The 144,179-nt window shown below is 38.6% G+C and overlaps 5 protein-coding genes across 11 annotated transcripts; 2 read left to right on the forward strand and 3 right to left on the reverse strand.

Annotated features, from left to right (window-relative positions):
• The first annotated feature begins 13,757 nt into the window (after window positions 1-13,757).
• On the forward strand, window positions 13,758-39,255 carry LOC120420405 (tektin-3-like). 6 transcript variants are annotated; one of them, XM_039583419.1, is made up of 7 exons: window positions 18,000-18,129; window positions 18,529-18,713; window positions 24,812-25,639; window positions 27,927-28,036; window positions 29,117-29,288; window positions 38,651-38,787; window positions 38,852-39,255. In XM_039583419.1, exons 2-7 carry the CDS (start codon window positions 18,696-18,698, stop codon window positions 39,078-39,080), a joined length of 1,494 nt encoding a protein of 497 aa, XP_039439353.1. In that variant the 5' UTR covers window positions 18,000-18,129; window positions 18,529-18,695; the 3' UTR covers window positions 39,081-39,255. The 6 variants fall into 6 exon arrangements, with proteins under 6 accessions (XP_039439351.1, XP_039439353.1, XP_039439352.1 ...); XM_039583418.2 differs by having other exon boundaries at window positions 18,008-18,160; XM_039583420.2 differs by having other exon boundaries at window positions 18,011-18,160; window positions 18,526-18,713.
• Window positions 39,256-39,292: 37 nt separating this feature from the next.
• Window positions 39,293-60,239, reverse strand: LOC120420404 (regulator of nonsense transcripts 2). The gene is made up of 4 exons (XM_039583416.2): window positions 58,333-60,239; window positions 42,087-42,876; window positions 41,508-42,029; window positions 39,293-39,717 (listed from the first exon to the last, which is right to left on the reverse strand). Exons 1-4 carry the CDS (start codon window positions 60,111-60,113, stop codon window positions 39,391-39,393), a joined length of 3,420 nt encoding a protein of 1,139 aa, XP_039439350.1. The 5' UTR covers window positions 60,114-60,239; the 3' UTR covers window positions 39,293-39,390.
• A 3,104-nt stretch (window positions 60,240-63,343) lies between these two features.
• Window positions 63,344-66,862, reverse strand: LOC120420408 (neutral alpha-glucosidase AB). The gene is made up of 4 exons (XM_039583427.2): window positions 66,605-66,862; window positions 66,064-66,544; window positions 64,881-66,003; window positions 63,344-64,469 (listed from the first exon to the last, which is right to left on the reverse strand). The coding sequence occupies exons 1-4, from the start codon at window positions 66,724-66,726 to the stop codon at window positions 63,400-63,402; spliced, it is 2,796 nt and encodes a 931-aa protein (XP_039439361.1). The 5' UTR covers window positions 66,727-66,862; the 3' UTR covers window positions 63,344-63,399.
• Window positions 66,863-85,022: 18,160 nt separating this feature from the next.
• On the reverse strand, window positions 85,023-88,608 carry LOC120420415 (neutral alpha-glucosidase AB-like). Of its 2 annotated transcripts, none has more exons than XM_039583433.2 (3): window positions 87,820-88,608; window positions 85,430-87,760; window positions 85,023-85,366 (listed from the first exon to the last, which is right to left on the reverse strand). In XM_039583433.2, the coding sequence occupies exons 1-3, from the start codon at window positions 87,933-87,935 to the stop codon at window positions 85,159-85,161; spliced, it is 2,655 nt and encodes an 884-aa protein (XP_039439367.1). In that variant the 5' UTR covers window positions 87,936-88,608; the 3' UTR covers window positions 85,023-85,158. The 2 variants fall into 2 exon arrangements, with proteins under 2 accessions (XP_039439367.1, XP_039439368.1); XM_039583434.2 differs by having other exon boundaries at window positions 85,430-87,659; window positions 87,820-87,930.
• Window positions 88,609-118,616: 30,008 nt separating this feature from the next.
• On the forward strand, window positions 118,617-119,709 carry LOC120420409 (uncharacterized). The gene is made up of 4 exons (XM_039583428.2): window positions 118,617-118,675; window positions 118,735-118,782; window positions 118,850-119,572; window positions 119,635-119,709. Coding segments are annotated over exons 2-3 (606 nt in total). The 5' UTR covers window positions 118,617-118,675; window positions 118,735-118,781; the 3' UTR covers window positions 119,455-119,572; window positions 119,635-119,709.
• Window positions 119,710-144,179: the final 24,470 nt, after the last annotated feature.

Raw genomic sequence — 144,179 nt, forward strand, 5'->3', positions numbered from 1 at the left:
AAACTCGTTTATATAACAAATCCTGTTATTTTGGCAGCTGTTTAAAGTTGAAGTACGTTTTTGGCCAAAAAATGACCTCTCGAAAAATATTTTTGTTGGAATTGCTCGAAAACTACCCAAAGGTTTGAAAATCTCCACTTCAAACATTGTAGCATGTCAATACGATTCCCTCGAACAAGAAACACTGTTGGATGACTTGTTTTTACCGTATCGTTGTATTTGAGCATCATTTTAGGGTCAATTTTCAACCTATTGGCATTTAAGGTAGTGTTCATCAAAATCTACCATATTTTGGGAAAATGTTAGTAAACTATCTAAGAACAAATCTATGTTGAAAGATTTTCGATGTTATTTAAATTGTTTTTATTATTAAGAAATTACGAGAGGTGTATCGTTTTTTAACCCATAGCCACCCCCACTGACGGTACCAAAAATATCTGACAGCTGAAAATCAAGCGAAATTATTTGCTGTTTTCAGCGTAGTACTCTCAGAAAATCTACTGTGAGGGTTAGCTAAAGTAGAATTTTGGAATGTTGGAAATTTGGTAGGATGAATATTACCTCTTTTTTGAGTAATATTACATAAAAAAATGTGTGAAAATGTGAACCTGATGATCTTTAAAAACTGATGAATATTCATCAATTCCTGACGTAGTATTACACATTTTTTTGACACAAAATCTGTCACAATTTCCTGATGAATATTACCATCATTTTTTCTGTGTAGTTTAGTTTGCTAAAAATTATTCAGTCTTATAATGTACTTAACGTCATGATTCGAATTCCCGGACGCTTCGAAACCCGGACACCTCATCTTGTTTTATCAATTATTTGGATAAAGTTCGCATTATGAATGTCAAAACTATGTTATTTGATGAATTCTAAAATCATCTTTCATTCCAAGTTTGTTTGAACACTGTAGTTAATGCCAAAACAATTAAATAAAATAAAATTATAAGTTTACCAAAAATGTGAAACATTTCACTGAAATATTCCATAGGCATCTGAAACACCGGGATTTTATATAAAATATTGATTGTTTTGATGTTAACAGCTGTTTCAACATAAAGAATACCATTCAGTCCAAAATTGTGCGATTCATAAGCAAAATCGAGTGTCCGAAATTCGAACAAGTCATTTTTAGTTTTTAAATTCTAATGAAGAAATGTTAGAAAAGACATATTTCACATGCATTCTCTTAAAACTGACTGTTTATACTACAACCTGATAATATTTTTAAATTTCCTACTTATTACATGATTTTTTGCCAGCTATAACAAAAATGATATGCTACTTAGTGTCCGGATTTCAAATCATGACGTTATTATTAACACCTAAACTCCCAAGCTCGAGAAAAAGGGGGAATCTGTATGGGAATTCCCCCTTTTTCGCGAGCTTGGGAGTTTAGGTGTTAAATAATTACTCTGGAAAAAAAGCAAATCAAATCATGGGTTTGCTTTGGACAGTCTTTTCGTCCAAAAAAATCTGAATAAAAAGAAATTTAATGCACATTTATAATTTATTTTAAATTTAATGCAATGGGTCAAAGCATCAATCGCAACTAAATAAATAATGGCCTGTAATACAAACTTATAAGAACAGAGATGAAAATGTGTTTGAACTTTCTGTGCAGTCCTGCAGACTTTTCACTATTTAGAGTTTATTTTTTCAACGGTGTTTGTATTATGCAAATTGAAATATTTTACTTGTTTTGGTTTCGAAACAAAATTGGGGTAGCTTAAAAGTTTTTATTTTTTTAATCTCAATATAGGGTAGAGTAGTCATCAATGAGACACGGGGAACAATGATAAAATGGCTCTCACAAGACGTAGTTTCAACCAATCAGGCTCATATTTGGAGGAAAGGTGTGTCTACTAGATACACGTCTGCCATAATAGTGGCTTTGGTTATGGACGCTCCCTTGCAAAGTTATTCATACATGTTTGATACTGGGGTGTAAAAGTAAATTATGACTAAAAATTACATTTTCGCTCATAGGCTGCCATTAACACAAAAACTAATATTTCTCCAAATTTCTTTCGTCATTTCACAGGGTATGAGTCGGGCTACAATGTCTTTTTATTAGGTTTGACCAACATTTAGAATATACCTAGAATCCAGTGCTGTCTCATTGTTCCCCACTCTTTTCGGCCCATGGGTAACAATGAGGCACTTTGATTTTTCTTCATTAAACTTTTCAAAATCTATGGAAATCTTTCAAAACATGAATTGGAAGTGTTTTTTGGCATATTTATTGAGTTTGAACTTCATTTAACTAAAAATATAAAGTTATTTGGTAAAATTTATGAATTTTACAAAATTTATATACTTTTTAGTATAACTTTTGTTACTTGAAGTTTCAAGTTGGCAAAATTGCTTCAAAATGTTCAAGGCAAGTCACCTGCAATGGAACAATACCAAAACATGATGTTTTACAAGAAAAGTATTGATTTTCGTAGAGTGTCTCATTGTTCCCCACCTGTCCCATTGTTCCTGTCAAGTGCGTCTACAATGAGACAGTTGGATAGCTCTGACTGTAGAGATCGGATCGATCTCATATTTTTGTCAATGTTAGAACACATTAAAAGAAAGAAATTGCAACAAAAAGCTCATTAAAACAAGCTGATGAAAAAAATACAAAAATCGTTGAATGTTAAAAACCAAAAGTGTCTCATTGATTATTACCCTACCCTAATTTAGATTGATGGAGGAAACGATAAATAATGTTTATTAAAAAAAAACACAACTTTTAAAAGGGTTAAACTTGCAAAATAAATTCTGTTTTGTTTATTTTATAACATTTACGTTGCGAGAAAGGTAAAAAAAAATGCAAATCATTTTTCTATCCATCATCAGTAAAGCAGTATGGAAAATTATGTTTGTGAGGTCAGTCAGTCATAGATTCCTCAGCAAATTTCAAAATATTCCACTCACACACAATTGCAGTGGAATGATGTGGTCCACCATCAAAGGAAATACACCATATTCTTTTTTTAAGTCACCTTTTTTTAAACGATTCTCGATTTACACAACTTTTTTTAAGTCATGACTTAAAATGAGAATGTCCATGACTTAAATTGAGAATCTGACTTAAATCAAGAATCTTTGGGATTTCTTAATTTGTCGGAGTATTTTCCAAATGTATTAATTGTATTTTGTTTAGTTATGTTATTAAAACATTTTAGCATGGTTTTGGAACACCTGGGATGTTCTAGTCCATCCGAAACTTCCGGGAATTTTGTGCAACTGGCTTACCAAAGAAACTAGTCGAAACTTCAAAACTTTGACAACGGATCCTACCCAGACTGCTTCAGTGATTGCGGTAGGCTACAGTACATTGTTGTAACAACTTATTGGGATGATCTGGGTCATCCAAGGACTTCCTGGAGCTATGACCTGTGGGTCTACCGCCGTAACAAGCCAGAGATCGACGGTTTTTGACCCCGGAACATACCCGCATAGCTTCAGTGAGTATGGTAGACTACTTTCCAGATGTGTTGAGATGTCCTGGGTCATCCAAAGACTTCCTGGAGTTAAGATCTGCAGGTCTACCGCCGTAACAAGCCAGAGGTCGACGGGTTTTGACCCCGGAACATATCCGCATAGCTTCAGTGAGTATGGTAGACTACTTTCCAGATGTGTTAAGATGTCCTGGGTCATCCAAGGACTCCCTGGAGTTATGACCTGTGGGTCTACCACCGTAACAAGCCAGAGGTCGACGGTTTTTGACCCCGGAACATATCCGCATAGCTTCAGTGAGTATGGTAGACTACTTTCCAGATGTGTTGAGATGTCCTGGGTCATCCAAGAACTCCCTGGAGTTAAGATCTGCAGGTCTACCGCCGTAACAAGCCAGAGGTCGACGGGTTTTGACCCCGGAACATATCCGCATAGCTTCAGTGAGTATGGTAGACTACTTTCCAGATGTGTTGAGATATCCTGGGTCATCCAAGGACTCCCTGGAGCTATGACCTGTGGGTCTACCACCGTAACAAGCCAGAGGTCGACGGTTTTTGACCCCGGAACATATCCGCATAGCTTCAGTGAGTATGGTAGACTACTTTCCAGATGTGTTGAGATGTCCTGGGTCATCCAAGAACTCCCTGGAGTTAAGATCTGCAGGTCTACCACCGTAACAAGCCAGAGGTCGACGGTTTTTGACCCCGGAAAATATCCGCATAGCTTCAGTGAGTATAGAAGATTACTGTCCTGATGTGTTGAGATGTCCTGGACATGGACGGCGGTAGACCCTCAGATCTTAACTCCAAGAAGTTCTTGGATGACCCAGGACATCCAAACACATCTGGAAAGTAGTCTATCATACTCACTGAAGCTATGCGGATATGTTCCGGGGTCAAAAACCGTCGACCTCTGGCTTGTTACGGAGGTAGACCCACAGGTCATAACTCCAGGGAGTTCTTGGATGACCCAGGACATCCAAACACATCTGGAAAGTAGTCTACCATACTCACTGAAGCTATGCGGATATGTTCTGGGGTCAAAAACCGTCAACCTCTGGCTTGTTACGGCGGTAAATCCACAGATCTTAACTCCAGGGAGTCATTGGATGACCCAGGACATCTCAACACATCTGGAAAGTAGTCTACCATACTCACTGAAGCTATGCGGATATGTTCCGGGGTCAAAAACCATCGACCTCTGGCTTGTTACGGTGGTAGACCTGCAGATCTTAACTCCAGGGAGTTCTTGGATGACCCAGGACATCTCAACTCATCTGGAAAGTAGTCTACTATACTCACTGAAGCTATGCGGGTATGTTCCGGGGTCAAAAACCGTCGACCTCTGGCTTGTTACGGTGGTAGACCTGCAGATCTTAACTCCAGGGAGTTCTTGGATGACCCAGGACATCTCAACACATTTGAAAAGTAGTCTACCATACTCGCTGAAGCTATGCGGGTATGTTCCGGGGTCAAAAACCGTCGACCTCTGGTTTGTTACGGTGGTAGACCTGCAGATCTTAACTCCAGGGAGTTCTTGGATGACCCAGGACATCTCAACACATCTGGAAAGTAGTCTACTATACTCACTGAAGCTATGCGGGTATGTTCCGGGGTCAAAAAACGTCGATCTCTGGCTTGTTACGGCGGTAGACCCACAGGTCATAGCTCCAGGAAGTCCTTGGATGACCCAGATCATCCCAATAAGTTGTTACAACAATGTACTGTAGCCTACCGCAATCACTGAAGCAGTCTGGGTAGGATCCGTTGTCAAAGTTTTGAAGTTTCGACTAGTTTCTTCGGTAAGCCAGTTGCACAAAATTCCCGGGAGTTTCGGATGGACTAGAACATCCCAGGTGTTCCAAATCCATGCTAAAATGTTTTAATAACATAACTAAACAATATTCAATTGATACATTTTGAAAATTCTTCGACAAATTACGAAATCCCAAAGATTCTTGATTTAAGTCAGATTCTCAATTTAAGTCATGGACATTCTTTTTTTAAACGATTCTCGATTTAAACACCCCCATTTCGTTGTGTAAATCAAGAATATGGTGTATTCAATTTATGTTCACCTGACCATTACGGTGTTCCGTGCCTGTGGTGGGACAAATAAAATTAAGCGCAATCACGCACTCATTAGGAAAACGGCACGTGTGCTGTTAGAAAATTCTAGGCAATCGTTTGAAAAGGTTTTAATGTATTTTTGGAATTGTAACATAATGCGATTCAAATTACAATGGACTAACTGAATTCCCCAACAGAAACCTAAAATACGATATAAATTGCGAGAATTACAGTACCGCAAACTTTACCCTCTTTCATTGCTGTCGAACGCCACTCTTCGGAACGTGGGGGGACGCGAATTCCACGAGGACAAATCACGGCTCCAAGTTCAGTCATGCTTTACGTCGCATTTCCGGCGATAATTTTCACTCTGTCACCAATAATTATTGCAATTGTTCCTGGTGGTTGCAATATTATGTTACGATTTTACAGTTCAGAGAGCGCGAAGAGTTTCCACCACCGGCAACAGTGTTGGCGTTGCTGCGGGGCGAGTGAGTAAATTTGTTGAAAACACAAACAACTCTATTTTGATGGGCCATGGTTACACGGTAGGGTGACCAGTAAAAACTATAGTAGATTCTAAACTGACAGTTTGCAAATGTATGACATAGATTTTTAGTGCTGTTTTTAATTCGAATCGAATTCTCCAGTCACCCTATAATGCACTTCCTTCCTCTCTCTTTCTCGATCATTTGTTTGGCCGTACTATCCATCGCTCTCACTTTTGAGTTCATTTTCTAGCGTTTTCCCTTCTCCTGGAAAAGCCTGCACGTGCAGAGTGAAAGAGACACACTGTGAGAGGGAGAGAGCGCGCGCATAATGGAAAAACTTTCTGACCCGCTTACATTTAATTATCATTTTAATTAGCTCATTGGAACAATTTATGCTTGAAATGACTTCTATTAGCTCATTGGAATGCTCTCTGTGGCTTGCCAAAGCTCGCAAATAAAAAGGAATTATTTAAATAGGCCTCTCTCTCTGGGGGCACTTTGCCTGCTATTTTGTATTTTTGTTTTCGGGGGTTGCAGGACTTTTGTGAAAGCTTCCGGCTTCCGTGACGGTGGTGGTGGTGGTATTCCAAATACGTTGCAACACCTGGTATAGCTAAACGGTTTTTATCTTTTTTTTTCTCGACACGCACGAGCTGTTATTATCACGTGGTTACTTGCGTTCAACCTAAACAGGCAGGGGAGAAGCTGTCGACAATCAATTATCAATTTCACTGCCACGCACAGAAGGTTAAGTTTTCTTTTCCAGGCTCATCATCTTAAGTGGTACTTCTCGAGTAAAGGATGAGATGGTGGAAAGTGGAACTAAAACATAATCAACAGGCACAATTCAATTACAAATTCAATGTTTCTTCTTGTAAAATTTTTGTAAGCATCCATATTTTGTACTTTGCAGTGAAGTACCTAAAGCTCCAACTCCCCCTTCGTTAATTTTTCCACAAAAATGGCAGCTTTTTCATACACTTTTTTGCGTGGTTTACATTCAATTATACACCGCATCAGAGTGCATAAATTACAGGGGAAATTTTTACTTTGTACCCCCATGAAACTTGGCCATGACCAAGTGAATCCACCAAAAAACCAAAGACACCAGGTGTGGTATTGTACAAGCGGTGCGATGTTCGAAAGCATTCCCGTTATTTAAGGTCATACCCGACCTGGAAATCTCCCTGGTGGCATTTTCGTAACCCCAGAAATCGCCCCCCAACCCGCATCCGTTTCACTGGAAGTGTATAGTAAAACTGACAATGGCAGTGACAGTAAAATAACAAAATTTATTGGTCAAAGAGGAAACTCATTCTCCCACGAAACAGAAGAAACACGCTAACCTCTTTGCCCAGAACGGAACGAAAACCGGAATTTCATGTCCTTTTGGGAAGGTACCTTTCGAGCTACCGAGACTGAGGTCTTCCGGAGAGCACACGGAGTGCTTCTTTCATTTTGGATCTGGCTGGCACCACTGCTGACTGGAGACAATGACCCTAATAAAAAAGTACGACATGGTTTTTCGCCGAAAAATGGCGCGAAATTTTCATCAAGCCGAGACGATGCCAAGCGAGACTACATTCCACGTCAGTACTCTTTGTCGCTTGGTTAGTTAATATTTTCCAGTTAGTTCCTCATTATGCATTAATATTTTCATTTTTAAGAAAAAAAAAATGATAATGCTTGAATTGAAATAAAAATTTCAAAAATAAACTATAATCAATCGAATATCAAATATAGATCAAATCATCTAATTACGGCATTATTTGACATCCAAATGGTGTCAGAAAAAAAATCGTACTTCTTACATGAGAACATCCTTACAGAATATCAACCAAATTCTAACTTAGCTTGGAGACTAAATAAGTACTAGCATATAGTTCTTGCGTATTTTATTACAAAAAAATATGTTTTTAGCTATTCAGCAATTTCCCACGAAAACGAGTTTTTCACGTTATTTGGACTAAAATGATAAATTGTTGGGTCATTTAGCTCAACTAATCGGCACTGATTTCACTAAAAATGCTAACCAAAGTCATATTTTCATCCTTCGTCTTATTCGAACATTCACTGAAAATTTGAAAGTTATTTTGAGGGATTTGATACCGTAAACTGGGGTAACTTTGATAGCCCGGGGTGACTTTGATTGGTTTTTTAAATGCCCGTCAAATTAATATCGAAATTTTTTTGAGAATTTTGGGTATGTAAGCATTAAGGGATAGCTTATTATCGACCATATATGCAAACATGTGACTATTACATTGAATGTATCAAAATTAGTGGTCAAATCAAATTTCTATCAATGTCACCCCGGGCTATCAAAGTCACCCCAGTTTACGGTACATAAAAGCAATTTCATGTTTCTTTTTGTAAATTTGCTCAAATTGTTTTCAAATAATGTTTGAACTGAAACTGAACCAAATTCATTTTCTGATTTAACTCGATTATCACAATGTTTTATCCCATTAATGACAATATTGAATAGGGGAATCTTGTTTACCACACGTAATTTAATTTTTTTTATGATGTAAAAAAATAATTAACATATTTAAAAAATCAAATGGTTTAACCTAGCAGCAGTGGTGTTTAAATTTCCCAATAGTCGACAAATTTCCACTTTAAATTTTCCGCAGCTTTTGCCAAACAATGACATTGTTTCAACGAGGAAGTTCATTTGGATTGTCGCGTGCGTTTGTGGGTGCTCTATTTTTAATTTAATTTTCATTTCACCACTGTATTTGTCCAGGTTTCATTTTTTATATCACCGTGTATGGCGAGTATATCGAACCAGCGAACAAACACGTGAAAATTAATTTGTTCTTCGGGGAGGGAAAAAAAGAAACTAATTGAAATCGAGCCTAATTGTCAGCCGTGGCGATTCTTTCTGGCAAATGCAAGGGGGATGGCCCGCGAAAAATGAACCGAGCCCGTGGACCACGGCCACGCAAGTGCATTTGCGTTCACAAACAACGTGATTAAAATGCTGTGGTCAGCGCTAATTGGGTTGCGTCGATGGGATGTGAGAAGTGTCCGGATGTGATTGGGAGGAAAGGTTTTTTTTAACGAGCTTAATTGAATTGGACCACTGTATACGTTGATTTCTTAACGAAGCTTTACTGAAAGTTTTTTTTTATAATTGAGAAACTTTTCATTTAGACAACATTTTTTCAATGTGCATATTAAAAAAAAAATAAACTAAGTTTTTGTTGTGATTTATAAAACATCAAACTATGTTTGAAGTTATATCTCGCTTCTGCTAACGCAGCCTCCTAATATTAAAGACTTTGCATACAATTTACTCGTCCAAAGCTTGTAATTTGCCATCCTTGCTGCATCCTTATCAATCCTAAGCCTTTGTATAGCAAATAACAGCACATAGAGATTCTTCCAGGCTCAGGAATGCCACTATTTTGTGGGAAACTTTACCATTCTTGGTCCGACCTGTTCATGGGCAGCTTCCCCCGAACGACTGAAATGAAATTTAATCCCACCGGCATCAACCGGAAATCACCGACCCAGCTTGGTTGTTGTAGGGCGATGATGATGGCTTGGAAAACCTCTTCTTTGTCCTGGAAGAACCGACCAAGCATACGCTCATACGTGAGTTTTCATTCACGGCGAAATGGCGGGAAAGTCTGAAATTAGAAACTTTAAATAACACGCTCTCGTTTGACGAGATTCGTCCCCTTTTAGAAAAGAAACACCTGCTAATCTTTTGATGTTATCAATGGAATTGAGTTTAACTAACCGATCTACCGACAGAGAGATTTTGCTGGACCATACATTGTTGCTACTCAACTTTGCCACCACCACTAGATGGTAATGAAGATGATGGTACTATAGGCGGTTCAACCTGTGAAAAAGTCAAACCAGAACTGGTGGTTAGCTCGGTTAGGTTTACCGTCATTTCCATTACGTTGTGTTGAGTCTCTTGATGGAGACCACCGATTTTTCCTCTGAATTTGACCATCATCATCAGGGTTCCAACGTCAGGAATGTCAACGCAAAATAAAACCGCGGAAGCTAGGCGGGTGAGAGGAAAAGCTTTATCTAAAAATTGAACATTTTTCAATATTGCAACTTGCAACCTAATAGACGAATGTTGTTGTTTATTTCATTGTGGTGACTTTAACTAAAAAGTTACAGACGAATGCAAATCAGAAATTTACCATTAGTGTGTAATTTGATTGTATGGAAATATTTAAAGTTGATATTTAATTTAGCAGAAACTAACAAGGTCCCGTTCTGAAGATACAACGCCAGCGTGTTAAAAGATGGTCCAAATGTTTTTTTTAAACCGTTTTACACCAGATTTGAGTTTTATATCTTGTTAAAGCTAAAAAGGACCATACTTTCTATGGAAAAGGAATAGACAACAGATCGGTGGTAATGTGCACATAATTGATTTCTACACTAACAATTTTTCAGTAAAAAAAATATAAATAAAATCCCATGAGGATGATTACTACTTCTTTCTGATTAAATGTTCGCTTTAACGATCTCACGTATTTGTTTGTTGTGTGTAGTCTAAAAAAAATAAGAATTTATAAAAGGAGCATATAAAACACATCTGGAGTTGAGCAATTCTCTACAAAACCGGCCGATTTCAACCATTTTTATTTTTTGTATTTTTTGATTTGGCTCAAACTTTGTGGGGGCCTTCCCTATGACCAAAGAAGCCATTTTGCATCATTAGTTTGTCCATATAAATTTCCATACAAATTTGGCAGCTGTTCATACAAAAATGGTACGTAAATATTCGAAAATCTGTAACTTTTGAAGGAATTTTTTGATCAATTTGGTGCCTTCGGCAAAGTTGTAGGTATTGTTAAGGACTATTTAGAAAAAATAGGTACAAGGAAAAAAAATATCCCGATTTTTTTATTAACTTTTTTTTCACAAATACTCAAATTCCCAAAATACGTATTTTTTGATTTTCGAGATTTTTTGATATGTTTTAGGGGACAAAAATCCGCAACTTTTGAGCTATAGAGAAACATGGTCAAAAAATCTGCTGCCGAGTTATGATTTTTTGAAAAACTGGTGATTTTTGGAAAAAATCGAAATTTCATACATAAAATTTTTTTGACCTCATTTTTTTATGCAAAATTGAATTTGCAATCGAAAATTACTTTACAGATTTTTTGATAAAGGGCCCCGTTTTCAAGATATAGCCAGCAAAAGATTGATTTCAGCGAAATATTTGCAGTTTTTCGATTTTTAAAAATAGTGACAGTGAGTGATCATCTCTGAAAATATTTTTTTGAAAAAAATTTGAGTATTTGTGAAAAAAAAGTTAATAAAAAAATCGGGAATTTTTTTTTTCGTGTACCTATTTTTTCTAAATAGTCCTTAAAAATACCTACAACTTTGCCGAAGATACCAAATTGATCAAAAAATTCCTTCAAAAGTTACAGATTTTCGAATATTTACGTACCATTTTTGTATGAACAGCTGCCAAATTTGTATGGAAATTTATATGGACAAACTAATGATGCAAAATGGCTTCTTTGGTCATAGGGAAGGCCCCCACAAAGTTTGAGCCAAATCAAAAAATACAAATAAAATCAATTTCCGGTTTTGGTAGAGAATTGCTCAGTTTTTTTTGAAAAGGTCCAACAAACCAAATTTCAAGATTTTGCTTTTTGGGTGTTTTGAAACCGCCTTGAGTCAGGGTAGGTATAAAAAAAACACCCAAAAAGCAAAAACTGGAAACTTGGTTTACTGGACCTTTTTTTAAAAAAAAAAACTCCAGACATATTCTTGATAACTTTGTGAATATTTGTAACTCTAAAAATGATGCACATTTTACTATCTGTTTGTGAATGTTCCCACCACACACTCCAAAACCCCTGCCAATTGCATCCATAGGAAAAAGAGAATACAAAAAACTAAACGTGTAACCGCAACGTTGTTGCCAAGCATTAGCTTTTAGCTTTCTGCCGGCGGTCTCGTGGAGCTTCGGTGCACTGAACACATACATGTATATGAAAAATGTTTGACTGTTGAGTTATGAGCAACATTTTCACCACCATAGTCCCCGCCGCCGTACTGCCCCGAAAAGCTCCCGCCAGGCTAACACAATAGATGTTACCCGAAAAAGCTTGTTCCATCGAGTATCGTGTTCTCGCAAATAACAGCACCCTTCCGCTTTTGAATAGGGGGAATGTATCTATTTTGGCAACTAGAACGCGAACCTTACTTCAAAAATATCATAATTTTATGGAAAGTTATGAAAGGTTAGGAGTCTATGCAAGTTAACTCGCTATTCAACGAACTACAAAAAATGAATCTGAATGTAATTGTTTTACAAATTATAAATTCCAAACACGCGTAACCATTTTGAAAGTACCTCTTTGTAACTGCTGACTTTCGTCATGGGCTGTTAAAATCGAGTTCCCGGAAGCTGCGCCATTTGGCAGTATTAAATTATAGTTCATTTATGGCTAAAAAATAATAGCTTTCATTTTGATTATAACTGCATTGGAATCTTTCTAAGAAACCAAGCGCCTCCATTGAATAATATTTTCTTCATTGAATAAATCCAACGTTGGTATGTTTCCTTCGATTAATGTTTTGATTACTATCTTAAGAATTTAAAGCAAATAGCCCAACTGAAATTTGGCAGCTTTACCCTTATTGCCATAAAAACTATACAATAGATAAATTCCCCTGCGAAAGGGCTTCTGGATTCAGGCAGCATTTTTTAATGCTTCCCATCAGCATCACTATTCACAATAGGTAGCGCCATTCCACTTTGCCAACTTTATTCCATTATGTTTGTAATATCCCAAAAATATCGATAAAACAAATTGCAGGATGGCAAAAAATAAACCAAATTCCTGTTTCCTGTCCCCACACCCTCTGGTATTCTCCGATAACCAGCAATGAACGAAGCTCAAAATGAACTCTTTCGCTTCCAACGATAGTCGTTGTGATAGTTGTTGCTGCTCGAATAAAGACAGCAATTTAAACAAATTTAAGCAAAAAATTAAACCAGGAGTGAACCACCAGTCCCACGTCGCGAAATAAATCTAGGGTAGTTATCATGAAACTGAATCCGGTTGGAGTCTTGCAAATTATATTGATATCCGAAATAATGGTTTATGCTAAATTTTTGTTGCATTGCTGAGCAGTGATGAGAATCATGCCAAAAAACTAAAATTTGACTTAAATAAAACAAAAAATCGTTTGTTTGAGCATTGCTTGCATCTAAATAATCACAATAATGAGTAATTAATTTTTATTTTATTTTTAAGGACGCGTTTATAAAATTAATACAAATACATCAGCTACATTAACTTTCAACGGTTTAGTAAATTCGATCTGATCCAGCTTTGGCAACCATAATCCTCCAAACAGCTGTCTTTTTGTTTACCGTATTGCGCAAGGCAAGTACAAAATTAAACGATTTCCTCCTCAAACTTACTGGATGCAGCTGTATTATTACCATTACGAGACAAGCAGTTCACCAAAGAACAAACTTCGACGTCGACGACTTCAGCCGTTGCCTAGCTCAACTACCAAACAAAGCTCATAATTCTGGGACACCACACACCCTCACGAAGGAGCTTTCGTTTCGATTCGACTGTTTGTTTCTGAACTGCTGGGCTGACTTTATGTTATATACGACGAAATGGTTGCAAATACGGACTCAAATCCCATCAACAGCCAAAAGTTTTAGGCCACGATAAGCTTCTTTCCCGATCCGATTCAGTTGGTGCTCGAGCTCAGTTGCGGGAAGAGTTCGCGATTTTCGATTTGAGAATTTCACGTGGTGACTTTATTTTTTTATATTTTTGGATTTTTTTCTTGTGAAATGAAATCCTTATGGAAGGAAGTTTGATTCTCTGAACAGGACAGGCCAGTAAACATTGAATCGGGGCTTAATGTTGTGCTGGGAAGGAGCTAGTGACTATGACGTGGTGCTCCCGTCCTCTCAGACACTCCATGCCAACACCTTCATGCACTCGGCAAGAAAGTCGAGTGTGCCACTGGTAAGGATATTTTCTGTATTGATTTTTTTTTTTTTTTTGAAAAACATCAGAAATTTTTCTTACAAGCATCTAATAAATATTACTGCTTACAAATAAATAACCAAACGTCATGAAATCACAGACATAAATCATTAAACAAACTTAACAAAAAAATCATCAACAACAATCACAAGGCCTGCAAGGTTTAAGGAACTGTTAAAGTGTGTAAATGAGCTGTGGTGAATTCATAATGGCCATGGTAAATTTTTTATCACTCAAATGCACGGTAAAATTTTATGAATAGATTTTTAAAAATAATTTCGTCTGTTTGTCTGCGATGAAATCGATGAAAATTCGAAAGGTCATGGGAAAATAATGTTTAGCAAAATATTTTGTTAAAAAAAATCTCCGAACAAAGATAACAGTTAAAAGTGCAACCATTTTTTCGTCATAAATACCGCTCTCAAAACAATTTATTTTTCCCTCGAAACTATTCCAACTACTGTTAAAAAAATAAACTGTGCTTCTTGTAACGCAATTTTTTCATACTTGTCTAAACATTCAACTCAAGAAAGAGACTGCCAACTGGTTCTTTTGATGTTAACTTGGTTTCTAGTGATGAATGTGTGCACCATCTCAGCAGGAGGAAACCTTAGAAATAGTTACAGAAAGAAAGAAAAAAAGTTCACAGCGAAATCATTCATGCTGAGCAAAACTCTACTTTTAGGTTATGTTCTGCTTTTTACGCCACTGAGTGACCTAGTTTCCTGAAGTATTTTAGAGGGGAATATTTACCACGATAACAAGTTGAAACGGTAATGTCTATCATATAATTATATTCTTAAAAGACGTAAACGTGTTTATCAAAATTCTATAAAAGTTGTTTTCAGCGTTACATACACATTTAATAGAACAGCCTGACAAACTCATACAAACGTGACCACGAATCGACTCACGCCGAGGCGTCTTTCAATTGCATTCAAAATAGCTGTATACATGCTTTTTACAGTACTCAGCGGCACGTGCAGGACTCTTTCAGAGTTTTTGAAACTTGCATGAAAAGCTTTACGTTATCTCTATGCTTCGTAATTAATTATTTTCTGGCTTATACACTGATACATTTGCTAGGCCAATCATTTAAACAAGTGAGAAGCTAATTCTAAAACATAATAATTTTTTTTAGAACAACCGGCGGTCTAGTGTAACCGATTTCGAAAAAGTTGTAAAGGGGCCATCCATAAACGTGGACACTTTTTTGAAACCTCAGACCCTCCCCCTCCATCCACTCGTGGACAATTTCCATACAAAACAAATCATTTTTGTATGAAGCGTTGACAGTCGACAATCGACAAGTATTGAAAAATATTTCTTTTTAATAAAAGTGCTGAAAATTGAACTCAAATGGATGGTGAACCACACAGCAAAACAAATGATAATATTACATCTGGGAAGTCTGAAAAAATGTTTAATTTTACCTCTGAAAATGTGTAATTTTACGACTTTTCTGTTGTAATGTCGCTTTTTCAGTCTAAATTGAGGTAAAATTACATCATAAAAGAGGTAATATTCAACCTTCCAAAATTACATCTTCCAAATTTACACAATTTTTTAACTGGGTAGTACACAGAAAAAAATAATGTAAATTTGGAAGCTTTAATTTTGGAAGGTTGAATATTACCTCTTTTATGATGTAATATTACCTCAATTTAGACTGAAAAAGTGAAATTACACCAGAAAAGTGGTAAAATTACACATTTCCAGAGGTAAAATTACACCTTTTTTTCTGACATAAAAGATGTGCCCCTTCCCAGATGTAATATTACCATGATTTTTTTTCTGTGTAGTTTATGCAACAAGTTGCAAAAAGAAGATTTTTTCAGCACGAGTCGTACATTTATCCAACGAGATTTACCGAGTTGGATAAATACGACGAGTGCTGAAAAAATCAAGTTTTGCAACGAGTTGCTTACATTTTTTTTTCAATATACGCTTCTACACAGAAAAAAATAATGTAAATTTGGAAGCTGTAATTTTGGAAGGTTGAATATTACCTCTTCTATGATGTAATTTTACCTCAATTTAGACTGAAAAAATGACATTACACCAGAAAAGTGGTAAAATTACACATTTCCAGAGGTAAAATTACACCTTTTTTCTGACATAAAAGCAAGGGTCCTGATTTTCGGTTCAATGAACAGAAACCACTCACTCATCGCCTATCCATTCGTCGCCTATTCCTACCCGCTAGCATTCATGAGCGAATGATACTCGCAAGCAGCCAGCGAGTGGCCCGAACTGTTCACTCAGCGAACAAATACATCGTGAAAATATTTGCCTACTCCGTCGCTCGACGACACTCACACACTACCATGCTCAGCGAAGAGCCATTCTCACAAAATGCCAGCGTGGCAGTCTTTTTGTCTCCACGCCCTTAGTTTGCCATCAATTTGATTTTTTCTTGGTGGAAGTTTTTTTGAATGGTGTCTATAATGTTATGAAATCAAAATAAATGCACAGTTTAATTGATAACATTGATTTTAGGCAACCCAAATCAATGAGTATAACGCAGCGCATCAGAGAAAAAATGTTTTCAGTTCAGAGTGATCGGCGACGTTCGGCTTTTTTTTTCTGTTTGAGTATTAAGACACGGAATCCTGATTACGAGGACTATTGTATCGTGTTACCCATTTTTACTGTTATTAAGCATTTCCAGATCTATAACACAGTCCCTATTGAGAGGGAAAGTGCTGTTCCATCCAGATGCTGTAATGGAACGTTCGGCTTGCCTGAGCCGTTCGGAGACTGAGCCGATCAGAGAGAGAAGGAGATTAGAAAAAGAGTGTTCTGGAGCGAATGGTGTGAAAGAGACAAACGGTAGGAATTCATCAGGGCAGTATCGCGTCGCCTGCTATTTGTGCTCGCGAATGGAGTGGTTGATTTTGAGCAATCAGGACCCTTGCATAAAAGATGTACCCCTTCCCAGATGTAATATTACCACGATTTTTTGTCTGTGTAGAATGGAATTTTATGTCAAACATTCATGTGTATAGTAAATTCATCGTTCGAAACAAAAAAAAAATGAAAAGGTTACTTTTCGATAATAGGGTTGAAAATTTCAACTATTCAGCACCCATTACAGGTGCTGTAAAAGTACTTATGTTCTATTCTGTTATTTTTTTATTTTTGGTAGGGAAAAGAAGGTCGTTTCGTTTCTCCAGAAAGATAGGAAAAGTTGACAGTTTCACAGCGGAATTGCAAAAAGTAATTTAGGGGCCATCCATAAACCACGTGGACTTTTTTTTATCCAAACCCCCCCCCCCCCCTTGGTGGACAATTTCCATACAAATCAAATCATTTTTGTATGGAGCGTGGACAATCGCCAACCCTCCCCTCCCCTGAGGTGTCCACGTGGTTTATGGATGGTCCCTTATGGTACTGTAATTTTTACGATGAAAAATTTGATAACAAATTATGACAAAAGTAGACACAATTATTGTAAGCATAAGTGGTTTTTTTTAACCAGCAATTATTGATGGTACCTATTGTAAAATGTATTCATTGGACTTAAAAAAAACTCCAGGAATCAAATGTAACATCTGTTTGATTGCAACAAATGTTGCGAAAAAGTCACAATGTATCAAATTGACTACACTCGATACACTAAACTCCTCCATATAACTGACCTTAATCCCCAATGAAAAAGCAATAATTCGATATCGAGCAAACACACAACATTCCTTAACGCGGGCGCGCAAAAGTTCCATCAAAGTGAAACCGTAACGGCAGAAGGCCACCTCTTCCCACTTAACCCATTCCTCCCTGGTCGTATCCCCCTCGCGGTTGTCTAATCGAAACGGTGGTCGTCGTCGTTGTTGCCAGCATAAGCCATCATAAAAAAAAACTGTTGGGGCAAACACATAAACGAACCTGCAACATAATTCGAATCTTGCGGCGGTTCACAAACACCATCGAAAACGGCCGTTGAAATCGTCGAATCGTTCGGCCCCAGAGCCATCAGTCGGGGCTTGAACGTTGTTGGATTAGGAAGGATTTATTGACTACTTGCAAATTTCGGGTTCTCTTGGTGCGGGAGAGTGTGTGTGCCTTTGCTGCGGTTCTCATCCATATAGAGTGACGAGAGAAAGAAAATCCACTAAGCCATGTGAATTAACAGATAAAACTGAGCGTATTTGTCATGAAATAAATCAAAAAGACCTTGTTAATTTGGATTTTTTTGAGGTTTTTTACTTTCTTACTATTTTTTCTTCAAAGACTTCCACCACTGAAAAACAAAAAAAAACCAAAAATCTAGTCTTTTCCTTTGCCAAAATGTTTCAATCGTAAAATCAATTGTGAAAAAGTGTTTTTATTTCTGATTTTTTTTTTTTGTAAATGTTCTCTGACAAACTCCATCTTCTCCAGTGGAGGGCAATTTAAGGCCGATTTTTTTTATCTCTTATAAATACGCTTAGATTGGAATCACGTGGCAATTTTTCTTATCACCCTATTATTTCCTCTTAACCAAAGTAGAAAAGCATGTGAAAACGATGGTAATGCGTTAGAAGACGGTGGCGTCACGGATTAACACCAAGCGAGAGGCGGATTTGCTGCCAGACGGAACGACGGGAAGTGTCTGTTGTCGAGTCAGTTGTGGACATCCTGTTTGCGGGCCCTAAAGCACGTGGCCCCGCTGCCTGATGGCCTACGAAGTGCAAGTAATTATAACGCAATCACCTCCCTCAACATTTTCCCCACGGTGTCACATCCAGTTTGTGTTACCCAAGGTCGCAGGCCTATTTTTGGCCCTCGGCTCAGTGATCGTGCAAGAAATATGTAGTTCAGAAAGTTGGAAGTGAAAAAAAACTTTGACACCTCCCGCGTGATTGGCGTTACCTCGTCCGCGATTGTTTTATCAATTTTCGATTTTTCAACTTGTTCTTGCGCAAGCACGTGGTTCTGTTACGAGTGAGGGGAAAGAGAGCGCGCGCCAAACCACGAGGGGTAGTTCAGTGGGTTGTGTTGTGGAATTTGTTACTGGCGGAATTGGTTTCAGTGTATTCAGGAATTGATGTTGAACTTAACGTCAAGAACATTGATGGATGATTTTGGTTTGATTTTAAACGAAATTTATCAGAGCTCTGACTGACTGACTGAGAGATTTTGAAGAAGCTACACAGAAAAAAAAATGATGGTAATATACATCAGGAAATGGTGACAGATTTTGTGGCAAAATAAATGATAAATTTTACCATAGAAAATGAAGAATTTTCATCAGTTTCTGATGAATATTCATCAGGTTCACATTTTTAAACATTTTTTGAGTAATATTACTCAAAAAATGAGTAATATTTAACCAACCAAATTTTCAACATTCCAAAATTCAACTTTTTTTTTTGCTGTGTACATATACGAAGGATTTAAGGCTTTTTGATTACCTTGACCTAACCTTCAGCTTAAAGAATACAGTAATTTTGTATTAGTGTGTTAATAGTAGTTTATGCAACAAGTTGCAAAAAGAGGTTTTTTTCAGCACGAGTCGTACATTTATCCAACGAGGTTCACCGAGTTGGATAAATACGAAGAGTGCTGAAAAAAACAAGTTTTGCAACGAGTTCCATACAACATTTTTTGCAATTCCGAAAAACACCTATTGAGTGAAATTTTAAGTTAAATTTTCATGTATTTTGTCAATAAATCGTTTTAATCAAAAAAATGTTGAAAAGTGTTACTTTTCGAAACAAGTGCTGAAAAGTTTAACTTTTCAGCACCCATTTCAGTGCTGAAAAGTAGAACTTTTCAGCATTTATTTTGAAAAGTGTTGCTATTCGATTCTGTTATTTTTGGTACAGAAAAGTAGGCTATTTCGTCGTTCAAGAATGACAGGAAAAGTAAGTAGTTTCACGACGGAATTGCAAAAAAGTATGTAATGCATAGTTTGTATTTGAAAATCAATGCCAGCTTTCAACAAAACACGCTCATTAAAATCTGGATGCCTTTGATGAAGTTTAGACAGTCTCAGCAAGTTTGTTGTTATTTTTACGTAAAATTTCCAGAAGAAATCTACCTGTGAAATCAACTTCTTGTCATGTAGTGGAGATAAAAAAAACTGATTTCTTACAAACAAAAATAAAAATATGTTGATGCTAAAACTATAGGTAAACTAAATTTCACAATTTCGACACAGAGATCTTTTTTTTTCTTATTTTTGAGAACCTATACTTTAACAGTAAATGCAGAAACTTTAAAAAAACGACAGAACACTTCTTCAAACCAGCAAACCAATTAAAAAGAGCTACGAACTTGGAACTCATGGCCAAAACTATTTGACCCTAACTGAGTCCACCCACGTGGTTGGTTCCTCACTCACTCCTAAGCATACAGGTAAATGTAAATGGGACACATTTAAGATCCGTACATAATTTTCACCTGAATTATTGATACTTTGTAAACTAAGTGCACAGAAACATTTTTTATGGAACCAACTGGGCCATCCAGAAAACATCATAAAACGTTATTGGAAATGTAAACCACCCCTCCTCTTTTGGAAAAAAATGCATAACATAAAACCTGTCATGCCTGGAACAATGGCCAAACATGAATATCACTTAAGTGGTCATAGCGCGGGGCAGGGTTGCCAGATAATCATTCTTTTAGACTCGTTGACTTAAGTGTGATTCGGCTCTTAAAAAATGACATAAATGTTACTTAAGTCGACATAACTCCAGACAGTGTTGCCAGCTCTTCAAACATTAAGACTCGTTGACAAGGTCTTCCAATTATATATTTTTTTAGTCTAAGCAGAACTGCGTAATCACGTTTTTGTAATTTGTCGCTGCTTTGTGGTTGTCTATTTTTTGCGATTTCTTTCAATTTGACGATTTCTTTCAATTTGAACTGCTACTCTGGTCTTGGCTTGTTTGTTTTCAAAAACGAAGTTCGTGAAATTAGATGGAATAACAGATTAATTTTCAATAAAATTTTTGGAACTCATCTGCTAAAGTTTGGGATGTAGGACGAGAGAGTTAGGGAAATGCAGTATGGTTAACTGTATCGTTTGACCAAAATGACCATAATAATAAACGTTTTCTAAACCCAAAACAATATTGCGCATTTTTGATGTCAATCAAAAATCGGTTGACGCCATTTGATTTAACGGCCAATTTCCTTCTAAAGTATTCGAGCTTTGTTCATATTTTTTTTTGTTTCGAAGAATTGACCGGAGATTTTCTGAAAAGTTTACAAAAATTTCAAATCTTTGGGGCGATACCAAAAAAAGGGGTGGTTTGATCTTGCTCAAATTCGAAGTTCATGCATGTGTTGAATGTGTTGAGTGGCAGTGCGTGGCCGAATGGTTACGCTGTCCGCTTTGTAAGCGGATGATTCTGGGTTCGATATCCATCTGCTGCAACCTTCCATCGGATGAGGAAGTAAAATGTCGGTCCCGGCCTTGGTTGCTAGGCCGTTAAGTCATTCCAGGTGTAGGAGTCGTCTCCATGCCATAAGTACAAACAACACACCAAACCAAGCCTACTCCGGTGGAATCGCTGGCGGCGGTTGGACTCGCAATCCAAAGGTCGTCAGTTCAAACACTGGGGTGGAAGGTTCCTTAGAGTAGAAAGAGGTTTAGATGCTCTCCCCATTCAAGCCTTCGGACTCCTAGGTTCGAGCAGAAACTTGCAATAGAGACCACAAAAGACCCGGGGGTCGTTAATGTGGATGGTTTGATTTTTTGTTTTTTTTTTTTTTTTTTTTTTGCATGTGTTGAATGTATAAACAGCACCTCCAAATTTTAGCATGATCCAAAAGTCAATTTTGAGTGTTGTGCCACTTCACATGAAATGACCAATAATGCTAATTATTGTAAATGATATTCTTATAAGTTCACGAAAATTCGTTATAGCTGATTCGATTATCATTCGATTAATCATAAGGAAAATAAAGATTCTGGTAAATTCTGTCAAAATCTAGGACAGAGAAAGGTTAATTTTTTATCTATCGATAACTTCAAAAATCTGTCATTTATCTGCAACCCTTGGATAACCGAGTATGGCTGTGATTTTTTTTTCAAATAAACGAACAAAAAGAACAGCTATGGAATCTTATCTCACTCAATTTAATCTTAAAATAGGCTCAGTTTGTATCAAAACCGATTTTCAAGAACTAAATTCTTTTTAAAACTAAAACTAAAAGTGGCATCGAATCATCCCTCGGCACTCAATTGCTTTTTGATTCCACTCAACAAATCCGTATCGAAACATGCTTTGGCACTCGATTTCTCGATACCTGTCGGACCAACACCAGGCAGGGCTGCCAGCAGGCTTACTGACTAGATGGCGAGCAGATATTTGCTTCTTCTTTTTTTTGCGCGCGTGAACTCGAACAAATGCGCCGGAATTTGGCCCGATAAAATCCTCCACTTTTTCACCATCGCCCCTGTCCCGGTGGAGCACGCGGAACACAGTTTAACGAACAAATAAATAAATAGAGGGAATCACCTGGGAAACCTTTCGGGCCGCCGCACCTTGCTTGTACCCCCTACCTGCCAACTTCTTCGCAATCCGGAACGAACCCTCAAAACGAGGTCAACTTTTTGGCGCCCTTTGCCGCAAGTGCGCCAGCAAAATCAGTAAAGCGAAAAAGTTTTTATTTTCAATTTCACGTGCCCCCACTGGATCCATCCCTATACGTGATTGTGTCTGTATTTTATACAGTTTTCTATTGAGTGGAAAGCCTTATTTTCACACAACCCTCCCGCAAGATACGAAACGTCTCTGGTGGTGTGCCACGTGGCGCGAAATAAAATCGGACAGTTCATTCATAAATACTACGTGTTCGATCCAAGTTTTGCAATTTAAAATTATCGATCAGGGACTTGTTTTGGAGGGGGTTTTGCGTGGAAACTTTTTTAATATCGCGTAGATTCCTATCAGGTGTCATTGGAAAAGTTGCCAATAGTCGTCGTGCCCTCTGCCACGCCACGAACGAAACGAACAATAATAATAAGTCTGGTTTATCGCGAAAGGATCTGTCCGCAAAATATCACTGGCTGTTTTGAAAGTGTTTCCCTCTTTCCCTACTTTCAACGGCTATAGTTAAGATCATGGCAATCCTTGGGCAATCCCACCTTGAAATTTAACGATGCCACTTTTTAGCTTATAGATAAAAGTTACCATTTTCAACTTTTAAAAAGTTTACGATACGCTTCGATGAAATAAGGAATATGGAAATCTATTTTTGCAAAAAAAATGTTGTATGGAACTCGTTGCAAAACTTGATTTTTTCAGCACTCTTCGTATTTATCCAACTCGGTGAACCTCGTTGGATAAATGTGCGACTCGTGCTGAAAAAAATCATCTTTTTGCAACTTGTTGCATAAACTACTATTTCAAAATTCAAATTCATGCAAACAACCAATATTTTCATGAACTAAAATATGTTTAATTTTCAACACAACTCAAAAAGTGTTAAAATCGTCTCGGAATATTTTGTTCTAAACAATTTGGAATAACTTTGTGTGGCAGGGAGGCAGAATGGATCGCCTAAGGAAAATGCACCAAAAACCATAGAAAAACATAAAAATTTATGAATTCAGTGTAGTAAGCTTATGCTTTGGAATGTTCCCTTCAATGTTGTATACTTGGTTGATGAAAAATTTTTACTTAAAACTATTTTTGAGCCACTTTAAAAAAAGTTTTTTCGACTAACTTTCCAGGGTGCGGGGCAGAACGGACCACCCTGCGGGGTAGAATGGGCCACTTTAGAAAACAAGCCATTTCTTCTAATACAACGTTGAAGGGTGATAAGAAATTACTTGAGGGACCTTTCCATTATAGTTTCCATGAAATTTGATCACTTTTATAAAAATAGTAACTTAAAAAACAAAGATTTTTGAAAATAGTGTAAATATGTCGAAAAAAGACACTATTTTTACAACTAAGCGTCGAAACAACTAAAAAACCAACTTTTGTTGCATTAAACGTGATTTGTGAAGCTACCAGGAGTAAAATAATCCATTTAGCTCAAATTTTTTAACTTTTGATTGCTTTTATAAGGCAGGAAAAGGGTGGTCCATTCTGCCCCAAGTGGATTTTAATTTAACACTTCCAACACCAAGCCTCTAAATGATTTTAAGGTTCCGTTGCTGTTTGTATACCTTGGTGGTAGCATCTAGTAACGTTATAAGCATTGAGCAAACTTTTTCAAACAATCCAACATTTCAGAAAGCTTATTTAAGAACCTCGAAATAAACAACATTTGCGTGGTTTTGTCAATAAATTTACATTTTTGCTATAATTCGAAAAATACAATTAATTCAAACGTCGTTTTCGGTATGGTGATGTTATTTGACGTCCTTTATAATACCCTTGCCTTACAGTTGGTCTAAATCCATTCTAAAGCTCAAAACCAAGGGTGGCCCGTTCTGCCCCCATGGTCCATTCTGCCCCCCTGCCCCTAACTGATTCCAACGATTTTGATGTTTTTATATTTGTTTTGGGGGAAACCATGTAGCTATTGCCTTCAGTTACCTGATTTTGAATCATCACAATCAAATACAGCTCTTGAAAAGTGTTGGGAATTTTACGTGTAGTAGGAAAGCAAAAGAGTGGCGGAGACATTTATCTAATTTGTCTTAAGACATGCGTCTCCATTTATATGTGAACACATATATTTTCTAAAAACCTTTATTTACAAAATTCCTGCAATTTGGTTTAACCATTGCAAAAAGTGTACTAAGCTGCTTAAAGTTTGATTATAAATATTTTTATATCAATTATGCACATTATTCTAATCCATTCACATTACCTTCCCACAGCCTTGGAGTTCCACCACCCATGCCACCCACAACATGGAGCAGATCTCCGGCCCTCCGGCCCGGACCGGAACCTGCTATCAAACGCCACGCTCTCACCCGTGGCGTCCCACAATGGGCTACGAGGCGGTCCAAGTGACGCCGCTCCACGAGCAGCCAATCACAAACGCACTGGTCGCGTCTTCCTACTCACCATCGGCGATGTGTTCCGACCCGGTTACCTTCCCGAACCTGGTCACCGGCTTTGAACGTAATCCACAACATGCTGCCCGAGCTGCCCTGTACACCCGGTACACACCCAACGAGTGGACAACGTCGAACGTGGCGACGTACGCCGATGCCGACAAGAACCGGAACTACGCGGAAAAGGTTCGCTCGGAAGCGGTCCGGTTGATGCGTGAAACGGACGAGAAAACCTCTCAAGGGCAACGGGACGCGGCCAGACGGCTGGGCGAACGCATCACGGACATTACGTTCTGGCGCAACGAACTCAACACCGAGTTGGAGAAACTTGTGGCCGAATCCGCCCAGCTGACGGACACCAAACGGAACGTCCAAAAGGCCCTCCAGGATCTGGATCCGCCGCTGCACATTACCCAGGAATGTCTGTACCATCGTGAGGGTCGCAAAAGTATCGAGCTGGTGCACGACCACGTGGAAAAGAGTCTGCTCGTCGAGACGGACAACCTGCGGTCGTGCCAGGAGAAGCTGTCCCAGCTATTGGCTCGCATCACCAAGCAGTTGGCCGACTGTCGAGCGGCGCAGCACTCTCTCGAGGACGACCTCAGCCACAAGGAATCAGCGCTCGGAATCGACTCGCTGTGCCATCAGGTGAGTATATGTATTAAACTTATCAGTATCTATGTTAAAAAGGAAGATTGATAACACCCAGTAATGATAACAATTTGACACCCAACCTGTTCTTTAAATCCTGAATTTTTAAGACAAACAAATATTAAATCATTCTAAAATCTAATTTTAAGTGCAAAACTATGCAAAAACTTTTTTTTTCGGATTACTTTATTTTCTAACTTTTGATTTGAGGTTAAAATACGAATTCAGAGACCCAATTTTAGTAAAATTAGAGTGGTCAATTGCAATTCTTGAGTTTTTTTTAAGGTCCAATAAGCTATTGTCTTCCATATGATTATAGGACCTATTCAAAAAAAATCTTGAATTGTCAAATTTATGTATTAAATGCATTTTATCGAACAAAGTTGACTTTATAGCTGTCGGCCACCATTGCTAGTACCAACCACTAGTGTCTTCCTTTTTATCTACAAGGACTTCGCCGCCCTGGGCTCCTAAGTGTATGAAAGTATGGCACGGAGCGACGGCGCCGAATACCCATTTACACAAAGAATTTTAGAGCGCCCGCCGCGGGATTCGAACCGGCGACCTCTGGATTGGAGTCCAGTGCGCGGTCCGATTGATCCACACGGGCGGGACAATGCATTTTATCGGTGTACTTAAATTTATATTTTTTTTTAATTGAATCATTCCACAAGATTTTTGACCGACAATTTGGAAGCAGTTGTACAAAATGCTTGGCAAATTTAGAGCTAATTTTCGAAGATATTGTTCATTGCAATATTGTAAATGTGAATTTACATTGAAAAAAGCTTTGATTATACATGCCCTGGATTATAAAATGGGATGTTTGAAGCATTTTATAACTCATAATTTTTCCTTATTTCATATTGGAACTGTAAAGAATGTAAAAATCTCTTTCAAAACATGCATTAAAAAACAAACGCTGTTTGAGCTATTATTTTGTTCATATATTAAAATATTAAAATGGTGACGGAAACATGACATACAACGTGATAAATTACATTTGTAAAAAGGTAAAAAATACTGGTTTCAATGGAATTTTTCCTAAACTTCTTTGAAATACTCAAACTTTCCCTTTGCAGAAAACCATTTCAACGGGTATTATATTTACTTTAATAACAGTACTTTTGGTGACTCTGCTAATTAGGAAGTGCTTCGTTTTAAAGATGGTGGGTCTCGTGGCGCAGGGGTAGCGGCTTCGGCTGCCGATCCCGATGATGCTATGAGACGCGGGTTCGATTCCCGCCTTATCCACTGAGCTTCTATCGGATGGTGAAGTAAAACGTCGGTCCCGGTTTCTCCTGTCTCGTCAGAGGCGCTGGAGCAGAAATCCCACGTTAGAGGAAGGCCATGCCCCGGGGGGCGTAGTGCCAATAGTTTCGTTTTTTTCGTTTTAAAGATATTTAGCAATATTTAATTTCTGAAATCTCAGTATAATAATTAAAAGGAAAGCGGTGCCGCGAAATTTCGTATTTGTACCGTCACTGTTTATTACTTTTATCATATTAAACTATTAAAAAGAAACCAAGTAGAGTGTCAGTTTTGCCGTCTATAAAAGATACATGGAAAAGCGTACTGCTGGAAAGTTAAAACGGAACTTAACCAAAATTTATCGAATCAAACTACTACCCCGCTACCTCCAGCTCTTCAAAATAAATCAAATTACACTCTTTTGAAAGTCTGACTCCATCTTCACAAGGTTCGTCAAATTTGACTCCGGGTTATAAGTCCCAATTCTGCCGATATTGCAGCTTGGGATTTCAATGTAGACCAGGTCAAAATTATTTTCAATCTTCATACTAAAAATATATTCTCGTATATGCTCTACAGTTCAAACAGCAACCATCGCAAAACAAAGGAAGAATTGCAACATTAATTGCCCTCAGCAAATAAAACGTTACACTTTTACAAGCTCTGCCCTCATCAGTCACTGGAGTTGGAAGACCAAAAAAAGAACCCATCTGCCGTGATATAACTCAACGCGAACATGTAAATTTGTCCGACAATTTATAGCCTCACGCCAATTCGTTATCTGGCTTACCACAAAAGTGCCCTCCAGGAGCCAGTGTGTGGCAAGTGGGCGCTTTGGTTTTTGTCGAACGGTATCCCAGCCTGAAAAGGTCGAATTAAACACCCGCGAGCGTGAATTCCAATACTGATGAAGTGACCAATAAATCAGTGGCCAAATAATGCCTCCCCCGCAAAACTGGTCACACACACACACGCATACTTACAACTAATCAAAGTCGCGATAATTTATCTCTCTCGTCTGTCTCGTTTGCAGCTGAATAACTACAGCCGCGGGATTAATTACTACGGTGGTATTGAAAAATATGATCCGACCGTTAGTACGCCCGGCACGTGGTCCGGTTCGAGCAGCACGCGCATTAACAAGTAATTAATTTGCTACCTTTTCGCATCACCACCATCGGAGCACCACTGCCAGAAGAGTCCAGCGGGGGGCTCTCACGTTGAACCGTCCTGATTTATTGTTTGTACTGCACTGCACTTAGTGAGCACCCACGCCCGTCCAACCACGATTCAATACGCAGAGTACACTTTATTTGTTCAATTTGCACCAATTTGCTGCGGTTTTATCCCCTCCAAATACCACGAAAATCTTTTTCCCTGTCAGCTGATAAGTGATCAAAATGCAATATTTCCTCTCGATGTACACTCATTTCGTAGAAATTAAAAATTAACAGTAATTATTAAAATCCGCCCACCAAACAGTACGGTAGAATAACCACATCCTCGTAACAAAATGATAAAAATTCGCAAAAATCGTAATTACGGAAGGGGAATTCTCAAGAAAACAAATTTATAATTTTATTTCATTTTTCAATTCAACAAAAATTTAATTGTTTTATAGTAACATCGATTTTGGAAATTCCATTTGAAGCGAGCACAAACAAAATCAAAACATCCGAGTATCGTTGCAACGCTAAAGTTTGGATCAGATTTTAGATTTTTATGTTTTTAATTTTTTCATGCCCTGATCTCTGAATGAGTTTCCTCAATTATTTTGTTTATTTCATTCAAGGATCTACAAAACCAACTTTGAGCTCGATCGAAGAACTTTTTCTTAAAGATTTTGTTGAGTTCATTTCAAATGGAATTGCTGCATTAGAAGAACCCTTTTAAATTTTGTAAGTCTTTTAGAACTGTTTGAAAAGCTGTATTGAAATTTATGACTAGAAACTATTTTAAACACATTGTTATTCTATGTTCTAGATTAAATTATCAAAAGGTCAAATTTATTCTAGAGTTGTGGTTACCAGCATCTCTTTTTATTTTTTTTCCTTATGGTCTTTGCTTTAACTCTATACAAATACAAATTGAAACAACATGTTTTTTTTTCTAGAGAATTGCCCAAGCCGTTTGTACGATTGTATTAATTAATGACTGCGAGGAGATTTTTAATCAATTGTGTGTTTCTTTTTTTCACCCCATCCACACATCCCTTACCAAAAGCTCCCATTCGGAGCGGTCCAAGTCATGCCAGCTGCGGAGTGACGCCGAGTCCCTGATCAACGCGGTGGCCACGTCCGTGTGGGACTGCTGGAGCAACACCAACAACGCGTTCAACAACCGATCGTCGGAGATGCTCGAGGCCAAGAGCAAGATGCAGCTGCACCTGCACAAGGTAAGATTTGTTAGCGCACCATGCGTCTCCATCAGAGTGTTCAACAGGTGGAATTGACAGACCATGCGTTTCCATGAAAATTATAATAATTTTATAAATCAAAACTGATTTATTTCGGTAAATAAGCTTCGTCAATGGGGGCATCTGCATCTATGCTCACTTATTTTAATTAGATACTCGTTAATCTGGGTGAAATTTAGTCACAAGTTTTTTTATGTTTCTCAAATACGTGCAAAAAAGAGCAGTTGAAAATCCGAGAAATATGATATCAAATTTGGAGCACTAGTATTACCGTGGACGTAGGCGGATTTATCTCCAGAAAACTTATTTTCAGTACAAAAGCAAGATCAAGAAAATAGGTGACTGTCAATTTACGTTTCAAAATGTTTTTGTATTTTCCCTTGTTTTTGTTCTACGAAAAACTTTACTTCTCTTGTTTAATGTTTTCCTTGTTTTATTTTTGATATTATAATTTGCATTTATCTTGTTTAGTTCATGATTGTTTTTAATAGTTTTTGGCCTATTCTACCAACTCCTTTTATTTCTATTTTTTTATGTTTTTACAGTCACTTTTCAATTTTTTGCTCGTTTTTCAAATTTTCTGCTACAGAATGGCACCATTGTCGTTCAAATTGTAAAAAAAAACACATTAAGTGTAAAATGGATTTTCCGAAAAATGATGAAGTTTTGGAGCTTTGATGTCTTCAGAAGAGTGGAAAGATGGTGGAAAGAGGCAACTTTTGGTTTGGTTGAAAATTAGGGTGGTTCACGATTAGGGTGGTTTTCAAAATCTTACTTATTTGGAATATTTTTGGGTTTTTTTTTTATCTTCAAGAAAGTTGTTGAGCTTGCCAAGCAACTTTGTTCAAGACACCAAACTGTTATCTCGCAATCTACGCCTTCTACGACCAAATTTAGAGAAAGCATCCAAGCGAACTTTCAAAAATCAGTTTTTAAATGTAGCAGTTCAGAGTAAAATTTTAGAGAAAAGTGATGTTCGGGCCACTTTTCAAGTTAAAAAAAATCTGACTTGTCAATTTGAACGTCAAAAGTTACAGCCATTTTTAATGTAAAAAGATGCAAATTCAAGACTTAAATATCTCTTAAAAGTGCAGGCCAAATTTCAAACGCTACATTGCATTTGAAGGTGGAGTTCTAGCACTACAAACGCTTAAAAAAGCTCAGGAGTATATTTCTTTAAACTCGAAATAACTTTATTTGAAAATGACTTATTTTCAAGGGAAAAAGGTGTATTGGACCACCCAAACGAAATTCAAAAATTGTCCAACAATATTTTTTTCATGTTACTTAGCCCACTGAATCCAAATCTGCCTCAGAATTGATCCAAATTGTCAAAATATCGATTTTGGTAATATTTTATTTTTTATGTAAAATTATCATATAAAACCCAAGGGAATTATGGAGCAAGAGAAATCACAAATTCGCATAACTAATTTCATGATTGGTCAAGTGAACACCGAAAACACGATTAGAAATTTAAGTGGCCGAACAAAGCTCTCTACTGATTAATTAATTATCTGTTAACACGGCGCCATATAATTAAATCATTTTCTAAAATACACATAATTTTGCAACCCAAAAAAAGTTAATGAATTGGAAAAAGAAATTTGGTTTCAAATCGATTTTTCTTAATTTCTGTGTACCTCTGTCTACAACCAAGATTGTTTACTTTTTACTTTTTGGTCTGACAGTCTTGGCCTGACAGAAAAACTGATTTTTGAAGATTCGCTCAAATTGATCGATCTATCAATTTACCATTTTGTCGCGCATAAAAGGGCTGATGCGGATTTATTTTAAGGCCAAATTTTCTGCATCATGTTGGAACAGATTTTTTACATAAATAAAAATACTTATATTTCGTGATAGGGTTATTCTGAGTCGATATGTATAAATCTAGAGTTTTTCATCGTACATATTTGAAAATGATTTGCATTTAAGAGACCACCGGAGCGGGGAACTTGATGATTTTCTCTCTTTTGGGAACCACTGCTAGGGAGCAGAAATTCCATTGCTACTCTGATGACTTTGAAAATATTCCAGTACGCAACAGCAGGACGCTCATTTAGCAAGACGCATTTGTCCTAAATCATAGCCTACCTGAAAACAACTTGCGCGCACATGGCACATTACACGTGGTGATTACACACTTGTCAAGGGAAACAGTTTGGCCAATGTTTGACGGATCCAAATGCGCTGGACACCAACCACCCTTTGCGCCCAGCAAAACTGGCAGTGTTGCAAGCGCAAAACATACGTTGCCAGTGCCGATTTATTATGCATCGATCAATCTGTTTCCATTGACAATCTGTAGGTTTGAGTGAAATCTTTGATTGTGTTTCAAAATGATTTCTTTTTTGAATCTAAAATTGAATTTTGACAAAATAAGTAAAATATATTTGAATAATAAGCGGAGCTCGCATGATTGGAAGACAGAAAAGATTATGCATTCTTGTAACATATCTCAGTTATTCAATAGGTTAGGTGATTGACAAGGGAATATCGTAACAAATATGAAATCAAACATCTTTTCTAGAGTACTTTGTCAAAACAATGCTCCGAGGGTTTCCTATGTACATAGGACATTTTGAAAAAAAAAAAAAAATAGCGTGATATAATGGAAAAACCAAAAGTATAGTTTCCATGTAAATTTGCCAGCCTCTCGTTATCGAAATTGAAGGGACCGTCGAGAATGGGAGTTATCAAATCATAGAATTATTTGAAGGGACTGACAAAAATATTGACAGCTGGAGCAATATTGATATCGAGAAGATCGACTGCCAGAGATTACCCACTGCACTGTTGCTTTTTTCTAACGAATTATAAGTGTTCTGAATTGAAGACATTCGTAAACCAATTTGACTACTCAAACAAATATAAGTAAGGGGCCGTAATGCTTTTCCAACGTGCAAAAAAGAAATGAGAGGAACCATGCGACGGTAGTATTCACATTTTTTTTCTGAGAGACCAATAATTTCATATGTTATTACAAACAACATGAAATTTTTATAATACGCTTCGATATTAGGAATACTCTCAAAAATCTTTGATAACTACATTTTTATCATTCTTGAAAATTTCATCAATATATTTTGAAGCACATTTTGCATTGTGCTTGTAGTAAGGAAAAGGTGGAACTCGATGGAGGTGAAACGTGTAAAAAACACTCAGACCCCCCTATTTTTAATAAAAATAGAAGCCCAGGGATGCGACAAATTTTTTGAAGAAAAGAGAGAAAAAGACACTACTATGCATGAAAACAGACTGGACTATTTTCATGAAGACCTAACAACCAACTGTAACAATTATAGTATCTTGCTCACTCGTTATTTAAACGTTCCTTGGTGTGAGCAGGATTCTATGATTGTTTACTGTTTGTATTTGGGTCTTTGTGTATTGCACACTTTACACCAAATTCTCCACCCTTGCAAATAATATCTGCACACCAAATATTTGCACACTTGAAATCCTACCCCTTCTCCCCCCCCCCCCCCCCCACAACTTGCACGATTGTCTTAAAATCGCTGCAATCGGCAATAATGTCCAACATTCTTTTTCATTTGAAAACGCATTGAGAATAAAGAACACGATCTGGTAGTATAAAGGCACTGTGAACGGACACAGAGGATAAACCCAGAGATTTCCGAGAACGTAATTCTCATGGGTTCATTTTCGAATAAAGTTCACCTACAGTCACAGGAAAAAATGTATCAAAATCTGTCAAAGTGAATTTGCTACAAACAAATTTACCTTTTATAACAGATATTACATCAAGCTCGTATAACAAGTAGTAGTCAGTATGAGAAGGTGCGAAAACGAAGTAAGCAAAGTGCGATTTTCAGTTACAGTGCATGTATCAGTGACCTGCAGTTCTCACTATATGATCATAGAGAAGAATATATTGGTGATCAGTCCATTTCATTTTATCAAGCGCTCCATGGTTCGTTAGTAACGTGTTGTATTACCAACCAAGAAGTTTTTGGTTCGATCCTCATTTCAAGAAGTTTTTTGTTCAATACAATCAGACAGCCGTCGGTAATGTCGATAATTTTCAGTAACAGACAAAATTGTCATAACGCTATATCGCAAAAGATGCATGAAGACAGATTTCAATCAGATTCTGATATACTTTCATGCAGATTTGCAGCAAAATGATGCGACCACCGTTTCGGTGTATCAAAAAAAAATGTGTCGATCTAGAGAATCGAACCTAAGACTTTTGACACATCGAACAGCGTCTTTGCCGTATCGGCCACTTAAGTTTTGATGAGTATGAAATGGTCATTAGATATGGAATGAATTGTATCAATGAACTAATAAACACACCTTCACGGTGCCACGCAAGATCATTGGGAGCTATTTTTACAAACAAAAACAAAAACAAAAACAAAAACAAAAACAAAAACAAAAACAAAAACAAAAACAAAAACAAAAACAAAAACAAAAACAAAAACAAAAACAAAAACAAAAACAAAAACAAAAACAAAAACAAAAACAAAAACAAAAACAAAAACAAAAACAAAAACAAAAACAAAAACAAAAACAAAAACAAAAACAAAAACAAAAACAAAAACAAAAACAAAAACAAAAACAAAAACAAAAACAAAAACAAAAACAAAAACAAAAACAAAAACAAAAACAAAAACAAAAACAAAAACAAAAACAAAAACAAAAACAAAAACAAAAACAAAAACAAAAACAAAAACAAAAACAAAAACAAAAACAAAAACAAAAACAAAAACAAAAACAAAAACAAAAACAAAAACAAAAACAAAAACAAAAACAAAAACAAAAACAAAAACAAACATTTTGTATTTTTGTATTTTTGTATTTTTGTATTTTTGTATTTTTGTATTTTTGTATTTTTGTATTTTTGTATTTTTGTATTTCTGTATTTTTGTATTTTTGTATTTTTGTATTTTTGTATTTTTGTATTTTTGTATTTTTGTATTTTTGTATTTTTGTATTTTTGTATTTTTGTATTTTTGTATTTTTGTATTTTTGTATTTTTGTATTTTTGTATTTTTGTATTTTTGTATTTTTGTATTTTTGTATTTTTGTATTTTTGTATTTTTGTATTTTTGTATTTTTGTATTTTTGTATTTTTGTATTTTTGTATTTTTGTATTTTTGTATTTTTGTATTTTTGTATTTTTGTATTTTTGTATTTTTGTATTTTTGTATTTTTGTATTTTTGTATTTTTGTATTTTTGTATTTTTGTATTTTTGTATTTTTGTATTTTTGTATTTTTGTATTTTTGTATTTTTGTATTTTTGTATTTTTGTATTTTTGTATTTTTGTATTTTTGTATTTTTGTATTTTTGTATTTTTGTATTTTTGTATTTTTGTATTTTTGTATTTGAAACATGTTAACATTAGTTGGGTAAATATTGCCATTGAATCCGCTTTGTAATGCCGGCCCCAACACACATCAAGGTTGTTATCCATGGGGGAACTGGGAAAGATTTACTTTTACAAGCTTGTTATTGATTGTAAACATTGGTTTTCGATAAACTTCTAGTTGCTTGAATTCCATTGAGTATTCTCTTCTTTGAAATGTTCAATTTTATTAAAAACAAGAAAAAATAGATTTTTGTTTTTGGTTTTGATGCCTCCTACTGGAATAATTCCAAATTAGGCCAGATTTTAGTTTTAGCCGATTCCAAAATAGTCAGATCGTTCCAAGGATGGTCTCGAGTATTATGAATAAGTTTGATTTCGAAAATGCCAAACTTGGATACTGCAGGCCAAGGGTGCATGATACTGATGATACTCGTCGGTTGACACACCTAGGCGAGGAACATCCCGGAAAGAGCCCAACTACATCCGTAGTGCTGTTTGGACAAAACAGCATGGCTCTGGTTCCTTGCAAGTGTCCTATTTTCTTACCTCCACGTTGGCTTGGTTTAGTCATCATGATGACAAGGTGTAACCTAGCTGGTGGCCTGTGGAAACGACTCGTGAACCTTTGACCAGCGAGGGTCAGAGTAGAGACGGCTAGAAGAAAGGGGCGCGACAATGTGGGAAAGGCAAGTAATTTGTGATTGTAGACGGTATTGTTTTGATTCGCAGTATGTTGAGTCAACTGCTGTGGATGTACCTGAAGCATCGCACAACGGGGTTTCTCTTCTTTCCATTTCAGCTAACAGCTATCTTCTGTTTATTTTGTTTCACTGATTTTCTAAAACGGCTTCTGCTTACTATCCTCCGTTTGATTTCGATTTTACTTATTTGATTCTCTTATTTCTCAACGCCTTTTTACTGTATTTTACTAATTGATGCTGCTGTAACAAACTATCTGCTTTCCCTTAATTTGGCAGCGATTTTGTTTATCATGTGCCTTTTCTTTATTTATTTATTTGAATAATTTCTCTTTCCTGTAGATTGCCCTCAATACAATCTAAGCCTGTTTGTTACCTCTATTTATTAACTATTGTTAATTTCTTTATCTACTTGATAAATTACTATCTTTCTTTTACTATTGATTCTTTACATAGTATATTTCCTTCACTGTCCATTGTTTTGAAACTTCACCTTTTTCTTAAGCAAGTGAGGTTCGAGCCCTTACTCAATTTATGGAATGATTAAAGGATTAACACAAATATTACTATTGTACTTTTGAAAAACTTTTCTAAAGTGCTTAGGACCAAAATACCGTAACAAAACACCGCGACAAAAGAAATAGCAACAGATAAACACGACTCAACAATAGGGGAGATTTCAGGAGAAAACAATACACAGTAAAATAACAACTAGTTTTTGAATTCAAACTAAAAATTAAACAGTTTTTTGCTTTACTGAAAATTGATAGGCACACTATAGATGGTTAGGCGCTTATACTTACATCAAACCCTACGTAATGTACCACCCCCGGCCGAGTTAAAATGCGTAACCGGAAAAGAAGGTGTGCATGCCTGGCACGAACACTCAAAGCGTGTTCTAGCGTGCTGCTCGTACTGACTCAGAGCAAGGGTGAGATGTAGGTGTAAGGGCAGTGCGTGTTCGTCGGGAACCTGGTGCATAAGATCGGTCAAGGCCCGTTCTTACACTGAAAAAAAAATTGCGAAAATGCCAAACTTGGATACTCGTATTGCGAAGCTGTAAAAAATATTTCAGAAACAAAATATTTCGTTATATTTTGATCTTCACCAGGAAACCTGGAACCGGTCCCGAAATCGCCAGATCGAGATGGGGAAATATTTCATATCATCAATTGCAAGAAGAGCTATAATTCAATGTGCAACGCCCATTTAAAATAATTACAGTAAAACTAAAAAAAATACGGTTCGTTTTTATTTTTATAAATTATAGTGTTCGCGAAATTACAAACAATGGTTACATTATGTATTTTTTTTTATTGATTATCGTTTCTCCTTATAAAGTTTGTACGAGAATTCTTCTTCGCTCTGGTAAAAAATAACGGACATCTCCTGTATGGTCTTAGATTCGATGCCAAACGGCACTCACTCGCACAAGTGGGAATGTATGAGAACCTTGTCAATCGTTACGCTCCCGACCGGCACCGTGCATCACGCTGTCCGTCCAAGATCTAGAGAAAATTGAGAAAATTGAGCACATGTCGCAAGGAGCAAATCCCAACACCTAACTGATGAGTCGCCTGGGTACAAGAATTTAGGGACCACCAAAGCTGCGGCTTCGCGTGCCGGATAATGGGGCTCACATGAGGACACTACTCACCCGCTTCTGTCTTAGGTTTCGTTCGTTGAGAAGCCAATGTCACCAGAGACAAGGCCGCCGGAACCTGCAAAATAATATTTGCCATGTGTAGTGGCCACTCACGTGGTCCTGCTCAATACTGCGAGAACTACTGAATTACTCACCGCAGTAACATCGTCCAAGGATCGTCCACTTGCGACCTGAAAGCACGCACGAACATGAATAAAAATAGACAACACTGATCTCGAGAAGCAATTACCTTGTAGAAACATTACCTGCATGAACACTTGTATCCCCAAGAACTTCCAGGGTTTGGAACCTCCATTATCGGAGGGCGCGGACATAATCTGGAACTTCCCCAAAAATCATTTCCAACCACTTTGGAGGTAAACATTCTGATCATAAACACACGAGAAATAAAACAAATGTGGTGCATCCATGGTTACTGCGTCGCGACGCCACCCGTTGACAGAGGGAAAATCAACAACAAGCAGTGGTTCTAAAATGGTGGAGTCAATGTATGAAAATATGAAATCTTCCTTCGTTTGAACAGCCTTTTCTGCAACGCAGTTGAATGAATCAACATTTTTATTTCGTCTGTACCTCCGTAAGATTTTGACGATTCTAAAAAGCCTAAATATGCCTAAGAAAAAATGAACCGATTTGTAGACACCTACATTCTACTCCAATTTCAACCAAAAATAGCGCAATTTTTCCAATTTCAACAACAGGTTTCAAACAGAAAGAATTCTCAAATCGCTTCATGTAACCATTCTACATGTTCAAAATTGATCAATTTAGGAGACCCGACGTTTTCAAAGCATTTCATTCAGCCATTTTTGAGTTCTGGGGTCAAACGTGGAAGAAAAGCCCGTATCAGATTTTCCGCCTCCGGTGGTCTCTTAACCCCCTAACGCCCATGGTAGCACCAGTGCACTAAAACTTTGAGATCGAATATCTCGGGGGTGTGACAATATGTTCAAATCTAGGTTTTTTTAAAAGGTCCTATAAACATATGAAAGACAATAGTTTATAGGACTTTTCTTTAAAAAAAACTCTAGAACTGCTTCTTTTTGCACATGATTCGGGTTTTTTTTTGGAAAATAATTCAACACTATTTTTACAAGCTGGCACTACCGGCACAGAAGCATTTTACTGCCGCTATAATCTAGTCCGTCCCATATGTAAAATAGCTAGCCGAGAAAAACGCAAAGCAAATTTGGTTCACGGTTTGTAGAACAAACTACAATATTTTATTATTTATTTTTAATTTTATTTATATTTTGAATCAAACTGCATCATCAACTCAAACTCATATGGGACGGACTTAAATTTATCCATTTACTATTTTTAAAACTGGTAAAAAGCTCTGGGCGTTAGAGGGTTAAAAAGCGCTTTTTCAATCATTTTTTTGTTAATTTGGCTAAGTAGGTACTAGGCGTCTCCGTTAGTATTAAAATACTTTTATGTGATAAAAACGAATTTGCCCCGATATAATATTTATAATCGAACACATTCTTACGCAGGAAGATGAAAAACAACTTTCTTCGAACCGAAACATCACAATTAAAGAAATTTTTCGAGAAATATTCATTACCTCCACGTGAACATAAAATTAGAAAAAAAAAATCATTCACATTAAGTAAATTATCCTATTTTTTTCACAGACCCAGCAGGAGATCTTCGACGTCGAGAAGCACATCGAACTGCTGCGCAAAGCCATCAACGACAAATCGAACCCGATGAAGGTGGCTCAAACGCGGCTGGAAGCCCGTGCCCATCGGCCGGGCATCGAAATGTGTCGGTAAGCGAGTTTATTGAAAGTAGACAAAAAGTGATATTTGAGCTACATTGCATTCTTATTCCAGTGACAACGCCCACCTCCGGCTGGTGGAGGAAGTTTGCCACATCCAGGACTCGGTCTCGACGCTGCACCGCAAGCTGCAGGAAGCGGAAGCCCAGCACCAGCAGCTGCTCAAGACCAAATCGCAGCTCGAGAACAACCTGAAGCAGAAGGTGGACGCACTGTTTATCGATCGCGAAAAGTGCATGGGACTGCGTCGGTCCTTCCCCGTCAACAACACGATCAAATATTAGAGGAATGAAGTAATGTTCGAAACGAAGCACGAAATTTAACAATATGCTTGAAAATGGAATCACGCCGAAGATTAGAAATGAATATCGTATTTAGACAGACCACACTTAATGATTGTTACTCGATGAAATAATTAGCGTTCTCAATAAAGTTCGTCATTTTGCTTGCTCTCGGAAACTGAAAGAAGATTTCGGATAATATTACACTCCAAAGATTCAGTTATTTCAATGTTATTATTAGATAATAAGACAAACTTAGTCGACCCCGCGCTTTCAATTCACAAACATTTTCCAGATCTTCCAAGCGCCATGCTCAATGAAAGATTGCATCCACGTCCGGCGCCCCTTTCGGATGCTTAAACTTGGGCGGTTTCGCTATCCGGATCTTGTTGCTCGCCGGCGATCGCTGACTCTGCAGCAGCGATTCCTGGTAGTCTTCCTCTTCGAGGCGCTCGGTAATGTTGAGCGTGAGCCGTTTGACGCTGTCGTTTTCCTCCTTGATCTTCTGCTCCTGATCTTTGAGATAGATCGCCAGCTGGCTGTCGCTGGGCGCCTCGAACGTCTTGTACTGCTGCTGTTTGCCCTTGCCGCGCACCATCAGCACGAACGGCACCGAGTCGGACTTGTCCTTGTCCTTGTCCTGGAACGGAATAGAGTTTGAGTGTTATTAGACGTGTCTGTCTAGCACTTATGAAACGTGGACCAGTTCGGATACCGGCAGATTTCCCGACGACGTAATTCCGGGTTGGGACGAAATTCCAACGAAAAATCAATTCTATCGATATAAAGAACCTCAAAAAGGTGTTATGTATTGACGGTAAACGGTGTTACATATTGACATTTAGTCGAATTTTAAGTTTGTAAAATGAAGTTTAGAAAAATTTCTTAAGTTATATAAACTTTTATACTAAGTAATAAGTAAATTTTATATTCAACCCAAATTATATTTGAGCAATTCTCGCTGAAACCGTCCCACTAGATGCACATGCGTTAAATCTTTACAGCAATGTTCTCATTCGATTCGTTGCACCAAAAAACCATAAAAACTTCCTTCGAACCAATGAAAATTATCGCCGTTAGCTAACTGTAAAGAAGAACTCGTTTTGAACAATGGATTTTTTCGAAAAAATCGCCTAATTTGGAGAAATGATATCTCCCAAATTACATTACCAAACATCAATAAGTTATATATTGTTGGAGAGGTAGAGGGATTTCTTTCGCACTTTGGTATGCATTTTAAAAAATATTTTTTCATGGGTAATTTTCAGGGTTTAACCTACAGAAAATTTAATCGCTCTGCGCAAAGTGAGGACTAAACCAATCGTTCCCAAACTTTGAGAAGTTGTTTACTGCCGTTCTACGCATAATTGTCCCATGTCAGTTTTTGACAATTTTGACTTTATGCCATTTTTAAGTTTAGTCTGATGTGTACTTTAAGAAAAACACATAAAATCTGGTACTTTGTTCGGAAACTCATCAAAAACAACATCAAGTCTGGTTGTCCCATCGTTGAACATCTACGCATAATTGTCCCACCAAGTATTTTCTTACACGGAATCATTAGTTTTACTAAGCATTATGCCTTGTTTACCTGTTGTATAGCAAGAGGATCACAAATAAGGGTGATACACTGCTAACTGGGGCGATTAGGGACACATAGGGCGAATAGGAACCCACGGGACAATTATGCGTAGAAACACAGAAATCGGTCGAAAAATTTCAATCGCATTTTTCTCAGTTGCACTTTTTTGAACATGGGACAATTATGCGTAGAACGGCAGTTTAGGACCACAAAAGGATCTTAGAAAGTGCTGTGCTGGAAGATCGATTTTCATATTACACCATAAAAAAAAAAATCACTAGATAAAAGCTATAATTTCAAATTATCCAAAATAAAAAAAGTCAATTTAAGAACTTTAAAGTTCTAATTATTAAATAAAAAAATAAATCAATGGCTTAAAAATTCCAAGATTGAAAAATTAAAAAGTTTAGAAAATTAAAAATTCAAATATTGAATAATTTTACAATTCAAAATTTAAAATTCAGAAATCCAGAAATTTAAAAAAAATAAAAACAGTTGTCCTAAGTCAAAATATCCAATCCAATTTAAATATTTTCTCTAAATTTCAGTTGCTAATATGACCAAAAGGGCAAGAAGGCAGTTAATAATTAAGGATTTTAAAATTTCAACTTAACGTAAGGCCGTTGCAAATATTTTTCAAAGTTTATGTCGAAACTGGTAAATCGAGTCTTGGTTTTAAAAACTTTTCCAGCTTTACAAGACGCGTCTCAAACTCTTCAGCTTTGGTTCATGTCTTTACTATACAACATAAACGTGTCGGTTAGTGTCTCCGCTAAAATCTAGCCGAAAATTGCAAAGCGCCTGAAAGTATGAATTAAAGCAGAGACACAAACCAATCAACATCTCACCTGCAACTGCTCGTAGGTTTTCTTCGTTCCACTGCTCCTCATCGTGATCGGCACGGGAATGTCCTTGGTGTTAACCTTGGCCGGTTCCTTCAGCCGCTCCAGGAAACTTTCCGTCGCCATTCGCTCAAATTCCTTCTCAAACTCCATGTCCTCGAAGGTCTTCTCCGGCGCTGCCGGCTTTGCCAACGCTTCCAGATCCGCGTTCAAGTCATCATCCTCATCGTCGTCATCATCGCCGAGCTCTTCATCATCCTCGTCACGCGCGGTCCGAGGCTTGCCGTCATCTTCGTCGTCGTCTTCCGAGTCACCGAACGCCTCGGACGTGCAATCTTCCGTCACCGTGTCGTCCTTGTCGGTGTCCGTCTCCTGGATTGGCTTCAGCCCGCCCGTTGTGCCCGTGTCGTCATCCTTCGCGTTGAACAAATCCGGGTACAGTTTCTTGCGGATGGCTTCGACGGCTTCTTTCGCCACGTCGTAGCTGGTGTAGAGCTTTAGTTTGGGTCGTAAGTTCTTGAAGCACTCCTGAAAAATTGCTGAATTTAATATTCTTCATAGAAATCGTAACCTTCCTAAACCTACCTTGTACATGTGATCGATCAGTATTGGGAAGAGATCTTTTTCGGTATCGCTGGTAAAGATCGGATCCGACTTTTTGAACCAGTAATAGTTCTGGAAGAAGATCAAGAAATAGTCCAACCTTTTTCTGCTGGAAGCGCTGGTAAAGTACTGCCCGCAGGTGTCCAAAAGTACGCACACCAGCTTCAGCCGGAACAGACTGCCCGGAGGATCCACCTCCGACGGAACTTCGTGACTGAAGCTTACGCCCAACGATATGATCGAGTACAGCGTGTTCAGCACGTTCCCCGACTCTACCAGCCGGTAGTTGTACAACTCGCCCAAATACTTGGCCATCGCGATCCGTCGCTGGGCCAACTTTGTGTCGTGAATCTCCAACCCCGCCCGGATGTCCTCAAACACGGCGTCGATCACCTTCACCACCGCCTTCTCCTGGTACGAGCTCAACCCGGAAACCAAATCGGCCAAACTTCGGATCAAGTGGTACCGGATGCTGTACGCCTTGGCCAGGCACTTGACTGCGTAGTCGTGCGTATCGCGGTCCTCCCAGTTCAACCGCCGCAGCAGCTTTATCATCTTGTCCACGTTGGCTTTGTTAAGCTCCTCAAACACCAAGTGCCGGATGTAGGTGTGTATCAAGGGACGAATCTTGCGCTGGATTCGCATTCCCTCGGGCTGCTTCACCAGATAATAGGCCGTGTCTACCTGCTGGGCGTGTCGGCTGTCCATCGTGGTGTTGGTCTTGAGCCGCATCATCTGCTCGAGGTAGACGTTCGTGCGGAGGCGGGTATCTCTGGGAGAGGAAAGAAAGGGAAGATATCAGAAATGCCATCCATTCGTATGGTTGGAAATGATAAGTACTTAAGTAGACTGAATCAAGAAAGGCTAGGCTCCGACATTATAGATACAGTTTTCCTCATACTCAGAACAGATTAAAAATCGCCTAATACTTGAAATATCAAAGAAAATCGATAAATAAACGTAGATTTATCTTCATTTGAAACCTTCTCATGTGTTTTTTTGATTGATGTATCGAATTTGCAGTCGAATTTCAACGTTTTAGCACCAGTTTTTGAAGAATAACATTGAAAACCCATGAAATCCACAATTTCGCAACACTTTTTTCTTACAGTTACAAGAAAACAAACTCTGGTAGTCTCAAGGAGTGCATTTTTTTTTACAAAATAATGACGTCAAGCGCTGGAACCACTGAATATCAAGCTTTGTTATGATTGAAGGATGATCATTTTTTTGTGAAATTACTCCTTAAATTTAGGTGATCCTCAATTGTGGAAAATTTACACAATTATAGAACAGGCAATTTGCAGGCAGTGTTATGCTGCTCTTGAAAAAATAGTCTTGAAATGCAGTATTCTGTTTAAATAAAAGTTATTGATTAGTGAAACAGCACGACAACGGCCTAAAAGAGGCCTTAAAATTGGATGTCGAAGGAAAACCAACATTCAAAACATTCAACATTACGCCCTTTTGAAATGTTAGTCTTGGTTAACAGAAAAATAAAAATATTTTTTTTCGAAAAGATCGGAATATTTCACGAATGTTTTATATTTTAACATTGAAAATCGGACCTTTATTTGCTGAGATATCGACATTAGAAAATGGTGGGTTGTTTGGATGAGACTTAGAAAAAAACAATCTTCCTGTTTTTAAATCTTTGTTTGGCAAATGGCAATTTCTCAGCATCTAAGGGTCGTATTATCAAAATCCAAAAATGCAAAACATAGAGAATTTTCTCAGCTTTTCAAAAATATTTTTTTCAAGAGTGTGCAAACATGGGCACAAATTTTAAAAAATGGATAAATGCTACTATTTTCCAAAAGTTACCCGAAAATTGCTGTAACTTGAAAACGGTGCACTTTATCAAAATTTCACTCTGTACTTTTTGTTTGCAAATTTGAATTTACATCGAAAAATGAAGTTGAAAAATTTGTGCGACCACTACTTCGATTTTTTGAAAAAATTAGTATTGATTCAAACATTCAAAACTCGGTCAAAGATTTTTTGGCATTTGATTTCCCCTAAAATATATCAAAAAATAAATAAAAATAGTGTTTTTTTTTTGCGAATTAAGTTGCAATTACAAATCACCAAAAAAAATTATCGTGTATCATCTTTTTTTAATGTTGTCCTTATCCTTTCACAACTTCGCCGAAGACACCAAATCGATCAAAAAAATCCTTCAAGAGATACAGATTTTCGAATTTTTTATAAATCATTTTTGTATGGACAGCTGCCAAATTTGTATGGAAAATTATATGGATAAACTAATGGTGCAAAATAGCTTCTTTAGCATACCGAAGGCACCAAAAAAGTTTTAGCCGGATAAAAAAGGTGCAGGTGGTTATGTTACACATGACCAGTATGACAAAGAACTTAGCAGAAAAGCTTTTAAAATTAAGCAATTTTGTTGAATTATGCGTCAGATAAAATCAAAACATTATTGGATTTATATTTTCGTTTAATTTCTCTTTAAGCTCCGTATTAAAAAAACATGATATCTCTATAATTCGATGTTTGTCCCCCAATCGGAACAATCGTGAGGTAGCGGCCTCTCCAGATTGTTGCCACCTTTTTCGAAATGGCCAGTATTGTAAACCATGAGTTGTGATACCCATATTGCCAAAACTCGTTGGTTCAATAGATGTCTTCCCGGGAAAACTTTCCTTTAGGGCACCGGCCACTGCAGCTTTTGGTTAACTTTTTCTAAATTGCCATTTTCATTACCAATATCAAAAACCATGAAATTTGATACCAATATTGCCCAAAACCGTATGGTTCGGTAAATGTCCTCCCGGGAGAACCCGCCTGAGGGCACCGGCCACTCCAGGTTGTAGCCAATACTGTCAAATTGGCCATTTTCATCACCAGTATCAAAATCCAAGAAGTTTGATACCCATGTTGTCCAGTCTCGTATGGCCTTCCATCGGAACACCCCTAAGGAATCTGGCCACTCCGGGTCTTGTGGCAAGAATATTCCGGTGGCTCTCAATTATTCTGGCTGGCCTGCCTCCGCTTGGTCTGCTCCTAGCTCCGGGCTAGCTGCTTTTCGGCCAACTGATTCTGGGCCTCCAGGCCATCTGCTTCCAGGTCCAGGTTGTTGTTTACTCCTCGGCGTCCAACGATAGAATGGTTTCCCAGGGTTGACCGAGCGGGGTTATATTGGCTTAGAATGGTGACGGATGCCCCGCCCCTTTCCGCCGGTTATCCCATTCCTACGTCATTCGCTTTTTGATGCACTGGTGGGGATAAGAAGTCGTAAAGGCAGCATTTTTGCCAACAATTTTCATTCCATCGTAATCGTTCGAACCGACAACATCGTAGCAGTAGCAGCAGAAGCAGCAGCGGAAAAAAATCAACGACTGGAGGAAATCAAGAGCGAGCTCCGAGAAGAAGAAACACGCCAGCGTGTGCGTGAGATTGCTGCCAAAACGACGTCGAAGGAGAAAAACAAGGCCTACTTGGATGGACGCTCGAGGAGATGGCCACAAGAATCAACTTCTGCTGCAATTTAACAAAATGGCGCTTTTCAGCGCCAACGAAAAATTCACGAAAGAGTTATTGTTTCAAATGATTTATGCACCGCTTTTTGTGCATTTTTAAAGCTTTTGACGCTTGACGTTTAATTTTATTTATATTTTTCCCCCAAAATTTTCATTTAAAAAAAATTGAACGAATATTAACAATTTTCGCTTGCAAGTGTCAAACGTCAAACGATCGCAGTTGGCCTTGAACAAGCAAGCGCGTGCTTTGACCCACGCAAAAAATCTTTCCGCTCTCTGATTGGCTGTTTTGTTTTGCCGTGGAGTCGTGAAGGCAGCATTTTTGCCAACGATTTTCATTCCATCGTCATCGTTCGAACCGACAACATCGTAGCAGCAGCAGCAGCGGAAAAAAAATCAACGACTGGAGGAAATCAAGAGCGAGCTCCGAGAAGAAGAAACACGCCAGCGTGTGCGTGAGATTGCTGCCAAAACAACGTCGAAGGAGAAAAACAAGGCCTACTTGGATGGACGCTCGATGAGATGGCCACAAGAATCAACTTCTGCTGCAATTTAACAAAATGGCGCTTTTCAGCGCCAACGAAAAATTCACGAAAGAGCTATTGTTTCAAATGATTCATGCACCGCTTTTTGTGCATTTTTAAAGCTTTTGACGCTTGGCGTTTAATTTTATTTAAATACTTCCCCCAAAATTTTCATTTTAAAAAAATTGAACGAATATTAACAATTTTCGCTTGCAAGTGTCAAACGTCAAACGATCGCAGTTGGCCTTGAACAAGCAAGCGCGTGCTTTGACCCACGCAAAAAATCTTTCCGCTCTCTGATTGGCTGTTTTGTTTTGCCGTGGAGTCGTGAAGGCAGCATTTTTGCCAACGATTTTCATTCCATCGTCATCGTTCGAACCGACAACATCGTAGCAGTAGCAGCAGAAGCAGCAGCGGAAAAAAAACAACGACTGGAGGAAATCAAGAGCGAGCTCCGAGAAGAAGAAACACGCCAGCGTATGCGTGAGATTGCTGCCAAAACGACGTCGAAGGAGAAAAACAAGGCCTACTTGGATGGACGCTCGATGAGATGGCCACAAGAATCAACTTCTGCTGCAATTTAACAAAATGGCGCTTTTCAGCGCCAACGAAAAATTCACGAAAGAGTTATTGTTTCAAATGATTCATGCACCGCTTTTTGTGCATTTTTAAAGCTTTTGACGCTTGGCGTTTAATTTTATTTAAATACTTCCCCCAAAATTTTCATTTTAAAAAAATTGAACGAATATTAACAATTTTCGCTTGCAAGTGTCAAACGTCAAACGATCGCAGTTGGCCTTGAACAAGCAAGCGCGTGCTTTGACCCACGCAAAAAATCTTTCCGCTCTCTGATTGGCTGTTTTGTTTTGCCGTGGAGTCGTGAAGGCAGCATTTTTGCCAACGATTTTCATTCCATCGTCATCGTTCGAACCGACAACATCGTAGCAGTAGCAGCAGAAGCAGCAGCGGAAAAAAAAAACAACTACAGGAAATCAAGAGCGAGCTCCGAGAAGAAGAAACACGCCAGCGTGTGCGTGAGATTGCTGCCAAAACGACGTCGAAGGAGAAAAACAAGGCCTACTTGGATGGACGCTCGAGGAGATGGCCACAAGAATCAACTTCTGCTGCAATTTAACAAAATGGCGCTTTTCAGCGCCAACGAAAAATTCACGAAAGAGTTATTGTTTCAAATGATTTATGCACCGCTTTTTGTGCATTTTTAAAGCTTTTGACGCTTGGCGTTTAATTTTATTTAAATACTTCCCCCAAAATTTTCATTTTAAAAAAATTGAACGAATATTAACAATTTTCGCTTGCAAGTGTCAAACGTCAAACGATCGCAGTTGGCCTTGAACAAGCAAGCGCGTGCTTTGACCCACGCAAAAAATCTTTCCGCTTCTGATTGGCTGTTTTGTTTTGCCGTGGAGTCGTGAAGGCAGCATTTTTGCCAACGATTTTCATTCCATCGTCATCGTTCGAACCGACAACATCGTAGCAGCAGCAGCAGCAGCAGCGGAAAAAAATCAACGACTGGAGGAAATCAAGAGCGAGCTCCGAGAAGAAGAAACACGCCAGCGTGTGCGTGAGATTGCTGCCAAAACGGCGTCGAAGGAGAAAAACAAGGCCTACTTGGATGGACGCTCGAGGAGATGGCCACAAGAATCAACTTCTGCTGCAATTTAACAAAATGGCGATTTTCAGCGCCAACGAAAAATTCACGAAAGAGTTATTGTTTCAAATGATTCATGCACCGCTTTTTGTGCATTTTTAAAGCTTTTGACGCTTGGCGTTTAATTTTATTTAAATACTTCCCCCAAAATTTTCATTTTAAAAAAAATTAACGAATATTAACAATTTTCGCTTGCAAGTGTCAAACGATCGCAGTTGGCCTTGAACAAGCAAGCGCGTGCTTTGACCCACGCAAAAAATCTTTCCGCTCTCTGATTGGCTGTTTTGTTTTGCCGTGGAGTCGTGAAGGCAGCATTTTTGCCAACGATTTTCATTCCATCGTCATCGTTCGAACCGACAACATCGTAGCAGCAGCAGCAGCAGCGGAAAAAAATCAACGACTGGAGGAAATCAAGAGCGAGCTCCGAGAAGAAGAAACACGCCAGCGTGTGCGTGAGATTGCTGCCAAAACGACGTCGAAGGAGAAAAACAAGGCCTACTTGGATGGACGCTTGAGGAGATGGCCACAAGAATCAACTTCTGCTGCAATTTAACAAAATGGCGCTTTTCAGCGCCAACGAAAAATTCACGAAAGAGTTATTGTTTCAAATGATTCATGCACTGCTTGTTGTGCATTTTTAAAGCTTTTGACGCTTGGCGTTTAATTTTATTTAAATACTTCCCCCAAAATTTTCATTTAAAAAAATTGAACGAATATTAACAATTTTCGCTTGCAAGTGTCAAACGTCAAACGATCGCAGTTGGCCTTGAACAAGCAAGCGCGTGCTTTGACCCACGCAAAAAATCTTTCCGCTTCTGATTGGCTGTTTTGTTTTGCCGTGGAGTCGTGAAGGCAGCATTTTTGCCAACGATTTTCATTCCATCGTCATCGTTCGAACCGACAACATCGTAGCAGCAGCAGCAGCAGCGGAAAAAAATCAACGACTGGAGGAAATCAAGAGCGAGCTCCGAGAAGAAGAAACACGCCAGCGTGTGCGTGAGATTGCTGCCAAAACGACGTCGAAGGAGAAAAACAAGGCCTACTTGGATGGACGCTCGAGGAGATGGCCACAAGAATCAACTTCTGCTGCAATTTAACAAAATGGCGCTTTTCAGCGCCAACGAAAAATTCACGAAAGAGTTATTGTTTCAAATGATTTATGCACTGCTTTTTGAGCATTTTTAAAGCTTTTGACGCTTGGCGTTTAATTTTATTTAAATACTTCCCCCAAAATTTTCATTTAAAAAAAAATGAACGAAAATTAACAATTTTCGTTTGCTAGTGTCAAACGATCGCAGTTGGCCTTGAACAAGCAAGCGCGTGCTTTGACCCACGCAAAAAATCTTTCCGCTCTCTGATTGGCTGTTTTGTTTTGCCGTGGAGTCGTGAAGGCAGCATTTTTGCCAACGATTTTCATTCCATCGTCATCGTTCGAACCGACAACATCGTAGCAGCAGCAGCAGAAGCAGCAGCGGAAAAAAAAACAACTACAGGAAATCAAGAGCGAGCTCCGAGAAGAAGAAACACGCCAGCGTGTGCGTGAGATTGCTGCCAAAACGACGTCGAAGGAGAAAAACAAGGCCTACTTGGATGGACGCTCGATGAGATGGCCACAAGAATCAACTTCTGCTGCAATTTAACAAAATGGCGCTTTTCAGCGCCAACGAAAAATTCACGAAAGAGTTATTGTTTCAAATGATTCATGCACCGCTTTTTGTGCATTTTTAAAGCTTTTGACGCTTGGCGTTTAATTTTATTTAAATACTTCCCCCAAAATTTTCATTTTAAAAAAAATTAACGAATATTAACAATTTTCGCTTGCAAGTGTCAAACGATCGCAGTTGGCCTTGAACAAGCAAGCGCGTGCTTTGACCCACGCAAAAAATCTTTCCGCTCTCTGATTGGCTGTTTTGTTTTGCCGTGGAGTCGTGAAGGCAGCATTTTTGCCAACGATTTTCATTCCATCGTCAACGATCGCAGTTGAGCCTTGAACAATTGCTCAAAATCATATGGTTCGGTAAATGTCCTCCCGGGAGAACTTCTCTGAGGGCACCGGCCACTCCAGGTTGTGGCCAATACTGTCAAAATGGCCATTTTCATTACCAGTATTGAAAACCAAGAAGTTTGATACCCATATTGCCCAAAATCGTATGGTTCTGTTAATGTCCTCCCGGGAGAACCTCCCTGAGGGCACCGGCCACTCCAGGTTCTGGCCTACACTGTCAAAATGGGCATTTTCATTTCCAGTATTAAAACCCATGAATTTTGATACCCATATTGCCAAAAATCGTATGGTTCGGTAAATGTCCTCCCGAGTAAACCTCCCTGAGGGCACCGGCCACTCCAGGTTGTGGCCAACACTGTCAAAATGGTCATTTTCATTACCAGTATTGAAAAACATGAATTTTGATACCAATATTGCCCATAATCGTATGGTTCGGTAAATGTCCTTCCGGGAGAACCTCCCTGAGGGCATTGGCCACTCCAGGTTGTGGCCAATACTGTCAAAATGGCCATTTTCATTACCAGTATTGAAAATCAAGAAGTTTGATACCCATATTGCCCAAAATCGTATGGTTCGGTAAATGTCCTCCCGGGAGAACTTCCTTGAGGGCACCGGCCACTCCAGGTTGTGGCCAATACTGTCAAAATGGCCATTTTCATTACCAGTATTGAAAACCAAGAAGTTTGATACCCATATTGCCCAAAATCGTATGGTTCTGTTAATGTCCTCCCGGGAGAACCTCCCTGAGGGCACCGGCCACTCCAGGTTGTGGCCAATACTGTCAAAATGGCCATTTTCATTACCAGTATTGAAAATCAAGAAGTTTGATACCCATATTGCCCAAAATCGTATGGTTCGGTAAATGTCCTCCCGGGAGAACTTCCCTGAGAGCACCGGCCACTCCAGGTTGTTGCCAATACTGTCAAAATGGCCATTTTCATCACCAGTATCAAAATCCAAGAAGTTTGATACCCATATTGTCCAGTCTCGTATGGCCTTCCATCGGAACACCCCTGAGGGTTCTGGCCACTCCGGGTCTTGTGGCCAGAATATTCCGGCTGGCCTGTCTCCGCTTGGGCTGCTCCTTGCTCCAGGCCAGCTGCTTTTCGGCCAATTGCTTCTGGGCCTCCAGGCCATCTGCTTCCAGGTCCAGGTTGTTGTTCACTCTTCGGCGTCCAGCGATAGAATGATTTCCTTGGGCTGATCGAGCGGGGTTTATATTGGCTCGAAATGGTGACGCAACAGTGCCTTGTTGCGTCGCAGACCTCTTCCCCAGTACCAAGCATGCAACATTTTCGTAACGCGCGACATTTTTCGTTTTTCTGGATTGACACCTCACCAGAATAGAGCCCTTAGGACAAAGTTCTTTGTCAAAAATACTAAAAGTAAAATTAAAGAAAAAAAGACCTATTTCGTAGAGAATTGCACCAAACACAGACTTCAAAAAAAACAAGTACCTGCTAGCTATGAACAGTGCTTTGTAATGCAGAGACCATGTAAATGAATGTGGAGTGTTTTCTGCCTAGTTCTAGCATGGTTTTGAAACCAGTATTCAAGTATGATGGTACTAATGTCCATTCTTTCGTTGCACGATTTTTTTCCAATCAGCCTACTCGTAGAACCACCTCGGACGCTTCAAAGCTTCAGTCAGATTTATCAATGACTATTGAAGAAAAGTGCCCATCTTTTGGGCAAATCCTAGTTGGGGTGCCATCGTTAAGGAAGGTTAATTTTGAAGCGACCAAAATCTCTTCGGCCATTTTGTAGCTGTTGTCGATAGGTTTTCCGCCCAAAGGTCTCTATGGGCATACCCCAGTAACACCAGCGGACGGGGTACCTTCGATACAACCTCTCGGGCAAGGCAGGGTTTTGGTATAATCCAGTCGTGAAATATAGACACTCAGTTATATGTAGCTTTAAATGGCCATTCAACTACCGCTGACACGACTTGGAGATTGCCATTTTTCAGTTGTTTCGTTTTCCATACATATCTACCTTGTTCTTGAATGGCAATGACTGAGGGACATATATTCTGACCTCTTGTAGAATCAGCCGCTGCCCAGAAGTTATCAAACATGTTACATCTAGGTAGGCCGGTAAGGTTTCGCTCTCCAGATTGTTTTTGAGTTGTTAGTTAGCAACCGTGTAAACTGTATACTGTTGATTTAAATTACAGTACGACCCTGGACAGGAGAGAAAGTCTCACAGCCAAAAGGCATTGAGAGTAGGGCCGACTCCGAGGAAGACCACTCGCAGCAGTGTTCCGAAGACAGTTTTGGGACCAGGATCCCACATATACAAGCTTTAAAAAAGGTATCACTAATATTGCAAACAACATTTATTTATTAAATACCCGACACGGAACATCTGTGGTCTTCACACACGGTTCTCCGTATGCAGTTTGCGGTCAGAACTTATCGTCCCTCAGTCAATGCCGTTCAAGAACTTCGGACCAATAAAACCGAAAACTTGATCGTCTCGAACGAAACAACTGAAAAATGGCTATCACGCAAAACGGACATTAGGTATAAATTCCTAATTTTTAGTATTTTTTGAACTTATGTTCTAGCTTGTCAAATTATACCTAAAAATTAGTATTTTTTTCTTCCTAAAATTTAGGATTTTTTTAGAACACTGAAGTACTTCTTAAAAATTCCTAAATTTTAGTATTTTTTTTAGTTCAAAAATTGCGATTCACGTTTTGACAAGTCAAAACAAAATAATTTCGTGGCTGTGAGTTGGTGTTCCGCGGTGCTGCTGAAAACTTCGGAACTTTGGCAAGGTAAGTGTGCAGAAGAAAAGTGGTTCTCCGGTTCTGCACGGAGAACGGAACCCGGAGCATCCTTATTAGAGGAAGTGTGGCTCGCGTGCTTGTGGTAGAGGAGGAGGAGGAGGACGGAACCTTCAACTCCCGGCGGAATTAAAAAAACCGCCTCTTCCCTCTCGTGCTCTGGAGGACGGATCTCGGTACGGATATTTGCGGAAGAGCTGGAAAGGGGAAGTATAAACGGACCCCAACCGTGGGGATTGTGCGACCGTGGCGATTGTGTGAATGAAATCTATCTTTTTGTGATTTGGTTGGACGTTGCGGGTGTGTGTATGTATGCGTTTGTGAAAGTGTTCGTGTGTGTGTGTGTGTGTGTGTGCTCGTGTGTGTATGAGAGACTGAAAGTGAGAGGGTGGGGGTAGAGGAAGAGAAAGAGAGAAAGAAAGAGAAAGTGGGTGAGAGAAGAGGAGAGGGAGAGAAAAAGTGGGAGAGAAGAGGGAGTGAAAGAGAGCGAAAATGGGAAAGGGAGAGAGAAAGTAGAAAAGGGAGAGAAAGGGGGAGTTTGTGAGAGAATGCTGGAGGGGAAGAGCGAAAGAAAATGTGGGAGAGAGATAGGGTGAGGGTAGAGGAAGAGAGAGATAGAAAGTAAGAGAGAGAGAAAGTGGGAGTGAGAGGGGCAAAGATGAAGAAAGAGAGAGATAAGAGATAAAGTTGGAGAGAGAGTAGGAGATGGAGAGATAGTAGGAGAGGGAGAGATAGTAGGAAAGGGAGAGAGATAGTAGGAGAGGGGAGAGAGTAAGAGAGGTAGAGAGAAAGTGAGAAAGAGAGAGGTGAGAAAATATGGGAGAGAAAGAAAGGGAGAGAGGGTAGGAGAGAAAGAGAAAAAGTTGAATTGAGAGGAAGAGAAGAGAGAGATAGCAGGGAACAGGAAGAGCGAGAAAATAGAAAGAGAGGGGAGAGAGAGAAAATTTTAAAAATCTCTAATTCCAAACATTATAAAACTCCAAAAAATCCAATCTTATATTCTACAATTCCAAATATTTAAAGATTAAAATGTTGAAGTTGTAAAAATATTAAAATATTAAAATAATAACTGATATTTAAAATAAATAAATATTAAAATATTAAAGAACTAACATATTATAAAATATTATACAAAATTATAATGTTAAAATATTCAAATCATTAAATATTTATTTTAGGTAAGTACATTTATGAAAAAGTTGTGTTTTATGTAAATAAAAAAAATTATATAATTTAAAAAAAAATTATTCTTCCTGCATAGCTCTTGGAAAATACCTAATTTAAAAGTTAAAATATTAAAATATTAAAATATTAAAATATTAAAATATTAAAATATTAAAATATTAAAATATTAAAATATTAAAATATTAAAATATTAAAATATTAAAATATTAAAATATTAAAATATTAAAATATTTAAATATTAAAATATTAAAATATTAAAATATTAAATTATTAAAATATTAAAATATTAAAATATTAAAATATTAAAATATTAAAATATTTAAATATTTAAATATTTAAATATTTAAATATTTAAATATTTAAATATTAAAATATTAAAATATTAAAATATTAAAATATTAAAATATTAAAATATTAAAATATTAAAATATTAAAATATTAAAATATTAAAATATTAAAATAATAAAATATTAAAATATTAAAATATTAAAATATTAAAATATTAAAATATTAAAATATTAAAATATTAAAATATTAAAATATTAAAATATTAAAATATTAAAATATTAAAATATTAAAATATTAAAATATTAAAATATAAAAATATTAAAATATTAAAATATTAAAATATTAAAATATTAAAATATTAAAATATTAAAATATTAAAATATTAAAATATTAAAATATTAAAATATTAAAATATTAAAATATTAAAATATTAAAATATTAAAATATTAAAATATTAAAATATTAAAATATTAAAATATTAAAATATTAAAATATTAAAATATTAAAATATTAAAATATTAAAATATTAAAATATTAAAATATTAAAATATTAAAATATTAAAATATTAAAATATTAAAATATTAAAATATTAAAATATTAAAATATTAAAATATTAAAATATTAAAATATTAAAATATTAAAATATTAAAATATTAAAATATTAAAATATTAAAATATTAAAATATTAAAATATTAAAATATTAAAATATTAAAATATTAAAATATTAAAATATTAAAATATTAAAATATTAAAATATTAAAATATTAAAATATTAAAATATTAAAATATTAAAATATTAAAATATTAAAATATTAAAATATTAAAATATTAAAATATTAAAATATTAAAATATTAAAATATTAAAATATTAAAATATTAAAATATTAAAATATTAAAATATTAAAATATTAAAATATTAAAATATTAAAATATTAAAATATTAAAATATTAAAATATTAAAATATTAAAATATTAAAATATTAAAATATTAAAATATTAAAATATTAAAATATTAAAATATTAAAATATTAAAATATTAAAATATTAAAATATTAAAATATTAAAATATTAAAATATTAAAATATTAAAATATTAAAATATTAAAATATTAAAATATTAAAATATTAAAATATTAAAATATTAAAATATTAAAATATTAAAATATTAAAATATTAAAATATTAAAATATTAAAATATTAAAATATTAAAATATTAAAATATTAAAATATTAAAATATTAAAATATTAAAATATTAAAATATTAAAATATTAAAATATTAAAATATTAAAATATTAAAATATTAAAATATTAAAATATTAAAATATTAAAATATTAAAATATTAAAATATTAAAATATTAAAATATTAAAATATTAAAATATTAAAATATTAAAATATTAAAATATTAAAATATTAAAATATTAAAATATTAAAATATTAAAATATTAAAATATTAAAATATTAAAATATTAAATTATTAAAATATTAAAATATTAAAATATTAAAATATTAAAATATAAAAATATTAAAATATTAAAATATTAAAATATTAAAATATTAAAATATTAAAATATTAAAATATTAAAATATTAAAATATTAAAATATTAAAATATTAAAATATTAAAATATTAAAATATTAAAATATTAAAATATTAAAATATTAAAATATTAAAATATTTAAATATTTAAATATTAAAATATTAAAATATTAAAATATTAAAATATTAAAATATTAAAATATTAAAATATTAAAATATTAAAATATTAAAATATTAAAATATTAAAATATTAAAATATTAAAATATTAAAATATTAAAATATTAAAATATTAAAATATTAAAATATTAAAATATTAAAATATTAAAATATTAAAATATTAAAATATTAAAATATTAAAATATTAAAATATTAAAATATTAAAATATTAAAATATTAAAATATTAAAATATTAAAATATTAAAATATTAAAATATTAAAATATTAAAATATTAAAATATTAAAATATTAAAATATTAAAATATTAAAATATTAAAATATTAAAATATTAAAATATTAAAATATTAAAATATTAAAATATTAAAATATTAAAATATTAAAATATTAAAATATTAAAATATTAAAATACTAAAATATTTAACTATAAAAAATTAAAACATAAAAAAAACAAAATATAAAAAAAATTATAAATTTAATATTAAAAATTTAGATACATTTAAAAATTAAAATTTAATTTAAATTTTAATATTTATTTTTAGGTGTGAACATTTATGAAATAGTTGTGTTTGATGTAAATAAAAATATTAATATCATATAAACCATTGTTTTCTTCTGCCTGCATATATCTTGGATAATACTTAATACCTAATTTGATCTTTGATTATTCTTAAGTATAAGTAATTTTGGATCCCTCACTTTTTCTGAAAATACCTCAAATTTAGGTATTTATTCCTAGAAATAAGGAATAATCATGGTCCGCCATCTTGGATTATACCTAAATATTAGTAATTGTGGATCCCTCACTTTTTTTCTAAAAAAACTCAAATTTAGGTATTTATGCCTAAAAATTAGGAATAATCATGGTCCGCCATCTTGGATTATACCTGAATATAAGTAATTTTGGATCTCTCACTTTTCCAGAAAATACCTCAAATTTAGGTATATATACCTAGAAATAAGGAATAATCATGGTCCGCCATCTTGGATTATACCTAAATATTAGTCATTTTGGATCCCTCACTTTTTCTGAAAATACCTCAAATTTAGGTATTTATTCCTAGAAATAAGGAATAATCATGGTCTGCCATCTTGGATTATACCTGAATATAAGTAATTTTGGATCCCTCACTTTTCCAGAAAATACCTCAAATTTAGGTATTTTTACCTAGAAATAAGGAATAATCATGGTCCGCCATCTTGGATTATACCTAAATATTAGTAATTTTGGATCCCTCACTTTTTCTGAAAATACCTCAAATTTAGGTATTAATTCCTAAAAATTAGGAATAATCATGGTCCGCCATCTTGGATTATACCTGAATGTCAGTAATTTTGGATCCCGCACTTTTCCAGAAAATACCTCAAATTTAGGTATTTATACCTAGAAATAAGGAATAATCATGGTCCGCCATCTTGGATTATACCTAAATATTAGTAATTTTGGATCCCTCACTTTTCCAGAAAATACCTCAAATTTAGGTATTTATACCTAGAAATAAGGAATAATCATGGTCCGCCATCTTGGATTATACCTAAATATTAGTAATTTTGGATCCCTCACTTTTCCAGAAAATACCTCAAATTTAGGTATTTATACCTAGAAATTAGGAATAATAATGGTCCGCCATCTTGGATTATACCTAAATATTAGTTATTTTGGTTGCCTCACTTTTCCAGAAAATACCTAAAATTTAGGTATTTTGGTTCTACAATTATACCTAAAATATAGGAATTCTCGTACTAAAACGCTATTAGTAATTTTATTACTAATAGCCGATTAGTAATAAAATACCTTATTGCAGTCAGGTTCGATTATACCTAAAAATTAGGAATTTATACCTAATGTCCGTTTTGCGTGATCCCCATGTCGTGGCAGCGGTAGTTTGAATGACCATCCAAAGCTACATATAACTGAGTGTCTATATTTCACGACTGGATGATACCAAAACTCTGCCGGCAAGGCTCCGAGCGGTTGTATCGATGGTACCCGGTCCGCTTGTGTTACTTGGGGATTTACTGCCCATAGAGACCTTTGGGCAGAAAACCCATCGACAACAGCGACAAAGAGGCTGAGGAGCTTTTGGTCGCTTCAAAATTAACCTTTCTTAACGATGGAAAACCAACCAGGATTTGTCCGAAAGATGGGAACTTTTCTTCAATAGTCATTGATAAACCGACTGGAGCTTTAAAGCGCCCGAGGTGGTTCTACGAGTGGGCTAATTGGAAGAAATCGTGCAAAGACAGAATGGACATTAGTACCATCATACTTGAATACTGGTTTCAAAACCATGTTAGAACTAGGCAGAAAACTAGATTTGTCTGTTCGTAGCTAGCAGAGGCTTGTTTTTGAAGTCTGTGTTTGAGATAAGCACATAAAAGCAGGGGAATCATCGAAATTAAATAAGAAAAAGGAGAAGACCCAACGTAAGACACGGTTATGCAAAAAACATCTGTGTATATTAAACATTCTATTGCAATGTTCTTTCTGTGTAACATAACCAAGTACACCTTTTAAACTGTTTTTAATCAATTTAGCCATTCAACTCACCTGCAATTGTACAAGTAAACGCCGCAAACCTCCAGAAACGCGCACGTCATTTCGATGTGATGGTGCTGAAAATTGTGCAGTAAACACTTCAAACAAAACAGCGCCTCAATCTTGTTGTAGATCCCAAACTTGACCAACTCTCCGATGTACCGCACCACCTTGATCTTGGTCTCAATGTTGATCTGGTCCTTTTTCTTGATCTGATACTTGAAGTCCACCTTCAACATCTGGCTCAAATCGACGGCCACATCCGGTGACACCAAATTCACGATCGCCACAAAACGCGCGTACATCGGCAGCAGATCCAACCGCGTCCGCTGCACGCCAAACAGCGTCTTCACGATCCGTTTGCGGTTGTTTTTCGTGTTCAAGTTCAGCAAAAAGTCGATCGCGGCCGAATCGATCAGCTCGGTGTTGACGCAATTTTGCATGTTGGCAATGAACGCCTCAAAGTACTCGCGGTTTGCGTGGTGATGCGGCGTGCTCGGCGCCGTCGTCGGTTCCTCGGCGTCCACGTCGACAGCTGCGGCTTCGGCCAGTTCCGGCGGAAGTTCGACTTCGGCTTCGGTGTCCGGTTCGACTTCCTCCATGTCCAGCACTTCCTCCGTAATTGCCGGTTCGTCCGGAAGTATTTCTTCTTTTTTGCCACAATAGTTGGGTAGAAATTGACGCAAATCGGGTAGGTTAACGTAAAAATTGCGCGTGTCTTCGTCGCCCCACGGATCCAGGTTGGCAAACTGCTCGTCGCCGATGTTGTCGATTACGGTGCCTTCGGTTGGACAGACTTCCACCTCGACCGTGAGTTCCGGAAGGCTCTCGTTCAGCAAATCGGCCATCGTTTGCGTCGAGGAGAGCAGCTTTTCGTAATTGTTTTGCAGCATTTCGATTTGCTCCTTCTTGTCGTTGGACACCTCTCCCTTCGATTCCAGCATCCTCCGGCGGGACTTTTCCGCATACTGCAACTGTTTGTGTTCGTTCTTCAGGTGTTCGAACAACGTTTGGTAATAATCTTTGAGCAAGTTCCGCAAATTCTGCTGCTTATCACTGGGCAGCAAGTTTGAGCTAGGAACCGTCACCGAGTGCTTTTTGGCCAGCTCCAACATCTTTTTCGGAACAAGCCCGGCATATTCATCGCCACAGTGACGACAAAAGGACAAAATAATCGACAAGTTGCTGTGCTCCTCCTTGTCCTGGGAAATCAACGCTGTCAAGCAAAGCCCCAGCAGCGGCAGCCCGACTTTGTTCGTAAAGATCCCCACGCTGATCAACTCCCCGTAGAACCGCAAGTCCACCCTCATCTTGCTCGGATTTCCGATCTTCTCTCCGGCCTTCACGTGCAGCACTTTTTGCCAATTCTCGAACAAACTTCCGGCGAAATCCCCGTACGTCTGGTGCAACTTGCTGCACAGCGTCAACGCTGGACCCACATCGCTCATCTTCAGCTTAGCTTCCACGATCGCCGCGCTGACCTCCGAGATATACTTGGTCAAATTCAACCCGGCCATGTCCTTTAGCAATCCCTCCAGCTGAGACGCAGTAAATTGCTTCAACTTCTTCACGAACGCCGTGTTCTTCTTCAAGCTCGAGTCACACCGGGTAAAGAACGACTCCGGTGGCCGTTCCGGAGCTACATTCTGCGACCGCAGTGCCGCTTTCTGCTCGAATTTGGCCGCCTGCTCGGCGACGAAACCCTCCAGCTCCTTCCGTTCCTGCTCGCGCGACTCCTCTTCCGCCGGCAGTTCTTCCGACTGCGCCGGATCCGGTTGTGCTGCAGTCTCCATTTCGAGTACACCAAAAATCTAGTAAATTCGATTCGGAAAAGGTGAAAATCAAGGCTGGAAAACGGGACGTGATTGAAAACACTCGCGAACCACGCAAGACGTCGACGAGGAGAAAAATATTTTTGTTTTCTTTTGTGCGCGAAGAACTGTCAAAATGAGATGCGATGGGAGTGGTCGGCAACACCGTAAAATTACACCGTTTGTCGGTTTGAAGCGGTGTACAGTAGAACATCGGTTGCTCGATTCTGTTTGGTCGGTTTGAATAATCTTTTTTGTTTTCTTGTTTGGAGCGACTGGACGTCGGCGATTAAAAAACTTTTTTGCGACTTTTATCAATTTTTAAACACTACAGATTGTTTGCTAATGGCTTATTTATCGTCTGCCAAACAGAGAACTTTTTAAAATACGGCGGTTTTCTTAAAACTGTTTTCTAAAACGCAAGTCAGGGAATAACACCCGCAAAAATCCTTTTTCTCGTCTGCAACAAACAAAACACTTTTAACTAACTTACGTGGAATTAATATTGCGGTCCTTACCGTACAAGAAAACTTTTTTTCTGAAGATTTCGAAGCGATTTGACCGTCATATTAATTCCACGTCTCGAGTTTTCAAAAGCAGTTTCGACAACTACACTGAAAGCCCGACCATGGTAATTTTAAGAACATTTGCTAAAAATGCTGCTTATTAAATTAACTATGGCTTTTTAGTAAAAGTAAACGCAAATATGGTCAAATGTACCATACTTCCACAAAATTGCATGGTAGCAATTACAAAATGATTATCATTCTCTCGGTATTGGAGGGTTAAAATTACCATTCCGCTCTCGACATAGTAAAACTGACTGCGTTAGTCAGTCAATTCAAGCACGGATTGTTTTTAGCAAAAATACGTCGGTGCGTGTTCTCAATTTAACCCTACAGTATGGTAGCAACTACCATGGTTGGGTTTTCAGTGTAGGGGAAAGTCTCGTATGTTTGTCAGGTTAAGCACTCGCTCCTAACTCCATCCAATTTGCTGATTTTCACTATTTAAACAACTAATTTTGCAAAACTTTTGATAGAAACTGGCTTGCTCACTTCTTATTGAGCTATTTATCACTCCATTTCAGTTGAAAACGCTTTTAATTAGCTTTAATTGAATGTCAAAGTTCTGACCTGCCCACATTAGAGGCACGCTGGAATTAGTTGCTGTTCCCCTAGTAGGTAAAGGATTCTTTCAATGCAAAAAAAATAGGAAAAGTAGGTAGGTTTGTTTTTCGTTTAGTGCAACTTTATTGATGAATTTGTCTACATTCAAGTGAAATTTAAGGGTGCATTTTCATAACTCCTGAATTCTTGTTTCTTGTTGCTGATTTATTGTCAAACCGGTTCCGAACCGGTGCCAACTTGCATGCAATTTTATGGCAACGCAACCAAATCGCGTTGCGTCATTTGCGTCCGGTGAACAAAAAAGCCGAGAATGTCAAATCAGCTGATGGAAAAAAATACAGGTCGGGGAAAATTTAATTTCTAGCGTAAATATTTAAGAGTTTGGTTTTAATTTTTTGCTGCGCTCTGGACCACGAGTGCGGGGGGAGGCAAACATGACAAAGGAGGAATCGTCTTTCAATGACTTTGGCCTGCTACCGGCGGTGTTACTTCGCAAAAGTAGGTAGATCCGGTTAAAATGCATTTCCTGGCGATGAAGAATTTTATCAACCTAAGTAGGGGAAATATACCCATTTTAATCACACTAAGCCGTTCGACCAATTCTCATCACTTTTGCCGTTTCTGCTATTAAATCAACATTTTCAGATGTTTCAACAATGTAGAGTTGCTTGCTCACTTTTATTTGAGCTATTTATTACTTTGGAACAGTCAAAAACACTTTACATAAGCTGTAATTCATGATCAAAGTGCTGATAGGCCGATAATAGAAATAGGCTGAGAAAGGGTATAGTTCCCCTAATAAGATCGAGGCGAGATGGACCAACTGCGGTCTAAACTTAGAACCCAAAGGAAAAAATAGAACGTGAGAGGAACTCGATCTCTAATCCCAACCTGTGTTGTTCGAAGTGGCACCGTCGTCGATTGAGACCAAAGTCACTGAGTGGCGATTCCTGGTCATCAAGTTTGTGACTTATTCCTGAGGCCACTAGACATTTAAGTGGTTCAAATGGCAAAATCCGGGACTGGTGGTGTAGTAGTAAGCGAGGTTGCCCCCAGTTGGACTGGGTTCGATCCCAGACGGTCCCGGTGACATTTTTCGAGACAAGATTTGTCTGATCACGCCTTCCGTCGGACAGGGAAGTAAATATTGGCCCGTTCTAACCTATAGATTAGGTCGTCAATTTGATTTGATTTTTGAAATGCCAAAATAAACGAAATCTTCCCCATTTCCCCATCGCCATTCATCAAAAGTCCGAAAAGAGGACAATTATGCTCTTCTAATAACTGCAATTCTCGAAAATGATTCTTAATGGTGGCTAGAGCAATAACACCGTTTAATTTGTAATCGGGACCAACGAAACGCTCTCATTCGTGTTCCCTGCCATTCTACACAATGATTCGCCGGACCCTTCCCAGAACCGGGAAACTCCGTCGTCGACCCAGCTGCTCGGAACAAACTTGCATCCGCCCCGGTCCGGCACTTGGCGTTTTTGGAACCGACTGAATATCCTCAAGCGGACACACTCGCCCGTACCGGGGTGCGTTTTTACCCACCTTCTTCCCGCGTGTCCTTCGTCGACCAGGTTTGAAGCAAAATCAACAAATAACGTAAATGTACACAAACATCTGTCAAATCCGATTATAGCACGAATTTTTGTTCGCTATAAATCATTCTTGCTCGACATGAATTGAATTCTTGTATGACAAGAATTGAATTATTGTCGAACAAGAATTGAATTGTTGCTCCGTTCACCTCGAATTTTTAACATAAGTTTTTTCAAGTATTTTATGATGAATTCATGGAAAAAATATGTAAGTTTGTTTCTTTCGCGTAAGCAAGCATGTTTGCGAGATTTTTCCTCGAAAATAATGCGAAAGTAACTAAAAAATAATTCTTGTTAAAATTGAACCGGTAACATGAATTCAAAAACAAGAATTCAGGAGTTATGAAAATGCACCCTAAGTCACTCTACGTGGAGCCACAAGTGAGCAAGCGACATTATTGATCATTGATCATCCAAAAATTAAAACAAATGTTTTTCACACTTTTCTCCTTCTAAATTTCACTTCACAGCTACTAGCACTAAAATGAGTTTTTATTTTGCCTTCCAACGAACGCACGATGAATGTGTTTACTTTCAGTACTTCAGCTTGATCGACCAGCTGTCCTGCATCGATGCGCCCGGCTTGCGGACCACAAACGCACCGCCCTCATCGGCGTAAACGTCCAGCTCGGATGATTCCCCGCTAGACAAGTGCTGGGTGGCCGACTTTGGTGCCTTCGAGAGGCCAACCAGAACCACTCGCTCCAGCCAGCTCTTGGTGGGGTAGCTGGCGGTTGTGTCGATTTTTCTTGAACTAAGAACGCCATCCTTGAACTCAAACTCCAGATAGAGGTACTTTCCGGAGCGATACTCGAAGCTGGTTTCATCGTCAATGTAGAGCGTTCCCTTGGCCGCGCCATTCTTGTCCACGGCCACCACAAGCGTGTACGGATCGTCCTTCATCAACGTTGACGCACGACGGATTCGTTCCTTGCGTGGGACGATGGTGCCACCTCGCTGGAACACGGGCACCTTGTAGCTATCGACGGAGAGCGTTTCGTATCCGACGGTGGAGTACTTCCGATGGTTGTCCACATCGTACCACAGGTCCGCTTCGCCGTTTTCCTTCGCTGGGAAGTACACGTCGACCTTGGTCTGGCCCGCCTTCAGCGCCGGAGCGACGAGCAGCTTATCAGAGAGCAGAAACTGACTGTCGATGGCGTAGGCTTTCGTGTCAGCCGGATATTGGGCCAACATCGGACGCATGATGGGCAGACCGGAGCGTTCGTGCTCGTAGAACATGGTGTACCACAGTGGCAGCAGTCGGTACCGCTTCCGGATGGCATCGCGGATGATCAACTTGACGTCCTCGGGGAACAGCCACGGTTCGCGCCGTTTTGTGTCGATGTGGGCGTGCGACCGGAAGAACGGCTGGAAAGCGCCGATCTGGTACCACCGGTAGAACATCTCACCGTCCGGATTGCCGAAGAAGCCACCGACGTCGGCACCGCAGAAGCTGATTCCCGCCACGGACAGCGACAGGCACATCTTGATCGAGGCCTGCAGGTGGCCCCAGTCGGCCATGTTGTCACCGGTCCAGACGGCAGCGTAACGCTGACTGCCGGCAAAGTGGGACCGGGAGAGGATGAATGGACGAAGGGCACCTAGAAAAAGGGAGAGTTGTATGAGAGTTGCTTTTGAAATTACAATGAGACCGGTACAGTGCAGAACAACGGCACAGAAAAATGTGTAAATAACATTAAAGGTCAAACTCTTTTCATACCATCCGGCGTTGGCTGATTGTAACTTTGAAGAATGTCCAAGTGGTCTGTAGATAGAACCAAATTTAGCGGCAAAAAAATATTTCAGGAAATCGAAATGAGAAATAAATCTTAAAATAATTTTGAAATAAGGTATTTCTTTAAAACAAATTTTACTGTAAAATCTATTTTGTCGAATACACAAACGGGTCATCGACACCTCTTTTGCAAATCGTCTTAACGTGCTAATTTGGAAAAGTTTTCCTGCTAAAAGGGGATGGACCAAATGCCAGAATGTTGGTGAATATTACTTACCTTCGCTCCGCCGAATCAGCCCGTCGTACGTGGCCATTATGTGCATGTGGCCGTACAGGTTGTGCACGTCGCGGTGTTCCCACCCGCCGTGGTGCAGGTTGTCCTTCAGCATGGTAATTTCCGGCCCGTTGAAAACCGACGGTTCGTTCATGTCGTTCCAGATACCCACCTCGGCGGTGGATTCCTTAAAGTTCTCCAGCAGATATTGGTCGGCGTAGTACTTGCGCACTTCCGGATTGAAAAAGTCCGCGTAACTGGCGGCCCCGGGCCAGCACCAACCCTCGTAGATGTTGCCGTCCTTGTTCTTCACGTAGTAGCCACGGTCGGTGCAATCGTTGTGGAAGAAGTAACTGCCGTCACGCTTTATGTGCGGATCGATGATGACGGTCAGGTGGCGGCCACGTTCCGTCAGATTGCGGATCATCTCCAGCGGATGGGGGAACTTGTGGTGATCCCAGGTGAAGTACTTCTTACCCTCGGTGTACTCGATGTCGAGCCACATGGTGTCCATCGGGATGTCGTGCTCGTCGAACTTGGCCGAAACCGTCGTCACGTCCTGCTCGTCGTTGTAGTTCCAGCGGCACTGGTGATAAGCGATGGCATACATCTGCGGAAGGGGAGCCGTTCCAGTAAGCTCGGTGTATTGTCGGAACGCTTCCAGCGGAGACGGGCCGGTCAAGATAAACACGTCGACGATTCCACTTTCGGAGATAAAGTTAGCCACCGGCGGTTCCTCATCGGACGAACCCGAAACAAGTTTCACGATCGATGACATGACGTTCTTCTCCTGCTCGGGAGCGAAAATGTCAACCCACGTTTCGGCGGCGTTTTGCCAGTAGACTCCGGCCGTAGACGATGGCCCTGTGCCGTAGATCACAGGAACCGCTCCGTACAGGGCCATTCCGTTGTCCAGTTCGTACTCAAACACGTCCAGGTTGTAAAGTCGGTACGGATCTGTCTTGCCGACGGTGTGCTTCAGAGCGAAAGAGTCAGCGTGCTCCGGAATACCGTACAGAACCTTTGCCTGTGGGAAACTGAAGTCCATCGCGAGACCTTCCGGTCCGTTTGGCTTCGAGTCGTGATGTCCTTTGAAGTTTTCTTCCCACGTGCCTGGATCTTCCTTCTGAAAAAAAATAATCTTGTTCAGCACATCCCCACAAGAACAAAAATCTTTCCCACTTACCACTTCTTGCACCTCATTTTCCTGTCCCTCGTGACCTTCCTCCTCCAGCGGAGCTTCCGGCTTGGCTTCCTTCCGTCGCAGCTGCTCGTACTCCATCATTCCCTTGGAATTCGCAGCCACGACCAGCTTGTCTCCGTTGTAGAAGTCAATCTTGAACGGAGCCAACGTCACAACCGCCCGGCTGGTTCCACCGTCCACCGTAACGGTAATCGTCGATCCCGACGAACCTCCTTCAACCTTAACATTTACATACTCCGGTTCCTTGGCCAGCGCATCCAGCACGCGGTATCGCTCGCTCAGCGGACTCTTCTCGTCGATCTGGAAGTGGAAAATTCCTCCCCGAACGGCGGCCAGTTTCAGCACAAACAGGTGCTTCGATTCCGAGTGCTGCAGGTCCAGCAGAATGTACTGTTTGTAAGTTTGCAGCGTTTCCGGCAGCACCACAAACTTGCTCACGGCCGGTTCCGTGTGGCGGAGTCGCCTGCAAAAAAAACTCAAATTCATCAGCTGCAACACCAAAACACACCAATTGACCACTCACCGGCAGAAGCTGCTCTGTTCGCAGGTTTTAAAGTTGTTCCGGTCGACGCTGACCGTCCGCCGATAGAGGCAACACAGCGTAAACAAAAGCAGCGGCAGCCAAACGCGGCTTCCGGCTGCCATGGTGGTGGTGGGTTCGGACACTCTGGAGCTCGAAGCACAAAAATTTTTGCCGGATTTTCAAATAGCTTCTTTTCTCCAGCAGAAACGGACCAACAATGGCCGGCAGCAAAGATCAAACGGAATCGTCCGTCAACACGTCATCCTCGCTGACAGTTCCAGTTTTCTGTTGTCGGTAAAACGATGCCAGATTATTTTATTGTTTGCCCACATCTGTATTTTATCTGCATCATTCTGTACCCAGATCGTTGCTGAAAATCTGTACCATGACAGATAAATCGGTACACGGTGAGACTGCACCCAGAAATTTTAACAATGGAGCATTTCCATTCGAGCAGTTTTTGCTTTTTTCTACAATGTATTTCTTAGACTGTTTGCAGCGCGAAGTTTTATAATGGAGCATTAGGGTGTAATATCAAAATCGATTTTCCAGCACAGCAATTTTTCAGTTCCTTTTGGGGTCCTAAACAACTCCCCAAAGTTTGGGAACGATTGGTTTAGTCCTCACTTTGCGCAAAGCGATACAATTTTCCATATAAATTTGTATGGGAAAACCCATTTTTTTGAGTTTAGATTTTTATAAAATCCACGTTTCACGCTGTATTAATCTTCTCATTGAAAAGTGCCGGCGACAAAATTGGGCGAAAAGTTCACCGCCCGGAGATCGCGAGTTGGCGCGAGCGAATGAACACCGCGAAAAAAGATTCGGGGGTGCATTGGGGTTAAATGATCATTTCGTCATTCGGTTTAATCAAAAAATAATTATGTTTTCGTAAATATCGCTACTTTGATGCGATGTAATTCATTTTTACAGTATTTTAGGCATTGTTACATCAAATTTGACCTTTCAAACGCACTAGAATGGCCAAATTTTAAAACATCAATGTTTGCCAATTTGACCGTTTTACCCCCAATTCCCCTTGTAGAACAAAAGAAAAGTTCATCCGCGGCCTGTCAGCAGCGCGCTGTTTTGTTTGCTGGATCAACATTTGGAAATGTCGAACGTTGAAGGAAATCGCTCAAAAAATGGAAATTAACCGATTTCAAATGTTATGGCCGCAAATGAAAGGTAAGGGTGGCTAATTTTTGATTCCGATCTGTAAAACTAGTTCTGGCGAGGGTTCTGGGCACTGCGGCAATCGATTTTACCGGCGGGTTGCTTCCGGTTGCATTTGATTTGAGGAGAAGGTTTTTCAATCCACCAGGGGCTTATTCGGGGGCAACAGTTTCGGTAATCCGGAACTTCCGGTAAGTTTCATATTTGCAGTGTTTAGCATGAAAAACAAACTTAGACCAATCTTTCAAGTGTGCGCTCTTTTTGAGGAGGGGGCGCAAACCGAAGAAGAGCGCAACTCGGGGGAGCGTTATTTCGGGGTTTGAGCGCAAATCGAAGGAGCGTTATTGCGGGGTTTTGGCGTAAAATGGGATTTTCTTTTATAATTTTATTTACAATTAAACGAAACATTTATATAAGGGGTCATCCACAAAACACTGATAATGGGCCATCCTCAAATCTGGGTATCCAAGAACTCCCGGATGTCATGGCCTAGATAGCTACCTGATCAACGGAGGTCTATATGGGTGAATTAACCATCGGTATAGCTTCAGATAGCTTTAGTGAACCACGATGGATACCCTTCGCCATGTTGGATTATTATGGGTCCTCCAGGAACTCCCGGGAGTTATGACCTGATGATCCAAGGCTTTATATCATAGGTACTCACGATCTTGCTTTGCATTAGTGTGAGTGCATGATTCCGTGCCACTAAAACCAAAACAATAACAAACGAAAGCTATCTGAAGCTATACCGATGGTTAATTCACCCATATAGACCTCCGTTGATCAGGTAGCTATCTAGGCCATGACATCCGGGAGTTCTTGGATACCCAGATTTGAGGATGGCCCATTATCAGTGTTTTGTGGATGACCCCTTATATAAATGTTTCGTTTAATTGTAAATAAAATTATAAAAGAAAATCCCATTTTACGCCAAAACCCCGCAATAACGCTCCTTCGATTTGCGCTCAAACCCCGAAATAACGCTCCCCCGAGTTGCGCTCTTCTTCGGTTTGCGCCCCCTCCTCAAAAAGAGCGCACACTTGAAAGATTGGTCTAAGTTTGTTTTTCATGCTAAACACTGCAAATATGAAACTCACCGGAAGTTCCGGATTACCGAAACTGTTGCCCCCGAATAAGCCCCTGGTGGATTGAAAAACCTTCTCCTCAAATCAAATGCAACCGGAAGCAACCCGCCGGTAAAATCGATTGCCGCAGTGCCCAGAACCCTCGCCAGAACTAGTTTTACAGATCGGAATCAAAAATTAGCCACCCTCACCTTTCATTTGCGGCCATAACATTTGAAATCGGTTAATTTCCATTTTTTGAGCGATTTCCTTCAACGTTCGACATTTCCAAATGTTGATCCAGCAAACAAAACAGCGCGCTGCTGACAGACCGCGGATGAACTTTTCTTTTGTTCTACAAGGGGAAATGGAGGTAAAACGGTCAAATTGGCAAACATTGATGTTTTAAAATTTGGCCATTCTAGTGCGTTTGAAAGGTCAAATTTGATGTAACAATGCCTAAAATACTGTTGTGGCAATCTCGCGGACGTTCGGATGAAGCTCGAAAACGTGGTTTTTAGTTTTAAAGTATATTTGCTTCTTTACTGTGTGAAGGTTGGCTCGAGAATGAGCTGCTCGAGGTTGTGGCGAAAGTTCGCCGGATGACAGCGAACGCAAAGTGCGAACGCAGAGCTGTCAAACTGTCACGCCCCACGGGAAAGTGAGACGCAAAACAAAACAAATTATTTTCAGTGGGGTTTCTTTACAGGGCTGTATCGGGTAGATTGCTACAGCTCGTCCATCCTGACGCTCCTTGTTGTCCGCAACAGGTGAGTTTAGGCGTCGAATCTTGTCTACAAATACATTTCTCTTCTAATCCCTACTAATACTCCTACACGTACTCGTTAATGAAAATCTAAAAGAAAAATCAAGTTAATACATCGAATTTTCGCAGTGGTTTCCTATCAAAACAAATCATCAGCTCCTACCAAAACTTCTACTGAAACTCCTCATCTAAATACTCAATTTCCTCGTACTCTGTATCGGAATCTAAGTCGGAAAAATCTCCTATTTCTTCCTCAGGTCCCTTCTGGTAAAGCCTCATGTTCATGGGGTCGAATATTCCTTCGAAACGACGGTTCGAAACTTGGTAACCATCCAAATCCGAGATAACGTAACGGTTGCGATCAAGTACTTTTTGGACAACGTACGGGCCTTTGAACTTTGGCTGCAATTTGCCTCTAACTGCGACTTGTTTAACGCTCCGGATAGAAACAAGGTCACCTTCGTGGTAATGAGTTCGAACTTTGCATCGTTTATCATACAGTTCTTTGTTATACTCCTGCAACTTCTTGGTCGCTTGCGACGCATTTTCCCTAATCTCAATCAAATCTCTCTCATCAGTCATGTTCAAATCTTCGACAAATTTAGTAAGATCATCAGAAACGTAGCGTTTTTGAACGACTCCAAACAACAATCGGGACGGAATGTCACCGATAGACCGGTTCAGGGTGTTGTTCAACAAGAATTCTGCATCAATCAGCGCGGTGTCCCATTCAACGTTACGCGTCTCAACGAGTTTACTTATCAACGGAATAGCTGTTCGATTATAACGTTCGACCTGTCCGTTCGCTTGCGGACACGCGGTCGCGACGAGTTAATGACGAAATCCGTGATCGTTCGCGAAAGCTTTGAACTGATCGGAAGTAAACGCGGTTCCACGATCGGACACGATAACGTCGGGTGTCGAATACGCGATAAAATACGATTTCAGATGTTTCAATACTTCGCGCGAGTTGGTCGTCTTGGTCGGGTAAAATTTAACGTACTTCGTAAACGCGTCGATTACGGCAAGTATGTGCTCGTTCTTGCCTTTCGTCTTCTCCAGCGGTCCTAGATGATCAATGTGAACGGTCCGGAAGGGCACGTTCGACTTGTCCACCAGGTGCAACGGTCCATCTAACTTCTTCTGTTTCGGGTTAAACGCGATACACGTAACGCACTTCGCGATGTGATCCTGAAGCTTCGGCCGTAGCTTCGGAAACCAATACGAACGTTTCACGAGCTCGCAGACTTTGTCAACGCCGAAATGACCTAGTCCATCGTGATACTTGTAGAAGATCGATTCTTCCATGTTCGCGGGAACGTACAAAAGCAATCTGTTCTTGTACTTACGGAAAACTAAATTGTCGCGTACCTCGTAATCCTTGCTGTCGCCGTTTTCGAGATCGGATTTAATCTTTATAATCGCGGGATCTTTGATCTGGTTCACGTACAGCGCGTTTTCGAAAACGTTACTCGATTGATCGGTTTCTTCGATCACGTGGCAGTACATTCGGGATAGCGCATCAACATGCTGCATCTTTGCGCCAGAACGATGTTCAATCACGTGGTCAAATTCGTCGATAAATAAAGCCCAACGCGCGATCTTACGGTTGACGTCCTTCCTAGCAAGTGTCGCTTTCAACGCGTTACAATCCGTAACGATCGTGATGTGGATACCGAACACGTACACGCGGAATCTTTCGAGACTGTAGAATACGGCGAGCGTTTCAAGCTCAAACGAGTGTAGCTTCGATTCGTCGGCGGAGGTTTTACGCGAGAAAAACATTACGGGATGAAACTGATTGTCGAAAATCTGTCGCTGCATGAGAATACCTCCGTAACCGGTCGACGACGCGTCGGTATGTAACTGCGTTTCCAGCTGCGGGCTGTAAATACTCAAAACGGGCTTCGAAATCAACGCGTTCTTCAACCTTTCAAACGACTCGAAATGTTTCGGCTCGAAACGGAATTGTGACTCCTTTCGGTTAAGCAGATCGTACAACGGGTTTGCGATGTTATTGAAACGGAAAATAAACTTGCGGAAATAGCTCATCAAACCTAGAAAACGTTGCAACGATTTGTCGTTAGTCGGTACCGGAAAGTTAGAAACGTTCTCGATGTGGCGATCGCTTGGTCGAATCTGATTGTACGTGACGTAATAACCGAGGAACTCGATACATGTCTTCAGGAAAGAGCACTTCTTGACGTTCAATTCAATGTGATTATCGGAAAGGGTGCGAAACAATCTAGACAAAAGGTCCAGATGATCGCTGATCGTAACAGTGCTCGCTAAAATATCATCAATGAAAACTACTATCTCTCCTGAATCAATGTACGGTTTCAACACCTTCATCACGTAACGCGCAAAGATCGATGGAGAGTTCGTAAACCCGAACGGTAGCTTGTTGTACTCGTATTGACCTTCTTCCGTAACGAATGACAGATATTTACGCGAATTCTCGGCGATATCGACATGATAAAATCCGTTCTTCATATCAAGAGTTGTAAAAAACTGACGGTTCTGTAGTTTCGCGATTTGATCTTCGATGATCGGCAATGGGAAATGATTACGCTCCACGAGTTTATTCAACGGTCGAAAGTTCACGCAGAAACGATACTCGCCGTTCTTCTTACGCGTCAGCACGACTCGGCACGAATACGGGGATTCACTCTCGCGAATGATGCCTTTCGACAACATGTCGCTCACGATCTTGTTCTGTTCACGTCGTTCAAACTCGCTAAGTCTCTGGGGCGTCGCATTGTAATATCGATCCTCCTTCAACTTAATCTCAACGGTGTGCTTAATCACCGGCTCGCACGGTTTGTCGCGGTTCAAATAATCGTTATCGAAAAGTTCGTACACCTTACCACTCAGCGATCTGGTTTCATCTGTATCTCCAATGTCGAGATCAACTTTATCGTCCACGAACAAAATACTCGCGTCGGCCACGTCGCCGTCGAAAACGTCCTTCATCGCATCGACATCAAACTTGTCGGCGCGCTTAAATTTCAATCCGAGAAAACCATTGTCTTGAAGAAATCGCCTCCCCAAGATCATGTCTACTTTCATCGTGTTGTCTGTAACCACTGTGAAGTTTGCCAAATAAACGTTGGAATCGATAATGATACTTGTCGAGTACGCTCCTACGATCTGGATTTTTGAATCATTTACGCCTACTAGGTCCCTGTCGTTTGCCCTACTAAGCTGAATAGATTCGACGAAAAAGGATTGCTTGATCAAACTCACCGGGCACCCCGAGTCCGCCAGTGCCTTCACCGCCTTGAGTCTGCCTCCAACGATGACGTCACTCGATACCTGGGAGTTGGCATCGACGCTCAGGAACTTCTCGTCGTTTGGTTGATTCTCCTTCTGCAGCTGCATCTCGATCGGGTACGCCGCGTTCGTCGCAGTACCGCCGCCGCCGCCGCCGCCGCTGCCGCCTCCACTACCACCGGCCACGGGTTCTTGCCGCGCGCCGCCGGTCACAGCTTGTCTGTTGTCGCCTTGGTTCCGGTTACGCTTGAAACAGGTCTGCTCGTCGTGTCCCACCTTGTTGCAGTGTGAGCACCTGGGTCGCCGCTGCGGCTCGGGACAGTTGATCGAAATGTGTCCAGAACCGTGACAGTTAAAGCACTCGTCACTCCGCTTGACCACAGGACCCGCCACTCTTGTCTCCTCCTTCTTCGGTGTCGCGTTGTTGCTGCTCGGCCTTGGACTAAAGCTCTTCGGGACAAACGTTCGCTTCTTGCACAGCTCCTGGTTCGACTCGCAGTAGCGAATTTGCTCCAAAAGCTCGTAGATGGTTGCGTACCGCTTCGAGGCGATACTGTTGTAGAGCGGGTCGTAGGACAATCCGCTGATCATGTACTTGATTATCGCCGCCGCACTCAGCCGCCCACGCTGTCCCATCGCATTCACCCGAAAAACGTAGTTCTCGTACGACTCCTTCACATCTTTCACGCACTTGCCCAACTTCCGGTGAATGTCGGCTTCGTCTTCGTGATCCGGGAACGCCAACGAAATCCCAGCCATGAAATCCGCCCACGACAGGATCATCTGCCGCGATCCGGTAAACCACTGTTGCGCCGCTCCTGCCAACCGGCATGTCGCGTAGAGCAGCGTCGTCTTCTCCGTCCACAAATACATCTCCCGGTAGTGATCAATCGACAAGATCCACTCCGTCACGCCGCCGCCCTCTCGGAACAACGGAATTAACTGCTTCAGCTCTTCCGGATGAAACAGCCTCTCCGTGGGCTTCACCTCCTCCTCTTCTTCTTCGTCCACACCGGGCTGGTGTTGAGACCGCCGGCCGCCGCGTCCACGCCTGTTCGACATAGTTTCGCTTTCCTCGTGGTCGCTTGCCGTAAAGAATTCCTCGCTATCTTCCGACAAACCGCTTGAGGCTACGCCACCCGCATCGCTTGGGGCTCTGCCACTCAAATCTCCTGAGGTTTCGTCACCGGTTTCGCTTGGTGCTACGCCTCCCGCTTCGCTTAGTGCTTCGCCACCCGCCTCGCCTGGGGCTCCGCCCTCCGCTTGGTGCTTCGCCACCCGCTTCGCTTCACCACCCGTCTCGCTTGGGGCTCCGCCTTCCGCTCGGTGCTACGCCACCCGTGTGCTAGAGATCGTCGTGTAACGTGTGACGAGACTCCAGCGGATTCCGTGTAACGTTAGAATCCTTTGGTTTTTCCTACCGAAAATTTCTCGATACTTCACTCGCGTAGCTTTCAGATTAGCCGAAACGATCGTGGCAAATCTGGGCACAATCCCACTTCTGAAATTTTGTGGCAATCTCGCGGACGTTCGGATGAAGCTCGAAAACGTGGTTTTTAGTTTTAAAGTATATTTGCTTCTTTACTGTGTGAAGGTTGGCTCGAGAATGAGCTGCTCGAGGTTGTGGCGAAAGTTCGCCGGATGACAGCGAACGCAAAGTGCGAACGCAGAGCTGTCAAACTGTCACGCCCCACGGGAAAGTGAGACGCAAAACAAAACAAATTATTTTCAGTGGGGTTTCTTTACAGGGCTGTATCGGGTAGATTGCTACACTGTAAAAAAGAATTACATCGCATCAAAGTAGCGATATTTACGAAAAAAATATTATTTTTTAATTAAACCGAATGACGAAATGATCATTTAACCCCATTGCACTCCCGAATCTTTTTTCGCGGTGTTCATTCGCTCGCGCCAACTCGCGATCTCCGGGCGGTGAACTTTTCGCCCAATTTTGTCGCCGGCACTTTTCAATGAGAAGATTAATACTAAAACCGGATTCATATTCGGATGCTCTGGAATGTGCTCTACAACTTTCCCGAAGAGAGTATGGTGCTATAGAGTACAAGCTATAGCTTGTCCCTGAAAGAAGATACAGCGTCCTCAAAACTCGTCTAAAACGTGATTTTCGAGCAAAAAACACGTTTTAGACGAGTTTTGAACACGCTGTATCTTTTTATAGGAGCAAGTTAGCACCATACTCTCTTCGGGAAAGTTGTAGAGCACATTCCAGAGCATCCGAATATGCATCCGGGTTTAGTACAGCGTGAAACGTGGATTTTATAAATATCAAATTCCAAAAAAATGGTTTTTCCAATACAAATTTATATGGAAAAATGAATCGCTTTGCGCAAAGTGAGGACTAAACCAATCGTTCCCAAACTTTGGGGAGTTGTTTAGGACCCCAAAAGGAACTGAAAAATGGTTGTGCTCGCTAAATTTGAACAACTTTATTTTTTTCCATACAACCATATTACACCCTAATGGAGCATTTCCATTCGAGCAGTTTTTGCTTTTTTCTACAATGTATTTCTTATCGAGAAATAAAAAAGAGAGATGTGAGCCGGTAACATGGAGTTAAACTTTCGCAACTGTCATGGTAAACTTTACAGAAGCTTGACAGAAAGTTTAACTCCATGTTGCACTTTTAATTTCTCGATGGAGCGAACTGTCAAAAACTGCTCGATTGCGGGTGCTCCATTGTTTCAAATTGCGAGCAGTTTTAAATTTTTAGAACTGGCGGAAATGAAGCTAGAACACGATGCTCGCAACGCGCTGATCTAAATGTTGTTTCAAAAAATGTTTTTAATTGTGTGCGTTTGATTATCAACACAGCATCATAGTGTGTGTGTAAGAAAACGTGGATATCTCTATCGAGAAATTAAAAAGAGAGATGTGAGCCGGTAACATGGAGTTAAACTTTCGCAACTGTCATGGTAAACTTCACAGAAGCTTGACAGAAAGTTTAACTCCATGTTGCACTTTTAATTTCTCGATATATCTGATTTTTTTTAAACTGAGTTCTATACCAGTTCCAAATCGTCTCACGTTTGAAACAAACTCGTCGAGCAGTTTTATTTCTGTTTCAAAATACTGCTCGAAAAATAAAACTGCAACTCTGCGTAGCGGGTGGTCTGTTTCAGTTCTTGACTTTTTTTTGATAAGGTCCTATAAACAAAAGTAAACATTGAGTGTATCCCGCTTACTCCGATGGACTTTGACATAAGGTGTGAAAGGGATACACTCAATGTTTACATTTGTTTATAGGACCTAATCAAAAAAAAGTCAAGAGTTCTATTTGAAAAATGAAACAGCTACACGCAAAACGGACATTAGGTATAAATTCCTAATTTTTAGTATTTTTTGAACTTATGTTCTAGCTTGTCAAATTATACCTAAAAATTGGTATTTTTTTCTTCCTAAAATTTAGGAATTTTTTAGAACACTGAAGTACTTCTTAAAAATTGCTAAATTTTAGTATTTTTATTAGTTCAAGAATTGTGATTCACGTTTTGACAAGTCGAAACAAAATAATTTCGTGGCTGTAAGTTGGTGCTCCGCAGTGCTGCTGAAAACTTTGGAACTTTGGCAAGGTAAGTTTTGTGCAGTAAGAAAAGTGGTTCTGCGGTTCTGCAAGGAGAACGGAACCCGGAACATTCTTATTAAAGGAAGTGTGGCTTGCGTGCTTGTGGAAGAGGAGGACGGAACCTTAAACTCCCGGCGAGATTAAAAAAGCCGCCTCTTCCCTCTCGTGCTCTGGAGGACGGATGTTTGCGGAAGAGCTGGAAAGGTGAAGTATAAACGGACCCTAACCGTGGGGATTGTGCGAATAAAAAATTGTATCGAGTTTGAGTTTGACGAACCAATTTTTATCTTTTTGTGATTAGGTTGGACGTTGCGGGCGTGTGTATGTATGCGTTTGTGAAAGTGTTCGCGTGTGTGTGTGTGTGTGTGTGTGTGTGTGTGTGTGTGTGTGTGTGTGTGTGTGTGTGTGTGTGTGTGTGTGAGTGTGCGCGCTCGTGTGTGTTTGAGAGACTGAAAGTGAGAGGGATGGGGGTAGAGGAAGAGAAAGAGAGAAAGAAAAAGAAAGTGGGAGTGAGAAGAGGAGAGGGAGAGAAAAAGTGGGAGATTAGAGGGAGTGAAAGAGAGCGAAAATGGGAAAGGGAGAGAGAAAGTTGGAAAGGGAGAGAAAGGGGGAGTTTGTGAGAGATGGTTAAAGGGGAAGAGGGACAGAAAATTTGGGAGAGAGATAGGGTGAGGGTAGAGGAAGAGAGATATAGGAAGTAAGAGAGAGAGAAAGTGGGAAAGAGAGGGTCACAGGGAGAGAGAAAGTGGGAGTGAGAAAGGCAAAGATGAAGAAAGAGAGAGATAAGAGATAAAGTTGGAGAGAGAGTAGGAGAGATAGTAGGAGAGGGAGAGAGAGTAGAAGAGGAAGAGAGAAAGTGGGAAAGAGAGAGGTGAGAAAATATGGGAGAGAAAGAGAGGGAGAGAGGTTAGGAGAGAAAGAGAAAAAGAAGAATTGAGAGGAAGGAAAGAGAGAGAAAGCGGGGAACAGGAAGAGAGAGAAAAAAGAAAGAGAGCGGAGAGAGAGAGAGAAAATTTTAAAAATCTTTAGTTCCAAACATTATGAAACTCCAAAAAATATATATTCTGCAATTCCAAATATTTAAAGATAATATTGAAGTTGTAAAAATATTAAAATGTTAAAATAATATAAGATATTTAAAATAAATAAATATTTAAATATTAAAGAACTAACATATTATATCATATTATACAATGTTAAAATGTTAAAAATTCATATCATTAAATATTTATTTTAGGTAAGTACATTTATGAAAAATTGTGTTTTATGTAAATAAAAATGTCATTATAATTTAAACTTTTTTTTCTTCTACCTGCATATCTCTTGGAGAATACCTTATTTAAAAATTAAAATATTAAAATATTAAAATATTAAAATTTTAAAATATTAAAATATTAAAATATTAAAATATTAAAATATTAAAATATTAAAATATTAAAATATTAAAATATTAAAATATTAAAATATTAAAATATTAAAATATTAAAATATTAAAATATTAAAATATTAAAATATTAAAATATTAAAATATTAAAATATTAAAATATTAAAATATTAAAATATTAAAATATTAAAATATTAAAATATTAAAATATTAAAATATTAAAATATTAAAATATTAAGATATTAAAATATTAAAATATTAAAATATTAAGATATTAAAATATTAAAATATTAAAATATTAAAATATTAAAATATTAAAATATTAAAATATTAAAATATTAAAATATTAAAATATTAAAATATTAAAATATTAAAATATTAAAATATTAAAATATTAAAATATTAAAATATTAAAATATTAAAATATTAAAATATTAAAATATTAAAATATTAAAATATTAAAATATTAAAATATTAAAATATTAAAATATTAAAATATTAAAATAATCAAATATTAAATTATTAAAATATTAAAATATTAAAATATTAAAATATTAAAATATTAAAATATTAAAATATTAAAATATTAAAATATTAAAATATTAAAATATTAAAATATTAAAATATTAAAATATTAAAATATTAAAATATTAAAATATTAAAATATTAAAATATTAAAATATTAAAATATTAAAATATTAAAATATTAAAATATTAAAATATTAAAATATTAAAATATTAAAATATTAAAATATTAAAATATTAAAATATTAAAATATTAAAATATTAAAATATTAAAATATTAAAATATTAAAATATTAAAATATTAAAATATTAAAATATTAAAATATTAAAATATTAAAATATTAAAATATTAAAATATTAAAATATTAAAATATTAAAATATTAAAATATTAAAATATTAAAATATTAAAATATTAAAATATTAAAATATTAAAATATTAAAATATTAAAATATTAAAATATTAAAATATTAAAATATTAAAATATTAAAATATTAAAATATTAAAATATTAAAATATTAAAATATTAAAATATTAAAATATTAAAATATTAAAATATTAAAATATTAAAATATTAAAATATTAAAATATTAAAATATTAAAATATTAAAATATTAAAATATTAAAATATTAAAATATTAAAATATTAAAATATTAAAATATTAAAATATTAAAATATTAAAATATTAAAATATTAAAATATTAAAATATTAAAATATTAAAATAATCAAATATTAAAATATTAAAATATTAAAATATTAAAATATTAAAATATTAAAATATTAAAATATTAAAATATTAAAATATTAAAATATTAAATATTAAAATATTAAAATAATCAAATATTAAAAAAATCAAATATTAAAATATTAAAATATTAAAATATTAAAATATTAAAATATTAAAATATTAAAATATTAAAATATTAAAATATTAAAATATTAAAATATTAAAATATTAAAATATTAAAATATTAAAATATTAAAATATTAAAATATTAAAATATTAAAATATTAAAATATTAAAATATTAAAATATTAAAATATTAAAATATTAAAATATTAAAATATTAAAATATCAAACATTAAAATATTAAAATATTAAAATATTAAAATATTAAAATATTAAAATATTAAAATATTAAAATATTAAAATATTAAAATATTAAAATATTAAAATATTAAAACATTAAAATATTAAAATATATAAATATTAAAATATTAAAATATTAAAATATTTAAATATTTAAATACTTAAATATTTAAATATTTCAAATACTTAAATAGAAATATTTAAATATTACAATATTTAAATACTTAAATATAAATATTAAAATATTAAAATACTAAAATATTTAACCATTAAAAAATAAAAAAAAAATAAAAAATAGACAAATTTATTATTAAAAATATAAATACATTAAAAAATTTAAATATAACTTAAATTTTAAAATTTATTTTTAGGTGAGAACATTTATGAAATAGTTGTGTTTGATGTAAATAAAAATATTAATATCATATAAACCATTGTTTTCTTCTACCTGCCTATCTCTTGGATAATACCTAATTTGATCTTTGATTATTCTTAAGTATAAGTAATTTTGGATCCCTCACTTTTCCAGAAAATATCTCAAATTTAGGTAATTATACCTGAAAATTAGGAATAATAATGGTTCGCCATTTTGGATTATACCTGAATATCAGTAATTTTGGATCCCTCACTTATCCAGAAAATACCTCAAATTTTGGTATTTATACCTAGAAATAAGGAATAATCATGGTCCGCCATCTTGGATTATACCTGAATATCAGTAATTTTGGATCCCTCACTTTTCCAGAAAATACCACAAATTTAGGTATTTATACCTAGAAATAAGGAATAATAATGATCCGCCATCTTGGATTATACCTGAATATCAGTAATTTTGGATCCCTCACTTATCCAGAAAATACCTCAAATTTAGGTATTTATACCTAGAAATAAGGAAAAATCATGGTCCGCCATCTTGGATTATACCTGAATATCAGTAATTTTGGATCCCTCACTTTTCCAGAAAATACCTCAAATTTAGGTATTTATACCTAGAAATAAGGAATAATCATGGTCCGCCATCTTGGATTATACCTGAATATCAGTAATTTTGGATCCCTCACTTTTCCAGAAAATACCTCAAATTTAGGTATTTATACCTAGAAATAAGGAATAATCATGGTCCGCCATCTTGGATTATACCTGAATATCAGTAATTTTGGATCCCTCACTTTTCCAGAAAATACCTCAAATTTAGGTATTTATACCTAGAAATAAGGAATAATCATGGTCCGCCATCTTGGATTATACCTGAATATCAGTAATTTTGGATCCCTCACTTTTCCAGAAAATACCTCAAATTTAGGTATTTATACCTAGAAATAAGGAATAATCATGGTCCGCCATCTTGGATTATACCTGAATATCAGTAATTTTGGATCCCTCACTTTTCCAGAAAATACCTCAAATTTAGGTATTTATACCTAGAAATAAGGAATAATCATGGTCCGCCATCTTGGATTATACCTGAATATCAGAAATTTTGGATCCCTCACTTTTGCAGAAAATACCTCAAATTTAGGTATTTATACCTAGAAATAAGGAATAATCATGGTCCGCCATCTTGGATTATACCTGAATATCAGTAATTTTGGATCCCTCACTTTTCCAGAAAATACCTCAAATTTAGGTATTTATACCTAGAAATAAGGAATAATCATGGTCCGCCATCTTGTATTACACCTAAATATTAGTAATTTTAGATTCCACACTTTTCCAGAAAATACCTAAATTTAAGGTTTTTATACCTAGAATTTAGTAATAATCATGATCCATCATGGATTATACCTAAATATCAGTAATTTTGGTTCCCTCACTTTTCCAGAAAATACCTAAAATAAAGGTATTTTGGTTCTACAATTATACCTAAAATATAGGAATTCTCGTACTAAAACGCTATTAGTAATTTTATTACTAATAGCCGATTAGTAATAAAATACCTTATTGCAGTCAGGTTCGATTATACCTAAAAATTAGGAATTTATACCTAATGTCCGTTTTGCGTGTAGAACAAAGTAGAGCCGCGTTGCAAACAGTCTTATGGAGCGAACTGTCAAAAACTGCTCGACTGCGGGTACTCCATTAAGGTGTATTCACATTATACCGCATCCGCAGCCGCAGCCGCATCCGCACAAAATTTGACAGTACGGACGCACAGTGCGGACGCGATTTCTCCAATGCATTTCATATGCAGCCATTCACACTGTTCCGCATCCGTATCCGCAGTACGGATCCGTATACGGATGCGGAACAGTGTGAATGGGAACATTTGAAATGCATAGAGCTTTATGACGTTTCGCGTACACACACTAGCGCACCATTAGATTTTGCTGGCCGGACAAAATTTAACCTCACTTTTTTCTGTGCGTCCGTACTGTAAAATTTTGTGCGGATACGGCTGCGGCTGCGGATGCGGTATAATGTGAATACACCTTTAACATTGTTGATAAAAAAAGTTAAACATTTAAATTACAGGCCACGTTGTCAACATTTGAATGAAAAAAGTGTTTTAAAATGCATCATACACCTGTCCAGTTGTTTTGGAATCATTGATTTCCTACTGACGAAAATTTTATTTTTACGAGAAAAAAAAGTTTTTGCGGTGTAATTTCATAAAAGTTCAAAATATTTTTAAACGATTCCAAATATGATTATCAATGTAAAAAAAGGCATTTTAGATTGTTCTCAGTTAATTAAACTTCTATTTCCATTGAAATTTTGATATTTTTTTGAAAAAACATTTTTTTGACCCCTGGTTTTTCGGACCATATTTGAAGGAAAGGGGAGAGGGGGGGCGACATAAACTTTGAAAAATATTTGCAACGGCCTAACTTAAAACTAAAAAAGTAAATTCATTGAAATATTCAAAATCATTAGAACGAGTAAACTACGAACTGTATTTTAAGATAAATCCTCCAAGCGTTCTTACTTGTTCCGCACGAGTTTTGCAACCACGCAGTGTTGTTGTCATCTTGATGAAAATGTTCAGAAGTTCTTGTGGTGAAAACAGGTCACTACTGCCTTCATCCGTTGATGCTGGTTGGTTTTCCCTCGGTTGCTGACTGAAGCCAGGAGGTGTTGTATTCTCTGCAACTTTTTGCCGCTGATTCAACGGCAATGGCTGCAGATTTGGCTGCAGACAGATCCCGCTCCTGGTGACGCCAAGCAGGAAAATCCACGTCCGAGTTAACTACGTGCGCATGTATTGCGTGTACGTACACGACAAAAAGTGAGGTTAAATTTTGTACCAGCCAGCAAAACAAATAGTGTGCTAGTGTGTGTGAGATCGGGCTTAGATAGCTCTATGCTGGTGGTGTTTTGCGACGATTTGGTTGGTGCCTCGTCGTCGCTTGCTGACGATTTTTTTACAAACTCAGCTCGTTTTGGGCAGCTTCGATTCTTGGTAGAATGATCGCCACCGCAATTGAAGCATTTGGCTTCGATGTTCTCTTTGATTGTTTCGCAAGCTTGAGTTTTGTGCTCACCTTCGCAGGTTGCACAACGACTCTTGATGAAACAGTTCCTTCCACCATGTCCAAACTGCAAACAGTTCGAACACTGTGTCACGTCACGATGCACTGGACGATAACGTTCCCAAGTCACGATGATGTTGAAAATTGCCCGAACTGCTTTCAGCTCAGACGGCGTTGTCGATCCTTTCTCGAGATGAACCAGGTACAGTTGATCATAATTCTTGATGTCGTTGTGGTGTCTCGTCATCTTGAAGACTTCGATCACGTTCAGCTCCAGAGTTTTGTTTTCATATGTTTATAGGACCTAATCAAAAAACTCTCGAACTTAAGAGTTATGAGCTCTTCTTTCAGCACACTCACATCCATGTCGTACAGGCCACGAAGGAAGGACCTGTTTCATGGGGCGTTTACCTGGATCGTCATGACTGTAGTATCCAATCTTTGTGTTGTTCAGGAAATTCCGAACGTAGTTGTAATCCTTTCTGTTAGGTAGCAGAATTGTGAGTCCATCATCACACAAGCGAATGGAAGCTCGTAAAGCACCAGATTTGATAAACCCGTTCAGCCACTTTCGCACCGAATCCGATGACGATGTTTTCACAAAAATGGGTGGCACCTTTTCCCGTCTTTCAAATTCTTCCTTCTCGCTCACGTCCACAGGGAGGGTAGCGAACAGGTTTCCAGATAATTTTTGAGCGTCCTTGCTCAAACTACCTTGCTTTGCAGGTAGCGCATCGGCATTCTTTAGCTTCTTCAAATCTACCGATGCTGCTGGTGAGGACCGCCTCTTTTTCTTGCCGTGAGGCATTTTTGCATCGAGGATCGAGGAGTACCTCACTGGTTGGTGGTTCCCAAAGTTAGGAACTTTTTATTTGAAATTGATAAAAGGCATAAAACTATCTACGATAATTGACGGTATTGCATTTAATGAATGATTTGCTTGTTGTTGTGAACGAATGTTTTGTTTTGGAGTAGAAAGATTGGCTTTTTGTTGTGATAATTGAAAACCAATGTTTAATTTTAAGTTTATGGCGGAATTTAAAGGCAAGCAGAAGGTTCAGGAATCAAATCCCGGTCGGTACCTTTGAAATTTGGAATCAGGAATTCGAATATGAATAAAAACTAAAATGAATCAGGTGGTATTCGAACTCACACCTTTGGATTGATGGTCTGGGACGCTAAGCAGTCGGCCATCAGAGGTTTTACACTCTAGCAGTGAATTGATCCGTAGTCTTGAAACATGTTATCTCTTCTTCTCATATTATTAAATACGCGCTGATCCCTGATTTGCCTGACGGGATTGGAAGTCTAAATATAGATCGAGTTTCCTTCAGATGCTTGCTTCTATGTTTAGGCGGGGCCGAACAATGCCCAGCGACCTCGGAATTGGACCGCAAGGAGCTCTGTCATTCTGAAATGGGTCGTTGGAAGCAGCGCGAGGGCTATCACCACCTAATACCCGGGACTGAGATAAGTTGTATCAGCATTCGGCATATACACAGTCTGATACAAATTATACTTTCCCATAATTTCGCTACCGGTTAGCGGGTATTGGATTGGACTACACACACACACATGGCGGAATTTGAAGGCAAATAATTTGCTAGAAATTTGATTGTTTTTGTACTAACACATTTTTACTTTAAATTTGATTGTTGTTATTATGATTGACGACCAATGTTTTGTTTTTAATTTGATGCAATGTTTAATTGTTGTTGTGGAAATTGAACTCCAATGTTTTGTTATGAATTAGATTACACATTTTCGTTATTATTGTGATTGATTTAAATCAATACTTTGTTTATAATTTGACACAAGATTTGATAAGATTGTGCAAATTGATAACCAATATTTCGTTTTGAATTTGACGGAGAATTAGTTTGCGATTGAAGGTTAATAATTTGTGTTTAATTTAGTTGTTGTTTTAGTAATTGAAATCAAATGTCGGATGATTTCACAGTGATGATAAGTGAATACAACTTTTTTAAAAGTGATTTAGTCCCAAATTCACTCCGGTACTTAGAATTTGATGTTTGAATATGATTTCAAAAAGGAATATATTTTGGAAAAAACAAGTTTTCAATTGATTGATATTTCAATGCTTTGATATTTATTTTTTATGTTAACTTTAAAAAATATAATGAATTGTGATATATAGCGGAACTAAAATAAACAACTCGTCGCTTTGCATTCACTTGTACAATTGATTGTTTTATAATCTAGTTAAACACAATTGTCATTAAATCTTCGAACAATAAATTGGCTACGTCAATGGATTTGAAATTTTCATGTTCAGATAATGTAACTTTTTTCTCAATTCCGCTAGCGGAGTAAACTTTGGCCGTTTTTGAGACACCCGCAAGCCCGGCGATTACGATCCGATCAATTACAATATCCTTGTTGAGAAAGGCATCCGTGTCGATTTTCCTGAAACAGATTTTAATTTGAAACTTTGGTTAATATTCAAGTTAAATTCATTTTCGAACATACCTCAACGAAAGAACTTTGTTGTAGAATTCAATCTCCAAATACTGATACTTTCCATAACGATATTCGAAGCTTTGTTCGTCATCCACGTATAGCTCTCCCCTGGCATGGCCACGTGCATCCAGAGCAACGAGTAAAGTGAATGGGTCTCCTCTCATCGCTACAGTTGACTTACGTACGGTCGACTTGGTTGGAATGATTGTGCCTCCACGTTGAAACACCGGAATCTTGTTACTATCAACGGGAATTTCAACGTATCCGGATTGGATGTACTTGTTGTAGTTGTCGAGATCGTACCAGATTTCTGTAAGGCTGTCATTTCTCTGGGGGAAATACACGTTAACGTTATGTTGACCAGCTTCCAGGACCGGTGCAACAAGAAGCTGATCGCCTATCAGGTATTGGGTTTCCAGCCTGAATGTTTCCGGATCCCAAGGGTAGTGTGCCAGGAGAGGTCTCATAACGGGACGGCCGAAACGCTCGTGCTCGTAGAATAATGTGTACAAGAAAGGAAGCAGTCGATATCGCTTTTCGATAGCATTCCGGATGATTTGCTTGGTCTGTTCTGGCCACAGCCAGGGCTCCCGCCGGTGAGTTGCTTCGTGAGAATGTCCACGGAAAAATGGTTGAAATGCACCCAGTTGATACCAACGCGCGATGAGTTCCGCGCTCGGATCGTTGAAGAAGCCACCAACATCTGCGCCACAAAAGCTGATTCCGGATACGGACAGCGAGAGGCACATCTTGATCGAGGCCTGCATGTGGCTCCATTCTGCCGTATTGTCACCGGTCCAGACGGCAGCATAGCGTTGCGTTCCCGCGAAGAATGCTCTTGTTAGGACGAAAGGTCTTACGGCACCCTCGCTACGTCTGATTAATCCGTCGTGGGTGGCCATTACGTGGTAGTGGCCGAATATGTTGTGAATGTCACGATGTTCCCAACCACCGAAGTGAATGTTGTCCTTTTGCATAGTGATCTCTGGTCCGTTGAACACTGACGGCTCGTTCATGTCGTTCCATAGCCCAACCTCACGTGTCGATTCCTTGAAGTTTGTCAGTAGGAACTGATCGGCGTAGTACTTGCTGGCGTGCGGATTTAGGAAGTCCGTGTAGCTTGAAAGACCTGGCCAGCACCAGCCTTGATAGTCGTTGCGATCTTTGTCTTTCACGTAATAATCGTTGGCAGTGCAATTTTTGTGGAAGAAGTAATGTTCATCAACTTTAACATGAGGATCGATAATTACCGTAAGATGTCGATCGTTCTCTGTCAAGTTGTTAATCATTTCCAGTGGATTCGGAAATCGGGCATGATCCCAAGTGAAGTACCGTTTTTCGTCTGTGTACTCAATGTCCAGCCAAACACTATCCAGTGGGATGCTATGCTCAGTGAACTTTGAATCGATCATTGCAACATCGGAGTCATTGTCGTAATTCCATCGACTCTGGTGATATCCAAGCGCGTACATCTGTGGCAACGGTGCCGACCCGGTCAGTGCCGCAAACTGTCGGAACGTTGCGATTGGTGAGGTTCCAAGCAGGATAAACACATCGATTATGCCACTTTCCGAAATAAAGTTAGCTGAAGGAGCATTTCCCAAAACAATGTCTACCCACGTCTCAGCTGCGTTCTGCCAGAACAATCCACTGCTTCCATCAACTCCGTGACCGTACAAAACCGGAACGGATCCGTACAGGGCCATTTTGCTGTTCACCACGTAGCTGTTCACATCCAGATTGTACAAACGGTACGGATCACTGTCCCCTTTTGTGGTATCTTTCAGAATGAAATCGTCGGCATGTTCCGGAATTCCGTACAAAACATCAGCTTGTGGGAACGTAAAGTCTAGTCCCGTCGATTCTGGACCCCTCGGTTTACTGTCCACAAACCCGTTGAACTCTTCTTCCCACTCTCCTGCGGGAGGATTTTCGGGCTTCAATCTCAAGTGTTCAAACTGCAGTTGTCCGTTAGCATTCACCGAGGTCATCAACGTGCCGCCATAGTAGAAATCAATCCTAAACGGATCGGCTTGAACGATTGCCGTCTTGTCTCCTTCGCTGATCACGATTTTTTGATCCGTAATTTCATCTACCAGAATTTCCCGTGAAATAAGATCCTCCGCCAAAGCATGTCTCACGCGGTAACGTTCGCTAAGGGGATGTTTTTCGTCGATTTCAAAGTGGAAGATCCTCGGATAGACTGCACTTAGGCTCAACGTGTACCAATGATTAGTTTCTGTGTTGAGAAGATCAACTGTTAAGACATTGTCAGTTAGGGTGGAAGTGTTTGTGAATAGCTTGAAACGATTTTGCTGAGGTTCGAGGCGACGAAAGCGACTGAAATTTTCAAGTACAATTTGATTAAACTAAACTCTTAAAAAAGACACAGCACTGACCTGCAGAACGCACTTTGATTACATTTTTTGAATAAACTTTCGTCAACACATGTTAAACAACTCACGAATATAAAAAATAATGCTAATTTAAACATGGATCGAATAGTTAGTCCCATGTTAACAAACCTCTAGTCTGAGTAGAACTGAAGAGATGGACAGAGTAAATATTTTTAATTCACTTTAGAAAGATAAGAAGGAAAAGATAATGTCGATGCATTCTATTATTGGCTTATCATCAACGTGTCAATCAAATGCTTAATTAGATTGATTGAATAATGAGTGCCCATCACTGTTCGTTTCAATCATGGTTCCCAACTCTCTGTTAATAAATTTTTCTCATAAACTTATCTGGGTTAAACTACGTAAGGTTAATGTTGAGGAAAGAAATCAAACGCGAACCTATGAAATGTTACGTTTGCATCAAGTTCAATGTTTCGCTGCCGAAAGGAACAACTTTTCACATCATTCCAATTCCAAAACCACTGTTTTGGCAAGCATTCAATAAGAACCACAAATTCCAAAGAAGCCACTATCTTGTTGCCACGAGAAAAAAAAACACACTCTTGTCAGCCCAGCACGGTCGACTGGTAAACTGAATGCCGTATCTAACACTTCATTCCCCATAAACGAAAAAATGTAGTAGAACACGTTCGGAATTATAATCAGCCGATTTTCCCTTCCTCCAACCATCTAGCACGTGTCGTCTGCCCCTGGCTGGCATGCATGTCTGTCTGGATCTCCGACCTAGTCGTGTGACTCTCTGCTCCCCGATATTCTTTCTGGGTATTTTTTTACTCGCACATTCCCGATTGGCACTTTTCTTCTCAGACGTATCGATGGCACTGACTTATACGAATCAATAATCTTATTTCCTCCACCCCCTTTTTTCTTGGCAGAGGGGTGGTTTTTGTACTTGGCCAAGATCAGTCTTCGATGTCGTCGTCACCACCAACACTCAGAGTCACAAAATTTATCCACAAATTTAATCAAAGTCAACCCGAGAATTGATTCCTTCAGAGAGGATGTGCAAAAAGTTCATGTACTTCGTTTCATTGGCAGCTTCGTTGGGATTGATATTCAGTTGCATGAAAAATATTAAAATTTATGTTAACTGACTTGAAATATGTGGGTCTCGTGGCGCAGGGGTAGCGGCTTCGGCTGCCGATCCCGATGATGCTATGAGACGCGGGTTCGATTCCCGCCTTATCCACTGAGCTTCTATCGGATGGTGAAGTAAAACGTCGGTCCCGGTTTCTCCTGTCTCGTCAGAGGCGCTGGAGCAGAAATCCCACGTTAGAGGAAGGCCATGCCCCGGGGGGCGTAGTGCCAATAGTTTCGTTTTTTTTTTTCGACTTGAAATATAATTTTCTTATGAATTTTTTTTTAACAAATAATTGAGTTTCCAAAAGTTGTGTATGTTCTAGTACGAGTAAATCAAAAGAATACAAATTCAAGCATTTTGTACAACAAAGTGTATTCCGGCAAGACCCACATTCGAAGATCTTCACGTGGCATGGGAGATGGTGAAAACCGTTTGAAGGCATTTTTTATGAAAACGAGACCACGTGATGTCCCTAGTGATTCCGGCGTGCCCGCTGCATCTGACACCGAGATTTTCATACTTTTTTTTCCGTTGAGGTCCATCAAAGCCCAACAATTGAACAGTTTGACTTTTGTACCGGTGTCAGGACTGTGACGCCGTGCGTTGTTGAATATTACGTGACAAAGTCACGATTGAAATATGACCGCCATAAAGCAAACTGTTTCGCAAACACATTTTACTACCTGCACACGATCGTAAATGCCCTTCTTTCCAGAGCCAGAATTGAAACAGAGTCGACAGTCGAGCGCGCTTTTCATCATGTCGTCAACTATCAATTGTCGATAAAGTTTGAGGCAGTAAAAGCAACAAAAAAAGATAGCTTTTCGACGAGAAGGAAACTCTTTCGTTGCAGTGATTTAACGGTTTAAGTGATAAAAGCTCGGAAGGTTTTACGACACTCGATGACGACGGTTGAAGGACAGTTGAGGCAGTAAACCAATATCTAGAGCTAATAATTCAATTCATGATCGTTAAGGAATCACTTGATTATATAGAACTCGCACGAGGTGATAAACTAGTTTTCGTCGTAAATAAACGTCTTGTTCAGGTTCACCTACACCAGTGAGCATGAATGATAATGAAGTAATGTGTGCCGGAACGATTGTCTCAAAGTTATATCATTTTTACAATCGGGAATAGTTAAACAAGCAGCATGAAATCATGTTCAATAAAGCACTTCTGAAGGAACTGTTCAAGAAAAATGTTAATTGGGGAGCAGCGGCAGCGAAAGCAAGCCAGAGAGTGTGAAGAAAATCCCCAAAAAATAGTTCCCTCTCTTTTGTTCTGCTGCTCGTAAAGTCATCCCCCCCCTAAGGTGTCCACGTGGTTTATGGATGGTCCCTACCAACCACTATCCTTTTATCTACAATGACTTCGACGCCCTGGGTTCCTGAGACAAAACAACAAAACAAAACGAAGTAAAATAATTCAACAAAACGAAATAAAATAATTTAAGGCTCTGACAGGCATCATTCACGATCGGCCATTTATCGGCCATCTTTGTTTTAGAAAAATATTCAAATCTTTTTTTCAGAATGTATCAATAAAAATACGGATTTCGTATGTTGTTTGTAGAAGCGTTTAACGTATAGCGATACATTTTTCATTTACTATTTCAATTTACTATTTCTGGACCCTGAATTCAGAACCATCATTGACAGTCATTGTCCTAAGAGTGGAAGACTCAATCTCCGACCTTAAGTATTGCTAACAATGTTGCTGTTTATTTCATTAACGTGACTTTAACCTAGATAGGTCATTCGTTACTTGCTAACAAATCTTCTACTGATTGATTTTCTTCGAAAATTCCAGGATCGAATTTCTTTTGTGAGATTCTCTTTTTTGTGATTATTCTATTTCCATTTTGTTCTAAATCATATTAGGGATAGTTGCTTAGAGGATGAATCAAAAATTAAATTCATGGTTCCAGTTGCTATAAAGATACCAAAATGTAGAGTAGAGAGCGGGGATGGAATAATCGCAAAAAATCATTTTCGCTTGCGAACTTTCTTCACCCGCGAAAGAGAGATGAGGCAAATCACGCATAAGAAAATCGCTCCCGAACTTCTTCGCGAAAATCAATCTGCTGATGATTTTTTGTGAGTTTCCTTGTCAGCACCACTTAAAAATATTTATTTCACTTTCATTGAAAGGTCATATTTCGACGTGTGACGTTACATTTGCAAGTATAATGGTGAAAAAAATGTTCCGCCGTATAATCAAGATGATGATTTTTTTTAGATTCCTTTTACAGATATTTCGTGCGTGAGATAGAGGAGAGCCATGCTCCCTTCGGATTTTTTCACTTGATGAGCGTCCAATGATTTTCTTTTGATGATGATTATTCCATCGCTGGTAGAGAGTCTGAGATTTCTGAAAAAATGTCCATGGTCCCATAGTCATACTTCAGATAATCGAGTCTGGACCAGATTAAAGCATTCGACTTACGGATACAAATAAAAATGCAACTATTTAAAACTATTGTGTTAGAATTTACAATAAAAGAAAACTCAAAATAAAATATTAGAAGGTAGAACAACGGTCTTTAGAGAAGACAGCAAAAATGACATTTGTTTAATTGTTGGTAGACAGTAGAATTTACGATACAAGCAGAAAACTACAATTGCATCGATAGATTAAATTCTTCATTGTGTTAAACTATGCATTCAACTACGCGACATTGACATGCTCTTGAAAATATCGCGTAGTCTTCGATAGCAGACGTGAGGACAGGAAAGACACATTTTTTGTTCTTCCCATGCTTTGCAAGAAAATTAAAATTCCTTCAACATTTTCGCTGTCATTTTCTCACAAGTATGTGTTGCCAGCCCAAGTTTTCCCTGCCTTTTTCTTTTCCTATCGGTGCTGGATGAGAATTTCCCTCTCTTTTGTTATTGTGTAACATATGTTACTAAGGAAGGGAGGATAATTGGAGCAGATGAAATTTTCGAGGATTCTGCAAAAGATTTTTTTTCCTCTTGTTTTCAAGTATTTTGAGGTAGCCATGTTTGCTCCAACGTACACGTGGTGCCCTCATTGAGTGCCACGTGTTCGTCTGCGGAGAGTGGGAAAGAGAGGAAAAAATTAAACAAATTTTGCAAACATAAATCACGTGCTTTGACACTAAACTCAACGCCCCAATATTTTCCCTGAGCGGTGAGTGATAAGAAGAAAAGTGCGAGTGAGAGAGGACGAATCGGCCACCCCTTTCCGCCACCCTCCTCCGAGAGAATCCCTTTTTAGGGGAGCAGTCCATCCCCACCAATGGGGTTCGAGCGGATGAACACGTGGTGGTTTCTGGTGGGGAGCATTCGGCCTTCCCGAACTCGGAATGAACCCCAAGGTACTCACCACGTGACGGCGTGCTTTTATTTAGGCGGATTTTCCAACGTTTTTCTAGCCAGTAACTGGCGAGTCGTCGTCCTGGTCACATGGCCAGGAACCTGGAACAAAAGGATTACACGGAGCAGAAAATTGCAACGGGAGCGTGTGTTTTTACGACCGGAACACGTTTCCGAGGAGGAAGAAACCCTTTCTAGATTATTTCGTACGTGATAATTTCAGCCTTTTTACATCGCGCTGCAGTTTTATTTTTGGGACACATTCCGGGCAGAAATGCTTGCACAAGATTTTTGTTTTTTTTTTGTTCTCGTTTTGGCTGGAGAGGGGAAGGACGCACCGTCGGCATGTCGGTCGATACTTAAATTCTGTATCATTTTAGGACAACACCAGGTTAAGATGTGAATTTATACTGTTAGGTTATAGGGTAAAAATTGTTTTAAAAAAAACACCAACAAAATTTGCCTTATTTTTTCAAATATCACATGACCTCATAGGTCGTGTTTCAGGGAACAGCATAAATGCAAAAACAGCAAGCTGAGAAACATGCAAAACAAGTTTGTCTACAATGAGCACACGAATTTGAACCAAACTGCATCAGTAACTCAAAAGTGATGAAAATGCATATGGGACTTTTATGCGATCAGGGGTAGTTTGGGTTGCGGAAACGGGTAGCTTTTGTAGCAACTCGGATTGATTTTTCGTATAATAGGTTTTTTATAATATCTTTCCTCTCGGTTCTGTCCGAAACAAAAGAAGAAGAAAAAAAAAATACAAAAACTGCTTTTTCGAATACAAAAAACTGCTATACCTGCTGTATTTATTTTCAAACTTTGTGGGATTACCAACGAAACAAGTATACATTCAGCGTGTAATATCACATGACTCTTATTACCAAGTTGATGTGCATGCTTTTACATTCGAGCTTATCATCGGATTTTGCTGTATTTTGATGTAAAAATACAGACTGAGAGGAAAAAACATCGGAGAGAACGATGATATTGCTGCCCTCCACAAATGACGTATCATTCTTTTTAAGGGTATTATACCCCAATTTCCCCTTACAGAATCCAATCATTTTGTAAGGATTGTTACATACCCTAAGACGATAGAAATAAGATTTTGCACCGAACAATTTATGATGAAATTTGTTGCGACTATACTGCCCATGTTCGCATAAATATCCCATATGCAAGCTGAGAAAAACGAATGACAAATTTGTCCCACACATACATGTTTGATAATTCGATGCCAACATTTCAAAAAGCATCATGTACAAACTATGCGTTTTGAGAAAAACGCATTTGAATGTTGAGCATCCATTTTCAATTCCCATTTTAATATAAAAGCAAAATAAGATGTTCTAATGATAACAAACGATGAAAAACGTTGCTTTTATTGATACTTGATCATCCAAATTCAATACAACATTATTTCCGTAATTTTATTTGAGAAAAACAAACATAACTTCATTTGAAATCACCAACGTCTATATCACCCTGCTGTCATTGAGGGGGACGCTTTGTTATGATTCGTTTTTCTTCGCCGAATGTACATGGCGCTTTTATCATGATGTTTTTTTTTCATCACGAGGTTCATGTAGTCTTTTATTTGACAGGTTGACAAAGCTATATAAACAGGGACTGCTGATGGCAGAGATTTTATTTATGTTATTTATTTAAAATCATGATTAAACAGACTTTACTGAAGTAACTTTTGCTCATTTTTGGTGGAGAGGTAGCTTATTAGGAGTTCTTTCAGAATATGCAATAACCCAGAAAGTGTCAAAATGTACATGATGTCTTTTGAAATGTTACCGTCGAATTTCGAAAAATCTTTTTCTAATCATATTTTTGGAATCGTATTTTACACATCCTAAACTCAAGTGCAAGAGATACATTACTTGGTCCTCTACAACATATCAATAAATTAAAAAGAAAAATCAAAATATCCTTTAGCCCAAACTTCAGTCAATTAGGTTAATCCAGTTTTTAGATATCGTGGCACATGTAAATGAAGTTCGTGTTACGTGAAACACGCATTGACTTTTTCTCAGTGCTTGGGAACAATCGTATTTTTTTTTTGACAATTGACTAAGCTCGTCTTCCGTTTTCGCTATGTCCTTCTGACTTTGATACCCTGACTTTTGTCTTTCTCATACCTTATTCTATCAGTCCGTTCATTGTAACTTTTTACTCTCAGTTTGAGAACTTTTCCCTCCGGATAGATGCTGCGCTATTTGCTGAAATGCTGAATCATATTCAGAGCTATTATGAAAAGGATGTTGTATTATTAATTTCTATTCATCAAAAAGATAAAACATTTTTTTCAAGCAAATTTTATTATTGCCTTATTTGAAACTATGTTGAGTATTTTTTAACCTTCGGGAAGTCGCGTGTTTTCGCCTTTCTTACAAGTGCCCTTACAAACTGTGTACAAAGTACACGTACGCGACCTCCGGTGGGTTAAGCAACCTCATGTAGAATTTATGACACTATCAGTGTTGCGGTTTCTGGCTTGTGTGAAACCCCTAAACCAATGCGAGTGATGTTCTCTGCTTGTAAACACACTTTCCATCCGGGTTTGATTGTGTGTGTTGCAAGTTTTTTTTTTATTCGCACTTTTCACCATCACGATTGATTTATATCGTTCTACGCGTGGTGAAAAATTTCATCACGATTCCACATAGTTTCGCACATATTCACAATTTACTAGAGGATGCCTTCGAACCTGGTTAGTTGCTGATGGGTTGCAGCAGAAGTGCAATGTTCGCGTGGTTTCGATTTTGTAGTTGGGGTTTAGATTCACATACACACACGCAGTTCAAAACATACAACCATCTATCAAAATGGTTCAACTGGTTCACGCGAATGTTTGCCAATCCCCCGTCATCGTGGCTGTGATGGCAATTGGAAATAACTGCTGTTTAACCTCTGACAAATGGTACACGGTGGTTAGTGATGGAATACAATCAGATCAAGTTTAGTGTTCTGTTGTTTTTGAATTATTAAGTGTGTCTTTTGTCATTACAATTAATATTAAAAAGTTTAGCGTATTCAATTATATGAGCAACATGAAGAAAAATAAGGCACATTTGAATCAAGAAAACAAGTTTGATTAAAACAAACTATATTGCGCGTACTGCCCAAAAAGACCCGAGGCAAGCCATCCTCGGAATGACGCGTCGCACTTTCGGTAAATGCGCTGTCAAATAATATACTGAGCGTTTCGTTTTTGTTGATCTTTTTCTTCGAAATGCTTGCACTAAAAGTGCAGAAAATCGCTGGCAACAATGTCTATGGAACTTTCTGCCGCGCGACGTGTACCTTTGAGAGAAACGAACAATAATCCTATTAAACAAGCCTATATAACCCGACAAACTTCATCTTGTCTTTTTTTGTTTCTTGACGTATAGCTAGTTTGCTTATTCAGCCTCTTGTGATCAAAATTTGAGTTCACGTAAATTATCCCATACAGGCTCAGGATTCGGTCCCAGAGTAACATAGCAATCTCATATTTTACAATACGACACATTTAACGCCATCTCTTGGTAAAATTCTGAATAATTGGCTCTTTTTCATATTTTTTTGAAAATTTTCCTATACAAACTCCAATAGCTCTTAAACCTCAAAATTGCCACAGTTTCATTCTTGTCACCCTAATGTACATCGTTGTACATGTACATATAAAATTCAGTAATATAAACTACTGGGTCCAATTTGAATAAAACAATCTTTCGAAGTAACTTGTAATATTATTACAATGTATCTATTTAACTTTCCTGTCTGGTGAACAAGATCAAGATTAATTTAGTTTGTTTTTTTATTTTGTTCAGCAGCGTAAGGCTTGCACCTTTTACTCAATTTTTTGTTTTTTAGCCATTTACGGGTGCTATAAGTTATAATCAATTTTGCAGATTCCGACTAGTTGCATCAATCTGCCGAGGAATTCCAAAATATTTAGTACCAGCACATTAAAACGTTACAAAGGCCACAAAAGGTTAAACAGTACAGAGTTCATTTGGGGCCCATTTTGTACTTAACTGTTTAAATTATCAATTGTACCGGCTTTTACTTCCCAAACAATTGCATCGTGACGAACTGCAAACATGCATTTATTGTACAGCCCCCCCTGCATGCAAACTTTACAAATAAACCAATTGCATAATTGAAGTCGTTGAATTATGCTAATTTTCCAATTACACGCAATTGGCAGTCATGTACACCGCCATGCACGCCATTCGAAGCTCCCAATGCCGTATTTTCCCTTTTCCCTCTTTAGGGTGGAATTTGGTGGGGCCAAGGGGTGGAAAAACTTTCGCTGGCCGCACCAAAACTAGCCGACAGACCTGTGCAGCCTACTAAATCAACTTGGGCAGTTCTGCGGAGCTTCTCGTTTGTATTTTGTTCTGAACCCTTGGAGCTTCGGAGGGGAACAATAACACTTGGGCGTGTTGAGGACGTGTGCTCTGTAAGCTTGGCCCGGAGGTCTTTACAGACTTTCTCTAGGAATAATCAGTCGGGTCTGGTTGTGCTACTGCGGCTACCGAGGCGATGATGGTTTGCTCTGCTGTAGTATGTTTGCACTGTAAACAAAGTATTGTGCGGAAATATTAATCAAACTACAAACAACAGAAGATTTATTTAAAGCACTCGTGATAGAATTATTTCGTATTTCCCAAAATTTTAATAAATTATTCCAAAATTTCCCCACAACCTTTTTAACTGTGCCCTTCTAGTTCCTCCGTTTGATTTCCGCATGGGCTACGCGTATCATCCGGAAAGCTCACCTAAGAGAGGTCGTCGTCGAGATACGAGCGAAAAGGGAAAAGTTTTTAATTTTCCATCGGGGAAATGTAGGACGAAATTGAGCTCCGGTGTTTATGTGCCTTTTTTTCTCCTGCTACCCCTACATGGCACATGGGACTGGGGGGAGAAGCCGCTCCGGAAGGAACGCAACAACGAAAAATAAAAAAAAGTCACGAATCACAAGGGTGCCCTCGCCAGGAACAAATCTGCTGCCCTGCCCGAGTTCTCAGTGGAGGGAGGGTGGCGGGTGAGAAACGAAAACAAATCTAAACAAAAATAAACATTTTTATTGTTTTATACTCATGGGAATTTTTCGCTCTTCGCGAGAAACCCCTCACACTCACGAAGAGTTTGGGGTTGATTTTTTTATGCTTTTTCCTACACACGACCAACAGTATTCATGTAACTCTTGTCGAGGTTGACTGTCTTCGGTTTCAGAGTTCAAAAAAGCATGAAGCAACAAAAACGAGTGGGGATTGGGACATAAATCTAGACAATTTATACGATTTGGTTTGACATTGTTCTCTTGGCTGTGTGGTATACACGCACATCTGCAAACTCACACACACATATGTCTAGAAGAATAGCGTATCGGAATGCTAGAGATTTTCGTTTTGGTGAAACATATGCGACAGGGTGGAAAACGCAGTGAATTCTTGAGATGGTTTGAAATATTTACACAATGCGTGTGTTGTGTACCACATTACAAAAGCGATGCGCATCACGCTGAAAGAAGTATTCAAAACAGAACTAAATTTAGTTTACTTTTATGGACTTTTAAAGACAACATAGTTATTTTTTTCTAAATCTGCACCGTCATTAATCAGAGCTTGGTGCATCGAGATTTATGCTACAAAAATTTAAAAAATATATTTTTAATTTACAGGGACTATCGATATACCTTTTGATTTAACAAAAAGTTTCTCTGGAGAAAGTTCGAATACCTGATTTTTTTTTTATTTCCCAAATCATCAGGAATTAAGTTTTCAAAAAACTAATCTGGCAAAGCGATAGGGGAGATTCGAAATGGAATTTCGTTGATTCGGTAGAAAAACTATGTCCGGATCATCCGATTGTTTGATATAGGAAATTCTCCGCTAACTCATACGAAATCGTAAAAAGTTGCTCCGACCTCTTCTCGATTTGCGTGATACTTTGCCCTAAGGTGTAACTTTTGTCCCTAATTACGAATCCGAGCTCCAATTTTTTATATCTAGAGACGGGCGGTACGACCCCATCTATTTGGGCGAAGGGACTTTGATGTAAAATTAGACGCCTAATTTGATGGCGCACTCAGATTTACGAAAAATCTAATTTTTCGAAAATTCTGCCATATTTAGTAACTCGACTGTAAAAAATTTGGGACATGTCATTTTATGGGAAATTTAATGTACTTTTCGAATCTGCAATATCCAAGAAAGGTCATCTTTTCATTTAGAACAATAAATTTCATCTTTTTGTAAATTTGCAGGATTATTTTTTAGGGTGTAATAATGTCTTACAAATTTGTAGAGCAGATAATTACTAGTAACCAAGGCTGTGGAGTCGGGTCGTATTTCACACGACTCCAACTCCGACTCCGGCTTTTTGAGTTTAGCCGACTACGACTCCGACTCCGGCTTACCAACTCTACTCCGACTCTAGCTTTCAACAAATTGTTGACTCGACTCCAAAACCCTACTACGCAACCAAATATGTTTATTGTTACAAGAGTTATAATACTACACACATGAGTAAGAGAGTATTAACAGGTTATCATTTAGTGATCATAAAAAGTTAACACAGTTAGAGCTTTCCAATTACAATAAAAATGCTTCAAAAAAATAATGTTATCTGAAAAATCTCTCAAACTCAAAAAGACTCTAGTTTATGAGAAATTTTCGACTCCGACTCCGACTCCAGCTCATAAAATTTAGCTGACTCCGACTCCGACTCCTGGTCCCCCAAAAAGACCCGACTCCACCGACTCCGGTTCCGACTCCACAGCCCTGCTTGTAACCATCACGAGATATCGCGATTTCACGAAAGAAAAGTTTTGAAAAAGTTTTTTTGAATGATTTTGTTTCGTTGCAGGTGACTTGAGTGGCCATGATAAACGACGATATACTTCTGTAATGGTCGGCTCTACAATTTTGTAGAACATTCAAATCAAAAAATCAAACCATCCACATTAACCACCCCCGGGTCTTTTGTGGTCTCTATTGCAAGTTTCTGCTCGAACCTAGGAGCTCTCCCCATTCCAGCCTTCGTGGAATGGGGAGAGCACCCAAACCTCTTTCTACTCCAAGGAACCTTCCACCCCAGTGTTTGAACTGACGACCTTCGGATTGCGAGTCCAACCGCCGCCAGCGATTCCACCGGAGTAGGCTTGGTTTGGTGTGTTGTTTGTACCTGTGGCATGGAGACGACTCCTACACCTTGAATGACTTAACGGCCTAACAACAACCAAGGCCGGGACCGACATTTTACTTCCTCATCCGATGGAAGATTGGAGCAGATGGGAATCGAACCCAGAATCATCCGCGTACAAAGCGGACAGCCAACCATTCGGCCACGCACTGCTTCTATGCAATTGTTAAATATATGTAAAACATTACGACACTATAAAAAAGTTAAAAAAAAAACACGAAATTTTAATATGAAAACTTATGATCTATATGAAAAAATTACCCTTCTGGGTTATTGCAGATTCGAAAAGTACATTGAATTTCCTATAAAATGACGTGTCCTGAAAGTTTTTAAAGTCGTGTAACAAAAAAAGCCATAATTTTTGAAACCATCCTATGTGTTTCTCCCTTATTTTTCTTCAAAACAAAAAAACTGGAGCAATTGTTTCGCAATTCAAGTTATGTTAATTAGACCCAATGGCCCAATGTCACCCTTGCGAACGGTACCTATAACCTGAGAGTTTGATAACTGCTCAAATTTTCAAAACGCCCTTATTCGCCCTTTTCTTGTGTTGGTCCAGAAATCACAGCTTATACCAACTCTAAAATGTCACAGGCAGAACGAGGAAAGTGTGAAAACGGTCTCGAAAAGTTTTCCCGAGCTTTCACTTTCACCGCTCGTACACTCACATGAAACTTTAGTAGTGCAAGAGTGCTATTACAACCCCGTCGTTGCTGTTAACTCTCCATTTTGCTAGCTGGTAATGACGCCGCGGTGCTCTTAAACTTTGCTCCTTTTCCGGCGACTGGCACAAGTTTTGTACATGCACGTGGTGGAGGGGACGCAAGCGCACCCCCGGCAGACAGCTCAAATTTGTGTTCTACAACGGCAATAATAATAACGTAATGTAATATAGTTTAATTTGCGTAATTAATTACTCCACTTGTCGGGTGGCAGTGAAAATTTAATGCCAGTTGTTTGGGGCAAGACTCGAGCACACCGTTCTAAATGTTGGTGAGGAAATGTAAACTTGGAAAATCTCGTAACTGAATATTATTTCAATTTTTCCGTTAAACGATCAGGAAACAAACGATTCAATCAAATTCCCCCACACCTAGCCATGTTAATTTGTAGAGCGAACCATGGATCTGACACGCAAACAAGCCGGAAGCATAACCCATTGTAAATTGAATCCCACGTGTCGTTTGGAGTTCAGTGGGCTGGGATTGTTTGGCTGGCCAGAGAGATTCAATCGCAATCGAAAAGTGAACCGAACGAAAAAAAGGCCCAAACGATGAACAATCAGGTCCAATTTTGCAACCCAACACCCACTGGAAAACCGGTTTGCCATACTACATCCTCGGGGTCGTCCAGGAATTACTCGATTCATCTCCGAAGGGAAACCGTTTCAAAAGTGCTGATCCTTACAAGAAAAGTATAATCATTTATTTTCGAATGACGTGATTCATGAATGTTCCCCAGAAGCTTGATGAAAAAAGAGTGGTGAATCGAAGTGGTGACAGTCAATTTTCAGCCTCCCAGGCCTCCCTTCTATCCATGATCCGGTGTTGACCGGAAGCGATATTGGTAGTTTTTCGGTTTCACTGCGTCTGCTGAACACTCACTCTGACTAAGTACTGTAGTTTGTTTTCCGGGGTTTGGTTGAAACGTTTAGCGAAAACATACGCTTTTGAACGAGGACGTCCACCCAAAATGGACAACAATACGCTGGAGTAGTGAACCTTGGAAAATTTGGTGGAGGGAGTGCTTTCAGGATTAAATTTAGTATTTACGAAAAAATAAATTCAAATGGTTTGAAATGAGAATATTTTAAAGAAATATTTTTATTTCTAGAAATAAATATTTATATTTTTATTATTGTTTAATTTCCACCGAATTATCAAAAGCAAATCAGATTAACTAAATTTGCATAATGAGTGATGAAATTAATTTGCATTGAAATTCGATCGACAACAAAATGAACAAAATGGCTAATAGCTGGAACTATTTTGAAAAATGCTTAGGCTTCTGCAATTGTTAAATATATTTTTTGCAGCTCCGTTATGAAATTATCAATGGGTAATTCTCTACCAACTCACACGAAATCGGGAAAAGTTGCCCCGACCCCTCTTCGATTTGCGTGAAACTTTGTCCTAAGGGGTAACTTTTGTCCCTGATCACGAATCCGAGGTCCGTTTTTTGATATCTCGTGACGGAGGGGTGGTACGACCCCTTCCATTTTTGAACATGCGAAAAAAGAGGTGTTTTTCAATAATTTGCAGCCTGAAACGGTGATGAGATAGAAATTTGGTGTCAAAGGGACTTTTATGTAAAATTAGACGCCCGATTTGATGGCGTACTCAGAATTCCGAAAAAACGTATTTTTCATCGAAAAAAACACTAAAAAAGTTTTAAAAATTCTCCCATTTTCCGTTACTCGACTGTAAAAAATTTTGGAACATGTCATTTTATGGGAAATTTAATGTAGTTTTCGAATCTACATTGTCCCAGAAGGGTCATTTTTTCATTTAGAACAAAATTTTTCATTTTAAAATTTCGTGTTTTTTCTAACTTTGCAGGGTTGTTTTTTAGAGTGTAACAATGTTCTACAAAGTTGTAGAGCAGACAATTACAAAAAATTTTATATATAGACATAAGGGGTTTGCTTATAAACATCACGAGTTATCGCGATTTTACGAAAAAAAGTTTTGAAAAAGTTACTTTTTGTGTTTCTCTTTGTTTCGTCGTCCGTGTCTGTCGCGGGTGACCATGAACGGCCATGATCGATGACGACCAACTTTTTCAAAACTTTTTTTTTGTAAAATCGCGATAACTCGTGATGTTTATAAGCAAACCCCTTATGTCTATATATCAAAATTTTTGTAATTGTCTGCTCTACAACTTTGTAGAACATTGTTACACTCTAAAAAATAACCCTGCAAAGTTAGAAAAAACACGAAATTTTAAAATGTAAAACTTTGTTCTAAATGAAAAAATGACTCTTCTGGGTCAATGCAGATTCGAAAAGAACATTAAATTTCCCATAAAATGAAATATTCCAAAATTGTTTACAGTCGAGTAACGGAAAATGGGAGAATTTTTAAAACTTTTTTAGTGTTTTTTTCGATGAAAAATACGTTTCTTCGGAATTCTGAGTACGCCATCAAATCGGGCGTCTAATTTTACATAAAAGTCCCTTTGACACCAAATTTCTATCTCATCACCGTTTCAGGCTGCAAATTATTGAAAAACACCTCTTTTTTCGCATGTTCAAAAATGGAAGGGGTCGTACCGCCCCTCCGTCACGAGATATCAAAAAACGGACCTCGGATTCGTGATCAGGGACAAAAGTTACCCCTTAGGACAAAGTTTCACGCAAATCGAAGAGGGGTCGGGGCAACTGCTGTGTGAGTTGGCGGAGAATTACCCCAATAGCAGAACCGAAAAATATAACATTCCGATACAAGTACGACTCGTGCTGAAAAAATACTCATTTTGCAACGTGTTGAAGAATTGGTATTGTGTGTATTGCTGTATCCGTATTTTGTTAATGTAATGTCCGAAAGTTACAAAACATTGGATTAATCATCTACGTTTTCACAGATCGACATTTCTTTGTATTTTTTTCATTTTAATGAAACTTTGTCTATGCGTTCCAAATGTCAAAAGATTTTTTTCATCAATTTTACAATTTACGGCTGGCTGAAAGAGCATGTGAATTTTTGAAAATCTGTATTTTGAGAAGGGATTTTCTAATCGTTTCGGTGTCTTCGGCAAAGTTTTAGGTTATATATTTAGTATTTACACAGTTTTTGATAAGCTGCACCGATTTCAAGTTATAGACATTTGAAGGTGAAATTTTCAAAAATTGATCAGTGATTTTGCAACACCTTATAAAGGAAAGGCATCCATGCAGAAAAAATGTTTTTGAAAAGCTAGGAAAATTTCCGCAATTTTCAATTCTGACAGTGTTGCTCAGACTGCCGGATGCTGAACTTTTTCCAACTGGCGATATCTCAAAAATATTACAATATGGAACTTTTTTTTTGTTTTTTTTTTTGTATTCGGACTAATTTTTCAATGTTTCAATAAAAAATTGACGAGAATCATACCTGGATTCCAGCAGTGTCATTATCGGTTAACTGGAGATAAGCTTAATAATTTGCTGTAAAGGTTTTTGAAGATAAGTCATAAAGATTGATGATCGGGTAACAAAGTCTTTCGATGAAAATACTTCCTGTAAAAAACCCTTTTTATAACGCTGATTAGGTATTTATTTGAAAGTCCTTTCCAATACGTTATACATTTTGATTTTTTTATAACCTAACAAGAGAACAAAATTGTTAATAAATTTTCCTAATATTTCAACATAAGTAAAAGTTTATATGAAGTATTCCTACAATTTTTCAACTAAAATGAAAGATTGATCGTACATACCAATCTGTTCAAGCTTGGGATAATTATTTGTACTCAATTATTTTAGAAATAGTTCAATGTTAAAGCAAAATAACAGCCTTTTGACATCATTCAATTTTGTCTCATTCATGTTATTCAAATTCTGCCTACTGCACCAAATCTAGGGCTATATTTTTCCCACAGCATTGACCTCGTAACAATGTGTTTGACGTGCTAATTTAATGGAACCGGAAAAAACAATTACAAACACTGCTGCTGCTGCTGCTTCTTTTGGGACGAGTTTTCTTCTCTCGAAAAAGCGATTTCCAACCACAGACACCCAGCTTCGAGAAGCCACTTTCTAAACAGTGCAGCTCTTGGCATGACCAAAAACTTGTACTCTGTCCAAAATAAACCTCTCGAGAAAGAAAGGTTTTCAAGGGTTGGGCCGAAGGGAAACTGGTGAACCACTAGGCCACCACCACCACACACTCCAAATAGTCATCACAATGAGAAAAGGATGTGCAGCTCAAACAGCATTCCTAGTTGGAATATTCTCTGGAGTTTACACATTTTTGGTTTTCATTCAAGGACGACTTTTTCAAATTTCATAGTGATTTTATTATAAAATTTATCAAGAAAATATCAATAATTTGTATTTGTAAGTTGATCACAATTTTCATTTGATAGAGAATTGACCAGAGGTAGTGGCAGTGCAGCCAAATGAAACACAATATAAATAAAGCTTAAACTATTTATTCGTCTGCAGTAGTCAGAAAAGTAGTAGCAGTAGTCGGAGGCCCCCGTTTTTGACCAACATCCCCGGGGTCGGGTCGGATATGGTTCTGGGTCGCCATCTCAACCGTCCTGAAAAACCGCACAACCACCACCGGATAGTGCAAAATGGTGCGTGTGAGTGTGTTTGTGTGTTTCGACGACATTTGCATGTCAACTGCTTCTGCAGTGTGTTCCAGTGTCAGTTGCAGTGCAGCAGTGTGTTGGCCTTATGGGAGAGCAATAGATTTTGAAAATTTCTGTGGTGAGTTTAATGATAAAGTGGGATGCAAAATATTTGGGAACGGGTATCCGTTTCTTGGCAAAAAGACTCATAGACCCTCGGAAGCTGACGTGCCAGAAAAATTCGGATATTATTTTTTTTCGTTTTTGAAGTTTATACACCAAACCGCACATCGCAAAGTGGCAAACTTTTACTCTTTCAGTCTAAAAGTACTCAGAACTGTTTTAATTTTTTGCAGCTCTATAACATATGATAAGTCTCTTAAATTTTCTGTAACAACCCTTCACTGAGGTCTGCTAAAACTACTTCTTGAATTCACGAAGTGATGCTTTCTATGAAGTTTTGAAGCATAATTGTATTATCAGAACGCAAATGTTTTATTTTAGTTCCAGTTCTCAGATTTTCGATTCACGAAATACCTTCAATCTTGGTTAGACATTCTGGAATAATGTCAATATTGATTATTGGCCGCATCAATTTCTTAATCTTCCGATGATTTCGGTGAGCATGTGGAACCTTTTTGTCCCTTTTTTCTTCGTTTGATCCAGACCTACCCTCTGTCCGCTAAAGTACCTCCAGCGATTGGCCTTCCTTTGGCGCTTCTGTTTCTGAAAACTGCCCGTGGGCATCGTTCTGAAGTCAGGAGCACGTGGGCCAGTGAGGAATTTCCACCGCGCGCAATAAACCGATAGCGACGGCCGATGGCTTGTTTGTTCCACTCTGATTCCTTCCGATATCTTCGATGATGAAAAATTCATATCGTGCACTTCTGATGTATCAATTTTTCAAAAACATCAAAGCTCAGCCCCAGCTGCCTTATCGCGTTTGTCGGGGTTCTGTTTGATTGGAGCCTCGCTTCCGGGGAAGAAAACTCGGAAGACACTTCCTCTTCCTCTTTTCACAGCACGTGTTGGCTTCGTGCCAGCTCTACTGACCCTTGCTCGTGGAGGAGAGAAGGGGGAAGGATAACATTGAATTTGCACTTGAGTGAACTTGAATCGGCTGTGAAATCCAATAACTCAATTTGGAAACAAGTTCAAATATGAATCCCTGTGTTCGCATCTATAGGGCAAACATCGTTTAAACTTGGTTAAATAACAGCCAATTTGAAAAAGCTTTTCTCAAATTCCCCCCAAAAGTCTTTCAAGATCAGAGGTCACACCCGTGATCTTATTCAATTTGCACTGGGAAATGAACTGACGACATTAGCTTCATCCTGTTAGCCCATTTAAAATTCAAATTTCACCTCCAAAGGCAATCCAGGCGAAAAGATGACACAAGTTCTTTCCGACTTAACCACATCTTGCGTAAATATACACGATTCGCGACGATGACAGTGAGGAAAGCACAAGTAAAAAGAAAATGCTCAAAGTCACGCGGAAAAAACTTCACCTCTCACGTACCACGCGGCCACTTTTTTGTGCTCGTTCGCAGCTTCTTCACAGCCACGTGGCACGTGGAGAGCTAGACAGAAGTGTAGAACAATTCGTTCTTCGATGGTTCTTTGATGAAGGAATAAAAAAAATTACTTATGCAAAAAGTTTCCAAATTAAATTTACATTTTTCCTCTTGTTTCAAGCTCGCGCTTATTCTTCTTGTATCAACCCCCGCGATTTTGACTCCTTCCTTGTCTCTCCACTTAGTTCAAACCATATCGCCTTCGTCGTCGACGTCTTTTTGGCAGTGATACTAAGATTTTTCTAGAATCAGGTGCGTAGAGAGGTGGGAAAATTCTTAAAAGCTGTTAGCCATTTTTCTAGTACCGCATACTTTTGGAGGTCTAAAACATCCTCCAAAAATATCCAACAACAACAACAATTCGGAATGGTAGAGAACCTCGACGTTGTCGTGCTATCCTGTCGCAAGTCGTTTTTTGACGTTCCGAGAAAAACGCGATTTAATGTTCGACATTGAACAAATAAAAGTAGAGCTCGCAAAAACAATAATAAACACGTTTTGTTTGGTTGACCATTATGTGCATTGTCACGAGGTTTGGTTGAATTTGGTCGGGCTTGTACGTGTGTCAAACGCGTTCTGACCTGGAATCCTTTTGGCCAGTTGTCGCACTTACATCAATGTTTAGGGTGTGTCGAGATAGCACGACAAGATTGAAACTACTTTCATATGAAGAGTGACAACAAAACACGGAATTTTTTCGGTTTTTATTGAATTTCTCGGGATTGAAATCGAATTTTGAGGTTCAAATTTGTATTTTTGCCTTCCATAACAAGGCTTAATTGTATAGGTGTACTGAACCTAAATCCCGTCAATGAGCTCGATTGGACAAACATTGAACATCCCAAACATTTAAATCATTTATAAAATAATAATTCCTATGTACTATTTTTTTTAAGAAATATCAGTTTGCGCATTTGTAAACCAGGAATATACTGTTTTTATTGTTTGATTTTAAAAACAAACATGCAGTTCAATTCTTGTTTTTTTTAAATAACTGCAAATTTGGAAGTCATGGTTGGTAATACACGTTGTAGTTAATGGCACGCTACCATAGACATTGTTTTTTTTTCTCAGAGCGTATTATAATTAAAAATGAAAACAAATGACTCGCAAGAGATTTTCCCTCTGCTACGGCTCTGCCCGACGACGACTTGCGTTCAAGCAACGAAGGATGGCGCCCTTATTGGTGAAAATTCAACTAACGCGGTTGGTGTGCAAAGTCTAATGAATTTATTTGGCTGCTCTAGAGATGCTACATGGTTTGTTCAATTTGGGTGGGCTGTGTGAGGGAGAAATTTTGTTTTTCGCAGTCAAACAGCCCTCCAGACGTCTACACCTCACATGGGACCGCCGTTCAGGAGCTTGTTGATCTGTCATCTAATGATGACTCAATTATTGTAACCGGCGATTACAACTTACCGCATCTTGCATGGACCTTTGACGTGGACGTAAACGGTTTCATTCCGTTGAACGCATCTACGGAACAAGAGCTGGCGCTGACCGAAAATGTTGTTGCAACGGGACTCCTCCAAATCTGCTCGCTGGCTAATGTCAACGGAAGAATCCTCGACCTTGCGTTTGTCAACGATACGCTCTCAGTCGAACTGATCGAGCCGCCCAAACCGATCCTCAGAACGGATCGTCATCACAAGCCGTTCATTCTTCGGGTGGACTACCCCGATATCCCAGGCGTGGCAACGAGAATCGAGGACGCTGAGCCGGATTTCAGTCGCTGCGACTTTGACCGTGTCACCGAATCCCTCAGCAGCATTGACTGGGATGACATTCTGCAAGATCAGGACGCCAATACTTCAACTACGATCTTCTACGACGTCCTTTACGAAATCGTGCGACAGTTCGTTCCCTCAAAGCGTGTCTCACGCAACCGGACTGAGAAGCTTCCATGGTGGAATGCAGATCTGCGAAATCGTCGGAACATTCTGAGGAAAGCACGTAAAAGATTGTTCAAAGCCGGCACACCAGAAAATCAAACCGCTGTCGACCGTCTGGAAATCGAGTACGAATTGCTGCAAGACTCACTCTTTCGCGATTACTTGAATCGGGTGCAAGTGGACCTGAAAGACAACCCATCGTCATTCTGGAAATACGTGAGGAGCAGGAAACGTACCAGTGTCCTTCCAACAAGGATTTCGCTCAACGGTTCCACCGCTGAGAATCCGGAGGACGCTGCAAACGTCTTTGCCGACTTCTTCAGTAGCGTGTACGAGGCGGATGCACCTTCTGCTTCGAACGATTATTTGAACGACCTTCCAACATATGATGTCGATTTTCCTCAACCAGAATTCTCACAAGCAGAAGTAAAATCCGCCCTGGACGCTGTCGATCCATCGAAAGGTGCCGGTCCTGATCGGCTCCCACCTTCCTTCATCAAACGGCTTTCTGAGCATTTAGCTAAACCAGTCAGCGTAATTTTCAACCGCTCTCTGTCTGAAGGAACTTTTCCCGACGAATGGAAACTTGCAGCGATCACACCCATTCACAAAACCGGTAGTACTACGGCTGCTGAAAACTACAGGCCAATCTCCATCCTGTCCTGCCTGCCCAAAGTTTTCGAGGTGCTTATCCACGAGGGAATGTACTCTGCCGCCCAGGTAGTAATTTCCGAGTTCCAGCACGGTTTTGTCAAAAAACGGTCCACGGTATCCAACCTGATGGCGTACGTCAGCGCACTGAATGAAAACCTCGAAAAGTTCAAGCAAACTGACGCGATCTACTTCGACTTCGCCAAAGCGTTCGACAAGGTACCCCACACGCTTATTATCGCTAAGTTAGACCGGCTGGGGTTCCCAAGGTGGCTGACAGCATGGATCCGTTCGTACCTTTCGGGGCGGTTTGGCTACGTCCGTCTCGGTGGCGTCCAATCGAGGAATTTCCCGATTCCATCTGGAGTCCCCCAAGGAAGCCATCTGGGACCGCTGATCTTCATTCTCTTCGTCAACGACATCTGCCAAAGGTTGCAGTCTCAAAAACTGCTGTATGCTGATGACTTGAAGATCTTCCGTACCGTGGCGTCCACCATTGATTGCGTCGCTCTTCAACAGGACATCGACGCGATTCAGGAGTGGTGTAATCTCAACGGAATGAAGGTGAACCCCAGCAAATGTAAAAGCATCAGCTTCACCAGATCACCCGCTCCAATTCGGTACGATTACACCTTCGACCGCCACGAAATGGACCGCGTCTGCTCAATCAGGGATCTCGGTCTGCTGATCGACCGCAAGCTGTGCTTCTCGGAGCATGTCTCTTCCACAACAGCTAAGGCGTTCGCGTTGCTTGGATTTCTGCGTCGCAACACTGCTGAGTTCGAGAACATCAATGCCCTTAAAACGCTCTACATCACCATGATTCGAAGCATCTTGGAGTACGCTGTGCAGGTGTGGGCGCCGCACCACGCTAATCAACGTGATCGCTTGGAGAAAGTTCAGCGCCGTTTCACTCTTTATGCCCTTCGCCGTCTGCCTTGGAGGAACGGCGTTTGGCTGTCGAGCTACAGCGACAGATGCACCTTGCTGGAAATGGTGTCACTAGAAAAGCGGCGAACCTTTCTTCAACGGATGTTCGTCTTCGATGTTCTGACCGGTCGCATCGACTGCCCGCAACTCCGAGAAGAAATCACGGTGCATAGACCAACGCGGACGCTGAGGAACCAGCCCCTTCTGAGGATTCCCTTCCATCGTACTCTATATGGATACAACCGACCAATTGACCGCTGCTGCCGAATTTTCAACTCCGTATCTGACGAGTACGAGCCTAGCATGACCAGAGAACGTTTCAAACGAAAAATTCTAGCTCTTTGATGCGATGTGATATTTTTATGTTATTTGACTGTTTAATTCTATGTTAGTTTTTAAGATATTCAGTCTGTGCGACTCTGGTCGAAGACGGTGAACAATAAACAAACAAACAAACAAATTACCAACTCCAGTTACGATAGGATTTGCTATGACAATGTTTTGAAAGACACCCTGTCTTTAATAGTGCTTGTTGAACAATTTGGCGTATTAAGCTCAGCTATAAATTTGAAACTTTTGCCAATTTTTTTAAATTAATTTATATTCCTATTTAAAAAAAATCATTGTTTTTATCATGAAGTTCATCCACTCTAAACTTTTCGTGCAGCCTTCGCTTTTCAGTAGGATTTCTATGGGCCATGCGAAAATGTGGTGGAAATATATTATCTGTCGTTATAAATCATCAAAAAACTCTCGAAGTACTTGCCTTCTCTTCCCAACTATCCGTTTGCATTCGGTGGACCAAAGTGCCATCAGATAAGAGGGCTGCGGTAAAGTAATAAAAATTTAATTTGAGTCTTATTTCATTAAGGCACGGTGCATGGATCTTCCACGCTGAAGGATCGACCTAAAAGAGGGGTGAAAAGCCTTCACCGGAAATGTGTGAGCGTGTGCGGTTTTAGCCATAAATCTCGGGAAATCGCGAGTTTCTCAAACCGGATATTTGGTGTTCATAGAACCCTTAGTGAATGTGGGTTTATAACACATCGTTAATAATGCTTGTTAGAACTATATAAATTTCTTACGTTAGAATAATTCAATAAGATGGTTATGAAAATGTAGTACGCCAACATAATGCATTTTCTCATTTAGCACTCAACCCTTATTGATTTTGTGACGCTGGATGTCACAACTCCTCGAAATACTCAAGACCTTACTTTATCACGAGCTGCTGTGTGTCAAACAGAAGTCTATTTTCGTTATCGATTCGAACTATTCGAACGTGATTGGCATAGTTTATGACTATTTTACTGACCAATCCCTCTCCCTTCCAACTTCAAGAGTACCGTGGCACTTCTAGAACGAAGAGTGACGCCTAGCGTAATTGCCTGCAAAAGGAATTATATGATTTTTGGGATGCATAAAAGAAATCCCTCGCTTATCCCAGGACGAGGACTTTACTAAAGTGGACCAGGGTGCTGTTTGCTCCCGGAATCATAACAATAAATTTATGATGTTATCATATTCAATTTTACAGCTCTTCGGAATCCTTTGGCCGTATATCTTTTTGTGCTTCCCAAGGCCGAGAAGGAATTGTCCATCGCGAGCATAAAATTTAGGGTACTTTATATGCATGACACTTGCCGTTGGCGTTGAGAAGAGAGAAGTACGAGCTAGCCTTCTTTTGTTCTGGACCTGGCTTTACACGGTGGTATCCCACTTGGTAGTCTGACAAATGTGTCATGAATACACAATACCACGGGAAAAATTTACAGCTCGCATTGGCCCTTTTGATATTGTAGGTAAAGTATCCTTATGGTGTTATTTAATTTCTGTATCCATCATCCCTGGACTGAATAGATGTACGAACTGATCTTCCTTTATTCTACTTTTTGTAACAGCTTTATTAGATCCCATCACATTATGTTGCAACAGTGGTTCTCAACCTTTTTCATTGCATTCCCCCCTAGGCTTGTTTTCAAGTGCTTTATTCCCCCTATTATTTTTGATCAAATTGTTAGAAACGCATAAATTATTGTTGTCATTTGAAATAGCACCATGCCTCACGCAAAACCCATTGTAATTGGTGTGAAATAATAATTTTGGACTTAATATTCATAAATTATAACAAACCTATAGTTTATCATAATTTTACTTAACCTTCGGGAAGTCGCGTGTTTCGCCTTTCTTACAAGTGCCCTTACAAACTGTGTACAAAGTACACGTACGCGACCTCCGGTCGGTTAAGAATGCAAAACTAACTATTAAAAATTATTTTATTTCGACAATGGATACTTATGTTTGAACAAAATTTGATGTAAAAAACACACATTATTTTCAGCTCAATAGTGAAAAGGAAGAATTTGAACGACAGGAAAAGTTGCCACCCATTTTTGTGAAAACATCGTTATCGGATTCGGTGCGAAAGTGGCTGACCGGGTTTATCAAATCTGGTGCATTACGAGCTTCCATTCGCTTATGTGCTGATGGACTCACAATTCTGCTACCTAGCAGAAAGGTTTACAACTACCTTCGGTATTTCTTGAACAACACAAAGATTGATTACTACAGTCATGACGATCCAGGTAAACGTCCCATGAAACAGGTCCTCCGAGGACTGTACGGCATGGATGTGAGTGTGCTGAAAGAAGAGCTCAAAAATCTTAAGTTGAACGTGATCGAAGTCTCAAAGATGACGAGACATAACAAGGACGATCATTCTACCAAGAATCGGAGCTGCCCAAAACGAACTGAGTTTGTAAAAAATTCGGCAGCAAGCGACGACGAGGCACCAACCAAATCGTCGCAAAACACCACCAGCATTCACGGACGTGGATATTCCTGCATTGGCGTCACCAGGAGCGGGATCTGTTCGAGTGGTTCCAAATCTGCAGCCACTGCCGTTGAATCAGCGGCAAAAAGTTGTAGAGAATACAACACCTCCAGGCTTCACTGCGTGGGTGCAAAACTCGCCAGGAACAAGTAAAAAACCTTGGAGGATTTATCTTAAAATACAGTTCGTAGTTTTCTCATTCTAATGATTTGGAATATTTCAATGAATTTACCTTTTTTTTAGTTTTAAGTTAGGATTATTTGTTAAAGTGATTTTTTCCTTTTTTCTCAAATGTATTTGATTCAATACAAAAATGTAAAACAATTTGAAGTAAATAAACGAATTGGAACAGCTAATAATAAAACGAAAAATATAATAAAGATGAAGAGCATTTAGCCATACCACTTAGAATGTTAATGAAATGTAATTATTATAAGAAAGTTCAATAAAGACATTTTTAATTTCGAAAAATTTCAATTTCTCTAGACATGAAGGTGTGTCTATCTAAGGTGCAAAGAAAAGCCTGGTTCAAGGGAATGGACTTGACGCGTGGATTCATCAGAACGATGTCCCGCCTTATGTCGAACCATTACTCGTCCAAGGCTCATCTTTACCGTATCAACATGAGTGATACGAACTTATGCGACTGTGGGCAGGGTTATCAGGACATCGACCATCTCGTATGGGCGTGTCCAGATCACCATGTTCACAGAATTAAGTTGAAAGATACCCTCAGGGCCCGAGGAAGACCACCAGAAATCCCGATGCGAGACGCGTTATCTCAACTAGACCTTGATGTTCTCTATCCGATCTATCAGTTCCTCTTAGATTCCAAAATATCTATTTAGTTTTTCTTCCAGTTAGTTTTCCTTCTGTTAGTATAACTCGCCTTCGCACAAAGCCGTCGTTTCTGGTTGCACCGGAAGCAAAGCAAGAACGCCCCAGCAGCTGGACACCGAGTTGCGGCTGAGGACAAAACGCAAAGGCCAGCAGAGCCAACCAAGACCCCTACACAATCCCCCTTCCCTTCCCACGCCTTGTCTTTAACATCAATCCCTTCCCTACTAACCCCGAGTAGGCCGCGGGTAATCGGCTTCCCTCCCACTAACATTTACACACAAGATCCTCTGTAATTATTAAGTCAAATGTAATTACAAAAGCCGACTCGGTCCTAACCAGGTCCCAGTACCGAAAAGGACCTAATAAAAATAATTTTATGAATAAAAAGGTGTATCTATGAGCTTTCTGTGGAAAGTTATTTTTAGAGCAGAAAGGCAAAACATTACAATAAAAAATAATATGTAAAATGCAGCTCATGTGAACGTTACAAAACTGTTACCTTATTTTGAGTGATATGGTTTATTCACATTCATGAACTCTGCCAAATAAGTTTCTCTGTGTATTGAAGCAAATCATACTGAATTATTAACGTCAAAATTGATTAATCTTCTGCAGAAAAAAAACTCCCAACCTTAGCGCCGAATTGGCACACATTTGCATGAATCTCTCATATTATGCCTCCGCAAGAAATGTTGGAGCTCATAACATAAGCCTTCTAAAAAAACTCACTTGTTTTGAGATACGGTTATTGATATCATCAAAACATAAAACAAAGCACCGGAAATCGAGACAATGACTCTCTTTCTCGTACGCAACGGTGAACACTAAAAAGAAAGAAGCTTTTATTTGCTGTTGTATTCCAAACAAAGGCGTCAACAATTCCGTGAGAATTATGGTAATGTAATTATTTTCTCACACGCGCTTTTTTCGTGAATCCGGCCAAAGTACTTTCTCACCTCCTCGAGGTGGGAGTGGGAGCTTTAATCCCTTCCATTTCTGCCACTTGATTTCGATTATTTCACACTTCTTGTCGTTAGCTTTCACACTTTGGTCCTCCCCCACCCACACCCACTCTCGAAAGTATTCCTGAACTGAGCTGACTGACTGAGTGAGAGTTCGGGGGTGGAAAGAAAAGCAAATTTATTTTTTATCGCCCCCTTGATGGCAATAAAAGCGAACCGGGTAAGATTAAAAATTTCTTTGGGTAGGTTTTTATTCCTCAATTTTTCCAGTTGTTTGGCGTTCTCCACTCAACTAGGCATCAACGTGGAATGGAATGGTGGATTTCGAGAGGAAATCGACATGAATTGAACGAATGGTGGTGCTGGACGACAATAATGGCAAATTATAGTTTCTGACACAGAAGTTTTGGTGGAGGCGCCTGGTTACTTGAGTCTCTGGGTGTGATGCTCTCAGAAATAATAACATAATCAAAAAGAATGTTCAGAGATCAAACATGTAGTCATTAAAGCATAATTTACTTACTTTGTAATAAGAAAGATTTCGAAAAATTGTTATATTTATACTTCGAAATAGCTACAGTTACTCTAAGGGTCCGAAAATCGAGAAATTAAAATTTCACCCGCCATCTCTCGTCTGAGATGATTTACTTAAAATGAAATTCCATTCATTCCAACGCCCAGCTTATTAGATTGAAGTTTGTTTAGCCAATCTTGTGGATAATATTCCAACCAGCCCGCAGGCCAGATCTCCAATTCAGACAGCAATATATGGATATTTGCTTGATTTTGATTTTTCCCACAAGGGAGACTCTGCAGAAACTAGAGTGGTTCATGAATTTAAAAGTGTATTTTTTTAGTGTAAGATAGTGTCTTTAATGTTAGAACTGTGACTTTCGATTTCATTTTTTTAAATTTTTGATTTGATCACTCTGATCTTTCATTATAAAACGTTACTTAATCCATCGTAGGGTGGTTGATTCCTTCCTCACAATAACGTAGTTTTGTTTTTGGTTAAATAAAAATGGTTAACCTACAAATCTATTTTTTTTAATTGGTCATATAAACATATGATCACAATAGCTTATAGGACCTTTTCAAAAAACTCTAGAAATGATAGAGTTAGTAGATTTTTAGTCTTATAGTATCATTTGAAAGGCCTTTAATTATCCAACAAACGATGGATCGCATTATCGATCTTGATATTGCCTTTAACAAAATATCTGAGATCCGTCCTCCAAAAAGTGTATAAATAACTTAAGTGCTTTTGATAGGGTTATCAGATCTTTGACGTTTTAGGCTCATTTGAAATGTCTTTCAGTTTTCTAACTAACGACGGGTTGCACGATGTACCCGAACACCATTTTCATCCAAAAATTTGAGATCCGGCCTCAAAAAAGTGGACAAATAACATTTAAGTGCTTTTAACTTTTGATAGGGTTATCAGATCATCGATGTTTTTGGCTAGTTGGAAAAGTCTTTTGAATACCATTCTAAAATATGGTTTCTTGCAAAACCACCCTTTTTACGATCTTCCGGACTTCCTCAAAATGGTATTTTTAGCATAACTTTTGAAGTACTTTACTAAACTTAATAATTTTCAATAGGGACCTTTGGGACCCCAAGACGGATCGAATGAGACCAAAACGATTAAAATCGTTTGAGCCAGTGTTGAGATAATTGAGTGAGAATTTTTCGGTGCACACATTCACATCCAAACACACACACAGACATTTGTTCGGTTTTTGATTCTTAGTCTATGTGTATACGAGCTCGTATTAAGAAGTTCAATGTTTGAGTGATTTTTTAGCCTTTCCTCAGTAAGGTGAGGTAAACAAGAAGGGTATAAATGGGTAAAAATAAACAATTTTATACACATTTTTATTTCTATGTCAGATGGTATTTCTAAAAATATTTTTGATTCATTCCAAACAATCATGCGGGGCAATATGCACCACAACATTGGGGCAAAATGCACTACAACAACGGGGCAAAATGCACCACAACAATGGGGCAAAATGCACCGGGTAAAAGCAGTTTTCACTAGTCACCACTAGATGACACCGCTGTTTTTACAAAGGAGCATCACAGCGGTGCATTTTGCCCCGACCACACAGAAAAAAAGTGTGATTTTACAGGACACTGAACTGATGTTTTAAATGTAAACATGCTCAATGTTAATTTGAAAATCGTTGTAAATCGTTGTATTGCATTTAAAGAGGGTCAATGTAAATTTAAATTGAATGTAACCTTTAAATCCCATGTAAATGAACTTGATTTTGTTGACATTGGCCAAATTTGAAAGTATGAAAAGCATGTAAATGCATTTTTGATGTAAAATGTTGTAAATGTAAACTCAAACAGCATTTAAATTTAAATTGCTACTTTATTTTGGAATGACAGCTCAAGCGGATGGCGAAAACAAATCAGTGCAATGTTATGATTGATTTGTGCGCATGAAATTGAAGCTGTTTTTGTGTTTATTGCTTGATTCTACGAAAGAAAAAGCTCGACAAACTTCATGTTTGATGCAATTATTTGAAAACAATGAATGCCGATTGGAGGCACATTGGAAAAAAGTTGCGGGCGGCATCTGTTTGATGTTTTGTTTATAAAATTCAACTTCCAAGATCAGAGTAAGTATGCAAAATTTTATCGCAAATATAAACTTCTGCACAAGTCTAATGTCTAGTCTTTCTCCTAAAACTGCTTGTGGCTGATTTCGCTGGTGAAGGAAAAGTCACAAAATTTGATGCCGGAAGGCGGAAGTCAAAGGGCAAGCAGAATCTGGGGCTTGGAACCACCTTACGCGTTCTTCTCGGTTACGGCAGACCAGAATAATGGCCTTGTAGCAAGGTTGGTGTTGATCACGTAAAACACAAGTAGGGTAAGTTTCCTAGAGGGCACCGACTGTACGCAGATCGATCTTGTATGATTTGGGCGTATTCACTATCACTGGCACAGCAGCATGCGAGCAGGAACCCCGCGAATTCTGGTACCGACGGAGAGCCACAGTACCGAGGCACTAACGACGGGACGGGAGTCAGTGTACCGGTGGACGGGGTCGTTTACGGACAGCCTTAATCGCCAACTGCTACTGCAGAATCTTTCCTCCGGCGGGTTAATCGGGTTCCTCACAATCCATAGTATTTCGGTGAGCATTTTCATTATTATACTAAATTTCACACTATCAATAAGCTACAAATTTGAAAATTTCTTTAGAAATTGAGAATAATTTTGTTACCACAATGTTTTGAAAAAAATCTCGATTACGGATTGTCAAAACTGTCGGAGTTTTTGGCACCAGCTTGGCAAATCGAAATTATAACTCCGACAGCACAGCTTTACCCAAAAATGAGTAATAGATTTCTGTGTAAATTTCTAATCTGTTTTGTTAAGGTTTTATATATCAACCCGGATAAAAAATTACCATTTGATTACCATATTGGATCATACAATGACACTTTGAGAAATGGTAACTATTTGTGAAATCGTTTTTCAATTTCCCAAAATTAAAATTTAACTATATTAAACTATTTGTGAACTGTTTGATTTAAGGTTACTTTTTGCCAAATAGTACTTAAACCATTTATTTACCATACAACAAACAGTTTTTTGACAAAAAAAGTACTGAGTTTTTTAAGGTTACCATTGCTAACCACCCTTATGCCAGATGGTTAAACCATTTTTTGGATAGTAAAAATTCATGCCAACCATATAAATACCATTTTTAAAATAGTAGTCAAACATTTTTGGAAATGGTAGTAACAATATAGTTTAAAGTTCAATTACCATATGAAAAAAAGTTTTTATATGGTACTTTTTTATGCGGGAAGCAAAAGAACCTGAATGGGCCATTGATGAAAAATAATTTTTATGGCATAATAATCATGATAGGGGAGAATAAATTTCGCTCATGTTGCCTTTGTCCTCGGCGCAGTCTTCGATCACGTCCGTCGTATTAATGCTCATGATCGGACCGGGAATGCTAGGGATGGCAAGGTTCATCACGGCGGCGGCCACCGGATTTGGCAGTGATTCGTTGGTGACCACCTTGGTGGCGGACACGAGCGAGTTCATGATCGGCGCGGGCACGCTTTCCGGGGCGCTCGTTACGGTGCTGCAAACGTCCGCGAAAAGCTGCAGCTGCGTCGTGTTGACCTCGAGCACGGGCATCGGGTTCGCGGGGGTCGAAGATCGCTGAAATATGCCATCGCAAACTGGTTGCCGGAGTTTTATCAAAGTAAAATCTGCGTTTTGTGTGCGTTTGACTTGATTGATTCAAATTTGATTTACTTGCAGAAAATTAAGCTTGGGGACCGATCAGCAAACCGCAACCGGCTGTAACTAGTGAGTACCGATGGATTTGGGAAAGCTTTTCCCTCTCAACTAATCCACCCTTTTCCCCCATGCACAGTGGTCATGCCCATCATTCCAATCATTCCATCGGTCAACACGTGCATGACGCTGACGAGCACCAGCACGACGACGACGACCACCGCGAACCCGATGCCCGTGCTCGAGGTCAACACGACGCAGCTGCAGCTTTACGCGGACGTTTGCAGCACCGTAACGAGCGCCCTGGAAAGCGTGCCCGCGCCGATCATGAACTCGCTCGTGTCCGCCACCAAGGTGGTCACCAACGAATCACTGCCAAATCCGGTGGCCGCCGCCGTGATGAACCTTGCCATCCCGACGACCATCTCCATCCCGAGCATTCCCGGCCCGATCATGAGCATTAATACGACGGACGTTATCGAAGACTGCGCCGAGGACAAAGGCAACATGAGCGAACCGTTGGAGGACGACGCCGTGATTGAGAACGACCTGGAGCAGCAGCAGCTGGACGAATCGGCGGAGAAGCGAAAATCGATGGAAATACCGTTGCTTGTGGACGAGGAACTCAAGACCGAGGAGGAAGTGCAAGCCAAGCTTGATCTGGACGAAAACGAGGTGAAAATGGTCGACGCGAGCGAGGAAAACGAGACCGTCAACGATGAGGTGGTAATCAACCAACATTGAAGAGGACGACGGCGGCGTGAAGGCGGTTGAACCGATGGAGTGCGGAAGTAGTTTGACTTCGCCGAAGCACGTGATGAAGACGCACTTTGACGACGTGATGATGTCGGAGACGACATCGGTAAGCGGGTGGGGATTTGTGAAAGTTTTAGCCTGAGCTGAAACTTTTAATTTCTTTTCTAGACCTGTTCCGGAAGCAAGCAGGTCGAGAGTTCGGACACGTCGTTGATTTCGAACGCGGAGCTGGCAGAGTTCAAGTAGGTCGTACATGTTGTTTCGTTTGCAGCAAGCCTCAACTCTACTCGTTTTCAGGAACGCCCACGAAAAGGAACTCACGTGCGTTGACATCATGCTGCTGTGCGACCTGTTCTATCTGCCGTTGGAGCAGTCCTCCAGCTTTTGGCCGAATTTCACTGGCTCAAGATAAACGCCCAGGTGCTGTGCAAAAAACCGGTCACGCAAGCCAAGCTTGGCGACAACTCCGACGGCGGGGGATTCGAAATGTGCAGCCAGTGGCCAGTTCGCCAACTGGTCCTCAAGGTTCGAGACTTCCCAGTGCCGATTGTTGTGTCAGGTGAGTACATTCCGCATTGTAGTTATCACTCCCTTAAAAAAAACATTCGAGAGTTGCTCCGTTGAATCTATTATTTGATGTAACTAAGAAAAAACTTTTGTATCACGGTACAGAAAGATTTGTTCTACTTCAGGTCAATCAAGAAAACATATTTTGATCAAAAAATGAATTAAACATTTAATCTTTCTGGGCTGGTATTTACGAAAGCTTTTGAAAATTACATCAGATTCTAGATTCAACGGAGCAAAAAAATTTTGGGCTTTTGTGAATTTACGTTAGTTTCATCGGAATTTTACATGTTTTGGGACCAATTTTGTTCGAAAAGTTTACATCGGATGGCATTTAAATTTCAAATGAATTTGATGTAAATTCGCATCATTAATGACGTGCACTTTTGGTACATCATAAATGATGTAAATTTACACAATTTTTTTTTTCTGTGCACGCTTATTACATAAAATTCAATTAAAAATACATTTTTCTATGTTTTTGGACTCATCTATCTATAGAATAATGAAGATTGTGGTAAAAACTATATAAACAAACACTTACAATATAAATACATGCTTCTTATATTGTCTAAAAATTATATTGGAGGTTCAATAAAAATTAGATCAAAACACAACATTTTAAAGTTTTACAAATGACTTTGGCTGTTTTTATCCTACCATGCTCAAACTTTTCCAGCATAGTTTTACAATGTTAAGCGTTCAATTCCTATGTTTTTTTCCCCCGGAAAATTCTTCCTAATATCGAGAAATGCTGGGGGTGCATTTTGCCCCGGGGGTGCATATTACCCCCTCTCCCCCTTAGTTGATATTTGAATAGAACACTTTTTTATTTGAACGCCCTTTAGATTTAACCTATAGGGATGCTTTACGTTTCATTTTGTTGCAATTCTTAAGCACTTTCAGGTGCTATTCACATTTTGAAATTTAATTTAATTGCGTCTGAGTAACAGATGTTTTATGATTTTTGAGGTTTTTAAACCTCACACTTAGGGACCATCCATAAACCACGTGGACACTTTTTTGGGAATCTGTTACCCCCCCCCCCCCTTCGTGGACAATTGTCCATACAAAAAAAAAATCTTGTTTGTATGGGTCGTGACAATCGCCATACGCCCCCCCCCCCCTCCTAAAGTGTCCACGTGGTTTATGGATGGTCCCTTACTAACAAACCAAACGCTTGGCAGTAAGTGTAAGGTCTGTGTAAGGAGGGTGTTTATCTTTTGAGCCACCCTAACCACCATCTCCCCATGAACTGGACCTGAGAGCTGCTCTGCCCCGGAGCGTTGCTAAACCAACTCGGTTAGAGTGTTATGTGCCTTCGCATAGTATATGCAGGAAGGAAGGGATCCGATATGCTAGTCCTAGTCCTATAGCATCTCGTGTTTGTTTTGCAGAACAAGCTCCAGTCCAGCCCTGTCTTACGCAAGTGTTGAACGCGCGGGACGATGTTTACTCCAGAGCGAAGAATTTTATATTGGATTTTTCATCATTCATTTTGCCACTTTCGTTCCACATATCAAGGCAACCGGAAGGGGAGTTTAGTGGGAATTTCCCACGTTCATTGTATATTTTTTTAAGCCAAGTTGATTTCTACATAAGAATAGCTAAAATATTTTTCCAAAATGCTGAAAAGCACCCATATTGAAATCATAAAGACACATTTTATATTTTGATGCCCTTGTGCTCTCTTGTTCTATCTAGATAGGGTTCCAGCAAGCTTAGTACAAAAGAGCACACCGGCATCGATTTGTTGATTGGTTGTTTCCTTTATTTCTTGGGCATTCCTTGATTTTGATTATGTATTTACTTAAGTTGTAATGTGCTCTTGATTTTCAAGTAAGCTCTGGATTAGATGACCAAACAATTCAATTCTGAAATTTTAAACCAGTCGATTTTTTATCTAATCGTGATGTCGCTATCGTTTGGGTTTATTTATCATTGCATATTTTCCCATTCTAGCTTTCAGTTATGTTTCTTTAACCAATATTTGTCATGAAATGCACTACAAGATTGAAAGTCAGCTCGCACCCACACACAGGGGTGCCAGGTTGCCAGATAAATCTGGCATTGCCAGATTTTTTGCGAGCCAATTTGAAAAAAAATAATTTTCTATTTCTTCCATACATTGTTTTATTGACGTGTTTTGTTTATTTTGTGAAGCTATAATGTATAAAAAGTGTAAATACACTGTTTTTGAACACAAAATTTCTTATTACTTTGAGAAAAGTGGCTTGCCAGATTTTTCGAAGTTTTTTTGCCAGATTTTTTTCTCTTCAGACCTGGTAACCCTGCCCACACACAGCTTTTGCACTAGATATTAGTTCCGGACGTGCTGCTGCTCTGCTAGAAGGATGATATTGCTAAAGTGCGCCAGTTCTTTGAAGCCAAAGCCGGCTCGCTCCTTGAGGTGCAGCAAGCTTTCTTCAAGATCTCAAATTGACTTTTCTGGACTCACAACTCGTCCCCCAGCCCAATGTTTTATGAACCTTTCTGCGCAAAGTGCTGTGCAAATAAATGAGATGAAATTCAAAAAACGAGCTGATAAATGGAAAACGAAAAAAACGTGATGCTTCTTTTCCACAAAACGAGAGCAAGATACAAAAAAGTGTTTGCCTTTCACCAACGACATAAATTCTTGATTCGGTGCCGTGAATTTAATTTGCACTCCATTTGGAAAAGCAAATTATTGACGTACCAAATTGAGAAAACTGACTCGAAATAACATATTTACTAGGTGATCAGTAATTTGCAATCACCATGAAACATTTGCGGGTATGGTAAAAGCAGAAAAAAGAAAACTTTACCACAAACTGTGAAACATGGCCGTTGCATGCGGATGTGGTTGGGGCACGTTCGTGTCAAACCGAAATCGGAAACTGTTCGTCATGAGTGCTTGCGCTTCTGCAGTTCTTTTCGCTGACCTCACACCCGTGGTCACTTCGGGTACCGTTTCGTTTCTTCCGTATAGCTTCCTAGTGAACTCATCACATTGCATTGTAAGACCCATACTTATACCTACGTTGCTATACACAGGTCGACAAAAATTGATCAATCTTCGAAGCCCTCCTGTATTATCAGGAACTTTTTTATTTGTTCATAAATTCAAACAGCCATTCCACGTCAAACAGGAAGTCTCCAAATCAAAAGTGCTCCGATTTGGCAAATTTGAAGTGGGGGTTCTTTGGCCCAAATAATTAGACCCGTATTTTTTTGTTTGGCGATTAGGGTGGTCCTATCCGAAATAGGGTGGTCCATAAAATTGCGTTTTTCGTTGAAACCTACATTTTTCAAAAATACATGTCTCCGGAACGGCTGAACCAATTTTGGAGCGCCACAATTCAAAAGAAAGGTTATTAGTTGGGCTTTTAAGGAAAAATATGTTGAGGTCCAAAAAAACTAGCTGAATGTTTGAAAAGGTCCTATGAAAATTTCATTTGCCGAATTGAAGGTCTCGGGACCAAAGAGCCAATGTCTGAAAATATTTTTTCCTGATTCCTTGTAATATTTTACATAACATATCAAAAAATTGCGAATTTCCATTAACACGTTTCGGAGATATGATTTTTTTAAACATAAAAACTGGGTTTTTCGGCGCGCCGCGCGCAAAAACGAGAAAATGACGAAAACGGGTAAAAATCAAAAATTTTCCCTAAAACTGAGATAACTTGAAAATTTCAGCGAAAACCTATACATGTTTGGGTACCAAAATTTTCGTAATTAAAAGACACAACTTTTGGTACCCAGGCAGCCCAACTAATAACCTTTCTTTTGAACTGTGGCGCTCCAAAATTGGTTCAGCCGTTCCGGAGATATGATTTTTTTGAAAAATGTGGTTTTTGCGAAAATCGACGAAAAACGCAATTTTATGGACCACCCTATTTCGGATAGGACCACCCTAATCGCCAAACAAAAAAAATACGGGTCTAATTATTTGGGCCGAAGAACCCCCACTCCAAATTTGGGCCAAATCGGAGCACTTTTGATTTGGAGACTTCCTGTTTGACGTGGAATGGCTGTAAATAGAAGAAACAAATAGACTTCAGAGTAGGGTAGGGTACCCAAGAAGCAAGACAAATGCCTTTGATTCTTAAGCATTTTTATAATAGTTTTATCAAATGCAATAAAGTTTTGTTACATCTTTCACCAAATCCAACAGGTTTTACCATTCCATAAACTTAAACATATTTTAAAGAATTCTTCAAGATATCATAAAGAATTTTGTTTAGAAGTTTCAATTAAGCTTTACACATTGAGTATCGTAAACTGGGGTGACTTTGATAGTCCGGGGTGACATTGATAGAAATTTGATTTGACAAATAATTTTGTTACATCCAATGTAACAGTCACATTTTCGCATATACGTTCGATAATAAGCTATCCCTTAATGTTTACATACCCAAAATTCTCAAAAATGTTTAGATATTAATTTGACGGACATTTGAAAAACCTATCAAAGTCACCCCGGGCTATCAAAGTCACCCAAGTTTACGGTACGCCTAAAGAATTCATGATGCAGCTTGATTAACTTAACAAATGCTGCTTCAAATCTGTTAAGTCTTTCGTAAGCATCTTATCAATCTTGTTAGATTTGTACTTTCACTTTGACATATTCAGTTGTACGTGAACAGCGCAGTGAAATACATTAAGAGTCGAGCTGATTTTTTGAAAAACACTTCTGGGCATAGTTACTAGTGAATTTTGTAAAAGTAAAATTGTTACTTGGGTAGTTATCAATGAGACTCTTTTGGTTTTAACTTTCAACGATTTTTGTATTTTGTTAATCGGCAGGTGTTCTGGGGTTTTTTTTTTCTCAAAATTTATTTTCCATAAAAGAGCACTCAATGTAACATCCTGGAGCAAAACTGTTACGTTCTAATAAACACTGATTGAATTGAATTAATCGACATGTTTTTATTACTTTTTTTGTTGCATTTTGTTTCTTTTAATGTGTTCTAACATTGACCAAAATATGATATTGATTTTACGTCTCCAGTCAAATTAATAAACTGTCTCATTATAGACGCACTTGACAGGAACAATCAGACAGCTGGGGAACAATGAGACACTCTACGAAAATCAATACTTTTCTAGTAAAACATCATGTTTCTGTATTGTTCCATAGCAGGTAACGTGCCTTGAACATTTTAAAGCAATGTTGACAACTTCAAAAATCAAACCATCCACATTAACGACCCCCGGGTCTTTTGTGGTCTCTATTGCAAGTTTCTGCTCGAACCTAGGAGTCCGAAGGCTGGAATGGGGAGAGCACCCAAACCTCTTTCTACTCCAAGGAACCTTCCACCCCAGTGTTTGAACTGTCGACCTTCGGATTGCGAGTCCAACCGCCGCCAGCGATTCCACCGGAGTAGGCTTGGTTTGGTGTGTTGTTTGTACTTATGGCATGGAGACGACTCCTACACCTGGAATGACTTAACGGCCTAACAACAACCAAGGCCGGGACCGACATTTTACTTCCTCATCCGATGGAAGGTTGGAGCAGATGGGAATCGAACCCAGAATCACACGCTTACAAAGCGGGCAGCGTAACCATTCGGCCACGCACTGCCACGACAACTTGACAACTTGCAACTTTAATTAACTAAAGTTATACTAAAAAGTATTTAAATTTCATAAAATTCATATATTTATAACAAATAATATTATATGTTTGATTCAATAGAGTTAAAACTCCATAAATATACCAAAAATCACTTTCAATTCATGTTTTGAAAGATTTCCATAGATTTTGAAAAGTTTAATGAAGAAAAATCAAAGTATCTCATTGTTACCCATGGGCTGAAAGGAGTGGGGAACAATGAGACAGCACTGGATTCTGGGTTTATTCTTAATTTGGTCAAACCTAATCAAAGGACATTGTAGCCCAACTCATTCCCTATGGAACGTCGAAAGAAATTTGAAGAAATTTTGGTTTTGGAGTTAACGACAACAAGCGAAAATGTAATTTTTGTTTACAATTTACTTTTACACCCCAGAATCAAACACTTATGAATAGCTTTGCAAAGGAGCGTCCATAACCAAAGCAACTATTATGGCAGACGTCTATCCAGTAGACACACCATTCCCCCAAATATGAGCCTAATTGGTTGTGAGATCCATTTTATCATTGTTCCCCGTGTCTCATTGATGACTACTCTACCCTATTATGGACTACAAAACTGAGAATTTGTTCACCAGTGTACGTATGTATTTTCCGCACTCCACACACACATTTCATTTTCCGGCTGCTATTTCAGTGGCCCCATCGGCTACCACACCACAGTAATTGCTTCAAGGGATTCTTTTTCGTTTTTTTTTTTCTTTTATTTAGAAAACGGTTTTTATACGTTTTCAGGTTTAACAAATTTTTTGAGCTTTGATTGTTATTTAATTAATTTATGAACAAATATTCAACAGTATTCCTATTTCTAAATCAATTTAAATTTAAAATAAGTAAAATTGTTTTTAAAATTGGGTTCTATTCTTTTTGGTCCAAAAAAGCAAAGAACTTTAACGACGACCAGATCTTTTGTGGTCTCTGTTGCAAGTTTCTGCTCATTTCTAGGCGTCCGAAGGTTATGTGCGGTGAGTCACCCAAAACCTCTTTACACAAATGAACCGACGTTTTACTTCCCCATCCGATAGAAGGCCAGGAGGATAAGGCGGGAATCGAACCCGCGCCCCATAGCATCAAAACAAAAAATTTAAAGCCAAAATTCTTTTTGGTCCATACATTTTAAATAACGACAATATTTTGATAAACCTGCAATTTCTTGATTGACCTGATTTATATTCTGAAAAATTGATTGACCAACGCAATCTTAAAATTTTCGTTTAGTTCGATTAAACTTGTCTCAAATGCCTATCGTTTGAAAATTAACTTGAAAGAAGCGACATTGTGTCAAATGGACTTAAATACAAAGGATGGGCTGAAACAAGTCATCCACCAGTGTTACTCGTTCGAGGAAATTGTATTTTTATTCACGAATTTTGGATGCGCAGTTTTTTATTATTTGGCTACTTTTTGTATGGTATTTTTTCGAACTGTCATTTTTGACCAAAAACCTACCACAACTTTAAACGGAAGAAAATATGGAAAGATTTGTTCTAGGAACAACCCTTGATTATTGTTCGTGGACAAATTGGACGAAACTCGACATTTCTCAACGTTTACCGTTATTACAAGGACTTTTCTTTTTTTCATGTTAGAAAATTTCGAAGCCTTTTTTGGAAAGTAACAAAAGTCGAGCTTCAGTTCTGTTAACGGTGCATGGTTTAGAAGGTGCCTGATGAGGAGTGCTCTGATATGAGATTTGGTACATACCACAGCTCTATAGTGGCTTTAGATGCGCGTTTCATGCGAACCACAGCCCACTCTATCTTTTCGTATACATTTTAGGAAACTCATCAGTCCTCCTCATCCTCCTCCTCCTTGCCCCGACCGCTGAACGTGCACGCTGTTCGCAATCAGAGCGGCTCGAATGAAGCCGGCTTGGAAATCATCACGAAACACACGATGTAGCAAGTCGTTAGGAAAAAATGCTAAATAATATATTGGCCTATTGCATGCAGATCAAATGAGTTGAACATTGTTTATTGGCTTTAAAATGTTTTATTTGATAATGTTTTGTTTTTAATTTAGAATAAAGTAGTTTTTTTTTCAAAATTATTTCAAAAGAGAAAGTATGTACTCTCAAAAAAAAATCAAAACCTTAAGCATAATTTTAAATTCACAGTTAGTGTCATAGTTTTACAGTTTCAAAACAAAATAGGATCCGTGCCCATTAAGCAGAACGGAAGCTTTTAATTTTCCTTTCACTATGCCGTAGCTTATGTTCTCGTGTTACCGGAAAGGATGTACTTACCACGTGGTCACGAAAGCCAATGATAAAGAACACGATTTTTAGTTTTTTTGTCACTATGTCTTCTGCTGTACCATTTTGGGTATTTGCTTCCTCTTCTGCTGGGAATGATACCCTCAACGATGTTTTGTGGTCGTATATTGCTTGAAAAGGATAACTATTCTTATCGAACCATTTTCAATTTTAAAACATTTGTACAGTTTCTTTTCTTTACATTTCATTCGTTAAAATTGCAATATTGATTTCTTTGTGTAATCAATAACATCTTAATTATGTTTTTATAGATATTCAAAGGTTTAGATATCTTTCAGGTGGTTAAATAATAATTTAAACATAATTAATAACAATGTTTTTTAATGAGTTTTAGATGACTTAGAAATTATCCTCAGCAGTGCGTGGCCGAATGGTTACGCTGTCCGCTTTGTAAGCGGATGTTTCTGGGTTCGATTCCCATCTGCTCCAACCTTCCATCGGATGAGGAAGTAAAATGTCGGTCCCGGCCTTGGTTGTTAGGCCGTTAAGTCATTCCAGGTGTAGGAGTAGTATCCATGCCATAAGTACAAACAACACACCAAACCAAGCCTACTCCGGTGGAATCGCTGGCGGCGGTTGGACTCGCAATCCGAAGGTCGTCAGTTCAAACACTGGGGTGGAAGGTTCCTTGGAGTAGAAAGAGGTTTGGGTGCTCTCCCCATTCAAGCCTTCGGACTCCTAGGTTCGAGCAGAAACTTGCAATAGAGACCACAAAAGACCCGGGGGTCGTTAATGTGGATGGTTTGTTTTTTTGTAGAAATTATCCTCCTACCATCAACTTTTGACTCCCTTGCCACAACAATCAGACAATCTAACGGCACACGTTAATGACTGAAAGGAAGTCGTCCTGTTTGACAAACCCGTTGCCAGCCACAATACATGGTACGCGGTTGACGCAGAGCAAACATCAACCTGACAACATCGTCAACACATATCAACATCATCAAACGCGGTGCCACGCGAACACGACCAAAGCGACAAAATGCCTACAACCGTTCCCTTCTATGCCCGTCATACTGTAACAGTGCTTACCATGTGGAGTGTGAGGGAACAGCCACAATCCAGAATGAAGTATTGTGTGGATTAAGAGACTACTTAACACTCCAATTAGAAGATAAATTTTAAAGCCAGGGTTAGGTTTGGTATAATGCAGGACGAGGATGATGGCGATGATGATTGTTGTTGGACTCCTACATGAATGAAGAGTTTCCCACGTGTGTTCTTGGTTTGAACACAGAAGTTATATTTGGAGTTCCAATTCAGCGATAAAAGTTAATTAAATAAATAAACGACTATGATTACAATGTTTTAACGATAAGCTTGAAGCATCAAAATAGGTATAACTTCGAAACATAACTCTTGAAACAGAAATCTTCTACTTTGTTTTGGTAAACACTTTTTTTGCGATTTCCTGATATACTAAAAACTAGTTTTTGCAACTCTGATTTATTCGTAAAGATCTCAACATTTTGAACGTTTTTTTAATATCTAAAATCGTACAATTAGGAATATAAAATTTGAAATATAACGCTTGATATGTATGTTTATGTTTTTTACAATTTTTATGCACCGGGATGTATTTGAAATAGGGAAACTAGTGCTACAAAAGCAAAAATGCTCAATATCTAAAAACGAGATATTTATATTTGAAAATGTACACTTTTTAGTGAAAGCTGTATAGTACACCCCTAACGAAATTCAAAATTTGTACAAATATATATATGAATATTAGAAAATTTGTACAAATATATATATATTAGAATTTCGGAGAAGTATCGATTTTTCGTCATGTTTGCATTTCTTTGTAAAATAATCAAAGAAACCTAACTAAACCCAAAATATGGCCTAAAACTACACTTTATATGACTATTTTTGCATTGTTTTCAAACAATAGTCATCTGTATTTCCAGATAATCGTAACATTGATTAATGAGCTTTCATTTTACCGATATTTTCGGAGAGCATCTGGATCTTTTGCATATTTCCACTTAAGTGAAACCTTCGCTACATGATTCAAATTTAAAAATAACTTCGATTCAAATTTAAAGATGACCAACGCTTAGTTGATCCATTGGACACCAAATCTCCATTAAACACATTCATTTTAATTCACTAGAACTTCTTGAAAGTACTTGTATCACGTTGCTCTTGCGTGCGCTTCCATACAAGTGTGCAAAACTGTTGAAGATTATGTTCAAGACACGACTCACACCTTGTGCCCCCTCCTCGTTCGTTTAACACTTTGCCCTGCCAAGTTCTCCGAAGAAATTTGTCCCCTTTCACCCCATAATCCGGTAAGGTACGTTCCGGGGGCTGCGGCCAAAGTGATGGCACTTGTTGGATATAATGGGAACAATAAATAGAAAAGCCGAGACACTCTCCAGCAGCCAGCACAGGGCGTTGAAAAGGTGCCCGGTAAGTCGTCTTTGAAGAGCCTCTTCTCGGCGCTCCTCCGATGATGGTACTTGTGTAAATCCTTGGATACCGTAACGTCGTCTTCGTGTTCCGGGTTAGAGTTCTCTTTAGAATTGTGGTTAGCCTCATCGCTACCTTGTTGAGGAGTGGCGATGCTTTTACCATGACGGTGAAGGTGGGGGTGGCAAATGGAAAAGTGGGAATAAATGAAGATGATGAAATTGTGCACATTGTTAGTCTATCGTTTACTTTCATTTTGCGGCAGCCGGGTAAGCTAACCGAATTATGTGAATAACATCTTTACCTTCGCATTAACCTTGTAACAGAATTTGGAGACACAGAGGGAAAGAGGGAGGGAGAGAGAGAGAAAGTGTTTGTGACAATTGCTGCTGCTGAGAATATAATGCCCTTCGAAAGTGTTTTCTGGTCAGTTCAATAATAGTAGTTTATGCAACAAGTTGCAAAAAGAAGCTTTTTTCAGCACGAGTCGTACATTTATCCAACGAGGTTCACCGAGTTGGATAAATACGACGAGTGGTGAAAAAATCAGTTTTTGCAGCGAGTTCCATACAACATTTTTATGCAATTAAGAAAAACACCCTTTGAACAGAGTTATGAGTCAAATGTCCATATATTTAATCAATGGATCGTTTAAATCAAAAAAATGTTGAAAAGTATTACTTTTCCAAACAAGTGCTGAAAAGTTCCACTTTTCAGCATCTTTTTCAGTGCTGCATTTGTTTTGAAAAGGGTTACTATTTGATGCTGTTATTTTTGCTAGAGAAAAGCAGGCATTTTCGTCGTTCGAGAATGACAGGAAAAGCAAATAGTTTCACGACGGAATTGCAAAAAAGTACATTTTAAGTGATACATTAGCACATCACCTTCTTTTTTTGCCCGTTTGGCAACACAAAATGGTCATCACAGATATTAAAAATGCTGTAACTGTTGGCGACTCTCTTGACACTATTATAATAGTATCGAAAGGTTTAATTTTTTAACACACAATTGGAAGGCTGTTTCAAAACATGTGACAAAAAGAAGTCACCCCAATAAACACAATTGACTGAATTGCAATTTAAAAATGATCACAAGTATCACGTCGTATTCATCACACTCGGAAACCCGTTTTATTCTTCATTTTGCAATATTTGTATAAACTAACTTTCTTTCTAAATATTGAATCCTGACATGTCCATAAAATATTCACTTTGTCTCATCATTCCAATTCCCAGTAAATTATGAAATACTCCTAGTCCTATTGCATGTGACAGACAGCTTCTCGGAAAATTTCATTCACATCATACGTCGTTCTACTGCATGCCAGTCACAAAGTGCAGTCCATTTAACTATTACTTGGCATCGTCACCACAGGCAGAGAAAGGAAAGTCAAACCCGAAAATGTCAACGAGAAAACAGTGACACACAAAATGAGTAATAGGCGCATAAATTTTCACCGAATGCTTTCTGTTCTGCTACTGGCTGGCAAACATTCGGCAAATGTATTGCGGAAAAGCTCCAGCATTTCGCTGTTGAACATGGTTGGTTCGTGTTTATTGCACTTTTGGGGGGTTCCACGTGGAATGCAGGACTGCATGCTGCAAAATAAGAATTCGGTCACCACCGCTGCAGTTGGTTTTATTTCGAATTTTTACTGCGTGCAGTGCATTTTTGTAATTGAAATGAAAATGCGGGAAATTTTTGTTCCTCCAAAACGTTGCCAACTTTAAGCATCGTGGACGCTCCTCATCTGCTTAGCATTCCAATCACGCCCAGCTCTAGTTAATCTTAATCATCGTGAAAATTCGCCACAGTGGTGCCATTCGAGCGATACTTCCTCATTTTTTCGCCTCCTCGCAGTCACTTTTTTTTGCCACACTTCATTTCCATCTGGTCGAAATGTCCATCCGCGCCACTTTCATCGCCAACTTTTGCTGCTGCTGACACCAGCATGTCGAAAATTTGCATTTTTATCCAATTATGAAATTTATGTCAAACTTAATTACCCCCAGTTGAGTGGATAACAGAGGAGCGCAGCTCTAGCGAACAAGTGAAACTCTTGAGTCGTCAGGGCACACGGAATCGGAAAACTAAAATAACTGACACTGGGCAGGGTGGTCACTCTAATGGCATTTGTAGATTTAAGCTTCACTATTGTCTTTCATATGTTTATAGAACCTTACGCAGCTGAGTTACTACTTTTTTTTGCTGTGAAGACATATTTATTTGCTTAAAAGTTTAAAAATTTCTTTATTGCTTAAATTCACGAAAATTGTTTCAAAAATACATAAAAAGTATTGTTATTAATAAAGCACCGTCATCTGGGGCGAATTGGGACTACAGTCTGAATAGGGACAGTAGTAGTAAGAGCACTTAAAGGATTTAAATTTGGAAATGGATGTACACATTTTGTTGGTCTGAGTGTGTTCTATCCGAAACCAACCAGAAAAATCAAAATATTGTGCTCTAACATGGTTAAAACTGCTGTCCCAATTCGCCCCATGTGTCCCAATTCACCCCAGTTGACGGCACATAATTTATAAAATTCAAATTTACCTTGCCAAGCAGCCACCCTGAACTGTGCTCTGCTTTGGGATAAAAAGAATCTGGCCTCACTTCGCCAGCTCATCTGTTCGCCTTCAGGGAAGTTTTCTTTTCCCCTTCCACATCGTGCTGCAAGTTCGCGCGTTTATTGGTGTGGCAGTGTGAAGGTTAATGAGTGCACCATAAAAGAGAGAGAGCACACTTTTCTTTCGTCCTCCTCTCGGAAAATGGTGTGACTTTTCCAGACCGGCTCATTTTCCTCCTGTTTTACAAGGTGAAACTCGGGTGCTACTCTAGCGAAGGTTAGCCGGAAAAGTGTCCCATCGTAAGAATCGTGCATTGGACCTCTTGGTGATTTGACCTGAACTTGGGACAATTGTTTGGCGCTTGCATGGGACATTTTTCAAATCCAGCTCCGGCGGAAATTGCTGACGGATTCTATTGTAAAAGCAGCAACGAGCGGCCAAACGTGACACTCACAAACCCACTTCGTATTGCTGTCACGTACTTTTGGCACTGTAATTTGTCTTGACAATTTGGCTAGCGAAGAGCGGTGCCAAACTTTAAATTGATTTTTTTTCGCAGGCTGCGGCGCTGTTCATTAGAGTTTGAAGAATAATTATTGATTTTGCAACCGAGGTGGGTGGCATAGATTTGAATCAGCTTTAAGCTTTAAATAGTCCTTGATTAAGTTTGAAATAGATAAAAAGTAGAGCGTACAAAATTCAAAGTTTCCTAATTAACTAATGGACAGCCCAGGCACCATAAAATGATTCAAATTACTCACTTCTTTCAAAACTTTACCTTGCTTCAAAAAGTAGTCTAGTTCAGTCTCATCATTCGATGTTTACGATGCCTTCCAGAAGGGTTGTTGCAAATGGAACCAAATTTATTCTACTCGACCTTGCAAGGTTGGCCACTTGACTTTTGCTCTTTCTGGGATCAAGGGTTTTACATTTATTTTATTTTGGAATTGAGAAAGAGCCTTGGCTATTCATTATTTTTTTTTTATCATTGAAAAGGCAGTGGAAATCTCGGGTGAGTTTTCAAAAAGCCGTAAGAGCCACCGTGACCTCTGGCACTAACTTTCGCTTTTCTCCAAATTGGAAAAATATTTCATTTGTTTTATGTTTTGGGCGATTAAAGGACGTGTAGATGAACAATCTCAAACATTTTTGAAATTGTTTTTTCGTAAGTAGGTCGAATACCGATGCAAAAAGGGCTTTGTTTACCAATGGCTCTTACGTCTTTTTTGAAACTAATCCGATTTTTTTTTATCTTTATTTTAATTTCACCGAAACCATTATTTTTTTTTGAAGCTTAATTTTCAACAGTTTTTTAGACATAATAAAACAAATTCTGGACTTTGCTCATTATTGCCATGTTTCATTAGCATAATTTAGAATCATTTGCCAATTCATTTTGATTCTTTTTCCCTTTGTACATCGTGCATTAGATGCAAAATCAGACCGAAGCAATCGTGCAGTTTAGTATATCTAGCCGACCTGGTAAGTACGTACAACATCGTTCCCCTTCCGGTGCAGCCAGACACCGAAACTGAACAGTTGAGAAACCGGACGAACTAACTGCTCCTGATATGCAAAGGTATGCAGAATCTAAAGTGTAAAATGATAATATCGTTCTGATTCAATTTCCCTTTCCTATATGCAAGCAAGTTGTTTGAAAGTGGTACACTATACAGAGCTGTACGGTTCATGCATATGGATTAGAGGTTGATAAACTTTCAACTTTGTACTTTGCGTTTGCTTTACTCGATCACATCCTAAAAAAAAGTTTAAATCACTGTTTCAAGCACGAAAACCCGTTTGAATCCGATAGAAGCAACCAACAGGCTTTGTGCAGTTCTTCAATTATTATCACATTAAACTTCAATTCCATTCAGCAAATTTGGCACACAGAAAAAATCACTCCCTTTCAGCGATTACTGCAGCGGCAAAAATTAAAACATCAAACAAATTATTACTGCACAGTAGAGTAGTCATGCTGCCGTTTATTTTTTTCCACCTTTCCCGAATCGCGAATCATTACCATCGTCATCATCATTTCATATATAATGCCCGCATCGCAGCTGGATTTGGCTGCCTTTTTTTTTAGCAGCGCGTTTGTTGGTGATCCACATTTTGAGCTGGTCAGCACGCCTGCCTCTTTATCCTTTATCGGCAGCGCAGAGTGGCTTTGGCTGGCCACTGGCACAGCCTGAAGTGAATTGGGAGGTACTCTCACTGTGAATGAGACTTTAAAGAGCTGGAGTTGAAATGAATGGGTTTTGAATATGTATTTCAATGTTTGATGTATTTTTAAAGTACTATGAAATGGATTTAAAAGCTGTCAAAAAGTCGGAGGAGACTCTCAAGTTGTGGGATTTTTTTCTGGGATAATCGAGAATCTGAAAAAAATAATTGCCACTTTTTAATGCTGAGCATTTTTGGATAAATTACGTGAAATTGTCTGATAAATAAGATCGAATCAGCTTATCCACAAAACTCATCTCGTACGTACCATCTAGTTGAAATAAGTTTTATGTTTATAAAGAAAATTTTATGGAAGTGTTCTAGTGTTAGTTCCAAATGAAATGCATTGATAAGATAATTTATTTAGGCATATGAACTTGTTATTTAATGTGGTTTCTAAGAAAAATCAAAATTTTCAAAAGACCCAAAGTTTACTTTTGCTGTAGAACTGGTCAAGTAAGTAAAATGCGCGTGACGTGAGATTCTTCTCTACCAGCCGTTTGTTATTTTTTGGTGCGTCCAAATTCTGTCACGACATCATGTTTACCGATGTATCACACGAATGCTACTGTATTTGCTTTCAATAATTAAAATCTACAAACCACCAGTGTGTCACCTCTGACCACTGTTGGAAAACGGGCCGCCAGTTGGGCACATGTCATGCTGGTCTTGCCAAAGTATCGACGACCGGTCGGTCCAGGGTCATGGAATCTGGGCTGGCTGCGGTTTGCCTCTGTTGAGTGCCCGATTTCACTATTATTTAATTTTCGAAACCCTCCACTCACGTAACCTACATTTCACGCCTCTGAACTGAAAAACCAATAACCACCTCCAGCAGTCCCAGCCCAGCAGGGAGTGCCCTCCTTCCCCAATTCTGCCGCCGATTGGCCATTGTGTGTCACAAAATCGGGTCGTTTTGTCGTTTGTCCCAACATGATCAGCGACATTACCGCCCTGGCGTGGCACAAAGTGCAACTTGGTGAATGTTACGTAGGGATTTCGGATTCCGATGAGCTAGGAAGAGAGCTCTGGAAGGGCACTACTCTGCTCAAAATCGGTTCAGTGCAGTGACACCAAAAACCATGCCATTGATTCGTCGTCGCCGTAGTACATGAAGTTCTCACAATTTCGATTTCGATACATTTATTTGACATCATCACGTAACATGACGAGTGTGGCCGGCTGGTTGGTACCGGGGTCGTCGTCGTCGTCGTATCGGGCCGCAATCCAGACACAGCAGCAGTGAGTCCCAGCTCCGGCCATATTCCCTCGGCATAATAAACCACGGCGACGACGACCGTGTCCTACTCCACTGGCTGGGTGTATCATTCTGCAATAGAAGCCATCACGCGGGCTTGAACTGCACAAAGCTGCATAATGTACAGAAATGTCGCGAGACGCCCAGCGAGACAGTCAGCGAAATTTGTTTAGCATTGATTTATCGATTAACCCCAAAACCCCTCTCCAAGCGCTGCGATAGTCAGTTAGGTTCGACATCAAGTATGATTCTATTTCCATTCAAAGCAGACATGATTGCTATATTTTCATAGATTTCAGGTGCCTTGTCGGTCACGGAACATATTGATTGACAAAAATATAGTTTTTCTTGTCTGGATATTTATAATTGATTCTTAAAGATATTGAATCTTTTCATTGAGATTTTTTAAATAATTAACTAAATTTTGAAAGGAGACTTTTTGACGTTCCGAGATAAACGCGTTTCAATGTTTGACCTTGAATATATACAAAAACTAACTTAATCCACCTATGTGGTTGGCGCCTTCCTCACTTTTTACCAACATTTGGTGATATGATGGGTTTGGACACCAATTCCATCTATTTCTCAATAAAAAAATACACAAATGTCACTTAAGCGGTCATAACTTGAGACTGAACGTTGCGGATGATGGATCCGGACATAGTTTACATACATTTAAGTGAGATCCGGCTTTAAAAAAAGTACATAAATATCACTTAAGTGGTCATATCTCGAGACAGGGTTGCCAGATCTTCAATGTTTTGGACTCATTGGAATGGTCTTTTGATTACCTAATCAACGATGAGTCGGATGATGGATCCGGACACAGTTTACATGCATTTAAGTGAGATCCGGCTTCAAAAAAGTACATAAATATCACTTAAATGGTCATAACTTGAGACAAGGTTGCCAGATCTTCAATGTTTTGGACTCATTGGAAAGGTATTTTGATAACCTAACTAACGATGGGTCGGATGATGGATCCGGACATAGTTTACATACATTTAAGTAAGATCCGGCTTTAAAAAAGTACATAAATATCACTTAAGTGGTCTTATCTCGAGACAGGGTTGCCAGATCTTCAATGTTTTGGACTCATTGGAAAGGTCTTTTGATAAACTAACTAACGATGGGTCGGATGATGGATCCGGACACTGTTTACATGCATTTAAGTGAGATCCGGCTTCAAAAAAAGTACATAAATATCACATAAGTGGTCTTATCTCGAGACAGGGTTGCCAGATCTTCAATGTTTTGGACTCATTGGAAAGGTCTTTTGATAACCTAACTAACGATGGGTCGGATGATGGATCCGGACACAGTTTACATGCATTTAAGTGAGATCCGGCTTCAAAAAAAGTACATAAATATCACATAAGTGGTCATAACTTGAGACAGGGTTGCCAGATCTTCAATGTTTTGGACTCATTGGAAAGGTCTTTTGATAACCTAACTAACGATGGGTCGGATGATGGATCCGGACACAGTTTAAATGCATTTAAGTGAGATCCGGCTTCAAAAAAGTACATAAATATCACTTAAATGGTCATAACTTGAGACAAGGTTGCCAGATCTTCAATGTTTTGGACTCATTGGAAAGGTATTTTGATAACCTAACTAACGATGGGTCGGATGATGGATCCGGACATAGTTTACATACATTTAAGTAAGATCCGGCTTTAAAAAAGTACATAAATATCACTTAAGTGGTCTTATCTCGAGACAGGGTTGCCAGATCTTCAATGTTTTGGACTCATTGGAAAGGTCTTTTGATAACCTAACTAACGATGAGTCGGATGATGGATCCGGACACAGTTTACATGCATTTAAGTGAGATCCGGCTTCAAAAAAAGTACATAAATATCACATAAGTGGTCTTATCTCGAGACAGGGTTGCCAGATCTTCAATGTTTTGGACTCATTGGAAAGGTCTTTTGATAACCTAACTAACGATGGGTCGGATGATGGATCCGGACACAGTTTACATGCATTTAAGTGAGATCCGGCTTCAAAAAAAGTACATAAATATCACATAAGTGGTCATAACTTGAGACAGGGTTGCCAGATCTTCAATGTTTTGGACTCATTGGAAAGGTCTTTTGATAATCTAACTAACGATGGGTCGGATGATGGATCCGGACATAGTTTACATACATTTAAGTGAGATCCGGCTTCAAAAAAGTACATAAATATCACTTAAGTGGTCATATCTCGAGACAGGGTTGCCAGATCTTCAATGTTTTGAACTCATTGGAAAGGTCTTTTGATTACCTAACCAACGATGGGTCGGATGATGGATCCGGACATAGTTTTCATATAGATAAGTGAGATCCGGCATCAAAATTCCAGCACCTGATTCGCAACTCTGATACTTTTTTATACGTAACTTTTGAACTACTTATCGGATCTTCAAACAATTCAATAGTGCAGTATGGGGCACCAAAACAAATCGAATGCAACTTGTTTGACTCAAATCGGATCAGCCAGTGCCGAGAAAACTTGGCAAGAATTTTGAGCACCAAGGGGAATACGCACACACATACACACACACACACAGACATTTGTTCAGTTTTCGATTCTGAGTCGATAGGTATACATGAATATAGGTCTACGAGCTGTTTTTCAAAAGTTCATTTTTAGAGCAGGATTATAGCCTTACCTCAGTGAGGAAGGCAAAACGAGAGCACGCAATGCAAACAATAACAAACACGTTTTGTTTGGTTGACCATTCTGTGCTGTAACCAGTGGGTGTGTTGTGGGAGAATTTCGGTGACACAGAGGCAGGGGAGTGCGTGTGTTCGTGGATAGTGGGACGAGTCGGTTTATGTCTCCCGTGTACGGACGCAGCCATTTCCGTACTAAAGCGCCTATAAAGAGGAGCAGTTCTGCTAGTCACCACCAGAGGGCCGAGGATCAACGAATGGGCGGCCATTGGGGGTGGCGAAACTGATGATGATGATGGGCGGGTTTTCCAGGATTCGTCGGATCAGAGGTTCGCGGGATGAGGCCCGGATTTTCATCGGCCATTTGCCCGGTGTATTGAAGTGCGATAAGTCGCGAAAGCCGTCGTAGCTTCAACTACAGCTCGACGGAGTGTTGTGAAGTGCCAGTGCCAGGAAGCGGTCAAAGGACTTCACGGAGGACAGAGGAGACTGGGAGAAGCGAGAACTCCAGGAACTCCAGGTAATTCCCCGCGAACCCTCCAACAACCCTGATCCGTGCCGCGAGTGACCAGACTAGATAGGACCGCCACTACAATCCCCCCCCCCTCATCTCATCCACAGAACCCCTTAGTCTAGGACTAAAGTTCGCGTAGCTTCGCTACGGAACATTCCCCGGTTCGGTCGTGGTTCCACCCAACATCCGTGACCGCGAGCGTCACCGTCAACCGTCGTCAATTGCGGTATCGACGAGCAGCGACTAGCCGACATCGCTAGATCGTCTGCGTCCTCCATTTTGGAACCCCCGAACCGCAAGCCACACAGAGAACCACCTGGTTCCGAAAGACCTGTCCCACGACTCAAACCCAGCGCCGGAAACCGGGCAATTCCCACGGAACTTCGGTGACGTGGAAGCTCGAGTCCGTCACTATACTCGAGGACGCGAGGGACAGGCACAAGAAGGGGTCAGCGAAGACTGCAGCAGCAACCACAACGACGCCGGGACGCCGGCGAGTTCAACGTCCACCCCCAGGCCAGCGAGCACCAGAACGAGAAGGCTGGAGGTCGGTTCCGGAGATCCGGAAGCAGAGCAGCGGCAGGCGTAGCTGAGGGGCCCCACATCAGCAGAAGATCCACCCACGGTATCCGGGAAGAAGCAGGTCGAGGTAGGAGGTAGCCTGTAAGGAAGTGGGATAGTGGGAAAGGATAGGAGGTCAGGTAGAAGAGGAAGCCGGTGTAATAAAGTGACGTCAGAGAATAAACCGAGGAGTTTATCTTGAAGCGACACATTGTGTTTTCCTGCCTCGTGAGCATGAGCGCATGCCGACCCTTGAGAGAAATTGGGAGTCATTTGGACCTCCCACAACCCTCACTGAGTTTTATGCTTCGATGCCCTTGCCTGGTAGCATGTAACTCTAAGGCCGCGCAAGACATTAGTTACAATTTGGCGCTCAACTTAAAATTAGTTCATGCTACTTGTGTAGGAATTACGTTCAACTTTAATAACAGGTTGCCGAAGTCTCTGGGAAAACGCCCTTGGTCGTTCCCAATGCACTTTGATAAACTTACAAGTTACACTTGCACGGCTGTTTTTGACCAAATTTACCTGACGAATCAGTTCATATTTGAGGGGTTTTGGAGTTCTGTCAATGATAGTGAGAGACTGCCAACAAAGAGAAGGTTCAATTTAAAAAGGTGTCGGAAATTTACCAGATCTAGTCATAAATGTAATTTTTTCAGAAATCCGGATCATTTCTTGATCTGTGGAGTGCGTTTCTTTCAGGACTGTAAATAAAACACCGGACAAACAAACCTATTTATTTGGAACTTTACCTAGTTACAACATAAAACAAACTGTGATTTACTGTGATGAATAGCTTTTGAAAGCTTTAACATGTCTAGGATTTTCCAATTATTTTTCGTCTCTTTTGAGATTGTTTCAATTAGAATATTTTAATTATGCTTTCGCTAAATGCATCATAACTAGCAATTTTCAAATTAACAAGAGTTTGTCTCAAACTAGAATAATAAATTAACAGGAAAGCAAATCACCTTAGTTCTTTTCTAATTCTACTTAATTGTACTAAAACAAGATCAGCTGATTTGTTCTGATGATTCAGGGTCAGGATAAACAAGTTGAAATTTGACATCTGTGATGAGGCTTCTGTGATAAAATTCTGTGATATTTGCTGAAAAGAAACGAAAATGTGATAAATTAGTATCAATGAAAGCTATAAAAACTTTAATATTTGATTGCATGAAAGCGAAAGTAGATCTTTTACAATTTTTAGTGAGTTTGAATGAAAGGAATTGAATGAATGATGCGACAATTACCAATTCGACCCTAGAATGAAATATTTCAAAGATTTTTCCACCCACCACCCCTGAAAAGCATAAAATTGCCAATGTTTTTGTGTACAACTTTTGTACTAGGAAAAATTTTTGTACTAAAAAAGCTCTTTTGATAAGATATAAAAAACATGATGTACTAGAAGAGAGAATAGTAAACAAACTTAAGCTTTAGAGCAACTGTGAAAGTTTTGCTTTCTATACACAGTAAAAATTAATGAGGTGTTGTGCAGATGTGCACACAATTTTGAATGTATTTTTGTCGTGAGTTTTGTGAGAATGTATGTTGTAGGAGTTTCCATAACACAAATTTTGTTTGGGTTATGTGAGACAAAGAAGAAATTTTACCGTAGAACAATTTTTTAATGAAAGTCTGATTCTTTTAATAGAATTCCTAGATGTTTCCACCAAATCTTGTTCAAAAGTAAAGAAGGAAGTTCAGCTGAAGGCTGATAAAAAGGAAAGTAAGTGTTTGTGGAGTTGAGTTTCCACGTGTTGTAAAGTGTGATTATGTGTTGTTTATGAGGCAAACAATGTGTACTAGAACTACTAGAAAAGTCCTCAAAATTGTTATGTTTTAGCCAGAGTCCTGTTAGCGAACCAGTTGGACTGATCAATGGGTTTCGAGGAAGTTAATAGTTTTTTTTTCGTCGATTCTCCAACTGATTCAGTCTGTGAGGTATGCTTACAGTGAATCAATGGCAACATAAATGTGGTGTCTAGGATTTTTTGTGCGTGTTAGTAGAAGTAGGAACTGTATGTTTCGTGTTGACTTACCTGTTGGTGAGTTGTGTTGATGTTGAAGGAGTTAGGGAGGTGCGATGAATTCGGCCAAAAAATTCCCTAAAATTAAATGGAGATTAGGAACAGCGACTAGTTTGGTGAAGAAAGTGGTACACTTGGGGCGTAGCTACCTCTGCTAATAGTTTTTCTAGAGGTCTACCAATCTAATTTTGTACATAATCACTCCGAACCGGCTAGGGTGACTGTGTCCGTTGCTCCAGGGTCGAGACTGCAAGGTGCAGGACCCGTGTTTAGCCCAAGAGTGGCAAAATTTAGTAAAGTGGGAGTCCCGGGACAGAAATAAGCAGAAGTTTAGGCACAGGAGTTGCCAATTTTAGGCACAGGAGTTGCCAATTTTATAACTACTCATAGGACATCCATCGGGATGGTGAGTTAGTTCGGCGGTTTGAGTGAATCCAGCTGCGAGCATGAGTTATGCTGCGCATAATTGTTGGTATCAGCCGTAACTTGGGTTGTTGTACCTGAGAAGGTGAAGTAGTAGATGGCTTCGCGAAACTTGGTTGATTTCGGTTAGTAGTAGTGGTTTCTGTTAACAATTTCTCTAGAAACACTATCTATCTTTCCCTAGTCGTAACGCCAGGTGGAGCAAGTGAAGACACGGGTGTAACGTGAGAAGTTTGTGGTTTTAGTAGTGACCAGTTTGTATGCTGGTGTTGTATGATGTAAATCATTGAAAAGTGTGAGTGAAATGTTGAGGAATGAATGAACTATGAATGAATTTGAATGGATGATTGGAAGAAATAGAATGAAACGTAATTGGATGATTGATTGTGCCGTACGACCTGAGTCAGAACTCTGTTAAAAAGTTTTTAGAGTTTTGTCAAGGTGTGTTAGCCATTGATCAACCGATTGTCGTAGGTGTATGTGCCAAATAAATGAATGAACCAAAATGACCTTGAGAAACGATCGTAAATCAAAGCTTTTGAGATGGAAATAAACTCAATGAACCCATATGATTCAAATTTAAGAAAATTTAGAAGCCACATTAATCAATCTTTAGTCATTATTAGCAAGAAAATGCCAAATCAGTTTAGAATTATTTCATTAAACTTACCTGGAATCGCATTTAATCCTCATGCCATAACCTAAAAATCATAAACATAAAACAATCACTTTTCTGAAGAAGATTCAGTCGAAAAATCGAGACAAGTCACTTTGGAGGAGAACTAGTTACGTCATTGTTCATTTTGGCCAAAGTTTCTGACGGTAACCTTCCCAAAAAAGTGCTTAAATCTCAGTTTTTCGGACTGAATCTTCAAGCAGTACTTTTTCACAAAATATCTTTACCACATTTGTTATTGAATTTGACAGTCCGATTGTTCTACAGAGTTCGCACATACACAGATGAAGAATGTCAAAAGTAGTGAAGTACTAGGTCGGTAGCGCACTATCCGACAGTGCACCGCGTCACGCATGAATCGTAACGTGCGATGAAATATTTCAAACCGTACATGGGCGGTAGTTTGAAATATGTAAATAATTTATTTTTGTAAATATTCCGGAATAATTTTCTTTGTTTTCTTCGTTATTTATTTGCATGCTTCAATATTTTAATTTGTTATTTATTTGCATGCGTCATTCTTTTTATCAGACTTTTTCATAGTCTTGATTTGTAAATATTGTTTTAATGTGTAAATATTTTGTTTTGTATATTTTTGTAAATATTTATTAAAGGTTTTGAATTGTTCCTCGACTTTGTTGGTTAGTAGTACTTTGTGTTGTGTTGCTGGAGGCCGGAGTTGAATAAACATTGAGGGCCCGTACACTGGTGAAACCAATTAAACAGCGTGGAGTTGGACCTTCGGGTTACAACGATGAAACCTTATGACCCCAACACAAGTCCACACTGTGCGAAACGTCTCCTTTCAGGTATTTGTCTGCAGGACCTAGTAGAATACGAATTGATTCCAGTAGATTTTGTCAACAACTGCGCGGAAAAGATAAGAAGTGTACAGTTCGTTTGTCAATG

The sequence above is a fragment of the Culex pipiens genome, chromosome 1 (assembly GCF_016801865.2).
Source record: "Culex pipiens pallens isolate TS chromosome 1, TS_CPP_V2, whole genome shotgun sequence".
Lineage (NCBI taxonomy): Eukaryota > Metazoa > Arthropoda > Insecta > Diptera > Culicidae > Culex > Culex pipiens.

Excerpts from the sequence above, each read along its gene's own strand:
- LOC120420408 (XM_039583427.2), bottom strand. The coding sequence starts at position 66,726 with ATGGCAGCCGGAAGCCGCGTTTGGCTGCCGCTGCTTTTGTTTACGCTG. Across the intron at positions 66,545-66,604 it reads GAACAGAGCAGCTTCTGCCG|GCGACTCCGCCACACGGAAC; the intron begins GTGAGTGGTCAA and ends TTTTTTTTGCAG. Across the intron at positions 66,004-66,063 it reads AAAATGAGGTGCAAGAAGTG|AAGGAAGATCCAGGCACGTG; the intron begins GTAAGTGGGAAA and ends ATTTTTTTTCAG.
- LOC120420415 (XM_039583433.2), bottom strand. The coding sequence starts at position 87,935 with ATGGGACTAACTATTCGATCCATGTTTAAATTAGCATTATTTTTTATA. Across the intron at positions 87,761-87,819 it reads AATCAAAGTGCGTTCTGCAG|TCGCTTTCGTCGCCTCGAAC; the intron begins GTCAGTGCTGTG and ends TGAAAATTTCAG. Across the intron at positions 85,367-85,429 it reads AACAAAGTTCTTTCGTTGAG|GAAAATCGACACGGATGCCT; the intron begins GTATGTTCGAAA and ends AATCTGTTTCAG.
- LOC120420405 (XM_039583417.2), top strand. The coding sequence starts at position 13,912 with ATGTTGTGCTGGGAAGGAGCTAGTGACTATGACGTGGTGCTCCCGTCC. Across the intron at positions 25,640-27,926 it reads TCGACTCGCTGTGCCATCAG|CTGAATAACTACAGCCGCGG; the intron begins GTGAGTATATGT and ends TCTCGTTTGCAG. Across the intron at positions 28,037-29,116 it reads AGCAGCACGCGCATTAACAA|CTCCCATTCGGAGCGGTCCA; the intron begins GTAATTAATTTG and ends CCTTACCAAAAG.
- LOC120420404 (XM_039583416.2), bottom strand. The coding sequence starts at position 60,113 with ATGGAGACTGCAGCACAACCGGATCCGGCGCAGTCGGAAGAACTGCCG. Across the intron at positions 42,030-42,086 it reads TGATCGATCACATGTACAAG|GAGTGCTTCAAGAACTTACG; the intron begins GTAGGTTTAGGA and ends GCAATTTTTCAG. Across the intron at positions 39,718-41,507 it reads AAACCTACGAGCAGTTGCAG|GACAAGGACAAGGACAAGTC; the intron begins GTGAGATGTTGA and ends ATTCCGTTCCAG.